This window comes from Heterodontus francisci, chromosome 38 (genome assembly GCF_036365525.1).
Source record: "Heterodontus francisci isolate sHetFra1 chromosome 38, sHetFra1.hap1, whole genome shotgun sequence".
NCBI classification, from domain to species: domain Eukaryota; kingdom Metazoa; phylum Chordata; class Chondrichthyes; order Heterodontiformes; family Heterodontidae; genus Heterodontus; species Heterodontus francisci.
In genome coordinates, this window is record NC_090408.1 from 9286568 (window position 1) to 9390292 (window position 103725).

The following is a 103725-nucleotide window of genomic DNA, read 5'->3' on the forward strand; positions in this document are numbered from 1 at the left end:
CAATCTTCTATACACTCTGTTCAAGTCCATGATAAATTCTTCCATGGAATATTTTCCACAGTCTATCAAATTCTGACCATGCTTCACAGGCACTTTACAGATCATCTTTCTTCTAGGTGTCATCCAAGAACTCTAATAGAAGATCCAAATTTTCATCACTGTCCAACTGGTGGCATCCACCTTACAACCTACTTTACTTCTGATTTAACATCTTGTTGGAATCAACAATGCCAAGACCATACCTTGTTTTCTCTTCGTTAGGGACTTAACCCGTGTCTGCATATGCACTTCATTCTTCCACTGGTCATATGGTTCAGACTCCGAGAACATCGGAGTATTATCATACCATGACAATTTACATTTGCTTTCTGCCATTTTCCCCAATGGCCACCAGGATTTTAATTTTCCATCTGAAAAAAATGTCTTAGTTTCCAGCCTTCACCATCTTCTACTAGTTATATTCCAGAAAGCCAAGTGGCGATGTAAGACTAGAGCCAATCTTTCCAAACTTTTGTAAACATTGGTGCCTCTGGGCAGCAGCGATCATATGACTGAATTTTACATTCAGTTTGAGGGAGAGAAGAGTAGTATTTTAAACGTAAATAAGGGCAATTATGAGGGCATGAAAGTAGAACTAGCAAAAGTGAACTGGCAAAGTAGGTTAAGAGATAGATCAATAGAGATGCAGTGCAAGACATTTAAGGGGATATTTCAGAATACACAGAATAGATACAATCCAACAAGAAAGAAAAGTCCAAGGGGAGGACGCACCATCCATGGTTAACTAAAAAGCTTAAAGAAAAAGTATTTAATTGCACAAAGATGGGTGGCAGGTCAGAAGATTGGACAGAATATAAAAAGCGGCAAAGAACGACTAAAAGATTAATAAGGAAGGAAAAATTAGAGTAAGACTGAAAGCTGGTGAGAAATACAAAGACAGATAGTAAGAGTTTCTATAGATATTTAAAAAAGAAGAGTTAACAAAGTGCAGGCTGACAAGTCCATGGGTCTTGATGGACTTCATCCTAGGGTCTTAAAGGAAGTGGATAGTGAGATAGTTGATGCATTGGTTTTGATTTTCCAAAATTCCCTAGATTTGGGGAAGGTTCCATTAGATTGGAAAATAGCTAATGTAACTCCTTTATTCAAAAAGAGAGGGAGACAGAAAGCAGGAAACTACAGGCCAGTTAGCTTAGCATCTGTCTTAGGGAAAATGTTAGTTCTTAGTTTCCAGCCTTCACCATCCTCTATTAGTTTTATTCTAGAAAGCCAAGGGGCGATGAAAGACTAGAGCTAATCTTTCCACACTTTTATAAGCATAGGCGCTCCTAGGCAGCAGCGATCATATGATTGAATTTTACATTAAAGACGTTATAGCAGAGCACTTAGAAAAATTCAAGGTGATCAGGCTGAGTCAACATGGTTTTGTGAAGGGGAAATCATGTTTATCCAATTTATTGGAGTTCTTTGAAGAAGTAACATGTGCTGTGGATAAAGGGGAACCAGTGGATGTACTGTACTTAGATTTTCAGAAGGCCACAGGGTGACAGGGTGCCACATCAAAGGTTATTGCACAAAATAAACGCTCATAGTGTTGGGTTAACATATTGACATGAATAGAAGATTGACTAGCTAACAGGAAACACAGCAGGCATAAATGGGTCATTTTCTGGTTGGCAAGATGTAACAACTGGCATGCTACAAGGATCAGTGCTGGGGCCTCAACTTTTTACAATTTATATCAATGACTTGGATGAAGGGACCAAAGGTATGGTTGCTAAATTTGCTGATCACACAAAGATAGGTAGGAAAGTAACTTGTGAAGAGGACATAAGGAGGCTACAAAAGGATATAGATAGGTTAAGTGAGTGGGCAAAGATCTGGAAAATGGATTATAATGTGGTAAAATGTGAAATTGTCCATTTTGACAGGAAGAATAAAAAAGAAGCATATTATCTAAATGGTGAGAGATTGCAGAGCTCTGAAATGCAGAGGGATCTGGGTGTCCTAGTGCATGAATCGCAAAAGCTTAGTATGCAGGTACAGCAAGTAATTAGGAAAGCTAATAGAGTGTTATCATTTATTGCGAGGGGAATTGAATACAAAAGTTATGCTTTAGCTATGCAGAGCATTGGTGAAACCACATCTGGAATATTGTGTACAGTATTGGTCTCCTTATTTAAGGAAGGATGTAGATGCATTGAAAGCAGTTCAGAGAAGGTTTACTAGACTAATATCTGGAATGGGCAGGTTGTCTTATGAGGAAAGGTCGAACAGGCTAGGATTGTATCCGTGGAAGCAGAGTCTTTGAATATTTTTAAGGCAGAGGTAGATAGATTCTCAATAAGCAAGGGGGTGAAAGGTTATTGGGGGTAGGTGGGAATGTGGAGTTAAAGTTACAATCAGATCAGCCATGATCATATTGAATGCGGAGCAGGCTCGAGGGGTCGAGTGGTGAGATAAAGCTGGGTGTCATTAGCATACAATTGAAAGCTAATGTGTTTTCAAATGATGTCGCGGAATGGCAGTGTGTAGATGTGAAATAGGAGGGGGCCAAGAATAGATCCTTGGGGAATGGTGCACGAGCAGGAAGAGAAGCCATTGCAGGAGACAGTCTGGCTATGATTAGATAGATAAGAATGGGAACAGATGTGTGCAGAGGCAATGGAGGAAGATGGTGTGGTCAACCATGTCACAGTCTGCAGACAAATTGAGAAGGACGAGGAGGGATAGTTTACCTTTGTCACTGTCACATTGGATGTCATGTGCGCTTTGATCTGAGCCTTTATGGTACTGTGGCAGGGGTGAAAACCTGATTGGAGTGATTCAAACATGGAGTTCTGGGAAAGATGGGCACAGATTTGGGAGGTGACCAGTCTGCTGTTCTTTCAGCATTTGAGCCACCACGTCAAACCAGAGGCTGCAAGGCGACAAGGGGTATCCATTTTACACCTGGGCCATAAATGCCCCCCCCAGCAAGCCAACCACTTGTGGCTAGCATGTGTACAGTGAGTAACATGCTGCCATGCAAAAGATCATAGAGCAGACCATTGGGATGCTGAAGCAATGGCTCTGCTCCCTGGACCGCTCTGGAGGAGGCCTCCAATACTCACTGGAGCATGTGTCTTGATGCATGGTAGTGTGCTGTATCCTCCACAACCTGGCCATCTTGAGGGCACTGCCTTGCTACCAGTAATATGGTGAGCAGCTCTGGAGGAGGAGGAGGGGAAGGAGGAGGAGGAAGAAGAGGAGGAGCAGGAAGAGGAGGAGGCAACCAGGACATCCTCTTCCCAGCTGGGCTGTCCATGATCGGTTTATTCAACTACAGTTCCACTGAATACAATCCAAAATCCCCATTGTACAGCAGTCACACACTTTACCAACCCTGTGTTACAGCATTCTCTTGGTCAGAATACAGAAATAAAAGCCACCATGAAACAACCATTCCAAACCAACAATCCATGCAATAGTCAATATAAAAGTCAACTAATCTCCCTTGTGCATTCCCTTACTGCGGGTGGGTGCCTTTGCATGACCTGGTGCTCCTACACAGTGCTACCCCAATGGCTGCAGAATGACTAGAGGAATGCTGCTGACCTACTGTGGGGGAGACTGCAAATGACCTTGCAGGATGCCATTGAGGAGCTCTGGGCCTGGAAGGCCCAGCTTCGGGCTCCACCATCTTGGTATGGACAGCAGCAGCCTGGGCTGGCTGGCTGATAGGCAACAGCAGGGCACTGGTGGGGTGACAAGTGCGGTCATCCTGAGAAAGGACAGCAGGTTAGTGCTCCAAGGAGCTACTGCTATTCCCCTGAAGCAGCACCTCAGCAATCTTAGTAATCAGCTAGAGCACAGATTGTTGGATTGTTGTGAGACCTTGAAAGCCCCTTTGACCACTGGTATCTGCAGTTATGATGACAATATTCTGAGCCCACATGGCACTAAGCTGGGCCTGCATGGCAACAAGTTGGATTTCATGACCTCAGTCTGAACTTCTGCTGCAGCGCTCATTTTGTATCTTCTGCTTGTGCTGCAATGGAAGCTGAGATCAGCCATCAGATGCTGCATCATGGTCAGGTCTGCAGATGTTCTCATGAAGTTGGTTTCCACTTCCATACTGGAAAGGATGGACTCCAAATGCCGCACAAAGCCTTCTGCCAAGTTGGAGCTGGATTCCTCCATCCTCCTTGGCAGTGACAATAGACTTTCTGGCACATCTGCCAATGCATCAAACATTTCTGTGGGCATGCCCATCAGTCTTTTTCTATATGTTGCCTCACCAAAGTCCTCATCTGAGTATTCTGCAGCAGAACTCATTTCCCAGGGAGCTACCACCCTCACTATCCTTTTTCCCAGCCCTGGCTGCAGCCCAATCGTACTCAGAGACCACTATATCCAGATCCCATTTCTATGCTACCCTCGAAAGCACGTGGGGTCAATATCTAAGCTGGTGGCTGCAAGGGTGAGATCGAGTGGTGTTTCTTTTACATCAGTCTCTTGTTCCTCTTGCATTGCAGGCTCCTGCAGCAGTTTTTAACCAGGTGGCAGTTCTCGGGGGATCTGAAAGGATTAAGGCACAAGGGTAGGGTTAGGGCGATGGATGAGGTAGGCGGGGGAAAGCAAGAGGTGCATGCTTACACCATGGACAGCTTTTGAAAAAATTAATTCTTGGGATTTGACCATTGCTCCTAATTGCCCTTGAGAAGGTGGTGGTGAGCCGCAATCCTGAACTGTTGCAGTGCAGGTATATGGACATCCATATTGCTGTTAGGGAGAGAGTTCCAAGATTTTGATCCAGCGACAGTGAAGGAACAGTGATATAGTTCCAGTTCAGGATGGATGTAATTTGGAGGAGAACTTGCAGGTGGTAGTGTTCACATGCATCTGTTGCCTTTGTCCTTCTAGGTGGTAGAGGTCATGGGTTTGGAAGGTAGATCATCTCAAAAGATTGCGGGATCAGAGGCAAATGGGATATGAGAAGGTGGATTAGGTAGGAACATACTATCATCCTCAATGGTTTCAACACCACTGCTGGGCCTGGCCTTATTCATGGCCACATGAATGATTGCCAGCACGGTCTCTTCCACGCATACAGCCATGTCTGTCCTCTCTCAGTTAGGTGCTGCTGCCTCTGATTACGTGCCACATTATCCTGCAAAAGAGAGGGAAGTGTGTCAGTGAGTGTTGTGCAATGTGTTTGGGTGAGGTGGCTATCACAGTTGTACACCTGGCAGTGTGTACAGGCTGTGAGATGTGAGTGTAAGGCATGCAGCAGTGTTAAGTATGTGAGGGAGGTGAGGCTATAAATGTTGAGTATGAGTCATGCTTAATGGAGACTGTTGGTAGATGAGTGGGAATGGGGGGAGGGGTGGTGATTGAAGCAGTGTGTGAGGCTAGTGGTTCATTTGTAAGGATATGATATGTGAATATACATTCAGTGACCTTGACCCAGGGATCAGGAATGTGTCCATGGTAAAACATTTTGAGGTTCGTGACTGGTAATTTCAGGGATGAGTAATGCATGCCAGAATGTGGACATTCCCTAAGTGACTTTTCCATTTTGAAATGAATTTACATAACACAAGCCTTTAAACTTGTGTTGTAAAATAATCTAGCTGTTAGGTTATTTTAAAACACAAGGTTAAAGGCTTGGAGCAGGGGTGTCCAACCTTTCTGTGTTGGGGGGAGGTGGGGAACATGACAATTTTTGTCTTACATATGGGGCCGGTGAGGCAATTTTGGAAAGACACACTTCCCTCTCTTTTGCAGGATAAGGTGGCACGTAATCAGAGGCAGCAGCACCTAATTGAGAGAGGACAGACATGGCTGTATGCGTGGAAGAGACGGTGCTGGCAATCATTTGTGTAGCCATGAATAAGGCCATGCCCAGCAGTGGTGTTGAAACCACCAGTGTCCATGGTAAAACATTTTGAGGCTCGTGACTGGTAATTTCAGGGATGAGAAATTTCCCATTGGCTTTTTCTTTCCAATCAGACAGGCGTTAAAAAAAAATCGCACTGTCCGTTTCACAGCTGAATTGGAATTTCAAAGCTCAGATCTTTATCAAATACTCATTAACACTCCTGTCCATATTCACAGCTGACAGGTGCAGCATGAGAGCAGGAACAGCGATTTCTGAACTTTGGACACCTTTGGGGTTTTCCGGTAGGCTTTTTAAAAAAAATCGGAACCTGCCGAAAACTCCCGAATCTGTCCCAAGTTCGGAAACCGCTGTTCCCGCTCTCAGTAATGGTTGGGAGGGGGCGGGGGTGGCAGACAGAGAGAGAGGGAGGGGGGCAGATAGAGAGAGCGGGGGCAGAGAGAAAGAGAGAGGGGGGCAGAGACAGAGAGTGAGGCAGTGGGCAGAGACAGAGAGAGGGGAGGGGTCAGAGAGAGAGGGAAGGGCAGAGAGAGAGGGAGGCGGCAGAGAGGGGGCAGCGAGAAAGGGAGGGGGCAGAGAGAGAGGAACAGAGAGAGAGGGAGCAGAGAGAGAGGAACAGACAGAAAGAGAGAGGGCAGAGAGCAGGGAACAGAGTGAGAGAGCCTGGAACAGAGAATGAGAGGGGCAGAGAGAAAGAGTAGGGAGAGTGGGAAAGAGAGAGGGGAAAGAGAGAGGGGAAAGAGAAAGAGGGGCGACATAGAGAGGGGGAACGACACAGAGAGGGGGGGAAACACAGAGGGGGGGGAAACACAGAGTGGGGGGGCGGGGAGAGAGAGAGGAGGAAGAGAGAGTGATAAAGATCACTCCTGACAGATGAACATCTATCTTGAATACAATAAGTGTGCGGGCAGACATTGACTACTTGTGCAAGCAAAAAAAAAGTCAGGATCTCACTAAATCAGTGTCCAACATAATAATTGAGAAAGTAAGCCAATAAATGAGTCTTCTCATTTAAAGGTTCTTTACTAAATGCACATTTGTTGTTGTGTAATAATAGTAAGATAAACTTTTAATTTCTTTGTCTTTCCAAAATTGTCTCACCGGCCCCATATGTAAGACAAAAATTGTAATGTCCCCCCCCCAACCCCCACAACACAGAAAGGTTGGACACCCCTGCTCCAAGCCTTTTACCTTGTGTTTTAAAATAACCTAACAGCTAGATTATTTTAAAACACAAGTTTAAAGGCTTGTTATGTAAATTCATTTCAAAATGGAAAAGTCACTTAGGGAAGGTCCGCATTTCTGTGCTCTGGCATGCATTACTCTCACTTGGGACACAAACTCAGTAACATGTTGAAAGTTGCTGGACATTTACTTCTATATAAATGTCGTAATTCCGCTGCAATCGGGGCGGCACAGTGGCGCAGTGGTTAGCACCGCAGCCTCACAGCTCCAGCGACCCGGGTTCAATTCTGGGTACTGCCTGTGTGGAGTTTGCAAGTTCTCCCTGCGTCTGCGTGGGTTTTCTCCGGGTGCTCCGGTTTCCTCCCACAAGCCAAAAGACTTGCAGGTTGATAGGTAAATTGGCCTTTAGCAATTGCCCCTAGTATCGGTCGGTGGTAGGGAAATATAAGGACAGGTGGGGATGTGGTAGGAATATGGAATTAGTGTAGGATTAGTATAGATGGGTGGTTGATGGTCGACACAGACTTGGTGGGCCGAAGGGCCTGTTTCAGTGCTGTATCTCTAAACTAAACTAAATCCATTTGGAATCACATTGTTCCAGAACGTGTACTGAGGGGAGAACTGGCAAGAAAAATCCAAGGAATCTCCAGAAGTCAGCAATGTAAGTTCTTCAAGAATACAAGAGTACAGTGTAATAGGGCTGAGTGATAGTGGCAAAAACAGAAATGCTGCTGACCCATATACAACAGTTAGTAAATACAATGTAACAGATAGCTTTAATAAATCCTAATCCATGTCTACAATTCCTTAACAACATCCATGCTGCATTTGCAGTTTTTAAAACTGTTGGGGAAGACCTAGTAAAATTTATTATGTTTCAATGACCATGTTAGGAACAGAATATCCACAGAATCCGTCATTAACTGAACTGGATTAAGGGACATGTTTTACAAGTAGAACCATAGAATCGCGTGGGCGGCACAGTGGTTAGCACCGCAGCCTCACAGCTCCAGCGACCCGGGTTCAATTCTGGGTACTGCCTGTGTGGAGTTTGCAAGTTCTCCCTGTGTCTGCGTGGGTTTCCTCCGGGTGCTCCGGTTTCCTCCCACAAGCCAAAAGACTTGCAGGTTGGTAGGTAAATTGGCCATTATAAATTGCCACTAGTATAGGTTGGTAGTAGGGATATGGGATTAGTGTAGGATTAGTATAAATAGGTGGTTGATGGTCGGCATGGACCCGGTGGGCCGAAGGGCCTGTTTCAGTGCTGTATCTCTAAACTAAACTATAACGGCACAGAAGGAGGCCATTCAGCCCATCGTGTCCATGCCAGCTGAAAAAACTCGTCGGCCAATCTAATCCCACTTCTAGCACTGGTCCATAGCCTTGCAGGTTACAGCACTCCAGGTACCTTTTAAAAGAATTGAGGATTTCTGCCTCCACCACCATTCCTGGTAGCGAGTTCTAGATACAAACCATCCTCTGGGTGAAAAAGATTTTCCTCATGTCCCCTCGAATCCTTTGAACAATCACCTTAAATCTGTGTCCCCTGGTAACTGACCTCCTCGCCAGGGGAAACAGGTCCTTCCTGTCCACTCTATCTAGGCCCCTCATAATTTTGTACACCTCAATTAAGTCTCCCCTCAGCCTCCTCAGTTCCAGGGAAAACAACCCTAGCCTATCCAATCTTTGCTCATAGCTGCAACTTTCAAGCCCCAGCAACATTCTTATAAATCTCTTCTGTACTTTCTCCAGAGCAATTACGTCCTTTCTGTAATGTGGTGACCAGAACTGTACGCAGTACTCCAGCTATGGCCTAACCAACGTTTTATACAGTTCCAACATCACATTCCTGCTTTTGTATTCCATACATCGGCTAATAAAGGAAAGCAATCCATATGCCTTCTTCACCACTCTATCTACCTGTCCTGCCACCTTCAAGGACCTGTGAACATGCACTCCAAGGTCTCTCACTTCTTCTACCCCTCTCAATATCCTCCCTTTTATTGTGTATTCCCTCGCTTTATTTGCCCTCCCCAAATGCATTACCTCACACTTTCTGGATTGAATTCCATTTGCCACTTTCCCGCCCACTCAACCAAATATTGATATCATTCTGGAGTCTATGGCTATCCTCTTCACTATTAACTACACGGCCAATTTTTGTGTCATCAGCAAATTTCCCAATCATGCCTCCCACATTTAAGTCTAAATCATTAATATATACCACAAACAGCAAGGGATCCAATACTGAGCCCTGTGGAACGCCACTGGAAACCGCTTTCCATTCGCAAAAACATCAGTCCACTACTACCCTGTTTTCTGTTCCTCAGCCAATTCTGGATACAACCTGGCACATTCTCCTGTATCCCATGGGCTTTCATTTTACCGACCAGTCTACCATACGGGACCTTGTCAAATGCCTTACTAAAATCCATGTAGACCACATCCACTGCACTACCCTCATCAGTCCTCCCCGTCACTTCCTCAAAAAACTCAGTCAAGACACGACCTTCCCCTAACAAATCCATGCTGACTATCCCTGATTAATCCGTGCCTTTCTAAGTGGCAGTTTATCCTGTCCCTCAGAATTGATTCTAACAATTTACCCACCACCGAGGTCAGACTGACCGGCCTATTATTATTTGGCCTATCCTTCGCACCCTTTTTGAACAATGGTACAACGTCCACAGACCTCCAATCATTTGGTACCTCGCCTGTATCGAGTGAGGATTTGAAGATGATCCACAGCGCATCCGCTATTTCCTTCCTGGCTTCCTTTAACAACCTGGGATGCAATCCATCCAGTCCTGGCGATTTACCACTTTCAAGGATGTCAGATCCTCTAGTAGTTCCTCTCTCATTATGCTTATCAAATCTAATATTTCACACTCCTTTTATACTACAATGTCTGTATCAACCCTCACCTTTGTGAAGACAGAGACAAAAACCTCATTACAAACCCTGCCCACATCTTCTGCATCCACACATAAGTTCCCTTTTACATCTCTGATAGGCCCTACCCTTTCCTTAGTTATCCTCTTGCTCTTAATGTACTGATAAAATATCTTTGGGTTTTTCTTGATTTTACCTGCCAATAATTTTTCATGTTGTTATGACCAGGTGAAAAAAGGTCTTGGGGTTCCCCCTCAGCCTTTAATTTTAAAACACCGTGTTTTTAGTTCCCCCTCAGTGAATCTTTGTTCACTGCTTTCCAATTGCAAGGCAAAGAAATCAAATCAGACAGGTTTTCTTAGATTTAAACAAGAAAGGTGGAAGTTTATTAATCTTAATTTTGGTCCCCTTACTTGAGGAGGGATGTAGTTGCATTGGAGGCAGTTCAGAGGAGGTTCACTAGATTGATTCCAGAGATGAGGGGTTTGTCTTATGAAGAGAGATTGAGCAGTTTAGGTCTTTACTCTCTAAAGTTTAGAAGAATGAGAGGAAATCGAATTGAGGTATATAAGTTGATTCAGGGGATTGACAAAGTAGACGTAGAGAGGATGTTTCCTTTGGTGGGGCAATCTAGAACGAGAGTCATAGTTTTCGGATAAGTGGTAGCAGATTTAAAACCGAGATGAGGAGAAATTACTTCTCTCAAAGGGTCATGAGTCTGTGGAATTCACTACCCCAGAGTGCGGTGGATGCAGGGACACTGAGTAAATTTAAAGAGATAGACAGATTTTTAATTAGTAATGAGTTGAAGCGTTATGGAGAACGGGCAGGAAAGTGGAGTTGAGGCCAAGATGGGATCAGCCATGATCGTATTGAATGGCAGAGCAGGCTCGAGGGGCTGAATTGCCTACTCCTGCTCCTAGTTCTTATGTTCTTTCTTATGTTCTTAAACTCTAATTTGGTTAACGCCTACGTATATGTGATAAACACACACGCAAATACAGACAGAAAAAGTAGGAAGATTAAAGGGGAAAAGTTTGAGGCAATAGTTGGGCTTCTAGTTACGGTCCTTTGAGTTCGATGTAGAGTCTTTGGTTGCCAGTAAGTCTTGCTGTTCGTTGGGGCCCAGTGTATGCTTTAAAACTTGTTTCAATGTATGAGTCTTTTCTCTCTTGAGGTTTAAGTGACTTCAGTGGATCCGGAGATTAGTGAATGAGGGAGAGAGATAGACAGGAGAGAGGCTCTTGTTCCAAGTTCAGTTGCAATCTGCAGTCTCTGTTTTCAAACTATCCTGTGAGTACAATTCAAAACTCCAAGTTGGCCAGCAGGTTAGTCATGTGACTAACCCCATATTTGGGAACAACTGCTCCTGCAGTTTGTGGATTTCAAAGCTCTCGGTGGAGGGGTGTAGTGCTGTCTCTTACACCGACAAGATGTGGATCACCATTGCCCAGACCAACCTCTGTTAATTGAATCAGAGCAATTCTTTTGTCTCTCCAAGCACTGTCTCTTACTAAGCAAATGTTTTTCTAGCCACTGCTGATCTCTTTAAACAGTCATCTCTTCACTCCAGCAACAGTTTAAAATTGATGTTCATATGACGAAATTAATATGCCTTATTCTTGGCAGGTCTTCATGACATTATCCTCTCTTTGCTTTTCTAATTTCCTTTTTTACTTCACCCCTGCACTGTCTGTACTCCTCTAGGCTTTCTAAAGTATTAAGATATTTGTGATCGTCATAAGTTTTCTTTTTCTGCTTTAACTTACCCTGTAAGCTTCTAGATAACCAGGGGGCTCTAGATTTGGCAGTGCCACCCTTAATCTATCCAAAAGTATGTCAAAGATTAGTAACTGCATTGTGCATCATTTACTGTCCAGTTTGAGGCCAGATAACCTGAGTGGCCAACGTCATTTGAAAGTTGTCTGTATCATATAATTACATGATGTTAAAAATACACCTTTTCTAACAGGTAAGAGAACATTTTGTAACTGAATAATACATGCAGTAATAATTGTTCAGTTTTTTGCAGAAAAGCTTTTTGTTAATTATCTTGTCAGAGCTGAATCGGAATCAATAGTGATAGACTGAGATATAGACACAAGTGAATTTAAGAGAATCACTTTATTGGAGGAACTGAAGGACGCTCTTTATTTGTATTTGTACTTATCTAATTTTGTCACTAGCTTTGATGAGTAAATGACATTTTGTCCATGAGAGATTCTGTTGTTTCTGTATTTTAGAATCCAGGACCTAGTTTAACAGCCTGTCAAGATGAATAAACTAGTCTTGGCTACCTACCGTTAATCTCTCTGCCCCTTCCTGTCCCACTCTGCTTTTCTGTTTTACATGACTCTTCTGAAGTAGTATCTGCTCCATCCTATAAAACTCTCCTGATGGAGATCACTGCCCTTTTGTTGGCTGTCCTGTCTTCAGATACATATTACAAGCAGGTGGAGAAGTTGCACAAACATTGACCATCACCGTTTAAATTGTCTTGTGACAACAGCAGTGTGAGAAATGAAACATCTTCCTATTGCTGATTTTTCTACTGCTTCACCTCAATAACCTCAACAACAATCCTCTCCTTGAGCTTCATGATTTATTGGATGAATTTGCACTCCTGACACAGTGTGAATCCACAGAAGCTATCTGATAAGGTCCATCTACCACCCCATGTTATGGTGCAGCTAGCTCTATTCTGTCAACAAAAGTAATTTGCATTGGCATTGCATGCTATTTTGCTTGCTAGCTAGCTAATACAGTTGTGCTGCTCTCCATTGATGTTTGTATGCTTAGCTACTTTATTTATAGGGAGAAATGTGTTTTAAATTGGACTGTGTTTTGATAGCATTAGATTGGCCAGACACTTTATATACAGATTAATTGCCCCCATGTCCATAGCTTAGTCAATAATTTTGTCACGTGTCCGTGGTGCAACATGTCGGTGCTTATCCCTGCCTTGACCACTCGTGTGAGGTCATTCAATGTTTTGCAGCACTGCATCAGGTCCTCAGAGCTAGACTGCTGGCATTATCCGCGATGGCTATCTGCTTCTCCTTCCTTCATATTGTCTGTCTGGAGGGCCTTGAGGCCCGCTGAGGAAGAGGACTTCTCTCCCCCTGGCCACCTCCTGCACCAAGGCTTCCAAGTGCTGCATCGGAGAACCTTTGTCCATGCTCTGTGGCCTGATGCACCATTTCCACTCCTCCCCCTGCTCCTAAACATTCCCAGCCACTTCCATCACCTGATGTAGCCAGAATGCATCTCTTCTTTAAGAGAAGCAGGCTGGCTTTAAGTGGTACCAGCATTGCACAAACTGGGGCCCCCTGCTGAGGTGGGCATCTGGGCTGCACGTCACTATCATTTACATTAGCAGGCAGCACTAAGTGTGCATGTTGCCTGCATCGTTACGAACAGGCATGTTTTCATCACACATCCTGATCTCCATGCCCAATTATTGACCTGATCCAATCTTTATCCCAAGGTGTTTACGTACGAGAATTTGATCATTGTTCAGATTTTAAATACAAAATTATGTAGGAGATCAGTGAAAAAGTCAGAACCCAAACACCTCCTACAGCATTAGAACTCCCTGCCCACACACAGTACATTCTCATACAAAATTATTTCCATAACCCATTTACCGTATGTGGGATGAAAATGGTACAAAATAAATTTAAAAATAAACAAGCCTGTGAAATGACTTGGCCTCTTGTACTCTGGTAAAACACATTGCTGCTTTCAGAAGATTAAATTAAGACTAAGAATTTAGTGTGCAGTAAATTGTAAAGTTAAACCTGTGTTCTTCAGATCCGTAGCACACCTGTGCCCTGTACTACCAAGGTGCCAGCAATCTGATCTTTTGTAGGTTAGTGACACAGGTGTGAGGGATCCTTAACTTGCTGTGAATGATGGTATGGTTCTTAGATTTAACATTTTTAGTAAAGAGATTTGTGGTGAGTATTTTCTATCTGTATAAAAAGGCTGCTTGTCTCCTTTTGTTTAAGGGCACACACCACCGAGCCTGATGGGCCTCATATACAATGTTCCCCTTAATTTGCACAAATCTCAGGTTGCTGATCCTAACTGATCTTGCGACTGGAATTTCTCTGTGGGTTTCAGGACCCCACTATCAGACTCAAATGCTGGTCAGAAGCCTGCCCTGTGTGGGCAACATTAACTCACCTGTGATTGTCCACGAATTGGCCAATTAATGGGCTCATTGGAGAATGAAGGACGGCAGGCCGGCTCTTGAAGTTGGAGGCCCAGCAAAATGCCATAGCAGGTAAGTGAGGGAGAGGCTGCCCCAAACTGAAGGCGCACTCTCTCCAGCTTTTTGAAGTTTAATTTAAAAATCAGATCAAGCAGCTGGGCTACCTCTGTGATTGGGGTATGGGCGGAGACACCCCCTCTGCAGAGTGGTCTGTGGCTGCAGCTGAACCCAAGCAGGCAAGCAGGGCTCTACACCTGCCTGGAGCGCTGGCCCCTTGGTCTGTTGCCAGGAGGCCACCTCCATGCAGCTGGACATTCCCAGTTGGCTTCCGTCAATTGGCCTTAAGCGGCCTTTAACAAGGTGAATTAGCTACCTGTTGCTTGTGGGTGGGTAACTCTGCCACCCCTCCCCCCCACCCCCACCCATCCCGCCTCTGGGAAAATAGTCCAGGGGCAGGATGGAGCCAGGTGGTGGGCGGCGAGAAATTTCATGCTGGCTCATCTCATTGCCTGCTTCCAGCAGGGCCTGAAAATGCAGACCTTAGTGTTCTGGTTTGGGAATTACCCACAAATTAATAAACAGCAGTAAGATCAGCCTTTTCCAAATTACCAGAATCACAAAATACAACCAGGAAAAAAAGCAGCAAATAAAACATCGAAGTACAAAAAACAATAGTCCAGAATTTACTGGGTAAATAACAGTGAGTTTAATGCCCACTGTGTTATTAGCCTGTAACATTTGTGCCACACAAGTGCCAGGCAATGACCATCTCAAACAAGAGAGAATATAACCATCTCCTCTTGACGTTCAATGGCATTACCATCGCTGAATCCCCTACTATCAACATCCTAGAAACATAGAAAAATAGGAGCAGGAGTAGGCCATTCGGCCCTTCGAGCCTGCACTGCCATTCAATATGATCATGGCTGATCATCCAAACTCAGTGCCCTGTTCCCACTTTCTCCCCATATCCCGTGATCCCTTTAGCCCTAAGAACTATATCTAACTCTTTCTTGAATATATTTAATGATTTGGCCTCAATTGCTTTCTGTGGTAGAGAATTCCACAGGTTCACCACTCTCTGGGTGAAGAAATACCTCCTCATCTCAGTCCTAAATGGCTTACCCCTTATCCCGGACACCCTGCCATCGGGAACATCCTTCCTGCATCTAGTCAGTCCTGTTAGAATTTTGTAGGTTTCTATGAGATCCCTCTCATTCTTCTAAACTCTAGTGAATACAAGCCTAATCGACCCAATCTCTCCTCCTACGTCAGTCCTGCCATCCCAGGAATCAGTCTGATGAACCTTCGCTGCACTCCCTCCATAGCAAGAACACCCTTCCTCAGATAAGGAGACCAAAACTGCACACAATACTGCAGATGTGGTCTCACCAAGGCCTTGTATAATTGCAGCAAGACATCCTTGCTTCTGTACTCAAATCCTCTCGCTATGAAGGCCAACATACCAATTGCCTTCTTAACTGCCTGCATGCTTACTTTCAGCGACTGGTGCACAAGGACACCCAGGTCTCACTGCACCTCCCCCTTTCCCAATCTATCGCCGTTCAGATAATAATCTGCCTTTCTGTTTTTGCCAGCAAAGTGAATAACCTCACATTTATCCACAATATACTGCATCTGCCACATATTTGTCCACTCACTCAACCTGTCCAAATGACACTGGAGCTTCTCTGCATCCTCCTCACAGCTCACACTCCCACCCAGCTTTGTGTCATCTGCAAACTTGGATATATTACATTTAATTCTCTCATCTATATCATTAATATATATTGTGAATAGTTGGGGTCCTAGCACTGATCCCTGTGGTACTAGTCACTGCCTGCCACTCGGAAAAAGACCCGTTTATTCCTATTCTTTGTTTCCTTTCTGCCAACCAGTTCTCTATCCATGTCAGTACCTTACCCCCAATCCCATGTGCTTTAATTTTGCACGCTAATCTCTTATGCGGGACCTTATCAAAAGCTTTCTGAAAGTCCAAATACACCACATCCACTGGTTCTCCCTTATTTATTCTACTACTATCCTAGGGGTTACCATTGACCAGAAACTGAACTGGACCACCCACATAAATACTGTGGCTACAAGAGCAGGTCGGAGGCTGGAAATTCTGCGGCGAGTAACTCACCTCCTGTCTCCCCAGTGCCTGTCCACCATTTACAAGGCACAAGTTAGGAGTGTGATGGAATACTCTCCACTTGCCTAGATGAGTGCAGCTCCAACAACACTCAAGGAGCTCGACACCATCCAGGACAAAGCAGCCCGCTTGACTGGCACCCCATTCACAACCCTCAACATTCCACTCCGTCCACCACCGAAGCACAGTAGCAGCAGTGTGTACCATATACGAAATGCACTGCAGCATTTCACCAAGGCTCCTTCGACAGCACCTTCCAAACCCATAACCTCTACCACCTGGAAGGACAAGGACTGCAGATGCATGGGAACACCACCATCTGCAAGTTCCCCTCCAAACCACACACCATCTTGATTTGGAACAATATCACCATTCCTTCACTGTCACTGGGCCAAAATCCTGGAATTCCCTTCCTAACACCACTGTTGGTGTACCTACACCCCAAGGACTGCAGCAGTTCAGGAAGGCAGCTCACCATCACCTTCTCAAGGACAATTAAGGATAGGAAACAAATTCTGGCCTCGCCAGGAATGCCCACATCCCACAAACGAATATAAAAAAAACATCAATTTTTAGCAAGGAAGAGGTAGGGCATGAGTTGCGAATCACCATAAATTGCCCTAGTGGGGCAATGCCAGTGGGTGATGAACAATAGGCCAGCAAGAAACGCAGAGTTTTCTGAACGTTATAGGGTTTGAGAAGGTTACAGAACTAGAGTTAAGGCCACAAATTAAACACAAAGATGACAGTAAGTCTTTTGCTGTTGTGTTTATAGCGCATGCACAGAAAAAGGCACTCCTCTTCCGTTCTGCTGCTCCCCCCCTCCCCACTCTCTCCCCTTCCTCCCTCTCCCTCCCCCCCTCTTTCTCTCCCCCTCCCTCTCCCTCTTTCTCCCCCCCTCCCTCTCCCTCTTTCTCCCCCCTCCCTCTCCCTCTTTCTCCCTCCCTCTACCTCTTTCTCCCCCCTCCCTCTTTCTCCCCCCTCCCTCCCCCCTCCCTCTTTCTCCCCCCCTCCCTCTCCCTCTTTCTCCCCACCTCTCCCTCTCCCTCTTTCTCCCTCCCTCTCCCTCTTTCTCCCCCCCTCTCCCTCTTTCTCCCCCCTCCATCTTTCTTCCTCCCTCTCCCTCTCCCTCTTTCTCACCCCCTCCCTCTCCCTCCCCCCTCCCTCTTTCTCCCTCCTCTCCCTCTTTCTCCCCCCCTCCCTCTCCCTCTCCCTCCCTCTTTCTCCCTCCCTCTCCCTCTTTCTCCCCCCTCCCTCTTTCTCCATCCTCCCTCTCCCTTTCTCCCCCCCTCCCTCTTTCTCCCCCCGTCCCTCTCCCTCTTTCTCCCCCCCTCCCTCCCTCTCCCTCTTTCTCCCCCCCTCTTTCTCTCCCAACCCCCAGCACCGCTACCGCTGGTCTCCCCGCGCTGCTCTCCCCTCCCCCCGCCCTGCTCTCCCCGCCCCCCGCGCTGCTCTCCCCGGCCCGCTCCACTCTCTCACTCCAGCCATTGTATACTGCCACGTGTTTGTTAGGTTTCATCTCTGTGATTCTTTGAGCAGCGCCATCTTTAGTCCTGGCAGCTGCTACAGTCGCAAGCTGTGACGTTTTCGTGGCACATGCTGTATTTGCGCACGTGCCAAAACAGCGCCACCTACCGATCGTGTTGTCAACAATTGCGGTCTTTGTTTTTTCCACTCCCTTCCCCCACCATCCTGTTGTGTGGTACTTTGTATTTGTCTGGGTTGAATTTCATCTGATCGTGACTTACCCAATTCCAGATTTGATCAAACTCCTGTTGTCAGTCCCTGCATGCTTCATCCACCTTGACAGCACTTCCTAGTTTAGTATCATCTGTGAACTTGATCTGTTTGCATTGGTTTCATTAGCACAGATAAAGAACAGTACAGATTCTGCATCATTTCCTGGGGCACTCCACTTTATGACATCATTCCCCAAACAAGCTACCTTTTCTTCAGCCACTTCTTTATCTACACACCAGTTTTTCCCCTGCTTTCAGTTCCAGTAATAACCTTAATAACTTTACCACTGACCACTTTCTCAAGAAAGTCAAACAGAATTTTCTGCTTCTACAGCCCAATTGTCTGTTTCTTTTTATTCTTTTATGGGATGTGAGCCACGCTGGTAAGGCCAACATCTGATGCCTATCCCCAATTGCCCTTGACAACTGACTGGCTTGCTAGGCCATTTCACAGAGCAGTTAAGAGTTATCCACATTGCTGTGGGTCTGGAGTCACATGTAGGCCAGACTGGGTATGGATGAGTGATTTCTGTTTCCTTGGCAGGAAAACACCAACTGTCTTCAAACAGTTCACAGCACAACTAACTGAAAACAATGTCCAAACCCCAAACAGAGAGTCGACATCCTGACCTCCGTAACCTTGACATGTGGCTTCTCTGTAACCATTTTTCCCCAGGTCACCAAGGGTTATGCTGTTTTTCTGAGCCTAAATCACAGGTGGCCTCCAGCACAGGTGGCTTTCAAACAACATCTTGTCGTGCCAGTGAACTTGGTAAAAAAAAAACACATCCATGGAATCTTTTCAGTTTTAACGCAAGTTCTCAAAAAAATATTAAAAATAATGGAAGCACTATCGTAACATGATAAAAAGGGAGAAAATAGAACATGAGAGTAAACTAGCCAGGAATATAAAAACAGATTGTAAGAGCTTTTACAAATATGTAAAAAATAAAGTCAACATTAGTCCCTTAGAGGCAGAGAAAGGAGTAATTAACATGCGAATGAGGAAATGGCAGAGAAATTGAACAAATATTTTGTGTCTGTCTTCACAATAGAAGACACAAATTACATACCAGAAATACAGATTAACCAAGACGTAATAAGAGTGAGGAAATTAAAGTAATTAATATCAGCAGAAAAAAAGTATTGGAGAAACTTAAGGGACCAAAAGCCAACAAATCCCCAGGACCTGATGGCTTACATCCTAGTGTTCTAAAAGAGGTATCCCCAGAGATAGTGACTGGTTATGGTTTTCCAAAATACCCCAGATTCTAGAACGGTCCCAGCAGATTATAACATTAGAACATTACAGCGCAGTACAGGCCCTTCGGCCCTCGATGTTGCGCCGACCTGTGAAACCATCTGACCTACACTATTCCATTATCATCCATATGTCTATCCAATGACCACTTAAATGCCCTTAAAGTTGGCGAGTCTACTACTGTTGCAGGTCTCTGAGTAAAGAAACTACCTCTATCATCTGTCCTCTATCTATCACCCCTCAACTTAAAGCTATGTCCCCTTGTGTTTGCCATCACCATCCGAGGAAAAAGACTCTCACTATCCACCCTATCTAACCCTCTGATTATCTTATTTGTCTCTATTAAGTCACCTCTCCTCCTCCTTCTCTCCAACGAAAACAACCTCAAGTCCCTCAGCCTTTCCTCGTAAGACCTTCCCTCCATACCAGGCAACATCCTAGTAAATCTCCTCTGCACCCTTTCCAAAGCTTCCACATCCTTCCTATAACGCGGTGACCAGAACTGCACGCAATACTCCAGGTGCGGCTTCAGCAGAGTTTTGTATAGCTGCAGCATGACCTCGTGGCTCCGAAACTCGATCCCCCTACTAATAAAAGCTAACACACCATATGCCTTCTTAATAGCCCTATTAACCTGGTTAGCAAATGTAACAAGAAAGAAAGGAGGGAAAAAGAAAACAGGGAACTACAGGCCAGTTAACTTGGCATTAGTTTGTGGGTAAATGCTGGAACCTATTACTATGGAAGTCTTAACAACAGTTAGAAAATCATAGTATGATTCGAAAGAGTAAACAAAATTTTTATGAAAGGGAAATCGTGTTCGATAAGTTTTTTGAGGATGTAACTAGTAGGGTAGATAAAGGGGAGCCAGTAGATGTAGTATACTTAGACTTCCAAAAAGCATTTGATAAGGTGCAAGATAAGGGCTTCTGGAGTTGGAGGTAATATATCAGCATGGATGGAGGATTGGTTAAAGGACACTAAGCAGAGATTGGGAATAAACGGGGCCTTTTCAAGTTGGCAGGCGGTAACTAGTGGAGTGCCGCAGGAATCAGTGCTCGGGCCTCAGCTATTTACAATCTATATTAATGACTTAGACGAAGAGACTGAGAGGAATGTATACAGTGGTACAATTAGATTGGTTCCTGGAATGAGAGGATTGTTCAATGATGAGAGGCTGAATAAATTGGGCTGTCTGGAGTTTGGAAGAATGAGAGGTGATCTCATTGAAACATACATGATTCTGAAGGGGCTGGACAAGGTTGTTTCCCCTGGCTGGGGAAACAAAAGCACGGGGGCACAGTCTCAGGATAAAGGCTCAATTACTTACCATTCAGATGAAGAAACATTTCTTTACTCAGAGGGTTGTGAATCTTTAGAATTGTCTAAGCTAGAAGGTTGTGGATGCTCCATCTAAGGCTGAGACAGACAGATTTTTGGTCTAAATCAAAGGATATGGGGAGCAGGCAGGAAGGTGCAGCAGGCTCGAGGGGCCATATAGTCTACTCCTGCTCCTATTTCATATGTTCTTGATCAAACTATGTTAGCTTGTTTCCATACTAATGGGACCTCCCCCAATTCACTGACTGTCTCATGATGATTATTAGCTCTTCACAAATGATATCACATGTCTCCCTTAATCCTTTGGGATAGAGGATTTGGTTGTTTTGAGCCCTTTAAGCCTGGTTAAAACCTCCATCTTGTTGATGATAAGGTCTTTAAATCTGTATTGATCACTTTCATCACAGGAGGAAGTTGCTGAAATGTTTTGCAATGATTAGTCTAAGTAAGCTTTCATTAAGTGTTACATATATTCTCGCCATCTTCAGTTTCATTGGCATCCTTTAAGGTTCTCACACCTTCCCTGACTACCCTCTTGCTGTTACAGTACCAGAGGAATTGCTTGTTGTTGGGTTTAACATCTGCAGCTTTATTCATTTCCAGTTCCCTTTAATTACACTTTTGATGTGCTACTGAAATTTCCTGTCATTGACCAAGAGCCCATTCCCCCGCCTCCTTCTTCCTCCATGCTTTTTGGCACAAATATTTCTTCCTCATTTCACTTCTGATTTTCTCAATGAACGGTGCATGTCATGCTATTTGAATTTTTAATTTAATTTTAGCTATGTTTGTGTGATGCACTTTTCCCGTACTTACCCTATTCTTGCTGACGCACTGGGTCATGAGGTTTCATGCATTACATTCACTAATTCTGACTCTAACCTACTTCCTACTTTATACTTCATTGATTAAAATGCCCCATTAGTATAGTTGCCCTGCTTTCACATATCCTCCTTATCTCTTCAGAAAGTATTCTGTCCCTCCTCTAATTGGGAGCTGATGGTCAGCAACAAACCGAGTGTTATTTTAGTTTCCTTACATTAGAGATCTCCAGCCAGGCTATTTCACTGGGTATTTTCCTTTCCTACAGGATCTATGTCCTTTACCTCCAGTCCAATACTGAGGGAGTGCTGCACTGCCAGAGTGCTGTCTTTCAGATGAGACTTTGAAAAGAGGTCCCATCAGCCCTTTCAGGTGGACAGAAAGATCCCATGAGACAATTTCAAGGAAACTCCCTCCCTATTAACACTGTGGGTGTATTTACACCACATGGACTGTGACAGTTCAAGATGGCGACTCAACACCACCTTCTCAAGGGCAATTAGGGATGGGCAATAAATGCTGGATTTGCCAGCAACGTTCACACCCTGAGAACAAATTGAAAAAAACCCAGCAGGATAGTTATCCCCAGTGTCCCAGCCAATATTTATCTCTGAGTCAACATCACATAGATTAATTGCTCATTATCACATTACAGTTTGTGGGAGCTTGCTGTGAGTAAATTGGCTGTCATGTTTCCTACATTACAACAGTAACTACACTTCAAAAGTACTTCATTAGCTGTAAAGCACTTTGGGATGTTATGAGGTCATCAAAAGCACTATATAAATGCAAGTTTTTCTTTTCCATTTTCCCACGTGTCTTTGACATTTAGAACTATATTACCTCTCTTCTCTATCTCTTCAATCCTTCCTCAGCATTCTGTCTTCGCCTTCTCCTGCATGTGCTTTATCCATCTCCACTTACTCGGGTATGCCCTATTACACCTTATCTTCTGCTGCACATCTGTCTCTAGCACGTGCATTTTGTTCTGAATGTTTCTCACAATCATATACATTTTGGTAGGAAGAAGGAAGAAAGCAATGTAAAATGAAAGTTACAATTCTAAATGGGCTGCAGAAGCAGAGGGACCTGTGTGTATATGTGCACAAATTGTTGAAGGTAGCAGGGCAGGTTAAGAAAGCAGTTAATAAATCATACAGAATCCTGGGCTTTATAGAGGCATAGAGCACAAAAGCAAGGGAGTTATGAACTTTTATAAAACTCTGGTCCGGCATCAGTTGGGGTTTTTTTGTCCAATTCTGCGTACCGCACTTTAGGAAGGATGTAAATACTTTAGAGAGGATGAAGAAAAGATTTACAAGAATGTTTCCAGGGATGAGGGTCTACTGTTATGTGGATAGATTGGAGAAGCTGGGGATGTTCTCCTTAGAAAAGTGAAGGTTGAGGGGAGATTTGATAGAGGAGTTCAAAATCATGAGGGGTCTGGACAAAGTAGATAGAAACTGTTCCTATTGGTGGAAGACTCAAGAACCACAGGAAATCGACATAAGGTGATTGGCAAAAGAACCAAGGCGAGATGTGGAAAAACATTTTTACGCAGGGAATGGTTAGGATCTGGAATGCCCTGCCTGAGAGTGTGGTGGTGGAATATTCAATCGTGGATTTCAAATGGGAATTGGATAGTTACCTGAACAGAAATAAATTGCAGGGTTATGGGAAATGGGTGAAGGAATGGGACTAGCTGAGTTGCTCTTGCAGAGAGCTAGCATGGACATGGCAGGCTGAATGGTTTCCTTCTGTGCTGTAACCATGCTATGATTCTATATATTAACACTTTATAATAGATTTCCCTTCTCCTTGTGGTATCAGATCTACCCCTCAAACAGCTCCTTACAACCCCTAATGTTAAGTTTTGAAGTGATTACAAAATGTATTTCTGTGCACCTCTCTAAAGGAGGGAATTTTATGCTCTCCCCCGCGGTGAGTTTGGAGGCGGGGACAGCATATAATCAGGTGGGATGGTGGCGGGGGAGACCCCGGCACCGCTGAAATTAAGTCGGGGCAGGAAGGCCTGTGAACAATGTGACGGAAATCACACATGCCCAAATGGAAATATTAATTTCATCATATGGAACACTGCTTGAAACTTTTATTGGACATGGCAAAAAAACTTATTAAAAAGCAGAACTGAACAGTTAAAAAATGGCCAAGCACATTTGTATTTTGAGAAGACAAAGGCTGGCTGTGAGACAGAAGTAAATTACCAGTCTAGCTAGAACAATGGGGTGCTCCCTGATTCAAATAGTGAGTTTGGTTTTGTCAATAGGGATAATCAAAAGATATCGACACCCTTTTGACTTTGTAAGAGCCAAACCACCCCCCGCCCCCCCACCAAGTATGTCTGACTCCGAAATTCAAACAACCCTCCAAGAACTGCTGTTTCAAACACAGATGGTCACATGACACACCTGCTGGTGTAAGACTGAGGTTTTTGAACTGTGCCTCAGAAAGTAAAGAGACTGCAAGTGAACTCCAACAGAAAGGATCTCTCTCTTTGTCTCTCTCCAGCAAAGTCCCAGGGAAACCACTTTGGCAGCTTCTAAGCCTCAAGACTACAGAACTTTACAGCCAACCACCATGAAAACAGTTGAAACCTCCCTTCGGCCTTCTGGAACCAGAGAAGCAAGCCTGAAATTGTGCACATGGCCCCAGGGAGGACTCCAAGACTTTAACTTCAATTAAGGACATTACAACCCAGTATTTGCATTCCATTTATTACCAACTTTACTTCAACCTCTCGACTCTTTCTTCCCCTCTGTATCTATGTGTGTGTGTGCCTCTCGTATGCATGCAAGCATGGATGCATCGCGTATTTTAGTAATTTCAACTGGTTTAGAGTGATAAGGTTAATAAACTTAGCTAAGTTAAAACCCAAGAAAACCTGTCTGATTGTTTCATTTGTAATTATATTCGAGGAACAGTGAGCAAAGGCTCACTGAGGGTCATAAGCTAAAAATCACTGTGTTAAAAAGATAAACCCTGTTATGGCCAAACCAGAGGAGGGGCGAGAGGGGAGCGTGAGACCCCTTCTTCAACTGTCGTAAAAGAAATTTGAGGGCTGTAATCTGACATTGGACCCACAGACAAAAGAGAAATTGGAAGTGGGAAATCAATTGGATCCCAATCAAAAAAGAAGATTTCAAAACAGGTTTCCTTGTGGTTCGTGTTGCTCGAATACTAACATATCCTCGACTGAAGCCTATACCTCCCCCAGGCCAGGGTGAAGTAACCGGTGATAAGTTAAAGGCACTATCTATGGAAGTGTTGGGGAATATGGCTGATCAGTTTCTATGCCAAAACTAGGAAATCAGAACTCCAAAGACTAGTGGCCAACCATTTTTCCCTCGAATCTGAAGAGGCAGAGACAGGGTTGGAATTAGAATCAAACAGGATAATGTTAGCTAAGATACAATTGGAACAAAGGAAACTTGAACTAGAAGACAGAGAGAGAGAGAGAGAAGTTTCCAGAAGGAACAGGTGGAAAGGAAACTACGGTAGTTTGAGTTAGATAGGGATGACAGACTAACCCCAGTGAAAGTGTGACCAATACATAGGCTACAATTAATTCAGGGCCGTGTTCTGAGCTTTTAAAATACTCCCAATTGATCTCAAAGTTCAATGAGGGAAATGAGGAAGCATTTTTTTCTACTTATAAAAAGCTTGCAAGGCAGTTAAAATAGCTGGCTGAAAGCTGGACTCTCCTGTTACAAAGCAAGTTAACAGGAAAAGCCCATGAGGTTTATTCCCTGTTGCCAGACGAAAGTTCACCAAATTATGAACTGACTAAAAATGCTATCGTCAGGGCATATGAGCTAGTATACTGGAAGCCTACCGCCAGAAGTTTCGAACCCTCCGGAAATAAGCTGATCAGATATATTTGGAGTTTGAGAGCAGCTGGCTTTTGACCAGTAGCTGAGGGCAATTAAAGTACAGCCCAACTAAGAAAACCTCAGAGAGGTGATTACTCTCGAAGAATTTAAAAACTCTCTCCCACTCTCCATAAAGACCCTTGTGGAGGAACAAAAAGTGCACAGAGCGAGGCAAGCCGCAGTTCTGGCTGATGGGTTCACTCTCACTTACAAGTCGGTTCCCCAGGGGAAAACCTTCCCTAGTCACCTCCACAACCCTGAAAAGGAAAAGAGGGGGGTGGGGGAGGAGGGGTGAGAGGAGCCCAAGCAGTCCTGGGAGAGAAAGAAAAGCGGGACATACAGGGGGCTCTCCTCAAGCCAAAAGAGATAGCCCTGCAAGTAGGAATGAGACCTGGAGACCTGTGTGTTTCTATTGTAACAAGGCAGGTCACCTCAGAGCTGACTGCTGTTAACAACAGGGAAAGCCTGTAGGCTTAATTGGGGCACACCCGCTCAGTGCAGGAGAAGGGACCTTGAAGGAAAGCACAGCAGAACAGGCTGTGGCTTTAACTGCAGCAGCAGTAAGACCCAGAAAAAAATACTGCTGTGGTTGCAGGAAAATTTAATAAGATCCCTGAAGGTTATCAGGGTTTTGTATCTGAAGGGAGAGTAATCCCATATCCCTTGAGTGGGGCAAGCAAGCTCATAGTCATACTCAGGGATAAAGGCACAACTTTTCCCCCAGAGAGTTCAGTAAATACCAGGATGATAGTAAACGGTATCAGAGGGCAGTTTGCGCCTGTACCTTTACATCAGGTGCACTTAGAGTGCGACCTAGTTTCGGGACCGGTGACTGTGGGAGTTGTCCCAAGTTTGCCTGTGGACGGGGCTGACCTGCTCCGAGGTAATGATCTGGCAGGGGCGAAGGTGGTAGCTTCCCCAGTAATGATAGAGAGACAGAAGGAGGTCAGAGAGACAGGGCAGTGGCAGGAGATGGCCCTCTGCAGTTCCCTTAAATGTGTAGTGACTCGGGTGATGACCAAACCAGTTCCCCCAGAGGAGACTGAACTGGCACTGCAAACAGATGACCATGCTGTCTGGTTGTCTGAAACTTTCTTTGGAAAGTTAGAGGATCCGGGGAATAGATTAAATGGATCTTCCCTAGTTGAGGCTCAGCAAGCTGACCCAGTATTAAGAAAGTTAGCACAGGCTGCCCAGACTGAAATTGAAGCAGAGGGAGTCCCTGACTTCTACTATGTGAAGAATGAGATGCTGATGAGGAAGTGGAGTTCTCCTCACACACCTGAGGACAAAGAGGGGGTGGGGCGGTCCCTTCTTAAAAGGCACAGTGCCTGAATGAGGGACCCGACATTGGGAAGGGGGGCCCGCTGACAGCCAACCCCCCCTGCCCTTGCTGCCAACCCCCCTACACCCCTCCCCCACGAACCTCACCCCGAGACCCCTCCCACCCTGTGGCCTGGGTCCAGCACTGCTCCTAGGCCTCAGGTGGATGCTCCATCAGCAGCAGCCATCAAGTCCGCGGTGGCACTGCTCAGTTAAAGAGCTGCCGGCCCCAGAGGATGGGATTTCCATCGCTGGGGTCATCCTGTGGAAGGCCCGCCACTGTCCAGTTTAGTGCCTAATTGGCACGATTCAGCAGGCCTTCAAAAAAGGAGGCAACCTGGGGTTCTCGGTGTCGCTTTTGCTGGACATCGAGACTCCCGTTGCACAGATAAAATTCCAGCCTATGTTTCCTCCCCTTGTCACTAAATCATAAGAACATAAGAAATAGGAGCAGGAGTAGGCCATTCAGCCCCTCAAGCCTGCCCCGCCATTCAATAAGATCATGGCTGATCTGTCCCAGGCCTCTACTCCTCTTTCGGGCCTGCTCCGTATAACCCTCAACTCCCCGAGATTTCAAAAATCTATCTATCCCCTCCTTAAGTACATTTAGTGACCTAGCCTCCACAACTCTCTGAGGCAGAGAATTCCAGAGATTCACCACCCTCTGAGAGAAGAAATTCCTTCATATCTCAGTTTTAAATGTGTGCCCCCTTATTCTGTAATTATGTCCCCTAGTTCGAGATTCCCCCACTAGTGGAAACATCTTCTCAACATCTACCCTGTCGAGCCCTCTTAAAATCTTATATGTTTCTATAAGATCACCTCTCATTCTTCTAAACTCCAATGAATAAAGGCCTAACCTGTTTAGCTGTTCTTAATAAGACAGCCCCTTCATCCTTCTTTAAATACGGGGACCAAAACTGTACGCCGTCCTCCAGGTGTGGCCTCACCAACATGCTGTACAGTTGTAACAGGACTTCCCTATTTTTAAACTCTAAAGCTCTAGCAATAAAGGCCAAAATTCCATTTGCCTTCTTAATTACTTGCTGCACCTGCATTCTAACCTTTTGTGTTTCATGCACAAGAATACCCAGATCCCTCTGTACTGCAGAATTTTGTAGTCTTTCTCCATCTAAATAATAAGCTGCCTTTTTATTTTTCCTACCAAAGTGGATGACCTCACACTTTCCCACATTGAACACTATCTGTCAAATTTTTGCCCACTCACTTAACCTATCTACATCCCTTTGCAGATTCTTTGTGTCCTCATCACTACATGCATTCCCACCTATTTTTGTATCGTCAGCAAATTTGGATACACTACACTCGGTCAACAAAGAACAAAATGCAGTACAGCACAGGAACAGGCCATTCAGCCCTCCAATCCTGCGCCGATCATGATGATGCCTGTCTAAACGAAAACCTTCTGCACTTCCGGGGTCCATATCCCTCTATTCCCAACCTATTCATGTATTTGTCAAGATGCCTCTTAAACGTCGCTATCGTACCTGCTTCCACCACCTTCCCCGGCAGCAAGTTCCAGGCACTCACCACCCTCTGTGTAAAGAACTTGCCTCGCACATCCCCTCTAAACTTTGCCCCTCACACCTTAAACCTATGTGCCCTAGTAACTGACTCTTCCACCCTGGGAAAAAGCTTCTGACTATCCACTCTATCCATGCCACTGTCCATGTCCCTTCCTCTAAGTTATTAATGTAGATAGTAAATAGCTGAGGCCCTAAGACCGATCCTTGTGGCACCCCACTAGTTACGGCTTTCCAACCTGAAAAAGACCCATTGATCCCGACTCTCTGCCTTCTGTGTGTTAGCCATTCCTCAGTCCATGCCAGCACATTACCCCCAATACCCTGAGCTCCTATTTTGTGCAATAACCTTTTATGTGGCACCTTATCAAATGCCTTCTGAAAATCCAAATACACAACATTTACTGGTTCACTCTGGCTCTTTATCCACTCTGCTTGTTATATCCTCAAAGAACACTAACAAATTTGTTAAACATGATTTCCCTTTTGTAAAACCATGTTGACTCTGTTTGATTGCATTATGTTTTTCTAAATGTCCTGCTATTTATTCCTTAATAATCGACTCAAGCATTTTCCCAATGACAGATGTTAAGCTAACTGGTCTGTAGTTTCCTGCTTTCTGTCTCCCTCCTTTCTTGAATTGGAGCGTCACATTAGTGGTTTTCCAATCCGCTGGTACCCTGGTATCCAGTGAGTTTTGGTATATTATGATCAATGCCTCCACTATCTCTGCAGCCACTTCTTTTAAAACCCTTGGGTGCAGGCCATCGGGTCCTGGCGACTTGTCTGCCTTTAGTCCCATCAGTTTGTCAAGCACCTATTCCCTCGTGATAGAGATTGTTACAAGTTCCTCCCTCCCATTAACACCTTGCTCATCTATTATTGTTGGGATGTTTATAGTGTCATCCACCATGAAGACCGAAGCAAAATATTGGTTTAAATCATCTGCCATTTCCCTGTTCCCTGTTATTAATTCCCCAGTCTCATCCTCTAAGGGTCCCACACTTACTTTAGCTACTCTCTTCCTTTTAATATACCCATAGAAGCTCTTACTGTTTTAGAGTCAGAGAGTCATAGAGTCGTACAGCATAGAAACAGGCCCTTCGGCCCACTGCGTCCATGCCGACCATAATGCCTATCTATACTAATCCCACCTGCCTGCATTAATTCCATATCCCTCTATGCCTTGCTCATTCAAGTACCTGTCCAGATGCCTCTTAAAAGTTGTTACTGTTCCTGCCTCCACCACCACCTCTAGCAGCTCATTCCAGATACTCACTATTCTTTGTGTGAAAAATTTACTCCTTTGATCCCCTTTAAACCTCCTCCCTCTCACCTTAAATCTATGCCCTCTAGTTTTAGTCACCCCTACCATGGGAAACAGACTCTGGCTATCTACCCTATCTATGCCTCTCATAATTTTACATACCTCTATCATGTCCCCTCTCAGCCTCCTTCACTCCAGCGAAAACAGACCCAGCCTATCCAATCTCTCTTTATAACTCAAGCCATCCAAACCAGGCAACATCCTTGTGAATCTTTTCTGCACCCTCTCTAGCTTAATCACATCTTTCCTGTAGTGTGGTGACCAGAACTGCACACAGTACTCCAAATGCAGCCTAACCAACGTTACGTACAACTGTAACATGACGTCCCAACTCTTGTACTCAATGCCTCGGCCGATGAAGGCAAGCATGCCATATGCCTTCTTCACCACTGTGTCTACCTGTGTTGCCACTTTCAAGGAACTATGTACTTGCACCCCAAGGTCTCTCTGCTCAACAACACTCCCCAGGGCCCTGCCATTCACTGTATATGGTCCTGCCCTGGTTTAACTTCCCAAAATGCATCACTTCACACTTGTCTGTGTTAAATTCCATTTGCCAATCCCTTGTCCACTTTCCCAGTTGATCTATATCCTGTTGTAACCTTAGACAACCTTCTTCACTGTCCGCTATACTACTAATTTTGGTGTCATCTGCAAACTTACGAATCATGCCCCCTACATTCACATCTAAGTCATTAATATATATGACAAATAACAGAGGGCCCAGCACAGATCCCTGTGGCACACCACTGGTCACCAGCCTCCAATTTGAAAAACAACCCTCCACTACCACCCTCTGCCTCCTATCACCAAGCCAATTTAGTATCCAATTTGCTAGCTCACCCTGGATCCCGTGTGTTCGAACCTTCTGGACCAGCCTACCAAGCGGGACCTTGTCAAAGGCCTTGCTAAAGTCCATGTAGACACCGTCCATCGCCATGCCCTTGTCAATCCTCTTGGTTACCTCCTCAAAAAACTCAATCAGATCCGTGAGACATGATTTCCCACTCACAAAGCCATGCTGATTATCCCTAATCAGACCTTGCCTTTCCAAATGCATACAAATCCTGTATCTCAGAATCCCTTCCAATAACTTTCCGACCACTGATGTAAGCCTCACCGGCCCGTAGTTCCCTGGCTTATCCCTGCTGCCCTTCTTAAATACCGGCACAACATTAGCTATCCTCCAGTCTTCCGGTACCTCACCCATGGCTAACGATGATACAAAAATCTCTGCCAGGGCCCCAGCAATCACCTCCCTTGCTTCCCATAGCATCCTAGGATACACCTGGTCAGGCCCTGGGATTTATCCACCTTAATGCGCTTCAAAACCTCCAACACCTCCTCCTTTGTAATGTTGATATGCTCCAGGATATCGCTGTTCCCTCCTTTGAACTCACTAGTTTCCATGACCTTCTCCACGGTAAATACAGACGAGAAGTATTCATTTAAGACCTCGCCCATTTCCCGTGGCTCCACACGTAGATTACCACATCTTGCCAATTTACTCTCATAATCAATTTTCTCCCTCTTTATTAGTTTTAAATCCCTACATACTGGCTCTGTATTTGCATTCCAGATCATGCTTGTGATGTTTAACTTCTGAACTGGCCTGTTTCTTAAAGATTATTGCTCAACTACATCCTACAATCTAGTTAGGCAAATACAGGGGTCACAGTTTGGGTTTGATGGGCTATTTATGCACAGAAAGGTTTTTTTAAAAAAAAACAGTACCTTTAAGTGGGATGTTTCAAAGAACTGTGCATATCTGCAAGTGAAAAAAAAGTGTTTGGTAATTAAGATGTTAATAAGTTAGTTTTCTACATTTCCCCATGGATTATAAATAAGCAGTTCATTACCCAGTCTAATGCCAGGCTAATGCATTACTGGATTTGTACCAGTACTTCAGGGTCAAGTTCCAAGATTCTGCCCATTTCCATGCACATGGTAAAACATCGACCAGTGTACAAAAGTGATCGTTTGTGTCAAATTTGCCTTTTACCGGTAGCAGGTAAAATTCTCAGCATTATGTTCTGCCAACTAAACAAACAATTAGTAGAACAAGCATTCCCAGAAAGGTGACACGGTTTTCAGGGTGATCACAGAACATCTGACATAAAAGAAAGACTTGCATTTCCAGAGTTTTTCCATGTCCTAATATAGGCCAAAGCACCTTACGGGCAACAAATTACTTTTTACAACATCACTGTTGTAATGTTGGAAACAGGCATCCAATATGCACACAGCAAGATCCCACAAACAACACTGTGATAATGACCAGATGATTTGTTTCATGTTGTGGCTTGAGAGATAAATATTGGCTGGGACACTGGGAGAACTCCCCTGCTCTTCTTCAAAATAGCACCATGGGTTCTTTTACATCCAGGTGAGAGGGCAGAGGGGGGTGGGGCTTGGTTTTGCATCTCATCCAAAAGATGCCAGTGCAGCACACCCTCAGTTATGCTTAGATTTTATGCTGAAGTCTCTGGTGAGAGGTTTGAGCCCACGACTTGCTGGCTCAGAAGCGATAGTGCATTCCACTGAGCCCCAGCTTACACCAGGAAATGTGTAGAAGAGAGTACCAGAATCTCTTTTGTTGAATTGACAAAGTCATCTGATTCTGTGAATCATGATAGAGGCTAGTCTTCTAAAGTTTGGATGCTCTGGCAGATTTGAAAAGATTGTTTGTCAATTACAATTTGGCATGTTGGCCCGAGTAATAGATTAAGTTAGTGTGTTATCTGTCGTCACGAATGGAGTGAGACAAGTTTGTATTTGCCCCAATCCTGTTAAGCATACTATTTGCTGCGATACTGCTCAGGTGGTCTAGAACTCTCGACAGGTGATCGAAGTCTCAGTAGGGAAGCATTTCGGGAACAGTGACCATAATTCCATAAGTTTTAAGGTACGTGTGGATAAGGATACGAGTAGTCCTCGGGTGAAGGTGCTAAACTGGGGGAAGGCTAATTATAACATTATTAGGCAGGAACTGAAGAATTTAGATTGGGGGCGGCTGTTTGAGGGTAAATCAACATCTGACATGTGGGAGTCTTTCAAACGTCAGTTGATTAGAATCCAGGACCGGCATGTTCCTGTGAGGAAGAAGGATAAGTTTGGCAAGTTTTGGGAACCTTGGATAACGAGGGATATTGTGAGCCTCGTCAAAAAGAAAAAGGAAGCATTCGTAAGGGCTAGAAGGCTGGGAACTGACAAGGCCCTTGAGGAATATAAAGAAAGTAGGAAGAAACCTAAGCAAGGAGTCAGGAGGGTTAAAAAGGGTCATGAAAAGTCATTGGCAAACAGGATTAAGGAGAATTGCAAGGCTTTTTATATGTATATAAAGAGCAAGAGGGTAGCCAGGGAAAGGGTTGACCCATTCAAGGACAGAGGAGTGAATCTATGCGTGGAGCCAGAGGAAATGGGCGAGGTACTAAATGAGTACTTTGCATCAGTATTCACCAAAGAGAAGGACTTGGTGGATGATGAGTCTAAGGAAGGGAGTGTAGATAGTCTGGGTCATGTTGATATCAAAAAGGAGGTGTTGGGCATCTTGAAAAACAGCAAGATAGGTAAGTCCCCAGGGCCTGATGGGATCTACCCCAGAATACTGAGGGAGGCAAGGGAGGAAATTGCTGGGGCCTTGACAGAAATCTTTGTATCCTCATTGGCTACAGGTGAGATCCCAGAGGACTGTAGAATAGCCAATGTTGTTCCTTTGTTTAAGAAGGGTAGCAAGGATAATCCAGGAAATTACAGGCCAGTGAGCCTTACGTGAGTGATTGGGAAATTATTGGAGAGGATTCTTCGGAACAGGATTTACTCCCATTTGGAAACAAATGGACTTATTAGCGAGAGGCAGCATTGTTTTGTGACGGGGAGGTCGTGTCTCACTAACTTGATCGGGTTTTTTGAGGAAGTGACGAAGATGATTGATGAAGGAAGGGCAGTGGATGTTGTCCACATGAACTTCAGTAAAGCCTTTGACAAGGTCCCTCATGGCAGACTTGTACAAAAGGTGAAGTCACATGGGATCAGAGGTGAGCTGGCAAGATGGATACAGAACTGGCTTGGTCATAGAAGACAGAGGGTAGCGGTGGAAGGGTGCTTTTCTGAATGGAGGGCTGTGACTAGTGGTGTTCCGCAGGGATCAGTGCTGGGACCTTTGCTGTTTGTAGTATATATAAATTATTTGGAGGAAAATGTAGCTGGTCTGATTAGTAAGTTTGCGGACGACACAAAGGTTGGTGGAGTTGCGGATAGTGATGAGGATTGTCAGAGGATACAGCAGGATATAGATCGGTTGGAGACTTGGGCGGAGAAAGATGGAGTTTAATCCGGACAAATGTGAGGTAATGCATTTTGGAAGGTCTAATGCAGGTGGGAAGTATACAGTAAATGGCAGAACCCTTAGGAGTATTGATTGGCAGAGAGATCTGGGCGTACAGGTCCACAGGTCACTGAAAGTGGCAACGCAGGTGGATAAGGTAGTCAAAAAGGCATACAGCATGCTTGCCTTCATCGGTCGGGGCATAGAGTATAAAAATTGGCAAGTCATGCTGCAGCTGTACAGAACCTTAGTTAGGCCACACTTGGAATATTGCGTACAATTCTGGTTGCCACACTACCAGAAGGACGTGGAGGCTTTGGAGAGGGTACAGAAGAGGTTTATCAGGATGTTGCCTGGTCTGGAGGGTATTAGCTATGAGGAGAGGTTGGATAAACTCGGATTGTATTCACTGGAACGACGGAGGTGGAGGGGCGACCTGATAGAGGTTTACAAAGTTATGAGTGGCACGGACAGAGTGGATAGTCAGAAACTTTTTCCCAGTGTGGAAGAGTCAGTTACTAGGGGACATAGGTTTAAGGTGCGAGGGGCAAAGTTTAGAGGCGATGTGCGAGGCAAGTTTTTTTACACAGAGGGTGGTGAGTGCCTGGAACTTGCTGCCAGGGGAGGTGGTGGAAGCAGGTACGATAGCGAAGTTTAAGAGGCATCTTGACAAATACATGAATAGGTTGGGAATAGAGGGATACGGACCCTGGAAGTGCAGAAGGTTTTAGTTTAGACAGGCATCATGATTGGTGCAGGCTTGGAGGGCCGAATGGCCTGTTCCTGTGCTGTACTGTTCTTTGTTTTGTTCTTTGTTCTATACTCAACAGCATGCAGAGAGTGGAATCTTCAACCTTCATTGACTATGCAAAATCAGATCCAGCCAACTGTTCACCATCTTTTTTTCCAATGAGTGTGTGGCCAAAAGACCTAAAAAGATTTTTAAGATTAATTTTTTAACTGTGGGAGAATCCACTCTAACACCTGTAACACCCAATTGCTCTTTAAAACCCCATTTGCAAGGATTTATTCAATACAAATCTACATATGTGACAAAGATGGTTGACCCCTATCTGGCACCACAGAAAAAACACCAAACTCTCTCCGACTATCTAACTCCCTTGGTAATGCCTCTCTAATTAGTTTATCCTCAAGTTTATTGACAACCACCAAAACTTCACAATCATGGGGACTTCTACTTCTAGTTCTGTTATGTGACTGCACTGCGGCCTTTATTTCATCATCTAATCTATTCAAGCTATGGCCTCTACCTCTGCTTTTTTGTCTGCTGGGACTACCACTACGTGATCTCCTTTTTGCACTATCGGAGGCTCTTTCTCCAATAAGTGATCATTTTCTGATGCAAGAGTCACTTCCGCACTCACAATAAGTACTTGCATTGTGTTTTCATACTCTCCACTTTTTCACCTATTCTGCCAGTTCATGGACCTCACTTCTTGGCCATCATCCTGAACATTCGATCTATATTTAAACTTGCCAGTAGCTATTATTACCCATCCCACAATTGTGGCATCTCTCCATTCACTAGACCCCTCTGGAATATAAATCACCTGTGTACCCACTGTGGGCAACTGGCCTTTGGATGTGATAGCTGTGTCATGATCACTCACACTACCACTATCTATCGCATTCCGTTCCTCAGGGTCTTCATCACAAACTCATGAGCAGCTGAGGTACAAGGTTCCTCGTTGCTCAGAGTCTGAGATCTTGTAATTAATTCTGATTAATCATGAGGAATAATTGCCATGTTTGGTAAGTACTGTCTTACCATCACAAATTATCTTACCAGAGCGTTTCCGTTCACTATGATACTCTCTTTTACAGCATACTAAATCTCCTGAATTGAAGTCTGTCTGAGACATTCTTACATAATGCCTCAGTGCTCTTTGAATTTTCTCCAAGACATCAGTTTTGACGAAAATCTGTCTTCCTGCATGTAAAGCTGTCAAATGTGCAGAAAAATGGAAGTAATTGGAGTACCTTCCAGCACAGGAGGACTGTCGCAAAGAACAAAAGACAATTACAGATTTCACCCATAGGCTAATTGATAGGGACAATACCCTCCAACCATCTGGAGTGAATTATTTGCATGAACTATACATGCCAAGAAAGTTGCCAACTGGCAGCCTGGTTGATCAGCTAAAATGTTATGTACCGCTTCATAAGAACATAAGGACTCGGAGCAGTAGTAGGTAGTTCAGCTCCTCGAGCCTGCTCTGCCATTCAATACGATCATGGCTGATCTCATCTCAGCCTCAACTCCACTTTCCTGCCCGTTCTCCATAACCCTTCAACCCATTACTAACTAGAAATCTGTCTATCTCCTCCTTAAATTTACTCAATGTCCCAGCTTCATCGATCACGGCGTGATTCCTTTCACAAAGTCCGTTGCTCAAAGAATTTTCAGCTGCAATATTTATGACCATGATGCTCATATTTTCACATCTCTGAATTTGTGATTTGTAAATTCCCCTCAATTATCAGTCGGAAGCTTCGCTCCTCTTCCATCAGTACACCCACAATAACTAAAACTCATCTGTCAGTTCGATGAGAGCCACCATCACATTCTTATTATATCCTCCTGGCAGTGGAATCTCCTGTACTCCAACCACCTCTAAATCTCTGCATCCTAAAATACACTGACATAAAGTCAAAGTACCAATATAAAATAAGAACAAACTGTATGACTTTTAAATGGCTACTAAATTACATCTGCACTCTCTAGTCCAATTATATCCTGCCCTCTAACATTAATTCCTTATAGAACTGCCAACCCTAGTTGGATGTATTCCTGCAGATTTCATCACAACCTCTCACTCCAACCAGCCCACCTAGTCAGCTTTTTTCCATTTTTTTTACTTCATAAATAACTATAAAGAAAAGTGGTCAAAGAATTTTTTTCATCACCTTTTTTTATACCCCATGATTTTCTCCAGGGATTGCTCACAGTAGCGTGCAATCGATTAATCTTGCATTCCTGGAGACACCAGTATACTTGTGGAAGGTTGGCAAGCCTAATTTCTCATTTGGAAGGGGTTGTGTTGACTAGTGTATAAGAAAGGATATTTGGATGTATATTATTTTTAAATGTGTATGCTTAAAGTCACTTCTTTAAACATAAAAATTTTAAGGTAGAAGACAATGAGTTGAAAGCCGGCCTTTCCATGTTAACATTTATGATTGATCTCACTGGGCAGTATTGTTAGTCACTGAGGGCAGTCATGTATATGTGCAATATACAACACAAAAACCATCATTTGGCCCCACCCATTCCATTTACCTCATTTCAGCATCTTTCTATTTCCTATACTCTCATGCACTGGTCTAGCTTCCTTTTAAAAACATCTAAGTTGGTTGCTTCAACCACTTCCTGTGGGTATCAAGCTCTGAAATTTTTCTTTATTGGATTTATTAGTAACCATCTCGTATTTATGTCCCTAGTTTTAGATTGTCCCACAAGTAGAAACATTGTTCAGATACTAATTCTGGATAAACAAAAGATGTCATCCCAATTAAGTATATTCCAATCCAGGGCATGACATAATGTCCTGCGAACTCCGACCAGCAACGGAAGATTACAAAAAAGACATACAGAAAGCGAAATGACGTTTTGCATTGCAGACTTTGAGCAGCTGGCTTGCAGGAGCAGTGCTTCATTGACAGGGATCTCCCCAGGATCCCGGCTGTTTGATTGACAGCTGCAAAGGCACGCGTGCAGCGATGACGCAGCGCCTGCGCCCAGCAGTCAATGGGAGGCGCCGCCGCCGTGTGTGACGTCAGGGGCAGGGTGAAGCGGGCTGCTTTGTCCGTGTAAACAGGGCCGGGAGGGCGAGCGAGCCAGCGGACATAGGCCGCTCGCTCTTTTTCCTTTCTTTTCCCGTTATTTTAATTTAAGAGGTAGGTCGCTGCCGCCGCGGGATTTCAGGCGGATTCTTCCCACTCAGTTTTTTTTCCTGCATAAGTGGTGTGCAGATGTACCGGGCCCCGCGGCCTATCCAGGCCAGGGTTACTGAAGGGATTGATTTTGCTCCCTACCTGCTTTTGTTTATTTTAATTATTAATCTCAGTCAGTCAGGCAGCCTGAGGCCTCGCACTGTCCACTTAACGACAGAGGAAGTGCCCACAGATGGCTTGACAAACCGAGGGGTGGGGCCTATGGGGATTTAATTGACGTCGTCATTGTCCAATAGGAACGAGGCGTTTCCAATTTGGGGCGTAGATTGACAGAGTTGATGGGTAGTGATAACCAATTAGCGTCGCTGGGCTGGAAGCAGAGGGCGGGATTTCCTGCTAGTGGGTTAGATTTTGCTGGGGTGGGCTTTGTCGGTACCCTGCCCCCGGGATTGGGGTTCGGCAACGTTTACTCTCGGTGTGGGGTTAACGGAACTGAATTCCGGAAAGTGATTTATTTCATAGTGAGCTGAGGCGTGACTGATGATAGTGCGGGGCCCGGGTTTGCCTCACTGGATATCCGGTTCATTAGCATATAAGGTGCGAGCCATTTAAAGAGGATCCGGGTGGGGGCGGGGCTTGGCTGTGTTCCCGGGGCGGGGCTTTAACTTGTTATGGTGAGCGCGCGCATGTTCGCGGAATTCAGCCCCTCCCCCCGGAACCTGCTGATGGAGATGATGTCATGCAGAGCACCAAAAGTACAACCCTAGAGCTTTGCCTGTAGCACGTTGTGACTAAAGATATCGGATGGTTTTTTTTAAAAAAAAGAAAGCAGGTACAGTGGCATTAATATCACTTACTAAAGGTATTATATTAGCTTGGCTGTATTAAATCTGACATTTGCTGTAAGCAGAACAAATTTTCTTTGTACATTTGCTACTGCACAATTTATAATCAATTGATGTGGCTGTTTTTCTGAAATAGCCTTAGACTATTAATTTAGTTTCCAACATTATTTTGAAATTTCTCTCTGTTTAAAGTATATTTTGTTAGCATTTTTCTCCAAATTATAAAAGCTACTTCCAATTTGTGAAGCATAAAAGGATGGACAGGACAGTCTGGTCGAGAGCCATTACAAGGACAATAAGAATCCATCTAGTTGCATTACCTAGACATCAGATTCAGGCAGAAAAAAGCCACACCCAGCCCACCCAATCCTTTAAAGTCCTTCTCACTAATATTTGGAGACTTGTGCTAAAATTGGGAGGGGGTACCACAGACTGGTCAAGCAACAGCCTGCCAGTCATACTCGCAAAATCATACATTACAGCATATCCCAAACTCCTCCATCACCATCCCTGGGTGTGTGCTGTCCCATCAGCAGGTCAGGGCCAACAGAGGTGGTGGCACATTGGTATACAGTCAGGAGGGAGTGGTCCTGGGAGTCCTCAACATTGACTCCCATGACGTCTCATGGCATCAGGTCAAACATGGGCAAGGAAATTTATAATATAAACAAAAAATGGTGAAAATGCTCAGGGCAGGCAATATCTGTGGATCGAAAGAGTTAACATTTCAGGTTAGTGACATTTTGGCAACTGGAAGAAGTTAGAAATGTAGTAGGTTTTAAGCAAGTACAAATGAAGGGAGGAAGGAGCAAAAAGGAATGCTTATGTCTGGAAGGCAGGAGTGAGTGAATGAATAGCAGGAGTGAGTGAATGAATAGCAGGAGTGAGTGAATGAATAGCAGAATCATTACCAGTATCTGCTGTCTGGAAAAAGTGGGAGCAGTGGTAATGATGTGAAATTGTTTAACTCTGTCTTGAGTCTAGAAGGTTGTAAAGTCTAATCGAAAGATGAGGTGCTGTTCCTTAAGCTTCATTGGAACAGTGTAGGAGGCTGAGGTCAGAGTAGAAGTGGCACGAAGAATTAAAATGATTGCCGGACTGATCGGAGGTGTTCAGCAAAGCAGTCACCGAACCTATATTTGGTCTTCCCAGTGTAGAAGAGACTGCGTCGTGCGCAGTGAATACCGCATTGGGCCGAAGGGCCTCTTTCTGTGCTGTAAAACTCTATGACAAGTAAATTGCTGTTTCACCTGGAAGGAGTATTGGGGGCCCTAGAAGGTGGAAAGGGAGGAGGTGGAAGGGTATTTCCTGCACTTACATGGGTAGGCGCTGTGGGAAGGGGAGTGGGTATTGGTGATGAAAGAGTGGACCAGGATGTCAGAGGGAATGGTACATTTGGAATATTGAAAAAGGAAGGGGAAGATGAGGCATTGTGCTGGAAGTGGATGATCTGTTGAATGTGGAGATTGGTGGGGTGGGAAGTGGGTGGAAACAAAGGGGAGAGAAGTGTGGGAAATGGGATCAATAAGGTGAAGGACCCTTTCTACCCTGGAGGGGAATCCTCAGTTGAGGTAAAAAGGAAGACATAGCAGTAACACTGATTTGGAAGGTGACAAAGCCAGAACAATTATGGCAGAGAAACTGGGAGAATGAGGTATTGGGGAACAATTGCAGATGTAGGTCAGAAGGGACAGAACCAGGGCAGAAAAAATAGACAAGGTAGAAAGAAATCAGTTCTGTGCGGCAAGAACAGGCTGAAACAATAGGTCTATCAGGGCAGTTCTGTTTTTGGATCTTAAGTTAGAAGTAAGCTGTATAGGGTAGGGAGACTGCATTTGTAGGCTGAGCAAGTTAGGGGGTGGGGGCAAGACCTCCAGAGCAGAAGAGCTCTGTGATGGTCTGGGAAACAATTGTTAGGTGGCGGGGTCGTAGTCCAGGGTGAGGAAGGAGGCGATGTCGGACAGTTGGCATTCATCCTCTGCGAGGTAGAGGTCTGCTTTTCAACCAATAACAGTACTGCCCTTGTTAGCAGTTCGGGTTGACACTGAGAGGATTGAGTGCTGCGGTTTCAGACAGAGGTAGGTTCGTGAGTGAGGAGAGTAAAGAAATTGAGAGGCCAATGGGAACTGCCGACGTGACATTGAAAAGATCTAGATACTCCAGTTCAGGCCAAATCTAGCACACACATCCCACGAAAGAAAAAAAAATTATGAAATTTCACCGTAACTTCCTTGTTTTTGTGCTCTGTGCTTCTATTTATAAAGTCCAGGTACTAGTATGCTTTATTTTTAAACTACTTCACACTTCTCTGCATTAAATTACATCTGCCATGTGTCCGCCCATTTCACCAGCTGATGTTTTCTTGAAGTCTATCACTATCATAGAGTCACAGAATAATTTACAGTAAAGAAGGAGGCCATTCATCCCATCGTGTCCATGCCAGCTCTCCACGGAACTATACTGTCAGTCCTCCCTGGCTCGATCCCCGTAGCCCTGCAAGTCTCTTTTTCTCTCAGGTGGTCCTGCAGCTTCCTCTTGAAGTTATTGATCATCTTCGCTTCCACCACCCTTGTGGGCAGCAAGTTCCAGGCCATTACGACCCGCTACCTTATATTTCCCCCTGCATCTTTTTCCCAAAACTTTCAATCTGTGTCCCCTAGTCTTTGTACCATTTGTTACTGGGAACAGCTTTTCCTTGTCTAACTTATCTCAGCCTGTCATAATCTTGTACACTTTATTAAATTTCTCCTCAATCTCCTTTGTTATAAGGAGAACAAACCCAGATTTTCCAACCTAACTTTGTAACTAAAATTCACCATCCCAGGAACCATTCTGGTAAATCTCCTCTGCACCCTCTCCAGGCCCCTCATTCTTCCTGAAATGTGGTGACCAGTACTGGATGCAATATGCCAGTTGGGGCCCAATCAGAGCACTATAAAGGTTCAGCACAACTTCCCTGCTTTTATACTCAATGCCTCTATTTATGAAGCCCAAAATCCCATATGCTTTACTAACCACTCTCTCAATATGTCCTGTCACCTTCAAAGATGGATGCACATGCACCCCCACGTCCCTCTGTTCCTGCACACTCTTCAGAACAGTGCCATTAAGTATATATTGCCTCTCCCTATTCCTTCTGCCAAAATGCATCATGTCACATTTGTCAGTATTAAATTCCATCTGCCACCTCTCTGCCCATTCTGCTAGCCTATCTATGTCCTGTTTCAGGCGGTTCATATCATCCTCACTGCCGCACCTCCAAGTTTGGTGTCATTGACAAATTTTGAGATTCTACTTTGTATTCCAAGATCCAAGTCATTTATCAAAAAAAAGCAGTGGTCCCAGCACTGACCTTTGGGGAATACCACTGTCTACCATCCTCCATTTACCATGACTCGCGGTTTTCTGTCCATAAGCCATTTTTAAAATCTAATTGGACACTGATCCTCCTCTTCCGTGAGCTTCAATTTTCTTAACCAGCCTTTTATGTGGTACCTTATAAAATGCTTTCTTCAAATCCAATAAACAACATCCACTGCATTCCCTTCATCAACCTACTGTTACTTCATCAAAAAATGCAATTATATTTGTCAAGCATGATCTGCCTTTTACAAATCCATGCTGGCTATCCTTAATTAACTCAACCTCTCTAAGTGTCTGTTGATGTTTTCCCCTGATTATTGTTTCTAAAACCTTACCCACCACTGATAGACTAACTAGCCTGTAGTTGCTAGGACTGTCCTTGCACCGTTTCTTGAATAAGGGTGTCACATTTGCCACTCTCCAATCCTCTGGCACCTCCCCTGTATCCAGGGCAGATTGGAAGATTATGGCAAGCCCTTCCGCTATCTCCAGCCCCACTTCCTTTAACAACCTGGGATGCAAGCTGTCCGGACCAGATGACTTATCTACGCTAAGCATAGCTAATCTTTTTAGTACCTCCACCCCTCTCAATTTTTATCCTGTCCATTGTCTGTACTCTCACTGCTTCTCTTGATATTTTGTCAGCTTCCATTTCCTTCGTTAACACTGATACAAAGTACTCAAAGTATATTAGCCTTGCTCCATGCCTCTAAGTATACATTACCCTCTTTGTCCCTAATAGGCCCCATTCCTCCTCTTGCTACTCGCTTACCATTTACATGCTGGTAGAAGATCCCTTTTACATTGACTGCCATTCTATTTTCATATTTTCTCTTTGCCAGTCTTATTTTTCTCTTCACCTCCCCTCCCAACCTAATGTACATGGTCTGATCCCCCTCACAGATCACTATACTTTCAAATTTTGTGTCATCTGCAAATTTTGAAATTGTGCTCTGCACACCCAAGTCTAGATCATCAATATAGATAAAGAAAAGCAGTACACCTAGTATCAATCGCCAGGGCGACCCCACTGTATGCTTTCCTCCAGTTGGAAAAACAACTACTCACCGCTACTTTGTTTCCTGTCACTCAGCCAACTTCATATCCATGCGTGAATGAGCAGGGTACTGGGACTAGTTGGATAGCTCCTTCAAAGAGCCAGCACAGGCATGATGGGCTGAATGGTCTCCTTTTGTGCAGTTTTATTTGTGCGCTCTTCCCTGACTAGGTGTGGGATAAGTAAATCAGTAATTTCTGGTGCAATGTGTTCTGGAGACCCTGCTGCAGGTGCACTTGCCAATTGAGGGCAGCATTGAGGTGAGTTCTGATGTTGCCGACGTTTCCTATGCAGGATCACCCATGAAAAATGACCACTTCAGAGGATGAATGATTTGAAGTGATGAATTAGGAGACACGAGTAGAAAACGTGTAGGCACGCAGTACTGCTGGCAGTTACAAACTGTATGAGGTGCCCTTGCCCTCAGAAAAGGAAGCATTGTACTGCTGATGCCTTGCCTTATGACTTTTAAGTCCTGATATTTCCTGCTGTAGCTGTAAATTAACTGTAAAAAAAATTTGATTCATGAACTTAACTGAAGCTCAATTGCCCAACCTAGTTTAAACTGATCTAGTTGAATGGTAGTGGATAAGATGTGAAATGTTATTTATATGCATACAATGGATTGTACCCTCTTGGTGAATATGAATAACCATTTGTGATCCATTCAAGATGTCAAAACCCATAACTTACAGGTTAAAGAGCAGTGGTCCAACATTCTGTTCAAAGGATGGGTTGATTTTGCAATTGGTCTAGAATTCTTTTGTGTGTATTTGTTTCCAAGGACTGGTTCAGTGAATCAATATTATGAGCCCAAATTCAGATAATCTCAACGCTACCTTCTTGGCTTGCTTTTCAATCCTCTTTCTCAACAAGCATCCACTGATTTCATGAACCTATATTGCTTGTTCCCATAACCTACCCAAGAACTTGTTCCAAAGCTCTTTTTTAAAATGCTATAGGAACATAGGAGCAGGAGTAGGCCATTCAGCCCATCGATCATGCCACGCCATTCAACATGATCATGGCTGATCATCCATTTCACTTCAATGTCTTTTTCCCGCACTATCTTCATATTCCCTTATGTCATTTGTATTTAGAAATCTGTCAATCTCTGTTTTAAACATATTCAATGACTGAGCTTCCACAGCCCTCTGGGGTAGAGAATTCCAAAGATTCACAACCCTCTGAGTAAAATAATTTCTCCTCATCTCCGACCTAAGTGGCATCCCCCTTATTTTGAAATTGTATCCCCTGTTTCTAGACTCCCCAACCAGAGGAAACAACTTCGCTGCATCTACCCTGTCTATCCCTTTAAGTATTTTCTAGGTTTCTATGAAATCACCTCTCATTCTTCGAAACACTCGAATACAGGCCCAGTTTCCCCAATCTCTCTTCATAGGACCGTCCCACTATCCCGGGAACAAGTCTGGTGAATCTTTGTTGCTCTCCCTCTATGGCAATAATATCCTTCCTAAGATAGGGGGACCAAATCTGCACACACTACTCCAAGTGCAGTCTAAACAATTGAAGCAAGACTTCACTACTCCTCTACTGAAATCCTCTTGCGATATAGGCTAACATCCCAGTAGCCTTCCTAATTGCTTGCTGAACCTGCATGTTAGCTTTCAGTGACTTATTGACAAGGACACCCTTTTGTACATCTACACTTTCTAATCGCTTACCATTTAAGAAATACTCTGCACATTTATTCCTCCTACCAAAGTGGATAACCTCATATTTTTCCATATTATATTCCATTTGCCATGTTCTTGCCCACTCATTAAATCTGTCCAAATCCCCTTGAAGCCGCTTTGCATCTTCCTCACAACACACATTCCACCTTGTTTTGTGTCATCCGCAAACTTGGAGATATTATATTTGGTCCCCACATCCAAATAATTGATATATATTGTGAACAGCTGGGGCCCCAAGTACTGATACCCGCAGTACTCCACTAGTCATGAAATAGAGGCCCTAATTAATTCTAATTAACGAGGCCTGGACAACGTATGCCAGCCAAGAGCGACGTCTCAATTCATTCCATCTTCGCTGCCTTCGGAGAATACTTGGCATCAGGTGGCAGGACTATATCTCCAACACAGAAGTCCTTGAAGCGGCCAACACCCCCAGCTTATACACACTACTGAGTCAGCGGCGCTTGAGATGGCTTGGCCATGTGAGCCGCATGGAAGATGGCAGGATCCCCAAAGACACATTGTACAGCGAGCTCGCCACTGGTATCAGACCCACCGGCCGTCCATGTCTCCGTTATAAAGACGTCTGCAAACGTGACATGAAATCGTGTGACATTGATCACAAGTCGTGGGAGTCAGTTGCCAGCATTCGCCAGAGCTGGCGGGCAGCCATAAAGACAGGGCTAAATTGTGGCGAGTCGAAGAGACTTAGTAGTTGGCAGGAAAAAAGACAGAGGCGCAAGGGGAGAGCCAACTGTGCAACAGCCCCAACAAACAAATTTCTCTGCAGCTCCTGTGGAAGAGCCTGTCACTCCAGAATTGGCCTTTATAGCCACTCCAGGCGCTGCTTCACAAACCACTGACCACCTCCAGGCGCGTATCCATTGTCTCTCGAGATAAGGAGGCCCAAAAGAAAAAAGAAATGTTTAAATAGTGTCCCTTTTGTAAGTCAGTGAAAAATTTTGATAGAACAGCTATAATATAGTGCTTTTAAATTCCCAAGGTGCTTTACAAGAGCATTATAAAATAAAGTTGACACTGAACCACAAAAGGAAATATTACATCAGATGACCAAAAGCTTAATCAAAGAAGTAGGTTTTAAGGAGTGTCTTAAAGGAGGAAAGTGAGTTAGAGAGGCGGAGGGGTTTCCAGAGCTTGGAATCCGTTTCTGCAGAAATGTTGTGGCGAATAAAGGGCTAAAGTTGGGAATTTGAAAGTGCAGGTGTAAGTGACCAGATCATCTGTTTTAGTGATACTGGTTGAGGGATAAATCCCTCAGGGCTCATCTTTAAAATAGTGTCATGGAATCTTTTGCACCCAGAGAGTGCAGGCCAGGCCACAGTTTAATGTCTTATCTGAAAAATGGTTCTGACTGTACAGCACAATCAGTACTGCACTGAACTGTCAGCCTAGATTTTGTACTTGAGTCTCTGGGGTGAGACTTGAACCTGCAACATTCTGACTTGGAGGCGAGACTGCAACCCACTGTGTCATGGCTGACACTGTGGTTCTTTTAATCCAAATTGAATTGCACAATTTTTTTTAACTGAAGCCAAGTACAGATTGTTGTGACTTTGGTAAAACATTCACTGCCTAGGGTTAAGCGGACATGTTAAAATAAAAGCCTGAAATGTTTTTTAAAAAAGCATAAATTCAAACAGCAGCCATTCACGAACATGGTGTTAGGTGCAGGATGAGTGGAGCGGACCTGTGGGGAGAACGCTGAGAGCGGAGCCTATAAATCGAACCTGAGGATCGAGGTCCAGTCTCTTGCCTTCCGGGAGGGCAGTCCAGGAGTGCCGGAGTTTGAAAAAAAAAGTCAACAGTGACATCACAGGAAAGCTGCAAGGTGATTGGTTGGCGAGTAACTGCTGTTATGGAATATCTCTAACTGGCTTAGTAACTAACGTAGGAAAGATCTGCAGTTTATTTTCATATATAGTAAGTAGTGTTTTTTAGGGAGCTGTAGTAACGAGGACCAGGGCAGAATGGCCATGGAGTACTTGAGATTATTTGATATTAAGCATCTTCCAAAAGGTTTAATTTAAAGGGTTAAGTCATGGCAGAAGAGCTCGAAGCCGTGGTGTACTTTATGTGGGAAGCCAGGAACAATTCCAGTGCCTGGGACCAGCATGTGTTCAGGAAGTGTCTGCAGCTCCTGGAAGCCCGGGTTTCAGAGCTGGAGCGGGGGCTGGGGACACTGTGGAGCATCCGTAAGGCGGAGAGTATCGTGGGTAGCACGTATAGAGAGGTGGTCACACCGCAGGCTGAGATTCCACAGGCAGGAAGAGAATGGGGTGACCACAGGCAGAGCAAGAGGACTAGGCAGGCAGTGCAGGAATCTCCTGTGACTATTCCCCTGCAAAACAGATATACTGCTTTGGGTACTGTTGGGGGGAATGGCCTCTCGGGAAAGCAGCAATAGCCCAATTCGTTGCACCGCGGTTGGCTCTGCTGCACAGGGGAGGAGTAAAAAGTGTGGGAATGCAATAGTAATAGGGGATTCAATGGTCAGGGGAATAGATAGGCGTTTCTGTGGCCGCAAACGAGACTCATGATGGTATGTTGCCTCCCTGGTGCTAGGGTCAAGGATGTCTCAGAGTGGTTACAGGACATTCTGAAGGGGGAGGGTGAACAGCCAGTGGTTGTGGTACACATTGGTACAAATGATGTAGGTTTTTAAAAAAAGGATGAGGTCCTAAAAGCAGAATATAGGGAGTTAGGAAGTAAGTTGAAAAGTAGGACCTCAAAGGTAGTGAACTCAGGATTACTACCAGTGCCACGTGCTAGTCAGAGTAGAAATAGCAGGATATATCGGATGAATAAGTGGCTGAAGAGGTGGTGTGAGGGGGAGGGTTTTTGCTTCCTGGGACATGGGGACCGGTTCTGGGGGAGGTGGGACCAGTACAAACTGGACGGGTTACACCTGGGCAGGACCGGGTCTGATGTCCTGGGGGGAGTATTTGCTAGAGTGGTTGGGGAGGGTTTAAACTAAAATGGCAGGGGGATGGGAACCTTTGCAAAGAATCAGAGGAGGGGGGGTGGGATCAAAGACAAGAACAAAAGACAGTAAGGGGAATAAGAAAAGTGATAGGCAGAGAAATCAAGGGCCAGAATCCAACAGGTCCATGGTGAAAAATATTGGGAAGAGGACAAGTAATGTTAAGACAAGCCTTAAGGCTTCGTTCCTTAACGCGCGGAGCATTCGCAATAAAGTGGATGAATTAATCGCGCAAATAGATGTAAACAGGTAATATATAGTCGGGACTACGAAGACATGGCTGCAGGGTGACCAGGGATGGGAAATGAACATCCAGGGGTATACAGTATTTAGGGAGGACAGACAAAAAGTAAAAGGTGGTGGAGTTGCATTGCTGGTTAAAGAGGAAATTAACGCAATAGTGAGGAAGGATATTAGCTTTGACAATGTGGAATCTATGGGTAGAGCTGAGAAACGCTAAGGGGCATGGCATTAAACAGGAAATTAGAGATGCATGCGATAAAGGAACATCTGTAATTATGGGTGACTTTAATCTACATTAAATTGGGCAAATCAAATTAGTCACAATACAGTAGAGGAGGAACCAACTCGAGAACAGGCCATCCTAGACTGAGTATTGTGTAATGAGAGAGGAATAATTGACAATATAGTTGTGCGAGACCCCTTGGAGATGAGCGACCATAATATGATAGAATTCTTCATCAAGGTGGAAAGTGACGTAGTAGATTCTGAGATTAGGGTCCTGAACCTTAATAAAGGAAACTATGGAGGTATGAGGCGCGAGTTGGCTATGATTGATTGGGAAACGTTACTTAAAGGGATGACGGTGGATAGGCAATGGCAAACTTTCAAAGAGCACATGGATGAACTGCAACAATTGTTTGTTCCTGTCCGGCGCAAAAGTAAAACAGGAAAGGTAGCCAAACCATGGCTTACAAGGGAAATTAGAGATAGAATTAGATCCAAGGAAGAGGCATACAAATTCACCAGAAAAAACAGCAGACCTGAGGATTGGGAGCAGTTTAGAATTCAGCAATGGAGGACCAAGGGATTGATTAAGAAGGGAAAAACAGGGTAAGAGAGTATGCTTGTGGGGAACATAAAAACACACTGTAAAAGTTTCTATAGTTATATGAAGAGAAAAAGATTGGTGAAGACAAATGTAGGTAGGTCCCTTAGGTCAGAAATGAGGGAATTTATTATGGGGAACAAAGAAATGGCTGACCAACTAAATGCATACTTTGGTTCTGTCTTCACATAGGAAGACACAAATATCATACCAGAAATGTTGGGGAGCACAGGATTTAGTGAGAGGGAGGAACTGAAGGAAATCAGTATTAGTAGAGAAATGGTGTTGGGGAAATTGATGGGATTGAAGGCCTATAAATCCCCAGGGCCTGATAATCTATATCCCAGAGTACTTAAGGAAGTGACCCGAGAAATATTGGATGCATTGGTGGTCATCTTCCAAGATCCTATAGACTCTGGAACAGTTCCTACAGATTGGAGGGTAGCTAATGTGACCCCACTATTTTAAAAAGGGAAGTAGAGAGAAAACTGAATTATAGACCATTCAGCCGGACATCAGTAGTGGGGAAAATTCTAGAGTCCATTTTCAAAGATTTTATAGCGGAGCACTTGGAGAACAGTGGTAGAATTGGACAGAGTCAGCATGGATTTACGAAAGGGAAATGATGCTTGACAAATCTACTAGAATTCTTCAAGGATTTAACGAGTAGGTTGATGAGGGGGAGCCAGTGGATGTGGTTTATTTGGACTTTCAGAAGGCTTTCGACGAAGTCCCACGTAAAAGATTAGCGTGTAAAATTAAAGCGCATGGGATTGGGGGTAGTGTATTGCGATGGATAGAAAATTGGTTGGCGGACAGGAAAGAAAGAGTAGGAATAAACGGGTCTTTTTCCAAATGGCAGGCATTGACTAGTGGGGTACTGCAGGGATCAGTGCTAGGACCCCAGCTATTCACAATATACATTAATGATTTGGATGAGGGAACTAAATGTAATATCTCCAAATTTGCCGATGACACAAAACTGGGTGGGAGTGTGAGTTGTGAGGAGGATGCAAAGAGGCTTCAGGGTGATTTGGACAAGTTGAGTGAGTGGGCAAATGCATGGATAAATGTGAGGTTATCCACTTTGGTAGCAAAAACAGGAAGGAAGATTATTATCTGAACGGCTATAAACTGTGAGAGGGGAATGTGCAACGAGACCTGGGTGTTCTCGTACGCCAGTCACTGAAGGCAAGCATGCAGGTGAACAGGCGGTTAAAAAAAGACAAATGGTGTGTTGGCCTTCATAGCGAGAGGATTCGAGTACAGGAGCAGGGATATCTTGCTGCAATTATACAAGGCCTTGGTGAGGCCACACCTGGAATATTGTGTGCAGTTTTGGTCTCTTTATCTGAGGAAGGATGTTCTTGCGATGGAGGGAGTGCAGCGAAGGTTTCCCAGACTGGGATGGCAGGACTGACGACATATGAGGAGAGATTGAGTCAGTTAGGATTACATTCGCTGGAGTTCAGAAGATTGAGGGGGGGGATCTCATAGAAACCTATAAAATTCTAACAGAACTTGACCGGGTAGATGCAGGAAGGATGTTCCTGATGGTGGGGGAGTCCAGAACCAGGGGTCATATTCTAAGAATACGGGGTAAACCTTTCAGGACTGAGATGAGAAATTTTTTCACCCAGAGAGTGGTGAGCCTATGGAATAAGCTACCATAGAAAGCAGTTGAGGCCAAAACATTGCATGTTTTCAAGAAGGGGTTAGATATAGTTTTTGGGGTGAAAGAGATCAAAGGATATGGGGCGAAAGCGGGAATAGGTTACTGAGCTGGATGATCAGCCATGATCATAATGAATGGCGGAGCAGGCTTGAAGGGTCGCATGGCCTACTCCTATTTTCCATGTTTCTGTCTCTTTTTTATGTTGATGCCCACCAATTAAATCTACTGTTTTGTTAACAAACTGAAATTATCTTCTGTTAACAGTGCTTTAGAAAAGGATCTAGACCAGATAGTGCCTTACTGTACTGAACCTATTTCAAAGCTGCTGAATATCAGGAAAATTAAGTTAGCATAAATTAGTTAGAGATTGGATGAATATTTGGAGAAATTAACATTTGAGGAATATGATGAGGAAGTGAATAATAGCTGATCTGTGGAAGAGAGATAGGCTCTTTTTGTCAACTGGTCATTCTTGAATCAACTGGCCTCAGGACAAAATTGTACTCCGTTATATTTCTGTTGATTAAATTAGATTTAGTCTGGTTAGTGCAAGAGGTGTAAATAAATTTAAAATGAATATCTAATCAAAGAGCAGTATTTAAAAGTGTTTCTTCGGTGACAATTCTTTAGTTTTGATGGGTTACGTTATTGGGTTCTGTTACGAGATGCACACAGCCCACTTTGTACACATCAGTTTCCAGAACTAGATAAAGCGACGATCTAGGCATCATTGGAACGAGGAAATGTAACTGATAATCCTGTGGCTGGCTGTTGTGTTGCAAAAAAATGCTGAAAACATTGTGGCAGCAACAGCAACTAGCATTTATATAGTCTTTTAATGTTGTAAAATATCCCAAGATGCTTCACAGGAGCATTATCAAACAGAATTTGACACTGAACCACATGTGGGGTAGGACAGGTGGGTATTTTAGGGAGCAACTTAGATGGTGGAGAGGTTTAGGGAGGGAGTTCCAGAGCTTAGGGCCTAGGCAGCTGACGGCACTGTCACCAATGGTGAAGCAATTAAAATCAGGGATATGTAAGAGACCAGAATTTGAGGACTGTTCTGATGGAAGGTCATTGATCTGAAATGTTAACTTTGTTGATTTTTCCACAGTTGCTGCCTGACCTGCTGGGTATTCCCAGCATCCACAGTATTTTGCTTTTGTGTTGTAGTAAAGTACTGTTGCCCAGTCATCCCACTTCATGCTGAAATGCATGGGTTGGCTCCAGTAGCATCAATGGTATGAGCCTCTCTTAGCCCTTGTAGGAAGCACTGCCTAGGGAATTGGGCTAGGTTACAGGGCAGCCACACCATTGTCAGTTATTGTTAATTCAAGATGGTGAGCCTTGAAGGGTCAGTTTAGAGATTGTTTTATAACATTTTATTTTTTTAAAAGTCTGTCCATTTGACACAAAGTTCTAGTCTAAATACATCTAATCAAATTAGAATATAATTTTAGTGTAAAGGCATAATAACTGAAACTGCCGGATTAGTTAGGACGGGTGCTTGATGGTCAGCGTTGGGCTGAAGGGCCTGTTTCTGTGCTGTAAAACTCTATGACTGTGTTATCCTTCTACTGTTCTGCTAAAGACACAATTACTATAGTAAATAATCTATCAGTTTGCTCTTCAGGTCCCCAGAAGCTGCTGTTGTTCATTATTTCAGTGCTACTAGCCTAGTTACTGCATGAACAAACCAGTTATAACTCAAAGTGCTAAAAAATGTAAAATTCCAAACACTTCTTTCCATTTTAAAGTGCCTAATTATCTACTGGCAACATGACTATCCATTAAAAACTATGCTCCTCTGTAGTAAGCAACTAATTTCAATAATGTGCAATACATGATTAAAAAAATACACTAAGTCTCAGACAAACATAGTGTTAGATATAATCCATATCTTGATCTAAAGTATCTTGATCTAAAGTTTAGATCAAGTGAGCACAAAGGTGAAAAGAGTTCAGACGACCTTGAGATCAATTTTAGTGGTTTAAGGTTCTTCTCTCTATCCCTGAGATGGATAACAGTCCTAAGTCCTCTTCTGATAGTCATTGTCCTTGTTTTACTTTCACTCTCCTCCATCCACAGGATGAATGATAATGTGAATATTCATTCAGTACAATGAATAATACTTATTGAGAATCATAAGGTGGCAGTGAATTGAGCTTTTGGTCACATTCTGAAAGATAATTCGTTGACTGATATTTTGGTTTATTGCTTGAGAGATGATGGGAGTGCAGTCCTCTGGGGGGGAAAAATGGTTCTTCAGTATAATGCATGAAGTTCCATTTGAAACAGATAACAATGGGAAATGCTGTCACATGCCTTCAACATTTGGAATTTCTCTGTTCTCTCTCTCTCTCTCTCTCTCTCTTTCCCTTCCCTCTGTCTCTTTCTCTGGATGGTGTGAGTCAACATAGTTTTGACACTATGTTCAGTAGGAGTGTAAGTTGTGAAGAGGATATAAGGAGTCTGCAAAGGGATAAAAATAGGTTAAGTGGGTGGGCAAAGATTTGGCAGATGGAGTATACTGTGGGAAAGTGTAAACTTTTCCACTTTGGCCGGAAAAATAGAGAAGTAACATTATTTAAATGGAGAGAGTTTTCAGAACTCTGAGATGCAGAGCAGTCTGGTGGATATCCTAGTACATGAACTACAAAAAGTTAGTTTGCAGGTAAAGCAAGTGATTAACAAGGCAAATGCAATGTTGTATTTTATTGCAAGGGGAATGGAATATAAAAGTAGAGATGTTTTGCTACAGTTGTACAGGGCATTGGTGAGACCACATCCAGAGTATTGTGTACAGTATCCTTACTTAAAGGATATAATTGAATTGGAAGCAGTTCAGAGAAGATTTATTCGACTAATTCCTGGGATGAGAGGGTTAGCTTATGAGGAAAGGTTGGACAGGTTGGGTCTGTATTCATTGGAGTTTAGAGGGATGAAAGGTGATAATGAAACATACAAGATCCTGAGGGGACTTGACAGGGTGGATGTGGAAAGGATGTTTCCTCTCTTGTGGGAGAGACTAAAACTAGGTGGCACAGTTTAAAAATAAGGGGTCTCCCATTTAAGACAGATGAGAAATTTTTGCCCTCAGAAGATTGTGAGTCTGTGGATCTCTCTTCCCCGGAGAGCTGTAGAGTCGGGGTCATTGGATGCTTTTTCAGGTCGAGGTAGACAGATTCTTGACCAGGGAGTCAAAGGGTATTGGGGTACGGAGGAAGGGTGGAGCTGAGTCTACAAACAGATCAGTCATGATCTTCTGGAATGGTGGAGCAGGCTCGATGGGCCAAATGGCCTATTCCTGCACCTAGTTCGTATGATTAACCATGTCAAAGGCTGTAGAGATGCCAAGGAGCTAATATGCACTGTGATCACAGTCACAGAGGATGTCATTTGTGACTTTAGGGCTGTTTTGATACTGCGATGGCGTGGAAGCAAAGTTGTGCAAAAGATGGACATGGCTTTGGTAGGTGATGACAAGTTCAAGGAGTTTGGAGAGGAAAGGTGTTTTGAAGATAGACAGTAGTTTTCCAGGCTGGGTGAGGGGGGGAAGGGTGGTTGTTAGTTTTCTTTTAAGAAGGCAGGTATTGACAGTGCTTTTGCAATGTTAGTTCGAATGGGGCCAGGAAGGGAAGAAGGGATGGTGGCCAGTAATTTAGGGTCAAATGAGCAGGTGGTGGGTCTCATGGACAAGATGATTTCAGAGGGCATAAGCAGTGAGAGAAACTAGAGGAAAAACATTGGTTCAGGGCCAGGGCAAGAGGGAACCTAGGGGAGGGAAGGGCAGATTTTGTTTGAAGAAGGCTAGAAGCAAGAGAAACAACTGAATGGATGGCTTCAGTCTTGTTGACAAATAAATCCATAAACTTCTTGCATAATGTTCGTGAGGTTTGGAGTGGGGTGGGGTGCTGGTTTAAGGAGATGGTTGGTAGTGCATAAAAGAAGCCAAGGATAGTCTTCCATCTCCAGGGTGATCCTGGAGTAATGGACGGGTTTGGCAATGGGGAGTGAGGCCTGACGTGTGTGAGCCATATCTGGTGATGGATGGCTAAGCCAGTTATGCACAAGGTATGCTCAAATCTGTGCCCCTTGAAACGGAGGGAGTGAAAATGGAGGCCATACCAAGGGGAGTGGGTGAGATGGGAATATTAGTTTTCCTGAAGACTATGACATCACCTATGGAGGTAAGGGATTGGTTGAGTAGATTGACAGCTGCTGGAATATGATGAATAGAGGACTGAAGGGTTGGCAGTTGGCATTGGGAAAGTGAAGCTGTAAGTGACTGAAGAGTATTTTCCCCCATGGCAAACTTAAAAGGAAGTGTGGTTAGAAAAATTAGAGAGATAAGGTTGGTAAGGGTTACAATAAAGTGATTGCAGATGGCATTATCTAGGATAGAAACAAAGAAAATAGGAGCAGGAGTAGGCCATTCGGCCCTTCGAGCCTACACCACCATTCAATGCGATCATGGCCGATCGTCCAAACTCAGTACCCTGTTCCTGCTTTCTCCCCGTATCCCTTGATTCCTTTAACCCTAAGAGCTATGTCTAACTCTTTCTTGAATATATTTAATGATATGGCCTCAACTGCTTTGTGGTAGAGAATTCCACGGGTTCATCACTCTCTGGGTGAAGAAATCCCTCGTCATTTCAGTCCTAAATGGCTTACCCCTTATCCTTAGATTGTGACCCTCATCCTGGACTCCCCCACCATCGGGAACAACGTTCCTGCATCTAGTCTGTCCAATCCTGTTAGAATTTTGTAGGTTTCTATGAGATCCCCTCTCATTCTTCTAAACTCTAGCGAATACAAGCCTAATAGACCCAATCTCTCCTCATACGTCAGTCCTGCCATCTCAGGAATCAGTCTGGTGAACCTTCGCTGCACTCCCTCCATAGCATGAACATCCTTCCTCCGATAAGGAGACCAAAACTGCACACAATACTCTAGATGTGGTCTCACCAAGGCCTTGTATAATTGCAGCAAGGCATCCCTGCTCCTGTACTCGAATTCTCACTAAGTCATACCATTTGCCTTAACTGTCTGCTGTACCTGTATGCTTACTTTCAGCGACTGGTGCACAAGGACACCCAGGTCTCGCTGCACCTCCCCCTTTCCCAATCTGATTCAGATAATTTGCCTTTCTGTTTTTGCCACCAAAGTGGATAACCTCACATTTATCCACATTATACTGCATCTGCCATGTATTTGCCCATTCAACCTGTCCAAATCACACTGGAGCTTCTCTGCATCCTCCTCACAACTCACACTCCCACCCAGCTTTGTGTCATCTGCAAACTTGTCTATATTACATTTAATTCCCTCATCTATATCAATATATATTGTGAATAGCTGGGGTCCTAGCACTGATCCCTGCGGTACCCCACTACCCCACTCGGAAAAAGACCAGTTTATTCCTACTCTTTGTTTCCTGTCTGACAACCAGTTCTCTATCCATGCTAGTATCTTACCCCCAATCCCATGTGCTTTAATTTTGCACACTAATCTCTTATATGGGACCTTATTGAAAGTCCAAATACACCACATCCACTGGTTCTCCCTTATCTATTCTACTACTTAGATCCTCAAAAAATTCCAGTAGCTTTGTCGAGCATGATTTCCCTTTCATAAATCCATGTTGACTTTGTCCGGTCCTGTCATTGTTTCCCAAGTGCTCTGTTATTACATCTTTGATAATGGACTCTAGCATTTTCCCCAGTACTGATGTCAGGCTAACCAGTCTATAATTCCCTGTTTTCTCTCTGCCTCTTTTTTTAAATAGGGGGGTTACATTAGCTGCCCTCCAATCCATTGGAACTGTTCCAGAGTCTATATAATTTTGAAAAATGACCAGCAATGCATCTACTCTTTCTAGGGCCACTTCCTTAAGTACTCTGGGATGTAGATCATCAGGCCCTGGGGATTTATCGGCCTTCAATCCCATCAATTTCCCTAACACCATTTCCCTACTAATACTGATTTCATACAGTTCCTCCTTCTCACTAGACCCTATGTTCCCCAACATTTCTGGGAGGCAATTTGTGTCCTCCTTTGTGAAGACAGAACCAAAGTATGTATTTAATAGGTCTGCCATTTCTTTGTTCCCCATTATAAATTTCCCCGTTTCTGACTGTAAGGGACGCACATTTGCCTTCACTAATCTTTTTCTCTCCACATATCTATAGAAGCTTTTACAGTCAGTTTTTATGTTCTCTGCAAGCTTACTCCCATACTCTCTTTTCCCCTTCTTAGTCAATCCCTTTGTCTTCCTTTGCTGAATTCTAAACTGCTCCCAATCCTCTGGTTTGCTGCTTGTTCTGGACATTTTATATTTCTCCTCTGACCAATATTGAGAGAAGGCTGAGTGGAAACTTCCTATTACATGACAATTTAGGCCACTGGAGTTATATTGCACATGTGAATTCAGTGTCCTGTGAGGTGCCTTCCTAAAAGGACACTCGTGTCTTGAATTGCCCAGCCACTTTTGCAATAATGTCAACTCCAAACCAACCTACGGAGACTCGGAGAAGCGGTATTATTGCCTTTCATGGTCATGGCACAGTGCATAAACAAAATGGCTTTTGAAACAAAAGTTGGTGGTGCAGGTCCAAAGGGAGTAGTAATGGGACAAGTAAAGAAAAAAGGATGTGTCTCCAGGAGCTGTGAATATCGGAGAGGACCAGCTGCCCAAAGTAAAAATGAAATGTGCAAAGAAAAAGGAAACCGTTTTCAACAGTGTTTTGCTTTTGACTTTGAAAGTTATGTGGCTATAGTAACCCTCTGGATGAAGCAAAGCAGCCTGTAAAAAAAAAAAAAAAATTACGTCCAATGTGGCCTAATTAAATTAGCTGCATTTTTACTGTTTTTATCCACATTGAGTAAGGTGGGTGGGGCTTGCTAAAATGACATCACATTGACTGACAGCTAATCTTGTGCTTACTAAACAATAAGTATTAAACCTGGGGGAGGGGAAATTGGTATCCAGTCAGGGGTACAAATTATGCAAAAATCAAGAAATTGAGGTATATGCTGGGAATCATGGTTTTTATAACTTTTTTTAATTATTAGGTTGCTCGGCAGAAGATTTTCAGGTTTGCAGTCCAAGGATGAATTTCTAGTACTCGAAATCATCCTAGTCTGGTCGAATTTATCCAGCATACTTGTAATCTTCAGTAAATTGAGTGACTTATTTTCTTCTATTTCTTTGAGTGTATTTAACATTGTACAATGACTTAGGCAATTTAAGCTTAATTTGAAGCAGATTTCCTCAGTTGTAGTAACAGTTGGCCAATTTTTAAAATATTAATTGTATTAACTTAGCCTAACAGTAGGTGCTACACTTCAAAAACAATTTGTTGTATGTGGAGTGCTTTGGGATGTTTGTGATGGATGTGCGAAAGCCTAATCTAAACTCCAGCCTGTCACACTAACGTTCTAACTATTTTGAATCCAAAAGGATGTATTTTATGCTGTTCATTTATATGAATTGATTGTGTCTATGTGAAATGTGTAATTGACCCTTGAAGGTGTTATTTATAAATTATCACTTTAAAAATCTGTATTTGGATTGCAGCTTGGTGTCATTTGGATTTTTCTGGATTAGGTACCAAGTGACTGAGACAAACATTTCTTCTACATATGTTCTTTATACACGTGCAGTTATAGAAATATGCTCACACCATACTGGTCCTGACTAGCCTGTTTGAAAGACCAAGTGCACTTTTTCAATGCTCTCTTAATCAAGTAAAATTTTATTCTGAGTAACTTTGAATCTTCCAGGTTTGAATTTATATAGATTTATACAACCACAGAACGGGACTTAGCGGAATCCTGTCTTTTTTTTAACATGGGATAAACTATATTCCAATTTTTAAAAAAAACTAAAAACTTGCAGTTATTGTGTACATGTATCATAGTTGGAGTATGGTTAAAAAATGTTAGGTTGAAGTAAAATGCAAAATTCAGATTTTAATTAGGAAATTGACCTTTGCTACTGCGGATGAGTTGCTGTGTCTAGCCAAAATCTGGCTGACAGCACCAGAAGTAAGAGAGCTCTTCCCAGTAACCAGTCTTGGTTTGAGACTAAATGTGTCAGATTGATTAGACTAGGTAATGCAACAGAGCCAATCTCTAACATTCTGAAACTTAAATGGCTGGAAACTTGAATTCCCTTGAACCAGTTAAAATTTAAACAATGAGTGGAGTATTTTTGTTTTGTTGCCATAGAATGCTACAGTGATATTTCTACTTTGAAAAGTGGAGAATAAGCTTGAACCTGGGAGTACAGTTATAAGGACACCTGAATGTAAATGTGATTTCCCCCCCCCCCCCCCCCCCCCCCATTCTCCCACACTTGACTATGGCAGATGTTTTGTGTGGAATTTACTTGTGAATTGAATATTGGAACATTTACTATAAATCAAATGGTTGTCCTAGTGAGCAGGTGGCATTGGTTATTTTGCCTTTGTACCTCTGGGGTTCTTGTAGAGGGGTGAGCAGCCATCTCTTTAAGGGATATCCCTTGTCCCTGAGGTTCCATTCACTGACTTTGGTGCTTGGGGTGAAGAACCCTGGACTGGTGGAGGATGAAGGAGCCATGGTAGCGCCAGGAAACTGAGCGCACACATGGCGGAACCTTGTGTTGTGGTCGCAGACTGGCTGAATATTGAGGGAGTGGAAGCCCTGCCTGTTGTTAAATCTCATTGACCTGTCACAGGATGCTGTGATGGCCACATGAGTGCAATCAATGATGCCCTGCACCTGGGGGAATCCAGCGATGGCAGTGAAATCCACTGCCATTTGTGCCTCCGAGGCATGTCTGCTGTGAAATGAATGTACTATCCAGTTTTGACAAAGAAAGCATCAGTGACTTGCAAGATGCAGTGATGTGCAGCGTTTGAGAAATGCCACCAAGGTCCACTGCTGATCCTTGGAAAGAGCCAAACGCTAAGACGTTCAAAGCCATAGTGACTTTAAGAGCTACTGGCAGGGTATGGGGACCAGTGCTGCAAGGTGTGAGGTCTTCAGCTACGAGGGCATAGATGCCTGAGGCCATCTGCCTGGAGACTAGCAGTCTCCTGCGGCACTGTGTCTCTGCCATCTCCAGTTAACTGTGTTTTTGCTGGTAGATCCTATGCTGAGGGTATGCCCTCTGTCTTTCCTGTCCCTCATTCCTGTCTTCTGCCCTCCTGATGGCTGGGACTTCACCCTTTCTGCAGAGGGTAATGTTCTTCTTTGCCATTGGGCCCACAATCTGAAAGTTGTGCTGCTATTGACAGCTGCTGCCTTCCTTGCACAGCTGGTCACCCATTTGCCTTTGGCAGCTTTGCCCCCCTGCTCTTCTGCCCCCCTCAATGACAGGAGGGTGATGGCCTCCTGCACTGCCTGAGCGCTTACTGCCTGCTCTCCCCAGCACCTGCATGGTACCAAGGGCACCTACTTGTCAATAGCCAAGTTCCCTTCTGTGCCATTTGCCCTTTTAGGGGTCTGAGGTTATTCCCTGGGGCAGCCATGACTTGCTGCCCACTGTGTAGTTGCCTCCCTTCACCTGGTCTGCCCCAGACAGTGTGTGTGGCTCGTGCACCCTGTCAAAATCTCGATGGCCCCCCGTTAACAAGCTCTTAATGAGCTGCTCAACTGCCTTAATTGGCCTTAATCGGGGAGCAGGCAGGATCACAATGCCCTGGTGAACATGGCTGGCGCAAGGACCAGTGTCGGCAAACTTGAATGCTGGCTGTTGCCCTTTTATTTTGGGCTCCATCTGCCTCCATCCCCTTTCCAGTGAGGATGCTGTGTGAATGTGTGTGAAACTGTAGTGATTAGAATATCAGAAACCATGCTTGGCTATTTAACTGAGAATCATATAATTTGGGTTATAGTACTTGGAGTTCTGCACTGTTTTGAAGTGAATTAGTTTAACCAGAGTTCTTAAATCATATTTTATTGGATTATATTTTATTTTAATGTTTTCTCTGAACTTGTGATTGAACATTCCTGCAGGTTTTTGTAATGAAAATCTTAGTCTCTTTGGAAATTGAACTAATTTTGGGGTATTTTAATCCACTGAAGTATCATCTTGTACCTTTTTGTACCAGTGGCTTAAATTCACTTTTCAACCTAACTATTGAATCATTCTCTACCTTTTGTTAATACAGATCTGTTTAACTTCCTTTTAATTTACTTTTACAGTCTATTTCCCTTTTTTATTTTAGTAATTTTGTGTTAAAGTTGTCTCAGTTGCATTGTTTCCTCATTTTTTTGATTCCTGCTCTCAACGTCAATGTTAGCAACAACAACTGAGATCTCTGATAGACATCTAGCCTGCTAATACACTTGAAAGGAATATGTTTTATTGCAGTCTCGTAGAGAAAGGGCAGAGATGAAGTTTATAGTTTACATGGCTTGTGTGCAGTAGGTCAAATCATGCCTGTATTCCTCTAATTTCCCCTGCCGTTGGTAAATGTCATATTGAAATTAGGGCCTGCTGCTAACGCATTCACCATGTTTCAGTTGTTTCCGAGAGTTCATATAAAACTCAGCTGTTCTGTTAAGTTAAATGATTTCTCTTAAAATTGTAATTTGATTTTATGTCAAATATGTCTTATTTCTGATTTTCGTTAAGTCCTTCTTTGAAAAAAGAGTTAATAGCTTGTCTGTAATATGTTGACCCAGAATTTACAGGCAAAATAACAGTGAATTTATGGGATTTGCTGTTGATGTGTAAATCATTCAGCAACTTGTTGCCAGGAAGAGATATCTCCCTGAATTGTGAATCGCCACAAGTTACTGGATGATTTGCATTATTCCTCAATTGGCCTGGTAAAAACAGCAGCTTACCCACAACCTCCCCACTATTTTTAAGAACTTGGATTTGCACATTAAACTCAAATTAAACTCGCCGCAGAAAGTTGCAGCTAGTACTTAAGTGTAAGTGCCCTTCTAATATTGTGATAATTGTTGATGAATGCCAATAAACCTCTCTAGCCCAGAAAGGGATTGGTTTAAACTGAGTCCTGCATATAAATTCTTAGATTTTTAATGTTTTAATTTTTTCAAGTTTTCTTTTTCTTTGTTTCTTTTTCTCTTCTTCCAATCTTTTCATTTTTTCTGTACCTGATTTGACTGTAATTCAAATTCTTTCTCAGTCCTTCCTATATTTCTTAATCTTTAAATCTCATTGGTTTAGGGGTTACACTGTTGGTCCTGTTGTAAACCAAGGTCCCAGGCATCATTATCAACTCGCACATCCAGCAACATATAGGGCAAAAAGTTTCAAACTGAAGGGTGCAGGAAAAAGTCTAACCAATAGCGTACACTGCAAGGTGTCTTGCTCTAGCAAAATCTGGCCCACTGGGGCCTCAACTTTTACATTCTATATCAATGACTTGGATGAAGGGACAGAATGTATGGTTGCTAAATTTGCTGATGACACAAAGATAGGTTAGAGAGTAAGTTGTGAAGAGGACATAAGGAGTCTGCAAAGGGATATAGATAGGTTAAGTGAGTGGTTAAAGATTTGGCAGATGGAGTGTAATGTGGGAAAGTGTGAACTTGTCCAGTTTGGCCACAAGAGTAGAAAAGCAATATATTTAAATGGAGAGAGTTTTCAGAACTGAGATGCAGAGAGATCTGGGTGTCCTAGTACACGAAACACAAAAAGTTAGTATGTAGGTAAAGCAAGTGGTTAAGAAGGAAATGCAACGTTGTCATTTATTGCAAGAGGAATGGAATATAAAAGAGATTTTTACTACAGTCGTACAGGGCATTGGTGAGACCACATCTAGAGTATTGTGTACAGTTTGGTCTCTTTAATTAAGCAGTTCAGAGAAGGTTCACTTGACTGATTCCTGGGATAAGAGGGTTATCTTATGAGAAAAGGTTGGTCAGGTTGGGTCTGTATTTATTGGAGTTTAGAAGGATGAGAGGTGATCTGATTGAAACATATAAGATCCTGAGGGGACTTGACAGGATGCTCCTAGTTCGTATGTACGTATGTTATTTTCTGACACTGAGCCTGAATAAATTGAGCTTTGTAAAGCAACAGTTTCCAATAAACTGTATAGCATCTTTTTTATTTATTTATTCATTCATTCACAGGAGGTGAGTGTCGCTGGTAAGGCCAGCATTTATTGCCCATCCCTAATTGCCCTTGAGAAGATAGTGGTGAGCTGCCATTTTGAACTGCTGCAGTCCATGTGATGAAGGTACTCTCAGACTGCTATTTGGAAGAGAGTTCCAAGACAAGATGGTGTGTGACTTGGGGATGATAGGTGTATGGGAACACTGCTGCCCTTATCTTTTTAGTTGGCAGAGGTCGCAGGTTTGGAAGATGCTGTTGAAGTCTTGCTGCAATACATCTTGTATCTGGTCCACAGTGCACCAATGTTGAAGGGACTCAATATTTAATGTTGTTTAAAAATATTTAGTATTATCTCTTTGTGTACTAAAAATAAACCTTGCATGAATTGCTGAGATTTTTCATTGCCATGAGCTAGGCTAACTGGATATTCATAACTATTTGTAGCCTAGTCATAAATGTATTAGTTTCACGATTATTTATGTTTGAAATTAAGTAGGCACCAAGGGTTCAAGTGTAGTAGGGTCTGTTCCTGCTGGATCAAAGCTGCTTGATTTAAATCAACAGTAATTTAAATTTTGCATTAAATTCCCATTTTGTAGTATTTACATTGTTTATTTCAGGTTTTTCTAAGAGGAACAATAACCAACAAATTATCAGGCAGAGGCTATAATTTACAGCTTTCAAAACTTTAAAACCTAGAAAAGCGGAGCAAGCTAATTAATATCTTAACATTGAAACTGTGGAAAGATATTCGCTTAATTCAGTTGCTAATCCACGTATGCTAGTTGTGCTGTTTGCTACTGAATGATTGTACCACTGGTGTAAGCACTTGTAGCTTTTACATGGAGGAGCCAAATGAATGCTTTTGTCTACTGTTTGATACTATAAATGTCTCCAACTTCCTAACACTAGCTCTGGTAGTGGAAATGAAGCCCACAGTGGCTGAAAAGCATAGTGGTTTTGTAATCACTGAACTCTCCCTCTTAGTTTTGTACAATCTTTTTTAAATATTTATAAATTAAACTTCATTAGTAAATTGATAACTTACCATGATGACATATAGCTTATTTTCTGGTGATCTCTCCCTTCTCCAGTCCCCCCACCCCCAAAAGCAAGATCTAATGTGTCTGTTGTGTTGATGCTGTGTACCTTGGCTGCTATATCACTATTCTCTTTGGCTGTGTTCGCTGACAAAACGTCACAGTCAGCAACGTTCAGGCAGCTGCCAGGACTAAAGATGGCGCTGCTCAAATAATCACAGAAAGGCAAAACACATGGCAGCCCACAGTGGCCGGAGAGATCGGCTGGCTGTGGAATGGCCGGAGAGATCGGGCGGGGGGTGGGGAGGGGGTTGGTGGTGGGGAATGGCCGGAGAGAGCAGGAGATCCGGGGGGGTGGGGGGGAGGGGGGTGTTCTCCACCACACCCCGCTTCTCCCCCCACGCCTCGCTCTCTCCCCGCTCTCTTCCCCTGCTTCCCCGCTCTCTTCCCTGCGTTATGTGATGACGTCATCCACGCATACGCCAACTGGTCCTGGCAATGCAGAACGCAGCGCACGTGCTGAGAGCTGGAGCCCGTTTGCGCATGTGCGCAGGTTGGCGCAGTCGGATGATGTCCCTACTGGCTGCTTTGTCAAGAATCACTTTGATTCTCTTTACCCTTTCACCTGTATTGTAAATAGCACAGTGCAACAAGAACAATTTATTTATTTTTAAATGTATGTTTTAAAGAAGTAATAGTGAATTTAAGGCAATGATTCAGTTTCCAGTTCCTGAAGATTCAGCCCAATTATTCAGAATAGCTTAGCCATCCGGGCCAGGAAGGCTCAATGTTTGGTTCCCTTTCTGTGATGGATTAGCTCAGTGTCCAGTAGAAATCACTAACAAGCTAGAGGTGTGGATATTGGAATACAGTTTTAGCCACAAAGTAATTTTAATAGAAAACTCCTTGTATGTGCACAAGACATGTACTTCATGTATATATTAAACATCTACATCATGCAGTTGCTAATGAAGTAAAGCACTCAACGATGATGAAACAATTACACTGCTTTTTGCCTCACAATTTAACCAACAAACATACAAAAACATTAAGATACAGATGTTTACCACCATGCAGATGAGTTTTAGAGCACATACCCACTATAATATCTATTGCTTAGTTTTACTAATCAAAAGTGCAATTAGCCACAAGTCGCTAGTGCAAAGTGTGTTGGATGACATTGGGCTAACTGATCTCAGCCAGTTTGGCAATTGGCTTCGGTGCCTCAGGGTTACTGTGAAAGCAACATTCCTGCACCTGATGACTAACTACCTACCCCTGAGTGTATCAGTTAAGTGCAGAACTAGACTTGGCTTTAATGCCTTCTACCCATGAACTGAATGGCCTACAAGCATTTGCTTACTAAAGGCTGCTTGTGTCAGCTGTTAGAGGGTGCATTACTCCAACAAAGAGTTAAGGCCTTGAGAAGTAGAAGAACATTGTAATTGGACAGTGCTGATGTATGTTCTGTGAACACTGATTTGAGAGTTTCTTTTTTTCTAATTTTCTTTCCACTCTTCTGTTTGCGCAGAGGTCACTGCAACCTGCAACAACAGTGCATTTCTGACTTTGTATCTGTCATATCATGTGGCTGTGACTCTTAACAGTTTCTAACTTTCTTTTGCAAGGTCTGTTGGAGGAACATGGCTCAAGAAACCAATCAGACTCAAGTGCCTATGCTGTGTACCACTGGCTGTGGATTTTATGGGAACCCGCGAACGAATGGCATGTGTTCTGTTTGCTATAAGGATTTTCTTCAAAGGCAAAACAATAATGGCAGAATCAGTCCTGGTAAATAGCTTCTTTCTAAATGAAAATGTAACCTATAACTGAAGTTGACGTTTTTAAAACAGCCTGCACTGAATGTGTTTAATTGTTTGAGGTATTGCTTACACTAGAATCACTGCAATCTTTCTGCTTAAAGCTGCACTGGGCTGAGGGGGAAGGTTTCATCCCAAGTTTGAAAACTAATCCCACTTCATCACAGAACCCAGTATTCTCCTGAGGTGCTGGCTGTTGATTTCCAGTATGTAAGAGCTATGATGTTCCTGAATAATGTGAATTTTTTCTAAATTTGAGTCAAAAGGCGGAGCATGATTTTATTTGATTATTGCGCTTGCTCCTGCACTCAGTGGGGGGAGAGGTTATGATAAACCTGTTGAATTCTCTAGAATATCAAGTTCTAGATGGATGCAGGCCTGAGATGCTTGTAAGTTTCTCTCTTGATTAAAGGTTCAGTTGAAGATGGTGGATTACTTCTAGCTCACTGCTATATAATGTAGATGTTGGATTTTTTTCAGCAGGGTATGTGCTTTCTGGCTTGCTGGAATGCCAGCTGCTAGATGTTAGATATTGCTTCTCTCCTGGGCGAGTCTCTCTCACTCTTGCTCGCTGTCTTTTTTTTTAAGGAAGAGCTATTATGTCACACCACATGTTAGGAGATACTCTGATTTCTTCCCCATGGTGATTGCACAACGGCTTGGGATGTGGCTACTTCACACCATCTTTGCTTCAGAAGAAAACAATCAATTCTGGAATGTTTTGGGATAGGTGTTGGTTGGGTTCCATTAACACCTTTGAGCATTGAAGATTTGTCCTTTGTCTTTGTCAGACCACTTGAATACACAACAGACCAATCCCTTTTTTTCTTCGATGGCCATTTTGGACCATTGTTCACTGTTTAAGATAAAGGTTCATGTTTTTAAAGTCAAAGTCCATTTTTCATAAAGCTTCAGTTAGTGCGATGATAAAACAATCATGGACTTTCAGTGTGCATGATGCCTCCCCCCAAAAGGGAAAAATTGAAATTCCTTGGATTTCATTTTTGTTTTGGGTTCAGAAAGATGGAAAAGAGAAACAGTAAGAAAGTTTAGGGTCACACCATTGTGCACATTGATTTCATTCACTCCTCCCTCTTACAACTGTAGCAGTTGAATTGTTGGTAGCATTTGAGGTTCAAGTTTACATTTTTTCATCATCCTTCCATTGGTTGAGGTACCATCAAAAAATTGCAATTCTTTGGGTTACATCTTGTCAAATGGAGTAATAGTTTCTCTCACACCAGTTTGTACTACTTGAGGAATGTTAATCTCCAGAACCATGTTATTGTTGAAGCTTGTGTGCAAATTTCTGTTGCTGCTTGTGGCAAGGTTCTCTGTACAAGCTTTAACTCCTTAACTATTGCTTCCACAATACATGGCGTTAGCCATTCAGGTTCTGTTATATTGATGGTTCTTATTTCTAGGGTGAAGATGTTTTTTAGCCCCAGCGCAGCATCTGAGATTTCCCAATGCCCCTTGTTCTTTCTAAGTTCTCAGTCTAAATTGTTGGGTGTAATTAGTTTTGGATTTGTAACCTGATTTGTCATAGTCATAGAGAGATACAGCACGGAAACAGGCCCTTCAGCCCACGAACAACCGCCCACTTATACTAATCCTACATTAATCCCATATTCCCTACCACATCCCCACCATTCTCCTACCACCTACCTACACTAGGGGCAATTTACAATGGCCAATTTACCTGTCAACCTGCAAGTCTTTGGCTGTGGGAGGAAACCGGAGCACCCGGTGGAAACCCACACGATTGTGATTCTTCAGTGGGTAGATCCATGCTGACCTCACTTCTAGTTTTCTTCTGATTTTTCACAAGTTTGGTTCACTTTAGGGTATGTTACATCTCCTTTTCCTTTTACTTCAGATGCGTGTTCCCCCTAATCTGCTCCATGTCCTTGCAGGTGGTTGTCCAGCTTCCACTGCATTCCCCTGTGGCACTTCAATTAGGTGAGGCATCTCCCTCACACTTGGCTTTCCTATTTGGGAACTTTCCTCGTCCCTATTAATTCTTTTAAAAAGGTTTCAGATAGCCATATCTCAGTTGCTTTTCTTTCAGCTTTTGCAGCTATTATCTTAGCTTCTTTAAATCTTTTTGGTTCTGTCTGGGCCGTTTAAAATTCTATTGGCTCTATTGCCCCACTGTGGGATTTTTGGGACTTCCCCAGCTCTCTGCAGCTGTGCAGAGTTTTGTTTGCTCCCCTCAGTCTCTGCGGACTGTGCTGGACCTTCTGGGTATAGTGCTGTTCTTCCTGCTAAGTCATTGCCCAGCAATTGGTCAACCCCCTACATGGGTAAACTTGGAATGATTCCAACTATTGCTACCCCAGTGATCAACTTACTCTGTAGGTAAATTTTAACTGAGGGAACCTTCAAGCACTTGCCAGTAAGCCCTTTTACCAAGACTGCTATTTATTCTGCTTTCGGGTGACATTTCTGTCAGTTTGGCTGCCAATAGGGTTTGAAAACAACCGGTATCTCTGGAGATGGTTATCTGCTTGTCTGGTGCATGGAACACAAAAGGAGTCATTCTTCCTTTCTTCAAAAAGTTCTGATATGTCCTCTGCTCTTGAGTTATTTTAGAACACAGGCTTATCGCTTTTAAAGCCATAGACACATGCTTGATTGTAGCGTCCCTTAAGATAGGGTCATTTGATTTGGTCAGTGGTCGGGGACAGGAGGATGTGACTGAGAGTCAGGCAAGTAAGGGGATCTCAAAGGTGTGAGTGGAGCAGCCTCAGCCCTTGCAATTGAGCAACAAGTTCGAGGTTCTTGCAGCTTGTATGGACAAGAGCAAGGACTGTAGTGTGGATGAGCAAACTCACTAAGGCACCATGGTACAGGAAGCCATTCAAGTGGGGGGAGTTAAAATGAATGAGTCAGGGGAATAGATGCTGTTTTCTGCAGCTGAGAGCAAGAATCTAGAAGGCTGTGCAACCTGTCTGGTGCCAGGAGTCAGGACATCAGTTCAGGGCTGGAGAGGAACTTGCAGTAGGAGGGGGAGGATCCAGTGGTCGTGGTTCACGTAGGTACCAACGACATAGATGGGACTAGGAAAGAGGTTCTGCATAGGTGCTAAATTAAAAAGCAGAACCTCAAGGTAATCTCTGGATTATTACCTGAATCACGTGCAAATTGGCAGAGGGTAAATAAGATTAGAGAGAGATGAATGTGTGGCTCAAAGACTGGTGTGGGAGAAGTGGGTTCCGTTTGTGGGGCACTGGCAGCAGTAATGGGGAAAGTGGAGGCTGTACCATTGGGACAGACTTCACCTGAACCATGCTGGGACCGGTGTTCTAGCTAGTCATATAACCAGGGAAGTAGAGAGGGCTTTTAACTAAATGGAGGAGGGAAGGGATCATGTCGGGGAAGATTGAGTAAATTAAAAGGAAATGACAAAATAGATCAATAAAGATAATGGTGATAAGAGCATGGCAGGAAGAGACAGTGATTCCAAACTTGAGTGTGCCAGCAGATGGGGCCAGAAAACCGTAGAAAGAAGTATAAAAAAGCTGTATTGAGTGCTCTGTATCTGAATGCCCACAGCATTTGCAATAAAACAGATGAATTGTCAGCTAAAATAGAAATTCATATGTATGACCTGAGCCATTACAGAGATGTGGCTACAAGGAAACCAAAGCTGGGAACTGAATATCCAAGGATACGTGACATTCAGGAAAGACAGGAAGCTGGGAAAAGGTGGTGGTGTAGCTCTGTTGATCAATGAGGGCATTAGTACGGTAGTGAAAGATGACCTAAGTTCTAAAGATCAAGGCATAGAATCAGTTTGGGTGGAACTAAGAAACAGCAAGGGGCAGAAAACATTGGTTGAAGTTGCTTATAGGTCGCCAAACAGCAGTGGTAATGTAAATCACTGCATAAGTCATGAAATTAGAGATGTGTATTACAAGGGTAATACAGTAATCATGGATTTCAATCTACATATAGACTGGGTAAACTTAATTAGTACTAAAGTTGTGGAGGAAGAATTGGAATGTATGCGAGATGGTTTTCTAGAGCAGTACGTTGAGGAACCAACTAGGGAACGAGCTATTTAGATCTAGTATTGTGCAATGAAAAAGGGCTGATGAATTTTGTTGTCAAGGAGCCTTTGGAAAGAGTGACCATAATATGTCGGAATTTTACATTAAATTTGAAAGTGATGTAGTTCAGTCAGAAGCTAGAGTCTTAATTATAAGCAAAGGAAACTATGAAGGTACGAGGGCAAATTGGCTATGGTGGATTGGGAAACTATGTTAAAAGGTATGATAGTAAACAGGCAATGGCTAACATTTAAAGAACTAATACATAGTTTACAACAAAAATACATTTCTTTATTGCACAAAAACCCAGCAAGAAAAGTGTTCCAACCGTCGCTAATGGAAGAAATCGAGAATTGTATGAGAGCAAAGGAAGAGGCGTATAAAGTTCCCCCAAAAAAATGGTTAGCCTGAGGATTGGGAGCATTTCAGAATTCTGCAAAGGAGGACCAAGAAAAAGATTGAGAAAGGAAAAATAGAATGTGAGAGTAAACTAGTGAGAAACTTAAAATGGACTGTAGAAGCATCTGTAGGTATGTAAAGAGGAAAATATTAGCAAAGACAAATGTGGGTCCATTACAAGTGGAGTCATGAGAATTTATAGTGGGGAATAAGGCAGAGAAATTAACCAAATACTTTGTGTCTGTTGTTTATTGATCAATACACCTTATCCCGATACTGTCACAACTGCATCCATTCACGCATTTGCACGTGCGCGCGCACATACATACACACAAAGAAAAACGGATAGAGAAGGGAAAAAGGAAGGTGGCTTTCATTGGAGGCAAAGGTTATCATAAACCTGTTGAATTCTCTTGAGAATCAAGTTCTAGATGGATGCAGGCCTGAGATGGTTGTAAATTTGTTTCTTGATTGAAGGTTCTGTTGAAGATGGTGGGTTACTTCTAGCTCTCGCTGCTGTATAATATAGATGTCGGATTTTTTCAGCAGGGCATGTGATTTCTGGCTTGCTGATCACAGACCTGAAACGTTAACTCTGTTTCTCTCCATAGATGATGCCTGACCTGAGTATTTCCAGCACTTTCTGTTTTTATTACCCCTATCGTTGTAATCTGTTTTGGATCCTTTGCCTTTGTAAAACACAAGGATTCCATGACACCACTGATGGGATAGTTTCTTCACTCCATCCTTGTGTAAATAGGCAACTAATAGCATCTTCAAAGTTTTGCCAGGATTCTGGAATGTCATCACATATGAAGGGTGCTTTACCACTCTTCAATTTGGTTAAGGCTTCTTAATCTCCCTCAGGATGACTGGTTTGCTGGAAACTGATGAGCCAACCTTGCATTTTTGACTCCATTGATGAGTTCCTGAAGGTTGAACTCTGCATGTCGGTATGAGCAGCCTCTGGCTCCAGTTGGTTATTGTAATAGGTTAGCCGGGCTCCATTGGTGACTACTATGGGGCCACTTGAGGGCTGGCATTTATTTCTCTGCAGTCTCTTCGCTATTGCATATGATGTTTGGATGTCCTGCTATGCTGCTGTTTCTACCTTTTCAAGTCATGCTGTTAGGCCCCGTTGTCTCTTTTTCTATCGTCTTTGTGCCCTGAGCTGTGGAAGCTGTTTAATATTGCGTTGATAGAGCTCAACCAAATCAAGCATCTCATCACTGATTCACTTGATCCTACTCGGTCCATTCTGTCCCCGCATCACCTGGAGGTTCTGCCAGTGTCCAGAAGTGATTGGACAGCTCACCTTTGAAATTACATTTTACTGATGGTGACTTGAGCTTCTTGATATCAAACCGTTTAATGGCTGAGCCTCTGGGGTGATCAGAATTTTTTTCAATTTGAGCTACATAAGCCACAAGAGGACAGTGTTCTGAGTTGTCACACTTAGTGCTTATAGAGAACTGATGGTATCAGCTAAAAGCCAAGTACTAATGAGGTTATTTTCTGTTTCGGTAGTTTTGTTGCTGTACATGTGTATTTGTGGCTGTCTTTCTAGGAAAGACAGTACCCCATGTCTTGAAGCCTTGGGCAGCACTGATGTCAACAAGTCCCTCACCATTGACAATTACTTGTCAGTGGTCATAGACTACAATGGCTTTGGTCAAGTTTGATCTGTCAGCTCCTACTTCAGAAAATAGCAAGAGCGGATCCCTCTATTCCTCTGGTGTATCAATGTGATGGATGCTTAGAGACATCAATAGAACTCGTCTTTATCATTGGATTCAAAAGAAAATACCTTGCGCTGACCCGAAGTTATGCAAGTGTTATAAAAGTTGTTAAAGCAGTAGTTGAATGAACAAATTCTGCAAGCTTTATCTTATTTTGAATCCGTGAATATCCTAATCGCACTTTGACGGTTTTGTGATTTTGCTGGCGGCAGCCTTCATTGGGTTTAAGGCTGCCTTGCAAAACACTTTTCCAGTTTGCAAGGCCATGATGCTACTTAAAAGATGAATTTTGGAGAGCAGCATTCTTGGTCGCCTTACAAATCCCTGCAGTAATATAAAATATTAATTTATAACTCAATTATTCCAGCTTTAAACCTTTATTGCTTTTTTAAAATAAAGTATCGTTAGTATGTAACTTTACTTAAAAAAAAAAATGTTTGGCCAAATAAATAAGGATTCAATGACTCGATTTCTGTGTTTTGATCAGAGAATTACATGTGGTGATGTATTATCATTTAAAGAAAACCAATTGACAATATGATTTTGCTTGACAATCCATCCAGTTTGAAAATTGGTTGCTATTTATTTTGCCTTGTTGCCAGAGGGTGTGTGACCTAGAGGTGTACCTTTGGCAGTGTCATTCTAAGGCTGGCCATTGGGTGATGTGTTAAAATACACCAATTTTGTGTCCTTCCCTCCCATCCCTCTCATGCTTCCTGTGGGAGAATGTGATATCTACAGTGTCTCCTGTGGAACGCACAACTGAATTTGGTAAGATGGAGAGTATGTGCTCATATCTCTGTTATCCAATCCAAGTGTTCATAGTTGCAGCAACTAACTTTTAAAATACATATTTTCAAAAAATGAGTGTTCTGTTGATTTGTAATGAAGTTTACCCTATTTTAACTGGGTTAACAGTAGCTTCAAATAACTTTAAATATAAAACATTTCTTCTTGAGTAAGAATCAGAGTATATTTAAAGAAAAAGTTGAATTTATAGATTGCCTTTCACAAATTCAGCATATCCCAAAGTTCTTTCCAACCAATGAAGTACTTCTGTTGTAACGTAGGAAATACAGCAGCCAATTTGCACACAGCAAGGTCCCTTAAAAATGTAATAATGACCAGATAATCAGTTTGTGATGTTGGTTCAAGGATAAATATTGACCAGAACACCGTGCCATGAGATCGTTTGCATCCACCTGAGAGGGAAGATGGACCCACAGTTTAAGGTCTCATCCAAAAGAGCACACCTCAGACAGTGCAGCAGTCCCTCTAACTGCATGAAGTGTCAGCCTGGATTATATGCTCAAATCTCAAGAGGGCCCCACAACTTTCTTAATCTGAGGCAAGAGTGCACTGAGCCCCTGCTGACACTAATCATTTCACCATCCGGCTGACCTTATTCATGACTTCTATGAAGAATAGAAGGTATAATAGCAATACTATATTAACCTCCTTCGTAATACTACATGTTGGGTACTGCACTATATAATTTATGTACCTATTCTTTGTACAGCATCTCCCAACTTGAGCAGTTTAACAGAGGTGTATCCTGTTCAATGCACAGAAGAGAACCTCCCAGAAATACCATCATCATTATCCTCCTCCTCCACATCTGGCCAATCAAGGTAAGAGAACAGCTTAGCTCTGGGTAATTTGTGAAACTTCAAGCACTGCTTTAGTCTCAGGAAAGAATATCAGGGACTGAAATGTTTTTTCCCTAATCAAAAAATATAACAATCAAGTATATATTTATATGGCAAACAATATTACCTTCTCCAGGGAAATTAGGGATCGGCTACAAATGCTGGCCTTGCCAGCAATGCTCACATCCCATGAAAGAATTTTTAAAAATCATGATTAGCAAGTGTACCTGTTAACAGTCTCTCAATGTCCATTTATTCTAAAAGTTAGCAAAGGATTAGGTACCTCACTATTACAGAGGGAGATGTGTACAATTACTGGTTTCTATTGGTCCTGTTCTGTTCTACTGATGAGTAGAGCAGATGTTGTAATTGCTTTTGCATTCGGTCACAGGAAGCAATGTCTGTATGCCAGCCTCCTTATCCAGAAAGGCAAAATAATCAAAGCTTTTTTAAAATCTCTGATCCTGCACCCACCACTGTGCTGTGACTCAACAGTGCCTTTGGTTCCGTCTGGGATGCTCTCATCCCTCCAAGCCACTTAGGAACTTCCCTCCCACTTTGTTTGGGTATATCCTCATCTTCATGCCATCCAGTCTGAAGACAACTGGCTACTTACCTATGTTCACTGTCACTGGGTCAAAATCCTGGAACTCCCTTCCTAACAGCACAGTGGGTGTCCCTACCTCACATGGACTGCAGTGGTTCAAGAAGGCAGCTCGCCACCTTCTCGAGGGCAATCAGGGATGGGTAATAAATGCTGGCCTAGCCAGCGAAGCCCACATCCCATGAATGAATAAAAAATAGTCAAATCTACCTTGACTGTGTTTGAATGGTTTTGCATCTTCCTCCACCCCCACCCCCACTCCAGCTTTTTTAAAAATTCATTCATGGGATGTGGGCGTTGCTGGCCAGGCCAGCATTTATTGCCCATCCCTAATTGCCCTTGAGAAGGTGGTGGTGAGCTGCCTTCTTGAACCGCTGCAGTCCATTTGGGGTAGGTACACCCACAGTGCTGTTAGGAAGGGAGTTCCAAGATTTTGATCCAGCGACAATGAAGGAACGGCAATATAGTTCCAAGTCAGGATGGTGTGTGACTTGGAGGGGAACTTGCAGGTGGTGGTGTTCCCTTGCATTTGCTGCCCTTGTCCTTCTAGTTGGTAGAGGTCGCGGGTTTGGAAGGTGCTGTCTAAGGAGCCTTGGTGCATTGCTGTATGACCTTATGATTGAAGGAAGGTCATTGATGAAGCAGCTGAAGATGGTTGGGCCTAGGACACTACCCTGAGGAACTCCTGCAGTGATGTCCTGGAGCTCAGATGATTGACCTCCAACAAGCACAACCATCTTCCTTTGCACTAGGTATGATTCCAGCCAGCGGAGGGTTTCCCCCTGATTCCCATTGACCTCAGTTTTGCTAGGGCTCCTTGAGGCCATATTCGGTCAAATGCTGCCTTGATGTCAAGGGCAGTCACTCTCACCTCACCTCTTGAGTTCAGCTTCTTTGTCCATGTTTGAACCAAGGCTGTAATGAGGTCAGGAGCTGAGTGGCCCTGGCGGAACCCTCACTGAGCAGGTTATTGCTAAGCAAGTGCCACTTGATGGCACTGTCGATGACACCTTCCATCACTTTACTAATGATTGAGAGTAGGCTGATGGGGCGGTAATTGGCCGGGTTGGACTTGTCCTGCTTTTTGTGTACAGGACATATTTGGGCAATTTTCCACATTGCAGGGTAGATGCCACTGTTGTAGCTGTACTGGAACAGCTTGGCTAGGGGCATGGCAAGTTCTGGAGCACAGGTCTTCAGTACTATTGCCGGAATATTGTCAGGGCCCATAGCTTTTGCAGTATCCAGTGCCTTCAGTTGTCTCTTGATATCACGCGGAGTGAATCGAGTTGGCTGAAGTCTGGCATCTGTGATGCTGGGGACTTCAGGAGGAGGCCGAGATGAATCATCAACTCTGCACTTCTGGCTGAAGATTGTTGCAAATGCTTCTGCCTTATCTTTCGCACTGATGTGCTGGGCTCCCCCATCATTGAGGATATCCCAGGATATGGAAAATCCCATACATAGCTATGGTCACCTCAACATGGCTACTCCACAACTTTTCCCCTGACTCAGTTCCTCCTCCCCAGCTGCTTGCTCGGGCTGCGTCCTTAGCTGAGCTTTAAACTCCATCAAGACCGCGTGTTTCCACGTCTAAAGTCGCAGGCCTCTGCCCTACCTCCCCCTCATTGCTACTGAAACCCTAATGTGTGCTCTAGTTACCTTGAAGACTCAAGTTTTCCAGCACCCATTTCACCATCCTCCTGAGTTTTGCTGTATGCCAGCTCTAACTGGTTCAAAATTCTACCGTCGACATTCATTCCCACACCAAGTCCTGCTCACCTATTGCCATTGTTTTCATAACCTCTGCTGGCTCCCTATCATCCAGTGCAACAAATTCAAATCATTCTTTATTTACAACTGCCTTGTGTCTAATTCCTACCTTTACAACTGCTCCAGCCTTTGGGGCTGTGTCCTTCCCTCCTGTGTTGCCTCCTCTCCCACTGCTTCTCTTATCAGTGACTGAGCTTCAGCTACTTATACATATATACATACAAAATAGGAGCAGGAGTAGGCCATTCAGCCCTTCAAGCCTACTCCACCATTCATTATGATCATGGTTGATCATCCAGCTCAGTAACCTGTTCCCGCTTTCGCCCCATACCCTTTGATCCCTTTAGACCCAAGAGCGATATCTAACTCCTTCTTGAAAACATGCAATGTTTGGCCTCATCTGCTTTCTGTGGTAGTGAATTCCACATGCTCACCACTCCTGGGTGAAGAAATTTCTCCTCATCTCAGTCTTGAAAGGTTTACCCCTGGTTCTGGACTCCCCCACCATCGGGAACAACCTTCCTGCATCTACCCTGTCAAGTCCTGTTAGAATTTTATAGGTTTCTATGAGATCTTCCCCCCAACCCCCCTCACTCTTCTAAACTCCGGCGAATATAATCCTAACCGACTCAATCTCTCCTCATCCGTCAGTCCCGCCATCCTAGGAATCAGTCTAGTAAACCTTCGCTGCACTCCCTCTATAGCAAGAACATCCTTCCTCAGATAAGGAAACCAAAACTGCGCACAATATTCCAGGTGTGGCCTCACCAAGGCCCTGTATAATTGCAGCAAGACATCTCTGCTCCTGTACTCTAATCCTCTCGCTATAAAGGCCAACTGTGCAACAGCCCCGACAAACAAATTTCTCTGCAGCACCTGTGGAAGAGCCTGTCACTCTAGAATTGGCCTTTATAGCCACTCCAGGCGCTGCTTCACAAACCACTGACCACCTCCAGGCGCGTATCCATTGTCTCTCGAGATAAGGAGGCCCAAAAGGAAAAAAAGAATAAAGACCAACATACCATTTGCCTTTTTTGCCGCCTGTTGAACCTGCATGCTTACGTCCAGCAACTGGTGTACGAGAACATCCAGGTCTCACTGCATATTCCCCTCTCTTAGTTAAAGCCGTTCAGATAATCTGCCTTCCTGTTTTTGCTACCAAATTGGATAACCTCAGGCCTTCTGATAGAACTTCCTCTTTAAATCTCTTTTCACTTTTCCACTTCTCTCCTGCACTTCACAATCTCTCAACCATGATATTTCTTCTTTCTTAACTCTACTATTTCTGTTCAGTGTCTGCTCTTATTAAGCATCTTCAGCCATTTTAACTGTGAAGGGTGCTGTTAAAAATGAATGCTGGTGTTATGTGCTTCTGTCTGAAAATCCTTTGAGAATAAGGTCTTTTATTCCAAGCTCCAAGTGTTGCCTTTACCCTGGTTTTAGGAGTCTAATCTCTTTCCAAAAACATTTGACTATTGTTGAATATTTTTGTGTTTTATCCATTAATGCTTCTCCATCCCAAAAACCTGTCTGAAAGATTTCTGATTTAATGTGCAAGTATCTTCCTATAATTCTGCTTTTGCTAAGTGGGTTATTACAATAAAATTTAATTTCCTATTATACCATTACTGAACTTTGAATTAAGTACTTATGAACAAAATTAACCCAAATAGATAAAACTGTGCAGCTATGTTGCTGCCTGATGACTAATTTGACTTGACATAATGTACAATCTGAAGTTTAAGGAATCTCCTGAATCTGTTTAATTTCTTCTGACATTTTGTTGAGCCAAATGTCAGAAAATGAACTGATTCAACGGATTCCATAAACTTCATAGTGCCAAATAAAGGCAGTTTCTTCAACCAGCAATGCAGCTTCTCAGTGATTATTTAATATATATATATATATATTTTTTTTTTTGGTTTGATGCTGAGGCCCCAGCTCTGATCCTTGTTCTGTGTTGAATTAGATGATCTGACCCAGAACACGGGAGGGTGCCCCAAGCTAGAGAGCAGGAAGGGGCAAATTCTGCCACATTGCTATCTACTCACCCCTTTCACAGGTTTGTTGATGGTCGAAGACAAGATCAGGATGAGTCACCCACCAGACGCGCAGTATCCTGCAAGATGTTGAGCAAGAGTTTGAAGCTGTAAACTCTATCTGATATATACGCAACCAATAATTTGATGACTGTTTTGTGAACTATATTTACTCTCAAAGTATTCTTGCAAAATGCTCTGCAGTACGTAAGGCCAGATTATTCTATTGGCCAGTCTGACAGAAGAGTTAATGTAGCCTTGCAAGTGATGAGTTATTGAGATAATGCAGCCTGTTCAGTGTCAGTTTCTGGAATTCTTTCAATGTACAGTTTGAAGCATTTTTGCATCTGAACTGAGTCTGTTAACTAGATTAGAGCCCTCAGATTGCTCAAATCACACTGCAATAATATGACTTTTGTTACGGTCAAGTGAGGAGGGGCAGAAGGGTGTCACTCTTTTCCCCCTCCTTGTTTGACCACAACAGGTTTAGTTCTTAAAGTGGATGTAGTGGCCAATTCAGTAGATGTTTGGTTCTTGTTATGGTCATAGCAAGTAAGTAATCAGACAAGTTTTCTTGAGGAAATGAAGAAAGAGGTGAACTTTATTGTACCTAAACCAAACTAATAAAATAAAAAACAATGCGCCAATTTTCACTCACGCACACACTAGAGATTTACGCACACACAAATAGGTTACAGAGAGGGAAAGGTAGATTGGTTGAGTTAGATTCCATAAAAAGGTATACAGTCTGTGAAGTTTGGTGATTGACTGGCTTCTAGCTGAATTCAGTGGTCCTAAGGCTTTTAGTTTGAAGAGGTAGCTTCAGTGAGTCTCTTGGAGATAGCGATGCGGATGATTTCCTCCAGCGGGGTTTTGGATGGTAGCTGAAGTATGCAAAGGTATCAGTCAGCAAGAAGGATTTGAAATCTTTCAAGCTGGAGTGGAAAAGAGAGACACCCCCACTTGTGGTCGGCTCATGTCAGAGTCCAGTTGCTTCTCCTTTGCTGTAGAGAAAACGCCAACTGAAAACCACAGATGGGGAGGGGCTTGTCACATGACAGTCACTCTGATTCAAGCATAGCAGTTAGCAGTATTTCTACGCTTGCTAAGAAAACAGGTAGTTCCTTTAAACCTCAAGGAACAAAGAACAGTACAGCACAGAAACAGGCCATTCGGCCTCCAATCCTGCGCCGATCATGATGATGCCTGTCTAAACTAAAACCTTCTGCACTTCCGGGGTCTGTATCCCTCTATTACCATCCTATTCATGTATTTGTCAAGATGCCTCTTAAACGTCGCTATCGTACCTGCTTCCACCACCTCCCCCGGCAGCAAGTTCCAGGCACTCACCACCCTCTGTTTTTAAAAAAAAAAAAAACCTGCCTAGCACGTCCCCTCTAAACTTTGCCCCTCGCACCTTAAACCTCTGTCCCCTAGTAACTGACTCATCCACCCTGGGAAAAAGCTTCTGACTATCCACTCTGTCCATACCACTCATAACTTTGTAAACCTCTATCAGGCCGCCCTTCCACCTCCGTCGTTCCAGTGAAAACAATCCAAGATTATCCAACCTCTCCTCATAGCTAATACCCATAATACTTCCTGGGTCTTGGTTCTTGCTGGGAAATTAGCAGACATTTTGTGTGTCTCCTCAAAGTCCTTTGCAATGTAGGATACAGTGTAGCAAGCTAGGTGATCATTTTAAGCTGAAAGGATGACTTTGCTGACAGCTTGTCTTTTTAAAATGTCTTTTTGAAAAAAAAAATAGAAATTCAGATCTCCAGTCAGTGAATTAAAGAAAATTATCGTTCAACAAAACATATTGGCATACACTTTAAATGCAATTTATATTAGTGTAAAATGTTGTCCTGAATGATGGTACAGTTTTCTTCTGCAGATGTGTCTGAAGTTATCTTGATCAAAAGTGGAATGGAAAAAAAATGTTTTCTGTTTTTATGCTATTGTTGATGCAATCTTTATTTTAAATTTCAGTATGCAGGCTTAATATGAAAGTCTTTTCAAATATACCAATTGCTAAAAGTTGTGCCACAGGGTAGAAAGGCCATAAAGCAGGATAGAATCGAAAAGTAGGGAAGTTGTGCTAAACCTGTATCGAACCTTGGTTAGACCACTCTTTTGAGTATACTGTGTGCCATTCTGGTTGGCATATTATAAAAAGGGTATAGAGACACTGGAGAGGTGCAGCTAAGATTTGTAAGGATAATACCAGAAATGCGAGGGTGTACACAATCAGGAAAGGATGAACAGGCTGTGTCTCTTTTCTCTTCAGGATGACCTAATAGAGGTCTTGAAAATTGAAACCTTTTGATAGAATGGATTCACCAATAATATTTCCACTTGTGGTTAGGAGCATAACTAGAGGCCATCAATATAAGATAGTCACCAAGAAATACAATAGGGAATTCAGAAGAAGCTTCTTTACCCAGAGTGGTAAAAACATGGAACTACCAGGGAGTGGTTGAAGCAAATACTATAGATGCATTTAAGGGGGGTCTAGACAAGGATATGAGGGAGAAGGGAATAGAGGGTTATGCTCATAAATTTTGATGAGGAAAGATAGGAGGAGGCTCAAGTGGAGCATAAATGCCAGCGTGGACTGGTTGGGTCAAAGGGCCTGTTGCTGTGCTGTGTATCCTGTGTAATCTTTCATGCTGTTTCCACCACCATTGGATGTGATATATCACCACCTGACCAACCAGGAGAATTGACAGAAAAAAACGAAGGAAAACAAGAGCACTGTTTTCCCCAGCTGGAATGGAAAGCAAAGGTGAAGGCATACATTACCTTTAGCAAGTTAGTACCCATGCCGTTCAATGGGTATTGCTGTACCTTGGGCAAAACTCAGAATCTGATCAAACAAGAAAAGTCAGGCCAGGAGCTGGAAATTGGAGAAGAAAATGTAAACTGGCAATCTTTGAAGATTTAGTGTGTGGGAAGTTTGTTCAGGCCCATATCTAGTAAGGAACACTGAAGATGTGCTTCTGACTTTCATGCACTCTCTTGTATATGTTACTTTCCTAGGTTTTACCTTTGTTTCAACACTGCCTCGACAGGTTAGGCTTCTAAAATTTATTACCAATGGAAGGGATTTATAACTTTTGCTGCTAAATGTTTGGTAAAAAAGGTTTTGGCAAATGTCCTTGAATTATAAATCCTGAGATATTTAATTTCTCATACAAATTTGTTTGAGTGAAATAGTTGGTTGTTACTGGACTAGTAATCCAGAGGCCTGGACTAATAATCCAGTGAGTTCAAATCCTACCATTGCTGTTTGAATATGAATATCTCTCTCTATAAATATCTCATGCTCAGTAAAAGTGGCCATGCAACTGTCACATTGTTGTCAAAACCCATCTGAAAACTAATATCCTTTATGGAAAGAAAGCCGCAGTCCTTACCCAGTCTGTTCCACTCAAACAAATTTGTACGAGAAATTAAATATCTCAGGATTTATCATTCAAGGACATTTGCCAAAACCTTTTTCACCAAACATTTACCAGCAAAAGGTACACCAATACCCATTGAATGGCATGGGTAGTAACTTGCTAAAAAGCCTTCAGCTTTGCTTTCCATTCCAGTTGGGGAAAACAGTGCTCTTGTTTTTCTCATTTTCTGTCAATTCTCCTGGTTGGTCAGGAGGTGCTATAACTGCTTATTTTCACATCCAATGGTGGTGGGAATAGTATTCAAGATTACATAGGATATACAGCACAGCAACAGGCCCTTGTGACTCCAATCCCACACCATTGTGATTGACTCTGAACTGCCCTTTGAACTGACCTAGCAAGCCACTCGGTTACATCAAATTACTGCAAAAAAAAGTAAGCATAAAACTGGACAAACCACTCTGGTTCGGAGACAGAGATGACACACCTTGCCCAGTTGATGCTGCAAAGTCCTCTCTAACATTTAGGGACTGGTGCCAAAGATCATTTGAGCTGTCCCACAGACTAGTCAAGCAACAGCCTGATATAGTCATACTCTCAGAAACATGCCTTTCAGCCAACACCTCTGACTTCGCCATCACTATTTCTGGGTGTCTTGTCCCTCCAGCAAGATAGCCCCACCAGAGGTGGGGACACAGTGATATACTGTTGGGAGATAGTTGCAATGCAAGTCCTCAAAGTTGACTCCAGACCCCATGAAGTCTCATGACGTCAGATGATGAATTAGTAAGTTGAACACCACTTGGAAGAAATGCTGAGGGCAGCAAGGGCACAGAATCTGGGGGACTTCAATATTCATCGAGTGGCCCGATAGTACCACCACTGACCGAAGTGACAGAGTCCCAAATAATATTGTTTACAAGCTGGGCTAGAAAAAGCTGATAGAGCAACACAAAGGAATACCCTCACCAATCTGCCTATCATGGATGCATCTGTCCACAGCAGTATTGATAGGAGTGGCCACTGGTACAGTCCTTATGGTGACCAAATCTTGGCTTCACACTGAGGACACCATCCATCATGTTGTGTGGTACTACTATGCTAAATGGGATAGATTCAGAATAAATATAGCAGCTTAAAGCTGGGCATTCATAAGGTGCTGTGGGTCATCAGCAGCAGAATTGTATTGTGCTATAATTTGTAACTCTTGGCTTGGCATATGCCTCACTCTACCATTACCATCAAACCAGATGGGTAGAGGAGCTGTACTAGGAATACATAAAAATGAGGCTCCAGCTTTGTTGAAACTACAGCAGAAGACGACATACATGTTAGGGTTAAGCGATCCCACAATCGATCAGATGAAAGCTCTCTAGTCCTGCTGCATCCAATCAAGAATGAAGTGGACAATTAAGCAACTAATGGCCAGAGGAGACTCCAAGAACATCCCCATCCTCAATGATGGTGAAGCTCAACCACATGAGTTTAAAAGAAGAGGTTGAAGCACTCAACTATTTTCAGTCAGAAATGCTGAGTGAATGATCCTTCTTGGCTTCCTCCTTAGGTCCCCATCACCCAAACCCATGACATCTACCACCTAGAAGGAGAATGGCACCAGGCGCGTGGAAACACCACTACCCCCAAGTTCTCCTCCAACTTGACTTGGACACGTATCGATGGTCCTTCATTGTCACTGGCTCAAAATCCTGGAATTCCCTGCCTAACACACCTTCACCACATGGACTGCAGCAGTTCAAGAAAGCAGCTCACCACTGCCTTCTCAAGCACCAGTAGGGATGACCAATAAGTGCTGGCATTGCCAGTGATGCCCACATCCCATGAATGAATTAATAAAATTAAAATCACAGATGCCAGTCTTCAGACAATTTGATTCACTCCTACGATATCATGAAACAGTTGAGCACTCTGGACACAGACAACAACATTCTGAAGACCTCTGCTTTACAACTAGCCACACCTGTAGCCAAGCTGTTCCAGTACAGCTGCAACACTGTCATCTACCTGACAGAGTGGAAACTTGCCCAGGTGCACCCTATTCACAAAAAGCAGGACAAAACCAACCTAGCCAAATTCTATTCCATCAGCAAAGCAATGGAAGGAGCATCAAGCGGCTCACCAAAGCTCTGTTTGGGTATCACCAGGACCACTCCAGGACTTCTTGCAATCTTGATCCAAACATGGATAAAAGAGCTGCATTCCTGAGGTGAGTGTGACTGTCCTTGACATCAAGGCAGCATTTGACCAATTGTACTAAAGTCGATGGGAATAAGGTGGTAAACTCTCCAGTGGCTACAGTTGTACCTAGCAAAGAAGATGGTTGTGGTTACTCGAGGCCAATTATCGCAGCCCCAGGACATCGTTGTAGGAATTCCTCAGCACATCGTACTAGGCCCAGCTATTGTCAGCTTCTTCATCAATGACCTTCCCTCCATCAGAAGGTCAGAAGTGTTACTGTTTACTACTGATGGCAGTGTTCAGTTCCATTTGCAATTCCTCGGATAATGAAGCAGTCTGTATCCACATGCAGCAAGATCTGGGCAACATCAGGCTTAGACTGATGTGTGTGCTGAACATGTTACTTGCCACTTGTGTCAGGCAATGACCCTTGTCAACAGGAGAGTCTACCAGTTCTCTGACATTCAGTGTCACTACCATTGCCGAATTCTCCTTCACTGAAATCCTGAGGGTTATCGTTGACCAGAAACTCAACTGAACCAACTACGTGAATATTGTGGCGGCTAGAGCACAACATTCCCCAAAGTATCTCTACCACTGACAAAGCATAAGGCAGCAGCGTGATGGAATACTTTCCATTTGACTGGATGGATGCAGCTGCAGCAACACTCTGGAAGGTTGACGCTATCCAGGTCAAGGCAGACATTCCACCATCTCAAACTCCCACTCCCGCCACCGTTGGCACGTGGGAGCGACAGTGCGTTCTATCTATAGAATGCACTGTAGCAACTCGCCAAGGATTCTTCAACAGCACCTCCCAAACCCACAATTTCTGCTATCTAGAAGGGCAAGGGCAGCAGGAGTTTGGGAACACCATCAACTCCAAATTCCTGGAACACACTACATTGTGTCCATTCACCAATGGACTGCAGCAGTTCAAGCATGCAGCTCATGCCCATCCTTAGTTGCTCTCAAGAAAATGATGAATAAATGCTGTGCTGGCCAGTGACAGGTTGCAAGAATGATGTATGTTTTTAAAAAAAAAAGCCTTGTGGACTAACTGCTTTTCAAGTGACTTGAAGCAAGTAATAAAAACAGAAAATGCTGGAAATATTCAGGTCTGGCAGCATCTGTGGGGAGAGAAACATAGTAAACATTTCAGGTCAGTGACCTTTCACCGAAGATCATGAAAATTTAGCCCAACCTGAGTATTTCAGCATTTTTTGTTTTCATTTTAAATTGCCAGCATCTGCAGTATTTTGCATTTGTATCGATGCTATACAGTACTTTGGTTTGAATGCAAGGTGGAGAAATATTCAAAATGTTCAGTTCAGCAAAAATTGCATGTTCTAGACTTTGTGGATTAACTGTATGGTTTGGGAAGAGTGGGCAAATAGAAACCAGTAACATTTTTGTCCAGTGGATGATATTGAGTCCAGGTCCCTTATTTCTATGTGATCTTGAAATGGCAAAGGAAATCTTGGAAAAAATCTTTTACATAAAAGTAATCAAACTGAAGCTAACCAATGACTGAAATTAGCAACACCACAATGGGGAATTGCTTTAATTTCAAGCTTCTGTTCTTGAAAGTCATGGAGCCCCCTACTTTGTTTCATCCTGCAGCTGAATTAGGATTTCAACAAGCATGCCTGTTGGCATTCCATTACAAAGGGATGCTGCTGGGTCAGAGATTTACCTTTAGATGATTAGGAGTGCAGCTTCTCATTCACATGTTTAATGCTTCCACATCTGTCAGTTCTACCACAATTGCTCCTTATTCCAGATTTCCATTCCTGATCTCCCTTGGGTGTAGGAATTCAAAAATTAAAAAAAAAATTAAAGCGATACTATAACAGGTACATGTTTTGCCGCTTTATGAAGTCACTAAGTACTTCAAGTATTTTGTTATCCATTATTTTTCACTAGTTAATAACTTGAGTTTTAAGATTTTCTTTAGTTCTGTGTGTCCTTATCTGTGGTTCTCATCAAATTAAAGACCCTAAAATTAGATTCCTGCAGTACTCACATACAAATGTTTTAACATGCTGGTTGAAATTCTTTATATTTTACTGGAGTATGTTGGATCTGTTTAAATGTGTCATCATCTGTAAAAACAGCAGAGTAAAGTATTTTCTGTCAGCATGTTCATAAGTTAGTGCCTCTGGGTGTTACTTTATGGCCACTGATATTGGTTGCCATATCCTAGAGACAGTGAATTACAACCATGTGATGTAATGTGACCGGTCAAACTGGCCCCATGGTAATTGCTAAAATACAAAGTTGGGAATTCTACAATCGACCATTGTTCTCGCCCCTCACATTCTCCAAAAACCAAAACTGATCAAATAAAGTACATAGCAAGTAAAGAGAATTTATAAGGATCCTACTCATTTGAAAATCCCAGCTATAGGACACTATTTTTAGCTTATCAACTAAATAATAGCTATTGTAACTTGTAATACGGAGTAAGGTGTTTGTATTCTTGCTGTTGCATTTTTTAATCAAATAAAGTAGTTAATATAGTAAGGTAATAAATGGAGAAAGAATGAATGAACTGTTGTATGTTTACTCAACCTTCAGTCCACAACCAGTAATGGGAAGAGGGAAAAGGGGAAGAAAGCAAAAAGAGAAGAAGGGAAGATCTATTAAAAGAGAGGGAAGAAAGGGAAGGAAGAGGTAAGAACAAGAAAAAGGGCTGGAAGAGAAAATAAATTAAATGAGGATTAAGAAAAATGGGTGAGGAAGTTAGAAATTGTAAGATTTGGGAGTATGATGAAATGGTTATTGTGTGTACAGTGAAACCAATTAATGGCATTAGAACAACTTGTGAATGGTTCAGCTTTTCCCCATTAAGGTATATGCTGATCTTCTGCACAGTAAGAAGTCAACCTCAGAGATTTTGTGAGCTTTTAACAGCAGAGCTATGCTAGTGATGTGCCCAGCTTATTGCAATTTTTATGAAGGCAATTGAACTAACTAATGCCACATTTTTGGGTCTTTAGTTAGTTGTTTTTCTTGAATGGGATTTATGCAGTCTCAGTTGCTTTCTTACAAGAACCCTTCATGTGAAATGTGTAACTTCATTAAAGATTACATTACTAAAATTGATGTAAACTTATGATTCTTAACCTAAACAGTTTTAAAACTCAATTTTGTATGTATTAAACAACTAATGTGTGAAATAGCCTTCAATAACACTCTTACTCTTGAGATGAGAATATTTCCACAAAGATAACCCTTACAGCAGATTTTCACAACAGACATGCGGAATTAAATATATACCTGTACAAAACTGGTGAAAAAATGCAAAGTTTAGGCAATGGTGAGAATTTTTTTTGTCTGCAACTTGTAGCTAAAGTTTAGAGGGCAAGGTACAAGAAGAGTCAAATGCTTGGTACATACACCATGAGGCATTGACCTAACTCTCCGAACTGAAGAGAAATCTCTTTTTAAGTTGGGAAATGTTTCTCATTTAGAATTGAAAGGCCTACACAAGCTGCTTGGTTAGGTTAATTATTGAATAATAAAAGCTAGTTGTGTCATTTCATTAGCATGCACAATAGAAGAAATTGAAATAATTACTCGAAGGAAATGTTTTAATTTAATTGTGGAAAAGATTGTCTTGGAGTGAATTGTAGGAACTGTGGTCCACTTGGTTGCTTCTTGTGGATTGCAGATGTGAATTTGTCTTTTATTTTGTCTGAATGTGACAAATATGGAAATGCAGAGGAGGGGGAAAAGAAGCAAAGAAAATGTGGATTTTGTAAAGCTGAAAATGGAGATCAAGGGAAATTAATTTTAACCTCCCTTTTGGAAAGATTGCAATAGAAACCTATTGTTTGGGAACTGAGTCCAATGGAATTCTGAATTTTATTGTAATCCTGTATATCTACTCCAGTTTGTTCAGTACCTGAACTACCCCAAGGTTTTGTACAGTGTTATGGCCAGGTGAGGAGGAAGTCCCAGGCTTCCTCCTTGTCCTTCCTCTTATTTGACCACAACAGGGTTTATTGGGTTTATTCCTTTTTTAAACAGTGGTTTGCTTACCACCTCGGTGAGTGTTTTACCTTTTAACTTTTTAATGTGATCATAAAAGCACCAATCGGATAGGTTTTCTTGAGTTTAAAAAAGAAAGAAGTGAGTTTATTATACTTAATCTAAAACTGATGTGGAAAAAATAATAAATTTACTCCACACGTTCACACAATTCTCCCTCCCTCTCTCTCTCTCTCTCTCACACGCACATGCGCGCACAAACATAGATTACAGAGAGAACAGTAGATATTGTGGTTGGATTAGAGTCCAGAATAAATGGAAATTAAATACACAGTCTGTGAATAAAAGCAAAATACTGCGGATGCTGGAAATCTGAAATAAAAATAAGAAATGCTGGAAATACTCAGCAGGTCTGGCAGCATCTGTGGAGAGAGAAGCAGAGTTAACATTTCAGGTCAGTGACCCTTCTTCAGAACTGGCAAATATTAGAAATGTAAAAGGTTCTACGCAAATAAAGCGGAGGTGGGGCAAGAGATAACAAAGGAGAAGGTGCAGATTGGACCTGGTCACATAGCTGACCAAAAGGTCACGGAGCAAAGGCAAACAATATGTTAATGGTGTGTTGAAAGACAAAGCATTAGTACAGATTAGGTGTGAATACACTGAATATTGAACAGCAGCAAGTGCAAACCTGAAAAAAAACAGTGGGTAAGCAAACTGAACAAACTAAGATGAAATGAAATAAATGCAAAAAAAAGATTGTAAAAAATGTAAAAAAGAATGTAAAAAAAAAAGGAAGAAAAAATAACTAAAAATGAAAGTAAAATGGGGGGCTGTCATGCTCTGAAATTATTGAACTCAATGTTCAGTCCGGCAGGCTGTAGTGTGCCTAATCGGTAGATGAGATGCTGTTCCTCGAGCTTGCGTTGATGTTTACTGGAACACTGCAGCAATCCCAGGACAGAGATGTGAGCATGAGAGCAGGGGGGAGTGTTGAAATGACAAGCAACCGGAAGCTCTGGGTCCTGCTTGCGGACTGAGCGGAGGTGTTCTGCAAAGCAGTCACCCAGTCTGCGTTTGGTCTCCCCAATGTAGAGGAGACCACATTGTGAGCATCGAATACAGTATACTACATTGAAAGAAGTACAAGTAAATAGCTGCTTCACCTGAAGGGAGTGTTTGGGGCCTGGGATAGTGAGGAGCGAGGAGGTAAATGGGCAGGTATTACACCTCCTGCGATTGCAGGGGAAGAGGACAAGGTGGTAGGGGTAATGGAGGAGTGGACCAGGGTGTCACGGAGGGAACGATCCCTTCGGAATGCTGACTGGAAGGGAGGGGAAGATGCATTTGGTAGTGGCATTACGCTGGGGGTGGCAGAAATGGCGGAGGATAATCCTTTGGATATGGAGGCTGATGGGGTGGAAAGTGAGGACAAGGGGAACCCTGTCGCGGTTCTGGGAGGGAGGGGAAGGGGTGAGGGTAGAGGTGCGGGAAATGGGCCAGACATGGTTGAGGGCCCTGCCAACCACAGTGGGGGGGGGGGAATCCTCGGTTGAGGAAAAAGGAAGACATATCAGAAGCGCTGTCATGGAAGGTAGCATCATAGCAGATGCGTCAGAGACGGAGAAACTGGGAGAATGGAATGGAGTCTTTACAGGAGGCAGGGTGTGAAGAAGTGTAGTCGAGGTAGCAGTGGGAGTCGGTGGGCTTGTAATGGATATTAGTCAGCCTATCCCCAGAGATGGAGGTAAAGAAGTCAGGGAAGGGAAGTGTCGGAGATGGACCATGTAAAGGTGAGAGAAAGGTGGGAACTCGAAGCAAAGTTGATAAAGTTTTCCAGTTTGGGGTGGGAGCAGGAAACAGTCATCAATATACCAGAAAAAGAGTTGGGGGAGGGGGCTTGAGTAGGACTGGAACAAGGAATGTTTGACATATCCCACAAAAGGACAGGCATAACTAGGACCCATGTGGGTACCCATAGCAACACCTTTTACTTGAAGGAAGTGAGTGGAGTTGAAGGAGAAGTTGTTCAATGTGAGAAGAAGTTCAGCCAGGTGGAGGAGGATGGTGGTGGATGGGGACTGGTTAGGCCTCTGTTCAAGGAAGAAGTGGAGAGCCCTCAAACTGTCCTGGTGGGGGATGGAGGTGTAGCGAGATTGGACGTCCAGTGAAGAGGCGGCGGTTGGGCCCAGGAAACTGGAAATTGTCAAAATGACGTAGGGCGTCAGAAGAGTCACAGATGTAGGTGGAAGAGACTGGACCAGCGGAGAAAGGATAGTCAAGATAGGAAGAAATAAGTTCAGTGGGGCAGGAGGAGGCTGGCACAATGGGTCTGCCGGGACGGTCCTGTTTGTGGATGGACAGTCTGTGAAGTTGGATGATGTATTCCTGAAATCGTTGGCTGGTCAAAGTGCACTTTGTGGCTGGCCTGCTTGGCTCAAGGCAGACTTGGAGGTGGCTCTCTTCCCCTACTCTGTCTGTAGCAATCTGTAGGTTTGGAAAGTCCACAGTTGCAGACGGGGTTCAAACTTGTATTATCTAGAGAGGGAGGGAGGGAGGCACACCCGGCCTTTCTCCTGCTGCACATTCTGAGTTCTTGCCCATCTGTCTTTTTTCAAGGAATCTTTTGGCTTTCACAGAGAGACAGATGGTCACATGACTGCCTCCATGTATTCACTGGAACTTTCTAATATTCAAGGTTTGGAATTAGCTCCCCAGCCCCCAGGGTGCCAATATTTACACTTGGAGGGGGGTTTGCTCTTTCAAAGTCGATATGTTAGGATTGCTGTGCATGCTGTGCTAATGAAACAATCTTGGGTAATTCAATCACTTGGAGCAAGCCATTGTTCTGGGTCCATACTGCCCAGACCTTTGGCTTTGGAATGTGAAGAGGCGTTTCAGGTACAAATTGTGGTGGCCATCTTGGCTGCTAGTTTTTAAAAGTTAGCTGCAGGATTTTTTCCATTAAAAGCTTAATGTAAGTTTCCAACTGACGAATTAAAAATCTCTCATTTGGTATATCGTGTTTTCTTGACACTAATCCTGTAGTGAATATTTAAGCATTGTAGCCTTTTGTTACTATTACATCTATGTATTTTTGGCTTTGCTGATGGTACAGAATTGGCCATTTATCAGGTTTCATTTGCCCATTTTAATTGCTAGAGTTTGATTTGTTTGGTACCCACAATTGTGCTTCCATGATTCTTCAGATGACTGATATTCTCCCAATAGTTTACATCTGGTAATAAGTTAGGAGGTGGGTGTTAGCTATTGCTGTTGATGTTTTTAAACATTGAGCAACATTTGTATTCAAGTAGAATTATTTTTATCGCCCACCCCATTATAGTGAGTTTTATGTTTTTGCTTTCAGTTTTGACAGATTGAGCAGAGATGAATTTATGAAATTTTTCATTGAAAATATTAACTTTCCACAACATGTGCAACAGATATTGCTTGTCTCTCACCTGTTCTCTGCACAACAGCTCCTTAATCCTTTTACCATAATGCCATAAATTTGGGATCACTGTTTTTCTCCCCCGCCCCCCCCATTTAATTAAATATTTCTTTCCTATTTCCATCTGCCTTCCCTTCCCAATTAATTTAGTTGTATTGTGATTTTTTTTTATTCCCACTTGTAGACTATAAATTGTTCGTGCCAGCTCCTAGTCTACATTTGGTTCTGAATTCTATGAACTGCTGTCCTGTGAAGTTCAGGGCGAAGACTGCTTGTCCTGGCTCAAAATAAAAAATGTTATCTGGGGAGAACGCTGGAGAGGATACACATACCACACTTAAGTGGTGTTTCAAATGTTTGCTATTCATAGAGCAAGCACCCGAAGCTGAAGTAATTCAGTTGTCTGCATCACAATTCTAAATACCTCAAACAATACAGAGGTTAATTGGATGCTGGGGCAGGATTTAAACTGGTGAGGTTGAAGGGTGCAGTGGTGGTGGGCAGGCAAGGCTAGCCAAAAATAAGTGTTAATGCTCCCAAGATATGAACAAAAGGAACGTCCGCTATAGCTGTAGTGAGGGGGAAATAGCACACGCTAAATGTTCAATTAAATGAAAAAAATGTGAGCCCAAATTGGGAAGTGAAAGATAGGGGACAGAAGAGGAACAAAAAGGATATAAGAATAGAAAGAAATAAGTAACAATGAAGGAGGAAAGGTACAAATTTCAATGAAGGAAAAGGACTCAAGTGTATGCATTAATACATGTAAAGAATAAACTTGAGGAAAGAGAAGCAATTGCCATTGTGGGGGGAAAGACATGAAAACATTCCTTTAACAGAAACTTTACTTCATGAACACTTAGTAATAACATTTACGAGAGAGAGAGAGAGCACAAAAAGGGTTGGGTTTCAGCATTAGAAAGGAAAGAAATTTAACATAATGTACAGCTAATTGGAACGCCCTGCCTGCAGCAGTAGTAGATTCGCCAACTTTAAGGGCATTTAAGTGGTCATTGGATAGACATATGGATGAAAATGGAATAGTGTAGGTCAGATGGTTTCACAGGTCGGCGCAACATCGAGGGCCGAAGGGCCTGTACTGCGCTGTAATGTTCTAATTCTAATCTCGAAGTTGAGCTAAGGAATTGAAAGGGATCCAATACAATAATGGGACTATGCAGATTCACAATTTATTGGAAACACGAGTATAAAGGTAGGACAGGAACATTGGAGGATTTCAGTTATCCTTAAGGAACTGCTCAGAGAGGAGTAAATGGGCTGAGATTTATAGTATGTATTCAAAACTGTTTTCTGTATCAGTATGTAACTAGGAAAGATGCCTACTGGATTTGGTTCTGAAAGAAAAACTGGGGCAGGTCAGCAACATTAAGTGTCAGGCAGGGAAAATGAGAGAAAAGATCAGCACGTACTGAGCTTTCGTATTAAAGTTCACAGGGAAAAAGTCAAAAACAAAGTTGAATGAAGAGGAACAAACTACAGACGGATGGGTGAGGAGTTAGCCTAACTATACTGGAGGGAAGAATGATCTAGTAAAGCAGTGAGAAATATTTAAGTGAAATTGATACCACACAGTCTAAAGTAGGAAGAGGCTGTCTCTGGTGTTGTGCTAAGCAGTTTAGGCTAAAATAAAGGTTTAAAAATATGTTAAGACAAAGACAGTGAACAAAACAGTCATGTGAAATGCCTTGATCTGAAAACTGAATTGAAAAGGAAATCGGAGCATGAATTGTTTTTTGGTGCAGTCTGGGCTGTAAAAAGAATTTGGTCAGAACCCATAATTATACAAGGTTGCCCGGGATGGTAGGACATATTGTCTGCTGAGCCCCTGCAACAGGATGTCACTTTGAGACAGGCTGCCAGGCTCTCTCCAGTTGCACCTATTGTATGTCCATAATTATTGGTTGTACAAGAACCAAAGCTTAGCCCCATAAAGTTGTACCAAGGGAGGAACTATAAAGAAAGTTTGAAACCTGACCAGCTCCAAATTCTTCACCTCGCCCAGATTAGGTGCCCCAGTAACACTGGTAAAGACGCACATGCCTGCCCCTAATAGAAAACTCTGCCTTTGGGATTTGAAACAGGATCAGAGTGATAATGGCAGAGTCCACCCTGCAGCATTGCCCCAGAGCAGAGGTTCTGGAATTTCTCAGGTTTTTTATGAACATATCATTAAGGAGGGGTGGAACCAAAAAATGGTCATGGTGAGATTATTGTAGGTAAGGAAATGGGAGAGTGGCTAAAGTAATATTTTGCTTTGGTATTTACAGGAGAGCATGGAGGTAGGAGAAAGGCAAGTAGTAGTTGAATCAATAAAGAAATGGTTCCTAAAGGGCCGAGGGCAGTACATGTTGGTGTTCAGCACTGTATGATGTACATAGGTTAGGGAGGAAGTAGTGGAGGTATTAAACATTACCTTTCAGAATTTATCAGATGAATTGGAACAAATGTTATACCTCTGTTCATACAGCAACAACTCACAACAATATAGCACCTTCAATGTAATAAAATGTCCCAAGGCGCTTCACAGGAGCATTATAAAACAAGATATGCCACATGAGATGTTGGGTCAGATGACCAAAAGCTTGGTTAATTTGGTAGGTTTTAAGGAGTGTCTTAAAGGAGGTGGGGGAGGCAGAGACTTGTTGGGAGGGTATTCTAGAGCTTGGGGCCTATGCAACTGAAGGCGCAGCTACCAATGGTGGAGCGATTGCAATCAGGGATGCGCAAGAGACCAGAATTAAAGGAGCACAGATATCTAGAAGTGTTGTAGGGCTGGAGGAGATTAGAGAGATGGGGAGGGGTGAGGCCATGGAGGGATTTGAAAACGAGGAGGAAAATTTAAAATTGAGACATTGCTTGACCGGGAGCCAATGTAGGTCAGGGTAAACCGGGCGATTATTGACCAGTTGGCCTTGCATCAGTGGTAGGAACATTAGTAGAGCATGATTAGAGATAAAATAAATCAATACTTAGCTGAGCATAATTAGTTGACAGGGATTTGTGAAGGGAGGTCATGTTTGACCGGCCTGATAGAATAATGAAGTATGAACAGGGGCAATGCAGTAGATTTAAGCTTATATAGATTTCCAGAAAACGCTCTTACCAAGTGCCAACTAAGAAAGTGGTGGAGACTTAGGGTCTCTAGCATAAAAGGGAAGGTAGTAGCACAGATAGAGATAACTGAAAGGAACACAGGAAAGGGTTGCCATGGGTGGATCTTTCTCAAACTGGGGATTGCTGCAGGTAGATGGGTATGTTTATATTTTGTGGACCATATGTAAATGAGTGACGATTGCTGATACTAAACTGGGGGAGTGGCAGACTGCAGTGAAACTAAAGGAACACTTAAATAGGCTAGAAGGTGAAGAGGTGGACTACTATAGTGTTAAATATATTGAGCTTCATGGTGATCAATGGATGGTTTCATTGTGATGGGTGGAAGAGAGGGAGGCTAGTAACTGGCAAATGGAGTTCTAATGTAAGTGTGGGAACAGGATTGGAAATTATTCCTAACTTTCTCAATTGAAGGGTTTAGCTTGTGAAGATACATAAATTCTTAAATGGGTGAATCGATTTATTTTAAAAAGACAGACAAATGGGTTTTTGGAGTTTGTATTCGGGTGGAGTTGCTATGATTACAAAACTGCAGTAGGCCATATCTTAAACTGTGCAATTTAAGACTCACTAAAGGAGGACTATCGTTTCCCTAGACATAATGCAATGTAGATTTATAGGATGATTGAGGGGGGGATTCACCAGCCTTGATTGACATGGTAAATGCTGATTTCTGTTGGGTAAATAGAAAATGACAATGTCTTGATGTGATCTCAAGATAAAGGATAGTTAAGTAAAAGGGGAGATTGAAGAAACTAGATTACCTTGCAGGGGGCCACCTGACATATACTGTACCTGCTATGCACTGCACGTCAGAGGACAGAGGTTTGTTGCTAACTGGGCTTGTTTTTTCAGGCACCCAGTGGTTACATTATCAAGAATCTGAGGCAGGATTTGTCAAGTCAACCACCATCCCCTGCCCCCATCCTCTGTCTCATTAAATAATAACATTGGGCTGTATCTACTGCAGGTGTTCTAGGGATACAGTGGGGGAGGATAATTGATGTAACTGTTCTTTCTGCCTTTTTTTTTTCCAAGCTGTTCCTGAGAACTCAGCATTGCCCAAGTGGAATAATGGGGAAATTCTCCTGTTTTCAAGCAGTGCCATGGGTGTTGATTAGTGCTAAACTTATTACAACATTCAAAAAGGTACTGAATAAAATAAAAGGGTGTGGGAGAAAGTAATATAAACGGTAGAGAAAGCAAAAATGGAGCTGTGTAAAATTAGCCCGAGGTATTCAGGGATGTATAGAGTGTTCTTGATACTTATGAATTATAGGTGAAACTCTGATTATGCTTTAATACCCAGTGAATTTTACTTTTTTTAACCATTTTTGCTTCATTTTTTAGATCTGTGTCCAACCAGCTTCTGCTACGATCCCATGAATCAGTAACAAATCCCCAAAGTGATGGGGACCATACAGAAGATAATCAAGAAATGTCTAAAAAAGTGTTACAGGGTAATTCTCCTTTCCAATATCATTTAAAGACCATCTGACAAAAAAACACACCTCTTGAACACAAAAAATAACACATCCATTAGCTACTTGTTCGAGGGAGCCATGATGCTCAATATTGTAGGAGAGATGATATGATTGAAGGTGCTTTTAGATAGGGAGTAAATAGTGTAGCATGCCCAATATGTCAGAGCAGTTCCCCAGTCACATCGCCTGTTTGAAGCATTTACAATGTAATCACTTTTAATTGGGCAGAATCTCAATTAATCTCCACCTCTAATTCCAAATCTATTCTGAACTGCTTAGATTCATTAAAGATCAATTGATCTGTCTTTTACCCTTCTCTTTTTCTTTCTCCTTTCCACTTGTGTTTTCTCTCCCCCTCTCCTTTTTACTTCCCTGCTCGCTTCTCCCTGCCCCCTCTCCAGCTCCAATAATCCATATATAAGAAAATATTTTTCTGGTACCCACTCTTTATGTTGGCTTGTTGCAGCCGACGATCTGCCACAGTTGGCCCTACCATCCCTGGGGTAGAGAGGAAAATTATCCAAGGTTCCTGCTCCTGTATAACATCAGTTGCCCTTTTGAGAATGCATCATCTATGGGCATGTAAAGAGAAAGCTGGATCAGTCACGTTTAGCTGTGATGTCCTCTGTGGTTGAATATCTTGCTGATACTAGACTAACTATTTGAAGAATAACCATTTGGGCAAGCTCTGGAAATGCCACTGAAACTGTAGCCACGAAAGAGCTGGCACCTTCAGGAGAGGTATGAAATAAAACAAAAAATCGTGTTTGCAATGTTTAAGTTAATTTCATGAGAGTTAAACTTTCTACTTGCCCAAAATTATAACTGTTTTCACACTTGTCTGCAGATAATAGCAAAATCCCGTTAGTTAAAAAAAAATCTCCAGCCAGATTAAAATGGTACAATGGAATTGGAGGGGAAAAAAAGTACTTGAAATTTCAATTGGTCTGATTCTTATGGCAGATTTGGGTGGGAATCAACAGTTAGAGAAAGCAACGCTGGACAGTTGTGACAGATCATTAGTGGGGAATAATGGCGAAGACTGTTCAGATTACTCCAGCTCGTCCAAGAACACAGACACAGGGTACAGCTATGATGCTAGCACAGAGAGTGAGGCAGACGACTGCATACCGCTGGAGGAGGTTTCACGGAGGACTAAAAGAAAAATAGAGGAGGCATACACAGATCTAGGTAAAACTTTATTCTTAGGATATGTACAGATAATACTGTGACAGTTCCCACCTTTCCCTCTTTTTCTCCCACCTTTCCCTCTTTTTTTTCTCCCACCTTTCCCTCTTTTTTTTCTCCCACCTTTCCCTCTTTTTTTTCTCCCACCTTTCCCTCTTTTTTTTCTCCCACCTTTCCCTCTTTTTTTTCTCCCACCTTTCCCTCTTTTTTTTCTCCCACCTTTCCCTCTTTTTTTTCTCCCACCTTTCCCTCTTTTTTTTCTCCCACCTTTCCCTCTTTTTTTTCTCCCACCTTTCCCTCTTTTTTTCCTCCCACCTTTCCCTCTTTTTTTCCTCCCACCTTTCCCTCTTTTTTTCCTCCCACCTTTCCCTCTGAAATACTGCCTGTGATCCATGTACAGGTTTTTGATGTTTAATTGAGTTCATAATTATCTGTTACAAGCTTCCACATCTGAAGAAATTGCACAGACTTCTTCTGATGGACAGGATAAGTCCCCTGAAAAACCCAAGCAGAAGAAGAATCGTTGTTTTACCTGCCGGAAGAAAGTGGGACTTACAGGTCAGTACACATGACACGAGCACATGGTGTAAGGGGCAACATATTAGCATGGATAAAGGACTGGTTAGCTAACAGGAAGCAGAGAGTAGGGCCGAATGGGTCGTTTTCGGGTTGGCAAGCGGTAACTAGTAGAGTGCCAAAGGGATCGGTGCTTGGGGCCTCTATTATTTACAATTTGTATCGATGATTCAGATGAAGGGACCGAATGTATGGTAGCTAAATTTGATGACGCCGAGATTGGAAGGAAGAGGTAGACAATGTACAAAAAGATATAGATAGATTAAGCATGTAGGCAAAAACTTGACAGATTGCGTATAATGTAGGAAAATGTGAACTTGTCCACTTTGGCAAGATGAACAGAAAAGTTGTCTACTATTTAAATGGAGAGGGATTGCAGAATTCAGTGGTACAGAATTCTGGGTGTCCTGGTACGTGAATCACAAAAAGTTAGTATGCAGGTACAGCAAGTGATTAAGAAGGCAAATGGAATGTTGGCATTTATTGCAAGGGGAATAGACTGTAAAAGTAGGGAAGTTTTACTGCAGCTGTACAGGACCTTGGTAAGACCACATCTGGAGAACTGTGTACAATTTTGCTCTCCTTATTTGAGAAAGGATATAATTGCAATTCAGAGAAGGTTCACTTGACTACTTTTGGGGATGAGGGGCTTATCTTATGAAGAAAGGTTGAACAAGTTGGGCCTATACCAATTGGAGTTTAGAAGAATGAGAGGTGATCTTATTGAAACATATAAGATCCTGAGGGGACTTGATAGAGTGGATGCAGTTTACTCTTGTGGGGAAGACTAGAACTGGGGAACACAGTTTAAGAATAAGAGGTCTCCATTTTAAGATAGAGATGAGAAATTTTTCTTTTCTCACAATCATTACTCTGTATAATTCTCTTCCCTAGAAAGCAGTGGAGGCTGGGTCATTGAATTTATTCAAGGCTGAGTTAGATAGGTTTTTGATAGACAAGGGAGTCCAGGGTTATGGGGGGCAGACAGGAAAGTGGAGTTGAGACCCCAACCTGATCAGCCATGATCTTATAGAATAGCAGAGCAAGCTCAGGGGGCCAAATGGCCTACTTCTGCTCCTAAGTCCTATGTTCAGTCAGCCAGGCAGGAATTCAGGTGTAGAGGGCGCGTATGTATGAGGAAGACACCCTAAGAGACTGGGTGCTGAATACAGAGGTGGTGATTGCCCTACTGTGACTTAAATTTTTCATGTGTTTAATTCACCTTATTAATTTCCAGTTGTAGGCCTGCTTAAATTGGGATCAAATTACTAACAAACCCTTGCTAGTATTTTAATTTGAATTTTTCACATCTTTTGATCTACCTGTGACCTGTACCTTAGCCAGTGGAGCAGCAGTAAGGCAACTTGGTATTGTTAATGCTACTATTAGCATTTGACTCTGTACATTTCCTGTCATTCCCACTCACCCCCACCCTCTGATGGAGGTGGTCAGAAAAAATCTGGCACTGGTCTGGACTTTGCCTAAGGTTAAAGACAGAACAATTTGATGAGCAATGTGTTTGAATATGTGCACTGCAAAGTTGCATGAAAATAATGAAGTATATGAAACTAATTTAACCCTCACTTCTCCCTCTTTGGCTATCTTCCTATTCCAGCATTATCCAGAAAAGGAAGGACAACCCAAACTCTTCTCCACAACCAACTGCTTCTTTAACCTCCTGCTTCATTCTTCCATTCTTGCCTCCAGCATCAACTGAGGCTCATCAATTTCATCACCAAAATTGGGACTGTCCATATGGCTATCTTGCTTGCATTCTTCTCCTGTGCACCCCCCAGCCCTTATCAGACATGCAGGAGATCGATCATCTGCACCCTCAATCTCCTTGCCATTCAACTCTCTTTAGTCCAGTGCTTCTGATACCATAAAATCTTTTGTGCTAGTTGTTTGTTTCTCCACCACAGCCATCTTTGGCCCATAGGGCTGAGACAACCTGGTCAAAGTATACACTGTACGCTGTGTGACTTTAACTGTGCACTGTTCCACCTTGTCCCCTCATGGGTGTGATAGTTGATCACTTCATCCTCTTTCCATAACTCTCTGGTTCATTACTGGCTCCACCCAATCTTGATTCCATTCCACTCCTCCCAAAAGAGTTATTACATCTTCAGTAGCTTTCCTTGCCCCTGGGAGTATTTGGGACAGTGCAGGGGGAGCATTACTCTGTATAAACCTGTGCTGTACCTGCCCTGGGGATGTTTGATAGGACATTTGCTTTTGATGATCTTCAAGGCTGCATCCTCTTTGTCTATGTACTGCCCTAAGACAGTATCATTTGTAAATATGGGATCAGTTGTGATAGGTATGCCAATGGCACCCAATTTTATAGCTCCTCCAATAACTTTGTGCCTCGGCACTTATTCCATCCCCCTTCCGGGCTGCTTGCTCAGGCTGAGCTCAACCTTGTTTCATCCTGAACTGAGCGTGGTCAGCCCAGAATGACATGGCTGCCTACTTTCATGCTGGTAATATAGCCAATTAAATTCCTAATTTCCCTTCACTCATTTACACCTTCAACATTCCAGTGTTTGATTTCTCCAATGCCAATGGGCACAATTACACCCTATATAAAATAGAGCTCAGTACAGAATATAAAAGGGGCAAATATTACCCTGCCCTTGTTGATTGCTGGTTTCCCATTTCCTAATGTATCAAAGTTAAAGTCCTAATTTTCATTTTCAAATCCTTCCATGACTTCTCACCTTTTTGTCTGCAGTCTTTGCCAATGTTGCATTCTACCTTGTACCCTCCAGCCTTCCAACTTTACTCTTTTTTTCACTGCCCTAAATTTCTTTCATATCCTCTTGCCCCTGCTCCATTATTGCAAATCTTTTGGGCACCATTTCCCTGCCGCCTGGAATTCTCTTCCTAAACCTCTCCACCATGGCAGCAGAAGTCTGCAACTGTACCGTGCATTTGTGAGACTGCATCGAGAGTGTTGCATATAGTTTTATTCTTACTTAAGGATGGATATACGTGCATTGGAAGCCGTTCAGAGAAGGTTTGCTAAGCTACTCCTAGACCTCCCCTTCAAAAATATTAAAACCCGACTCTTGCATTTCAGGCCACTTTCGGTAATCTAGTTCCTGTTCAGTGTCTTCCAGTCTGTTCCCCAAGTACTTTGGCACTGTTTGTGAAAGTTGCAGTTTTAATGTATTTCGTTTTTTAAACTAGCACCATGGGTGGAATTCACTGTGCTTTTCGTAAGATACAACTGGGAATAACTCTGAAACAATTAGAATACAATCCACCTTCTAAGTAATGCAGCATTCTTCGCATTGTTTAGTTTCTCTCCAGTGATACTTTAATCAGAGGTTGGAGATATTTTCTATATGAACATGGCTTCTGCTGCCATCATGCAACTCCAGGGATGTAAGTCAGCCAATCAGCGACATCTTCTCTGAAAGGCCAGTAAAACCTGATACACTGCTGATGGATTGCTACAATGCAGTGCTGTTTCAGTTGATGCATTAAAACGGAGTCCTTTGCTGACGGTTTAACTGGGTGCAAACGATTCCATGGCACTATTCAAGGAGCAAAATGTTCACTCAGTGCCTTAATTATCACTACTCCCTCCCTCAACTGACCCCACAAGAAGAGGGGGTATCTGGTCAAACATCTTATTTGCTGTTTATGGAAACTTACTCTGCACAAATTGATTGCCATATTTGTTTCACAGCATGTGGAGCATTTGGGGTGCCCCAAGATATGATCAGGGCACTGCATAAATACACGTTCAGTCATAAATATTTGGTAAGAAACTTGGAAGAATAGAGCATGGGGAAGGCGAGAAGGGTGTACAGACACAACATAACCTATATGTTGAAAACAAGTAACAGAGTTAAACATGACAGTGTTTGTCCTTCAGTCTCCTAAATCTAGAGTTGTGGATGCATGTTCTGACTCTGTTTTTGTTTCCAGGATTTGATTGCAGATGTGGAAACTTGTTCTGTGGATTACATCGTTATTCTGATAAGCACAGTTGTCCTTATGATTACAAAGCTGACGCTGCGGAAAAAATAAGGAAAGAAAATCCTGTTGTAGTTGGAGAGAAGATCCAGAAGATTTGAACTGCTACTTACATTAAAATTTTTTTTCTTTTAAACCACGTGAACCTAATTAAACAGCGGAGAGGATAAGCTGAGCTTGGTAGTTCATTCTGGGAATTTGGAGTATTGTGCTTGCATAGATCTTTAAATCATGCTTGCCCCGAACAATAGAATTTGAGAACAGACTGAAAAGTTCTTTCACTTTTGTTTGAATATTCTGTGGTTGGAAAATTACTGCATATTTAGGAGCCAGTCCATTTTGCAGCCATTTTAGTTTTAAGTGTCAGGCTGATTTTAAGAAAAAAAGCAGAAGTATTGGAGGGCAGCGCTTTTCCAATATTATATGCATGTTTCAAATTTGCATTTCTCTCTGTGTGTGTGTGTGTGTGTGTGTGTGTGTGTGTGTGTGTGTGTGTGTGTGTGTGTGTGTGTGTGTGGCCTTTCTCAGCAGCACGATCTTATAATATCAAGGCAGTGTCACAAACGGGCCTATCAGTATCTGCACTCTAATCACTGCTTTGTTCCATTCGTGAGAAGGCCCCATGTGTTGGCATCATAGCTTGTTTGCTGCTCCGTTTCATGAATTATTTATGTACTTAAGCAAGTGTATGCGGTTTATGATTTTATAGTATGTATCCTGAATGGAAAAAGCCTATATGCACTTCAATGCTGACTACAAGTTTAATCAGAAAATACAGTAATGCTTAAACTCTGAGCGTACATGAAACACAATATGGTAATTGTGCTGTATTTGTTAGTTTATTCACTGTCTTAATTTTGATTAAATAAAGTTATAAAGGAAAACTACTGATTGTTTTTAAAAAAAAAAAATTAGTGTAGAGAACTCCTATCTGTGCCTTGAAATAAATATGGAACTCTGGTCAAAATATTCTCTTCTCACTACCCCACCCCTTCTCCATTTAGCTGAAGTATTTCTAATTACTTATATATGTGAGTACCCTTTGCTGAGTTCGAAAGCTTGCTGCTTGTATACAGCTGGAGGAATTATATATACAGTTTTTCATCTCATGTCACTGAATTTTGCAAATGCAGACCAGTAGTTAATGTTGCTGGAAAAACTGTGAAATGCATTTCACGTGGATACAAATATTTAAAGAGGATTGTATTTTAAAGTGGTAATGTTAGTTTCTTAGAAACTATATTCTTTGCCAAGTGTTCTTTGTTATATGGTGCTTATAGAGGGATTCCAAATGTTCTTTGTTTATATGGTGCTGATAGAGGGATTCATCTTTAAGCCCTGCAGTTTTTCTCTCATTCTTTACAGTACATTTTTTGTGTCTAGCTGTTACTGAATCGACAAACAATTACAGGAAAAAGTGTAGCCTTTATTCTTGATGTTCTTCCTAGAAATCTTGACTTTGAGCACTGGAGCAGTTGGCTGAGTAACAATTGTTTTCAGAGAACTGAATAAAAAATATGAACTAAACACGTGCAATGTTGGAAGTAATGGCAATTGAATAATTTTTTCCCGTGGTAGTGTTTACTTGGAGCTGCAGCAGTGGTTCAAAGTAGGAGTATACATCAACAAATTTAAACAGCAAGTTGAAAGTAGCTGGAGCATTTTTTCCCTGCCCCTATTCTGTTGATACCGACTCATGTTCCCGTAGTCAGCACTGGCTGCCTGTTATCTTTGCCTATTGTCTCGTGACCCTGGAGCAGTCGATATGGTGAGCTATTTGAGTGTAGTGGCCATAATAGCCAAGCCAGTTCTTACATTGCACTTTGCGGCTGGAATGTAATGAGCAGGCACCTCGACCTACTCTTCAGTCCCTCCCCAAGCTCTAAATACTTATTCCAATTCTAGCAACCCCACAGATAACATTGAATAAGATGGGGACAAATAGCAATTGAACCCGTGCCATTCTAAAGCAAAGGATAACCTTTCGAACCAAAATATTTGCTTGTGAAAGTACTGGTGTTTTGTTACCATCATGGTAACCTATGGGACATTGTACTGGTGATGTGGTGCATTTTGCTGTCTTCTGCAAAATGTATCAAATGACTAGGCCATTCTAACGTTTTATTGTCGCATTGGAAATTGGGTATCAGATCAATAAATCACCATGGTGATTTGTAGCCTCCAGCCATTCATTTCATCTGCCTGGCTACAAATCCATTTCTGATGGCTAGAAGAGCATTATGTCTGTGCATGCTTGCATCCAGTCAGTAAAGTTTTAAAAGTACTGAAAAGGTTCAGGTTCTTCAGACTTCCATGAAAGCCCTTCTGCTTTGATTAGTATTGAAATCTGATAGGATCCCCTTTCCGAGCACGTCTTAATCAGTGCTTGATATGACACTGAAACACGAGGTCAGATTCGAGTTGAAGTCAATGTTGTGTCGAAGCTAAGACTATTTTAGTGATTTCAAAGTAATAGTATAAGTGCCCATTTTTTTCTTTTGTATTAAATTTATTTTCTGACATACCAAATGGTGCTTCATTTCATGGAAATAACATGTTTTGTTTCAATTG

The 103725-nt window shown here is 42.9% G+C and overlaps 1 protein-coding gene across 7 annotated transcripts; it reads left to right on the forward strand.

The window, feature by feature from the left end:
* The first annotated feature begins 37684 nt into the window (after nt 1-37684).
* On the forward strand, nt 37685-101290 carry zfand6 (zinc finger, AN1-type domain 6). Of its 7 annotated transcripts, XM_068017707.1 has the most exons (8): nt 37685-38650; nt 62631-62737; nt 65282-65444; nt 73186-73297; nt 85915-86010; nt 95270-95379; nt 97033-97149; nt 101107-101290. In XM_068017707.1, the coding sequence occupies exons 2-8, from the start codon at nt 62732-62734 to the stop codon at nt 101253-101255; spliced, it is 753 nt and encodes a 250-aa protein (XP_067873808.1). In that variant the 5' UTR covers nt 37685-38650; nt 62631-62731; the 3' UTR covers nt 101256-101290. The 7 variants fall into 7 exon arrangements, with proteins under 7 accessions (XP_067873808.1, XP_067873806.1, XP_067873807.1 ...); XM_068017705.1 differs by lacking the exons at nt 97033-97149; nt 101107-101290 and adding an exon at nt 96367-96762; XM_068017706.1 differs by lacking the exons at nt 97033-97149; nt 101107-101290 and adding an exon at nt 96367-96762 and having other exon boundaries at nt 37685-37821.
* Nucleotides 101291-103725: the final 2435 nt, after the last annotated feature.

Bases quoted from the DNA above. Each gene is read 5' to 3' on its own strand.
- zfand6 (XM_068017705.1), top strand. The intron at 73,298-85,914 runs GTAAGAGAACAG...CTCAACCTTCAG, and splicing joins TCCACATCTGGCCAATCAAG to TCCACAACCAGTAATGGGAA. The intron at 86,011-95,269 runs GTAAGAACAAGA...TTCATTTTTTAG, and splicing joins GGAAGAAAGGGAAGGAAGAG to ATCTGTGTCCAACCAGCTTC.